General features: G+C 39.3%; 2 protein-coding genes and 2 pseudogenes across 3 annotated transcripts; 1 reads left to right on the top strand and 3 right to left on the bottom strand.

The window, feature by feature from the left end:
* Positions 1-1779: 1779 nt before the first annotated feature.
* On the bottom strand, positions 1780-2167 carry LOC114515402 (annotated as a pseudogene).
* Positions 2168-16829: 14662 nt separating this feature from the next.
* On the top strand, positions 16830-17774 carry LOC114515300 (annotated as a pseudogene).
* A 51740-nt stretch (positions 17775-69514) lies between these two features.
* Positions 69515-77672, bottom strand: LOC114515409 (olfactory receptor 2W3-like). The gene is made up of 2 exons (XM_028534703.2): positions 77074-77672; positions 69515-70825 (listed from the first exon to the last, which is right to left on the bottom strand). Exon 2 carries the CDS (start codon positions 70812-70814, stop codon positions 69870-69872), a length of 945 nt encoding a protein of 314 aa, XP_028390504.1. The 5' UTR covers positions 70815-70825; positions 77074-77672; the 3' UTR covers positions 69515-69869.
* A 4940-nt stretch (positions 77673-82612) lies between these two features.
* On the bottom strand, positions 82613-131311 carry TRIM58 (tripartite motif containing 58). Of its 2 annotated transcripts, XM_028534647.2 has the most exons (6): positions 128148-131311; positions 125018-125113; positions 92053-92283; positions 90016-90038; positions 89825-89925; positions 82613-85606 (listed from the first exon to the last, which is right to left on the bottom strand). In XM_028534647.2, exons 1-6 carry the CDS (start codon positions 128565-128567, stop codon positions 85017-85019), a joined length of 1461 nt encoding a protein of 486 aa, XP_028390448.1. In that variant the 5' UTR covers positions 128568-131311; the 3' UTR covers positions 82613-85016. The 2 variants fall into 2 exon arrangements, with proteins under 2 accessions (XP_028390448.1, XP_035888699.1); XM_036032806.1 differs by having other exon boundaries at positions 89825-90038.
* Positions 131312-144179: the final 12868 nt, after the last annotated feature.

Genomic DNA, 144179 nt, shown 5'->3' with positions numbered 1-144179 from the left:
TTTGTTTTTTTTTTAGGTTCAGTTGTTTATATTTTTGTTGTCATTTTACTATTCATACTTTTCATCTTCTTCTTTTTCTTAGATAAGTCCCTTTAACATTGCATACAATAATGGTTTGGTGATGATGAACTCCTTTAACTTGACCTTAAAGTGGGAAGCACTTTATCTGCCCTTCCATTCTAAATGAAAGCTTTGCTGGATAGAGTAATCTTGGATGTAGGTCCTTGCCTTTCATGACTTGGAATACTTCTTTCCAGCAACTTCCTGCCTGTAAGGTTTTGTTGTTGTTGTTGTTGTTTTTGAGAAATTAGCTGATAGCCTTATGGGAACTCCTTTGTAGGTAACTGTCTCCTTTTCTCTTGCTGCTTTTAAGATTCTCTCTTTATTTTTAATCTTGGGTAACTTAATGATGATGTGCCTTGGTGTGTTCCTCTTTGGGTCCAGCTTCTTTGGGACTCTCTGGGCTTCCCAGACTTCCTGGATGTCCATTTCCTTCACCACACTGGGAAAGTTTTCCTTCATTATTTGTTCAAATAAATTTTCAATTTCTTGCCCTTCCTATTGTCCTCCTGGCACCCCAATAATTCACATGTTGGAACACTTAAAGTTGTCCCAGAGGTTCCTAAGCCTCTCTTCATTTTTCTGAATTCTTGTTTCTTCCTTCTGTTCCAGTTGGATGATTATTTCTTCCTCTTTTTCCAACTCGTTGATCTGAGTCCTGGTTCCCTTCTTGTCACTGTTGGTTCCCTGAATATTTTGCTTTATTAACTTTGGGTATCCTTCATTTGTTCCTTCATTTTGTGACCAAGCTCAATCAGTTCTGTGAGCATTTGATTAACTTGGTTTTGAACACTCCATCAGATAGGTTGGCTGTCTCCTCATTGCTTAGATCTTTTTCTGGAGTTTTGCTCCGTTCTTTCATTTGGGCCCTATTTCTTTGTCTCAGTGCGCCTGTTAAGTTGTAAGGGGGCAGGGCCTTAGGTACTCACCAGGGCAGGGCAACCCCCCCTTGGTGCGCTGTGACACTGCCTGTGGGGGAGGGGCCAGAGAGGGAACAATGCAACTCACCTGCTCAGCCCTCATGTGAGACTGGGAGTTTTTCACATGAGGGTTTCTCCCACTGCAACAACCCTCGCCATAGTCCACAGTCAGCTCTGAGTCTCAGTTTCCTATTCAGCCAGCTCCACCCACATGGCCCACCGCTTTGCCATTGGTTCTCTCCATCCACCCATCTTACCAGTCTGGTTGTTCTTGTTGACTGTTTCTTTAATTCCTTGGTTGTTGGAGTTCCATGCAGTTTGATTTTCTGGTACTTCTGGTTGCTTATTGATTTTAGATTGGTTATTATCCTTCTTTTGGTTTTGCGATGAATCAAAGGGTTTTTACCTACACCTCCATTTTGGCCAGAACTCTCTGAATGTTTATTTCTTCTTTCTGCTCCATACCTTTGATTTGAGTCCTGGTTTCCTTCCCTTCACTGTTGGTTTTCTTTCTTTTTTTCTTTCTTTCTTTCTTTCTTTCTTTCTTTCTTTCTTTCTTTCTTTCTTTCTTTTTTTCTTTCTCTCTTTAAAATACATTTTATTTACTTATTTGAGAGGGAAGGGAGGGAGAAAAAGATGACAACCACCGACGTGTGAGAGAAACATTCATCAGTTGGCTCCCCTGTGCATCTTGACCAGAGACCGAACCTGCAACCTAAACCATGTCCCCCAACCCACTTTGCCAGAGGGTCCCCAACCGAGCCATACAGTCAGGGTTGTTATTTATTTATCAATAAGTTTAAATTCTTGAGGGGTACGGCATTACAGATTCTGTGTCCAATGGCCTTAGCAGGAAGGTTGCTTTGGAATCTAGCACAAACCATGCCACTGTTTCCATGAGCACAAGTTACCTTTCCCCAGGTGACTGTGTTTTTATTTGGCTTACCACCAGGAGTCATTGTGTTGTTCTTTGCTTTATACACATAAGCACATCTCTTGCCTAGATAGAATTCAGTTTCATCTCAAGCATAAACACCTTCAATTTTAAGAAGAACGGTGTGCTCCTTCTGGTCCTGGAGACCCCATTTATAGCCAGCAAAAATGGCCTTGGACCACAGCCTTCCAGACATATTTGTTATTGTAGAAGTCCTGTTCCTGGCAGGCTCCACAGGCTTCAAGATGATGAAAAAGCCCTGTATATTTTTCTTTATTTCACTTTGTATAGCCTTCATCTCTTTCTTTATTTTATGGCTGTACTCAATCACTTCTGTGAGCACTTCTGTTTTGAACTCTGCATCAGATAGGCTGTCTATCTCCTCATCACTTTGTTCTTTTTCTGGAGTTTTGATCTTTTATTTTATTTCGGTCATATTTCTTTGGGTGCACCTATTATGTGGTAAGGAGTGGAGCCTTAGTTATTTGCCAGGGAAGGGCAACCCTCTTTGCAGTGTTGTGGCACTGTCTGTGGGGAAGGGGTCAGAGAGGGAACAATGCCACTAGCTCTGCTCTAGGCCCACTTCTTACTTCCCTCACTTCCTACAAGTGGATTGCTCATTCTAGTGCTGATTCTGAGGTATTTGGGTTTCTGTATGTTCCAGGATCCCATGGTCATCTTCAACAAACTCTCCTGTGAGACTGGGAGTTTATCCCACCTTTGAAACTGTCACGGGATTTTACTTCTAGAGGTTCTGAGTCTTTAGTTTCCTGGTCAGCCAGCCCCCACCTCACCCATTTGCCACAAGCACATGGGTCCTCTCTGCCTGCCTGTCCATCTCCACCCCTCCTACTAGTCTGGATGAATGTTTCTTTAACTCCTGGGTTGTCAGAGTTCCATGCAGTTGGATTTTCTGGCAGTTCTGGATGTTTATTATTTTTTAAATTGGTTGTTATCCTTCTTTTGGTTGTGTGAGGAAGTGAAGAGTTTCTACCCATGTTTCCATCTTGGCTGGAACTCCTAGTGTTGAGTTTTGTAAATACTTTATAAATTTTAGATATTAACCCCTTATCAGATATGTTTCAGCAAATACGTTCTCCCATTCTGTGGGTTGTCTTTTTATTTTGTTGACAATTTCTTTTGCTATGCAAAACCTTTTTAGTCTGATGAAGTCCCATTTGTTTATTTTTTCTCTTGTTTTCCTTGCATGGGGAGAGATATCTGATAAAAAAATTTCTATGAGCAATATTGAAGGTTTTGTTGCCTATTGTTTTGTTGTAAGATTTTTATGTTTTGGGGTCTAACATCTAAGTCTTTGATCCATTTTGAATTTATTTCAGTGTGTGGTTATAAGAATATGGTCTAGTTTCATTTTTCTGCATGTATTTGTCCAGTCTTCCCAACACCATTTATTGAATAAACTACCTTCAACCCATTGTATGTGCTTACTTCCTCTCTCAAATATTAATTGAGTATAAAGGTGTGGGTTTATTTCTGGGCCTTCTATTCTATTCCACTGATATATATGTCTGTTTTTATGCCAGTAACAGGCTGTTTTGATTACTATGGCCTTATAGTAGTTATAGTTTGATGTTAGGTAGCATGATTCCTCCAAATTTGTTTTTTTTTTTAGGATTGCTGTTGCTATGTGGAACCTTTTCTGGTTCTACTTTAGTTTTTGAAATGTTTGTTCTAGTTCTGTGAAATATATCGTTGGAATCTTGATTGTAATTGCATTGAACCTATAGATTGCTTTGGGTGGTATGGACATTTTAATGATGTTAATTCAGCCTTTCCACGAACATATGTTTCCACGAGTATATGCTTCAACTTTTCTATATCTTCTTCAGTTTCTTTTTTCAGTGTCTTATAATTTTCTAAGTATAAGTCTTTTACATCCTTGGTTAGGTTTATTCCTAGGTATTTTTTTTTAAGCAATTGTGAATGGGATTGTTTTCTAATTTCCCTTTCTGTTAATTCATTATTGGCATATAAAAATGCCACTGATTTCTGAATATTAATTTTGTATCCTGCTACTTTGCTGGGTTCATTTATGAGCCCTTAAGTTCTTGGTAGAATCTTTGGGGTTCTCTGTGTACAGTGTTATGTCATCTACAAATACGGACAGTTTTACTTTTTCCTTTCCCATTTGAATGCCCTTTATTTCTTCTTATTGTCTGATTGCTGTGCCTAGGACTTCCAGTACTATGTTGAATAACAGAGGTGAAAGTGGACATCCCTGTCTTGTCCCTATCTTAAAGGGAATGCTTGTACTTTTTTCCCACTGAGTATGATGCTGCCAGTGGGTTTGATATATCTTGCCTTTATTATGGTGAGGTATGTTCCCTCTATTCCCACTTTGCTGAGAGTTTTTATCAAAAATGAGTGCTAGATTTTATCAAAAGCTTTTTCCTCATCTGTTGATACAATCATGTGATTTTATACTTCATTTTGTTTATGTGGTGAATTACATTTATTGATTTGCAAATGTACTAACCTTGCATTCCCAGAATAAATCCCACTTGATCATGGTATATGACTTGATGCATTGCTGTATTTGGTTTGCTAATATTTTGTTGAGGATTTTAGCATCTATATTTATCAGTTATATTGGCCTATAGTTTTCTTTCTTTGTATAATTTTCTTTCAAATGTTCTTAGTTGCACTGAAAATTTATATACACTATGTTTTTTGAAATGTGAATAACTCTAATGGCCCAAATAGGTTTTTCATTCCTTTGTTACAAATTATTACCAACTTAGTACCTTAAATCAACACTCACTTTTTATCTCACAGTCATGTGAGTCAGAAGTAAAGGGAGAGCTGATTGGGCTCTCTCCTTAGCTTCTCATAGGCCAAAGTGAAGGCATCAGCTGGATTTTCTCTTTTCTGAAGACTATGTGGAAGACTCATTTCAAAGATGCAGGTTGTGTGTAGAATGTTGTTCCTCATGATTATAGAGCTAAAGTCACTTTTTTCCTAACTGTTGGTAGAGATTGCTCTCAGCTCCTGAACCTGCTTCCTGTACATGGCTCCTCCTCCATCTTCAAAGCCAGCAATGGCATGCCAAATCTTTCTCTTGATTTAAATCTATTCTCCTTCTCCTCTTATTATATCCAGAGAACTCTGTTCTTTATAGGGCTTGTGTGATTAGTTAGGCACAAACAGAGAGTGTCACTATATTAAAGCCAACTGATGTTACACTTGCGAAATGCATTTGGGTCATGTAATGTAACAACCACAGAAGGAACATCCATAATATTCGTAGTCCTTGGAATTTGGATGAGAAATCTTGGCTAGCCACCATAGAATTATGCTGCTCACAAACTTTAAAAATATATTATAATTTCTTTGCATGTTTTTATTTTTCTCTTCTTTAATTATAAGCTTCTCAAAATCAGAAACAATATAATGCTAATATTTTAACCCTGTAAATACTGCACATATTTTGCCATATTATTTACATTCAATAAATATTTGCTGAATTAGTGAATAAGTAATATAAAAGAAAATGACTCAAAATTATGAGAATTCTACATTATTACTGATTTTATATATATATATAAATGATCTTAATTGAAAACTAATTGAGCAACAATAATGATCTAATTTATGCAAAGAAAGGACAGAAAAATGGAAATATAAATTCTTTTCTGATGCTTATGTGTGTGTGCATGCAGAAAGCAAAATTAATAAACTACTTGTATTTATGTATGCTTTTTGTGTGTGCATATACACACATATGCAAAACATTGAACATCAATAGAGGATGTGGCAGAGAGTCCTTGAAGATGGTGGCGAGGTAGGTGGGAGCGGAGCCCAGTTCTCCCTGTGCCCAGCTGGAACACCTAGCCGATCTTCTGAGGAACAGAGTGAACAGCCAATGGAATCCCAGCTTATATGAAGTTTGGAGGCCAAAAATTATAGAGGACATTGAAAAACAGACAGTGAGGAGATTGCATTGGGGTGCTAAGGTCCCTGGGGTCTGCCCAGGGAGCTAGGCTGCTTTGGCCCCCCACCTGGCACCTGCCACAGGTTACTTGGAGGAGAGTTAGATCATCAGCTCCAGGCCCTTCCAGAGCAGGGAGGGAAGCCCATCACCAGGAGGGACCTGGATGCTGGAAGTCACTGTGGGGAATAGACATAAAATGGGAGACACACAGAGATGGTATACATGCCCTGGGAGAGTGGACACCGGCTAGGTCATTACCAGAGAAGCTGGGGAGCCAGGTGACACCTGGAGAAGAAAGAAGAGTTGGGCTGTGGGAGACCCTGACAGGATAGCCTCCAGTCTGGTTAGATGGGCTACATGAAAAGCCGGGTTCTTGTTAAGAACAGGAGGCTTAAACAAGAGGCTTTAAAAAAAAAAAAAGGCTCACAGTCTCTTTGTAAGGAACTCTCCAGCAGCAGCTTGCTCACCCTGAGGGTGATTTGAGCTGTGTACTGCACTTGGTTCAGCTACTCCCCTGACAGTGGATTTTCCCATGGGCCTGCACTGGACTCAGGCAGCTTGCCGGGCAGATGATTCACCCACTTGCCCTAAGGCTGATTCAGGCTGATTGCTTGTGCTTGACATGGACCACTAGCCTGGTAGCTGAGTCCCACCACTTGCCTGGAGGCTGACTGGTACCACTCTCTCTACCACTGATACTTGGCTGCTCAAGGCACCTCTCTCCCTGAGGATTATTAGAGCCGAGTGCCAAAGCTTGACTCCTGCTGTTGGCCCAGAGGCTGAGTGCCTGATTTGAGTTTCTTGCCCACGCTTGACTTGCACTGCTCGCCCACAGGTTGAGTGGCAGCATGTGCCCGGCAGCTGACTGGCACTGCTTGCCCAGTGGTAGGCTCCAGGAACAGTGGGCCTGCAAAGAGCAAGAAGGAGGCACATCCCATGGACCTCAGTGCAACTGGTGAATTAAAGGTGCAGGCCTAGTGCAGATGGACAGAGGGGGCCTGGAAGCTCATGGAGGACCTGGACTGGAGGCTGGCCAACTGTGAATATTGTGGCCCAGACCTGGCCCCAATTTCCACAAAACCATAGGAAGGAAGAAAAGCCAAGCCTGGCCCTCCTCTTCCTGTGGCATCCAGGAAGACCACCAGAACTCCCTCAATGGTTTTAAAGTCAACAGGAGGCTTATTTTTTCCATTTCTCCTTTTTTTTCTTCCCCCAAGTGAGACAATAAGACCCAGAGTTGTAAAAGGCCCAGAGACAGACCCAAAGTGGGAGCATAAGGCTAACCCCAAAACTAAGAAACTGAGATAAATTTAACTTTGCTATCTCATTTTTTTATTGTTTATTTGTATTATTTTTTCATTATTTTTACTTCCTTTATTTTATTAGTATTTTAAAATTTCTCTGTTTAGTTTTCTTCATTTTATTTCTCTGTTTAATTGCATTATTTGGCTGGTTTTCCTTATTCTCTCTTTCATATTTATTTTAATCTTTCTTCTTTTACTTCACTAGTGTTCCAATAACACACTACTCTTGATTGTGTACTTTTTATTCTTGTTATCCAAATCATATATTTTTTGGAATATTATTGTTGCTCCAGTACTATTGTAAATAATTGTTGTCCCATACAGTTGTAAATACTACACAGAATGACTCCCTGATCTTAGCCCATTTCACTTTATCCCTGAGCTTTATTATTGAGGTTAACTCTATTCTCTCACACACTACACCTACATTCTATCCTTTACTCTCACTATACCTCTCCATCTAACCTTGCACAAGTGCTCTGTTTTCTGGATTCAACTCACAATCATCCTCCCCTGTAACAAGAATCTTATCTCTCTTTCACCTTTTATAAAAAGCGGCTAGTTGGGTAAAATATCATGATTAACTCTATACTTATCCAAAGGATCTCCTATCTCTTCTCTAGTTGTTGGTACTTTCAGTCCCATAGAATACTGTCCCACTGTCTTGGCTCCTATGGGAAATCAGGCCTGCACTGTACTAGGCCACTTTGAGATTTGCTTTTGCTAAAACTCACTCACTCTGAATTGAGGCACGAAACATTTACTGCATATCTTTAAAGTAACTTCCTAAATTCTATACTAAACCTTCCAAGGATGAGTGTAACCAGTTCAACCACTTTTCTCTTTGCATTTGCAAATATCCTCCTTCTGTGATGTGATCAGCAGCATCCTCTCCTTTGTTTTCTGTAAAAGGTAACCACCTAAAGTGAACTTCTGCATAGTAAATGAGGACCATCATGTAATGTGCCCAGAAAAGCAATAAAAGCTTGTCAAGGCAAGGGTCAGGGTGCTCTCCACTTGAGAGAGTGGTCATGCCGTCTCTTTTTGTCCACAGGACTTCTGTAGTCTGTGTGAATTTGTCATGTCTTATCCACAATGTTGTGAACTCCACAAGTCTGGGTCCACATCATTAATCCATTTTGCCTACCCCCTGCCACTGACACATAAAAGAATAGGTGGGAGCTGTGAATATCAGTATACCTGCTGGAGGAGAGCAACCACCAACAAAGGAACCACCAGAAAGTAAAAACCCAGGTACAACAAGAGAGCCCACACAAACAGAAGAAAGGACAAACCTAGAGCATCCAGACAAGATCAAAGGGACCACATCACTGAATGCCATAGAATTCCTACCATGGAAGTTCACCCTAGAAAGGCAGCTAGCAAAGCAAAACATTGGGAAGCACAGAAACAAATAAAATGAGTCCCCTAAAATGGGGACACAAAAAAAAGATCATGCAATCAAAAGGAATGGAGAACTCCCCACTAAAAGAGCTAAGTGAAATGGAGGTGAGCAAACTATCAGATATAGAATTCAAAATAATGCTTATAAGGATGCTCAAGGAACTCACAGACAATTACAAAGAACTCAGTGAGAACTACAACAGTATGAAAAAGGAAATAGAAACTATAAATTAAAAAAAAAAACAAGAAGAAATGAACAATAAAATTTTGGAAATAAAAAACATGCTAGAAGGAATTACAAGCAGGCTGGATGAAGAAGAAGGGTGAATTAGTGAGCAGGAAGACAAGGTAAAAAGAAACACCCAGGTAGAGGAGGTGCACAAAAAAACCCCTAAAAAAATATGAAGATAGCTTAAGGGAACTCCAGGATAACATGAAATACAGCAACATTCAAATCATAGGACTACCACAAGGAGAAAAAAAAGGAACAAGGGATAGAAACCCTGTCTACAAAAAATAATGACAGAAACCTTTCTGACCTGGAGGGGGACAAACCATGCCAGTTCAAGAAGCACAGAGAGTCTCAATCAAGATGAACCCAAAGAGGCCAACTCCAAGACATATCATAATTAAACTGCCAACTATTAAAGATAAAGATAGGATCTTAAAAGCAGCAAGGGAGAAACAAGAAGTAAACTACAAAGGGGCTGCAGAAAGGATAGCAGATGATTTCTCAACAGAAACAATCTCGTCCAGGAGAGAATGGCAAGAGATATACCAAGTAATGAAAAACAAATGCCTGCAACCAGGATTACTCTACCCAGCAAGTCTCTCAATTAAAATGGAAGGTGAAATAAGAATTTTCCCAGACAAAAGAAGACTGAATGAATACATCTCCACCACACCAGTGCTACAACATTTGCTAAAGGGATTACTGTAAGAAGAGAAAGGAAAGGAGGGAAATAGAGAGGAACACAGGTACAAAGAGGGGAAAATGAATAAGTACCTATCAATAATAACCTTAAATGTTAATGCACTAAATGCTCCAATCAAAAGATATACAGTAGCTGAATGGATAAGAAAACATGACCCACACATATGCTGCCTACAAGAGACCCACCTCAGAACAAAAGACCTACACAGACTGAAACTGAAGGGTTAGAAAAAAAATATTCCAAGCAAATGGACAGGGAAAAATGACAGGATAGCAATATTCATATCAGACAAACTAGACTTCGAAACAAGGGCCATCAAAACAGACCCAGAAGGACACCTCATAATACTCAAGGGAAGAATCCACCAAGAAGACATAAACATTATAAACATATATGCACCCAACAGAGGAACACCCAAATACATAAGAAAAATCTTGGAGGACTTCAAGAAAGATATTGACAGCAACACTATTATAGTAGGGGATTTCAACACCCCACTCTCAAAAGTGGACAGATCTTCCAAACAAAATATCAACAAAGATATTGTGGCACCGAATAATGTCCTAGATTAGATGAACTTAACTGATATATATAGAGCCTTTCATCCCAAAGAAGCAAAATACACATTCTTTTCAAATGCACATGGAACATTTTCAAAGATAGACCACATGATAGGACACAAGGCACTGAAACTAGAAACCAACCTGGAGAAAAAAACTCAAAAACACTTAAACTCATGGAGATTGAATAGCATGCTTTTAAACAATGACTGGGTCAAGAATGAGATCAAGGAAGATGTCAAAAAGTTTCTGTAACAAATGAAAATAAACTAACAAAAGTCCAAAACTTATGGGACACAGAGAAGGCAGCCCTGAGAGGGAAGCTCATAGCAATACAGACCTACCTAAAAAAGATAGAAACATTTTAAATAAACGATCTAACCCTGTGCCTACAAGAACTCAAGGAACAACAACAAAGACAGCCCAGAGCAAGTAGAAGGAAGAAAATAACCAAGATCAGAGCAGAATTAAGTGACATAGACACTAAAAGCACAATTCTAACAATCAATAAATCCAGGAGCTGTTTCTTTGAAAAGATAAACAAAATCGACTAGCCTTTAATCAGCCTCATCATGAAAAAAGAGAGAAGACCCAAATAAACACAATCAGAAACAGAAGAGGAGAGATTACAACTGATACCACAGAAATAAAAAGGATTGTAATAAATTACTATGAAGAACTGTATGCCAAGAAATTTGAAAACCTAGGTGAAATGGACAAATTACTGGAAAGATATAATCTTCCAAGACTCAATGAAGAAGAAGCAGAAAGCCTAAACAGACAAATAATAGCAGACAAAATTGAAGCAGTAATCAAAAAACTCCTGACACACTAAAGCCCTGGACTGGACAGTTTCACAGGTGAATTCTACAAAGCATTTAAGGAAGAGCTAACCCCTATCCTTCACAGACTATTCCAAAAAAACCCAAACAGATGGAAGACTCCCAAACTCTTTTTAAGAAGCCAGCATCATTCTGATCCCAAAACCAGATAAAGACACAACAAAGAAGGAAAACTTCAGGCCAATATCATTGATGAACATAGATGCTAAAATCCTCAACAAAATATTGGCAAACTGCATCCAACAATACATGAAAAAGATCATACAGTATGACCAAGTGGGATTCATCCCAGGGACGCAAGGATGGTACAATATTCACAAATCAATAAATGTAATATATCACATAAACAAAAGCAAAGTTGAAAATCACATGATCGTATTAATAGATGCAGAAAAGCGTTTGATAAGGCACAGCACCCATTTATGATAAAAAAAAAAACACTCAGCAAAGTGGGAATAGAGGGAGCATCCCTCAACATAATAAAGGCCATATATGAGAGACCTACAGCCAACATCATAGTCAATGGGCAGAAAATTAAATCTTTTCCACTAAGATCAGTTACAAGACAAGGCTGTCCATTTTCACCACTTCTATCCAATATAGTATTGGAAGTTTTAGCCACAGCGATCAGACAAGAAAAGGATATAATAGGCATTCAAATTGGAAGGAGGAAACAAAACTGTCACTGTTTTGCAGATGACATGATAGTGTACATAGAAAATCCTATAGACTCCGCCAAAGAACTGCTTGACCTAATAAATGAATTTGGTAAAACAGCGGGATACAAAGTCAATATCCAGAAATCAAAGGCATCTTTGTACACCAACAATGAAACAGCAGAAGCTGATATTAATAAGAAAATCCCAGTTGATATAGCAAAAAGAAAAATAAAATACCTGGGAATAAACCTAACCAAAGCGGTAAAAGACCTGCATTGAGAAAACTACATAACACTGAAGGAAGAAATCAAGAAAGACACAAATAAATGGAAACATATACCATGTTCCTGGATTGGAAGAATTAACATCATCAAAATGTCCATACTACCCAAAGCAATTTACACATTCAATACAATTCCTATTAAAGTACCAATGGCATATTTTACAGATGTAGAACAAGCACATCAAAAATGTACATAGAACCATAAACAACCCCGAATAGCTGTTGCAATTTTGAGAAAGAAGTGCAAAGTAGGAGGAATCACAATACCTGATACTAAACTGTATTACAATGCCACTTTAATCTAAACAGCCTGGTACTGGCATAAAAACAGGCACATGGACCAATGGAACAGAACAGAGAACCCAAAAATAAACCCAAGTCTCTATGGTCAATTAATATTTGACAAAGTGGGCAGCAACATAAAATGGGGTAACAATAGCCTCTTCAACAAATGGTGTTGGGAGAACTGGACAGCTACGTGCAAAAATATGAAACTCGAGCACCAACTTACACCATACACAAAAATAAATTCAAGGTGGATAAAGGGTTTAAATATAAGCCATGACACTATTAAAGTCCTAGAGGAGAACATAGGCAGGAAAATCTCAAATATTTCACACAGCAACATTTTTACTGATATATCCCCTAGAGCAAGGGACATAAAGGAAAGAATAAACAAATGGGATCTCATCAAAATAAAAACTTCTGCACTGCTAAAGAAAACAGTATTAAAATAAAAAGAACCAACTGTATTGGAAAACATATTTGCCAATGATACCTCAGACAAGGGTTTGCTCTCCAATATAAATAAAGAACTCACATGACTTCACTTAAGAAGACAAGCAACACAATTAAAAAACGGGCAAAGGACTTGAACAGACACTTCTCCAAGGAGGATATACAGAGGATCCAGAGACACATGAAAAAATGCTCAATATCGTTAGCTATCAGAGATGCAAATTAAAACCACAAAGACATACCACTTCACACAGGTCAAAATGGCCATCATAAGCAAAGCAACAAACAAGTATTGGAGAGGTTGTCGAGAAAAGGGAACCCTAGTGCACTGTTGGTGGGATTGCAGACTGGTACAACCACTATGGAAAACAGTATGGAAATTCCTCAGAAAACTAAAAATGAATCTGCCTTTTGACCCAGCAATTCCACTGCTGGGATTATATCCTAAGAACCTTGAAACACCAATCCAGAAGAACCTATGCAACCCAATGTTCACAGCAGCACACTTTACAATAGCCAAGTGCTAAAAGCACCCTAAGTGCCTATCAGTAAGTGAATGGATCAAAAACTATGGTACATTTACACAATGGAATTCTATGCAGCAGAAAGAAAGAAGGAGCTCCTACCCTTTGCAACAGCATGGACAGAGCTGGAAGGCATTATGCTAAGCAAAATAAGCCAAGAGGTGAATGACAAATACCATATGATCTCACCTTTAACAGGAACCTAAACAACAAAACAAAGAAAGAAGCAAAATATAGGCAAAGACACTGAAACAGAGAACAGGCTGACAGTGACCAGAAGGGAGAGGGGAGGGAATTTCAGGGGAGAATGGGAAGTGTTTATAGGAACAAATATAAAGGACACATGGACAAAACTAGGGTGTGGGGTAGAAATGAGAGGCAGGTGGGAGGGGTAGGTGGGAGGGCTGGGATGGGAGTAAAGGACAGAAAACTGTACTTGGACAATGATTAAAATTTTTAAAAAGATGTATATCATCAGTAATTATTGGAAAATGCCAATTGAAATCACAATGAAATACCACTTTATACCCACTAGAATGGTCACAATGTACAAGAAAAATTAAAAAAAAAACAAAACAAGAAAAATGTACGGTAATGTAGAGAATTTGGAACCCTACTATATTAACATAGAAATTCAAGCTTTGTTAGCTACTTTGGAAAGCAGTTTGGCAGTTCTGCAAAAAGTTAAAGTTTCCATATTATTAAGCAGTTCTACTCCTAGGTATGTATCCAAGATATTGAAAAGCATATGTTTATAAAAATTTTGTATATCCCTGGCTAGGTGGCTCAGCTGGTTGTAGTGTCATCCCAAACACCAAAAACTTATGGGTTGAATTCCCAGTCAGGGAATGTAACTAGGTTGAGGTTCAATCCCTAGTCAGGGCACATATGGAAGGCAATCAATTGATGTTTCCTTTTTTAATTGTTGTCCAAGTACAGTTTCCTCCATTTGCCTCCCACCACTCTCCCCCACCCCACCCAAGCCCAAGTCTCACCCTCAATCCTTGCCCCCTTTGTCTTTGTCCATGGGTCCTTTATACATATTCATTGATGACCCCTCCCCTTCTCTCCTATGTTATGCCTCTCCCCTTTTCCCTCTGGTTATTGTCAGTTTGTTCTTTATTTCAATGTCTCTAGGTATATTTTACTAGCTTGTTTGTTTTGTTGATTAGGTTCCACTTATAGATGAGATCATATGGTATTTGTCTTTCATCACCTGGCTTATTTCGCTTAGAATAATGCTCTCCAGTTCCATTTATGCTTTCTTGAAGAGTAGAACCTCCTCCTTTCTTTCTGCTGTGTAGTATTTCACTGTGTAAGTGTACCACAGTTTTCGATCCACTCATTTACTGATGGGCTCTAAGGTAGCTTCTAGCACTTGGCTATTGTAAATTGTGCTTCTATGAACATTGGGGTGCATAGGTTCTTTCAAATTTGTGTTTCAGGATTCTTAGAGTATGTTCCCAGCAGTGGAATTGACAGGTCAAATGGTATTTCCATTTTTAGTTTTCTGAAGAAATTCCATACTGTTTTCCACAGTGGCTGCACCCGTCTGTATTCCCACCAAGAGTGCAGTAGCGTTCCCTTTTCTCCACAACCTTAAAGGCACTTGTTTGTTGAGTTGCTTAAGAGGGCCATTCTGACAGGTGTGAAGTGGTATCTCATTGTGTTTTTTTCCCATTTAAAAAAATGTTATTGTTGTTCAAGTACAGTTTTTACAGACATTGAAATTAAGAACAAATGGACAATAACCAGAAGGGAGATGGGGGGAATAATATGGGGGGAGAAGGGTGAAGGTTTTCCAGGAACAACTGTAAAGGACATATGGACAAAACCAAGATGGGGAGGAAGCAGGGGAGGGAGGTGGAGATGGCTGGGGTTGGCGGGGAGAGAAGAGAGAAAAGGCAGAAAACTGTACTTGAACAAAAATAAAATTTATGGTGTTGCAAGTTATATTTAAAACTTTTATCCATCTTGAGTTTATTTTTGTGTATGGTGTAAGTTGGTGGCTGAGTTTCATTTTTTTGCATGTAGTTGTCCAGATGTCCCAACACCATTTGTTGAAGAGACTGTTTTTACTCCATTCTCTTTTTCTGACCCCTTTGTCAAATATTCATTGACCATGGAGATATCGGTTTATTTCTGGGCTCTCTATTCTGTTCCATCGATCTATGTGTCTGGGGGTTTTTTTTTGTTGTTGTTGTTGTTTTTTTTTTTTTTTTTTTTTTTTTTGCCAGTACCAGACTGTCTTGATTATTGTGGTCTTTTAATATAATTTTATATCATGTATTTTGACCCCTCCAACTTTGTTCTTCTTTCTCAAAATTGCTGTGGCTATTCGGGGTCACTTATGGTTCCATATAAATTTTTGAAATGCTTGTTCTATGTCTGTGAAATATCATTGGTATTTTAAAAGGCATTGCATTGAATCTATAAATTTCTTTGGACACTATGGGCATTTTCATGATGTTAAATCTTCCAATCCATGAATACAGTATATACTTCTATTTATTAGTGTTTTTCTTAATTTTTTTCTTCAGTGTTGTGTAGTTTTCTGAGTACAGATCTTTTACTTCTTTGGTTAGGTTTATTCTTAGGCACTTTATTTTTCTTATTATTACAGCAAATGGGATTTTTTCCTGGCCCCTGTTTCTGATATTTCTTGGTTGGTTTACAAAAATTGCCTTAGACTGTTTAATATTAACTTTGTATCTCACTGTTTTGCCAAATTCACTTATTAGGTCTAGTAATTTTTTGGTGGAGTCTATATGGTTTTCTATGTACACTATCATGCCATCTGCTAAAAATGACATTTATTTCCTCCTTTCCAATTTGGATGCCTTTTATTTCTTTTTCTTGTCTGTTCACTATGACTAGGACTTCCAATATTATGTTGAATGGAAGTGGGGGAAGCAGACATCCTTGTCTTCTTCCTGATCTTAGTGGGAAAGCTTTTAGTTTTTTTCCCAATTAGTATGATGTTGGCTGTGGTTTCTCATATATGGCCTTTATTATGTTGATTTATGCTACCTCTACTCCCACTTTGCTGAGTGTTTTTATCATAAATCTGTGCTATACCTTATCAAATGCTCTTTCCACATCTATTGATATGACGTGATTTTTGTCTTTCTTTTTGTTTATGTCAATTGATGTTTCTGTCTCACATCGTTGTTCCTCTGTGTCTTTCTCTCTCTCCCCATTCCTCTCTTTCTAAAATCAAAAAGACATATCCAGGACTCCCGGCCAAGATGGAGGTGTAGATAGACACACTGTGCCTCCTCACACAAGCAAAATAAGGACAACAACAATTTAGAAGCAAAAAACAACCAGTACTGACAGAAAATTGAACTGTATGGAAGTCTGACAACCAAGGAGTTAAAGTAGACACATTCATCCAGAGGGGCAGAGTCGTATTTTTCTTTCTCTAATTGGCTTATTTCACTTAGGGTAATGTTTTCTTTTCTGTAAAATAAACAAAGTATTTATTGAAGTTGTCTGTGAAGTATAGATGAGGAAACAACTGGAAAGCAATGGATGAAATCACATAATTTATTGTGAATAGAATTGAGATAACTAAAGGTTGGTGAGAAGGTCTTATGCAGCCAGAACACTACTCACTTGATATCACTGCATTGACATTATATTTATTTGAAAACAATTAGTAAATAAGATTGTGTCTCTCCTGAAATGCCATGATAAAGCAAGTTATCCAGGATGGTTTGAGAAAACCAGACTTTCAACTTCATCCTGCTAGGAATTATTGATCACAGCCCCACCAACATCTTCCTCTTCTCTCTGGTTTTGAGCATCAGTGGCCTTCATGGGAAACACTATCATGATTCTCCTCATCTACGTAGACACCCAGCTCCACGCCTTCATGTACTTCCTTCTTAGTCAACTGTCCTTCATGGATCTCATACTCATCTGCATCACTGTATCCAAAATGGCCTTCAATGTCTTGTCTGGCAGCAAGTCCATTTCTCTGGCCAGTTGTAGAGCCCAGATATTCTTCTATGTTTCTCTGGTTGGAGCTGAATGTTTCCTGTTGGCTATAATGGCCTATGATTGCTATGTGGCTATATGCCACTTTCTTTGTTATTCCATCCTTATGAATTAGAAACTCTGTGTCCTCCTGACTGTTGTTTCCTGGATCTTGGGTTGTCTTTATGGCATCATTGTGTTTGCAGTAGGCCTGTCCTTTTCTTACTGCAGGTCTGCGGAAGTTCATCACTTTTTCTGTGATGTTGCTGCCCTTTTACCTTTATCTTGCACAGATACTTTTGCATTTGAAAAACTGCTTTTCATCTGCTGTGTGGTGATGCCAATTTTCCCATCCTCAGTTAACATTTTCTCCTACCCCAGAGTCCTGCAGTCTATCATTCACATGAGCTCTGTGGAAAGTTGTGGCAAAGCCTTTATTTTACCACCTGCTCTTCCCACCTGTCCATTGTTGGACTCTACTATGGTGCTTCCATGTTCATGTACATGAGACCAGCCTCTAACTGTACTCTAGACCAGGACAAGATGGTGTCAGCTTTCTACACCATTTTAACTCCCATGCTAGACCCTCTTATCTACAGTCTCCACAACAAAGAGGCATCCAGGGGACTTCAAATATTATTGAGGAAAGAAAAATTAATGTATCTTCAAAAACTGTAGCATCCACTCTTGTCAACATTCCTTCATAGAATCTGGAAACCCTTGTCAACTTTTACAAATTTAAAATCTCTTTACTTAGTATAAAATTATACAGGCATTATACTATGGGTAAAGTGGGCTGCATTTGAACATTAGCATAGGTTGCTTCACTCTGTACATTTCAATTGTGTAACTGGTTGTTAGCCATGATTACTTGACTTTAGGATGCTTGTCTTTCAACCCAGGTATAAGTCTACTGATATTTTCTTTATCCAACAAAATGGTTTGCAATAGAGCCATTGCTATCAGTGAGCCTCCTCTTTGTTTAAGTCAGTATTTGTCTCCAGTTTTACCTTTCCTTGAACCTGTGTATTGACCCTTTTATTCCTGACTCTTCTATACTTAATTCCCATGCATTCAGAAGCAGGAAATTAGTGTTGGTGGTTCCTTAAATAAAGTCTTATTTCTCTCTAAAGACGGGAGGGGGTCGGGGGCAGTGTGGAGGTGGGCAAATGGGAGGAAAAAGTTTTAAAAATTTCTACATATTTTTACCTTTCAGATTTAAGTGCATATTTTACCTAACAAAGGATTTAGTTAGGCTACACAACCTTCATCTTTGACATGAATATTTTATCTCCTACTAATCTTTGTATTAATAACTAGAGTCAATTTGAAGGTATTAGAATACTATCATTTTCTGAATATAATAATCATGATTTCTTAATACAGCTCTGAAGAATTGATATGCTATAAAAATTAGGGAAAAAGTTTTCTTGATGAGAATTCATGATCTGTAAATATCTCACAACAATTGCTTTAATACTCCATAGAGTGCCCACACTTTAACATAACCATTGTTATTAACTTATTGTAGTTTGTATAAGTTGATCATCTACATTCTTGGAATTGAAAGCAATCTTTGCTTGATTCACAGAGATTACCTTAATTTCTGTATACATTATTTTATGCCAACCTTCACTTTGTAATGTATTATTACTCTATAAATGCATGTTTAGACTGAAACTAGTCCTTGTGCTTTAATGATATGCACCATTGGTTATAATCTGTTGCATCTTTTACTAAAATAGCAAAATTTTGGAGTAAGTAGAATATGCTCAGTAAGTTTACATATGTGTGTGTGTATATATATATGAAATATACACATAAACATGTATATTTTACATACAAGGAAATTCAACATTTTAATGTACAGAGTTTGGTGATTTTAATAGATTCACAGATGTGTACAAGCATTAATATAATTCCAAACATTTTTACCTTCCCCCCAAAAGCACAACCATACCCACTAACTTTCATTTCTCATTTTCTTCTGCCCAACACTTAAATTAGTGATTTTTCCTTGGTGTTTTGCCTATTTAGGACATTGCATAATGGGGAAAAATAGCAGAAGGTCCATCAAGGAAGATGTATAAAGGACACATGGAGAAAGCCAAAGGGGGTAGGATCAAGGGTGGCAGGTGAGGATGGGTGGGGCAGGGGGCTGAGGTAGAGTGAAAATGGAGAAAACTGTACTTGAATAACAATATGAAAAATGGAATCAAAGCCCTGGCTGGTGTAGCTCAGTGGATTGAGTGCAGGCTGTGAACCAAAGTGTCGCAGGTTCGATTCCCAGTCAAGGTACATGCCTGGGTTGCAGGCCATGACTCCCAGCAACCGCACATTGATGTTTCTCTCTCTATCTCTATCTCCCTCCCTTCCCTCTCTAAAAATAAATAAATAAAATCTTTAAAAAAGTGGAATCATATAATATATGTGATATTTTGTGACTGACTTTTCTCACTTAACATAATGTTTTTAAGGTTCATGTTGAAGCATGCATCAGTATTTAATTTGTTTATATTAATATTCCATTGCAAAGTGCCATATTTTGTCTATCCACTCAACAATTGATAGATGTTTTGGTGTTTCGTGACGCTTTACAAACATTTTTTTAATCCCCACATGAGGATATGTCTTTTTTAAATATATTTTATTGGTTATTTTATTACAGTTGTCCCATTTCCCCCCTTCACTCCCCTCCACCCTGCATACCCCCTCCCACCTACATTCCCCCCTTTAGTTCATGTCCATGTGCCATACTTCTAAGTTCTTTAGCTTCTACATTTCCCATACTATTCTTGCCCTCCCCCTGTCTATTTTCTACCTACTGTCTATGCTACTTACTCTCCGTATCTTTTCCCCCTCTCTCCTCCTCCCACTCCCCTGTTGCTAACCCTCCATGTGTTCTCCATTTCTGTGGTTCTGCTCCTGTTCTAGTTGTCTGTTTAGTTTGTTTTTGTTGTTGTTTTTGTTTTAGGTGTGGTTGTTGATAACTGAGTTTGCTGTCATTTTTAAAAAATATATTTTATTGATTATGCTATTACAGTTGTCCCATTGCCCCCCTTCATTCCCCTCCACCCTGCACACTCTCTCCCACCCACATTCCCCACTTTACTTCATGCCCATGTGTCATAAGTTCTTTAGCTTCTACATTTCCCATACCATTCTTGCCCTCACCCTGTCCAATTTCTACCTACCATCTATGCTACTTATTTTCTGTACCTTTTCCCCCTCTCTCCTCCTCCCACTCCCCTGTTGATAACCCTCCATGTGATCTCCATCTCTGTGGTTCTGTTCCTGTTCTAGTTGTTTGCTTAGTTTGTTTTTGTTTTGTTTTAGGTGTGGTTGTTAATAATTGTGAGTTTGCTGTCCCTTTACTATACATGATTTTTTTATCTTCTTTTCTTAGATAAGTCCCTTTAACATTTCACATAATAAGGGTTTGGTGATGATGAACTCCTTTAACTTGACCTTGAAGTGGGAAGCATTTTATCTGCCCTTCCATTCTAAATGAAAGCTTTGCTGGATAGAGCAATCTGGGATGTAGGTCCTTGCCTTTCATGACTTGGAATACTTCTTTCCAGCCCCTTCTTGCCTGTAAGGTCTCTTCTGATAAATCAGCTGACAGTCTAGTCTGATGGGAATTCCTTTGTAGGTTACTGTCTCCTTATCTCTTGCTGCTTCTAGGATTCTCTCCTTCATTTTTACCTTGGCTAATGTAATTATGATGTGCCTTGGTGTGTTCCTCCTTGGGTCCAGCTTCTTTGGGACTCTCTGAGCTTCCTGGACTTCCTGGAAGTCTATTTCCTTTGTCAGATTGGGGAAGTTCTCCTTTATTATTTGTTCAATAAGTTTTCCACTTGTTGCTCTTCCTCTTCCCCTTCTGGTACCCCTATAATTTGGACATTGGAACATTTAAAGTTGCCCTGAGGAGGTTCCTAAGCCTCTCCTCATTTTTTTGAAATTTTATTTGTTCATTCTTTTCTGTGTGGTTGTTTCTTTCTTCCTTCTGGTCCACTCCATTGATGTGAGACCCAGCTTTCAGTCCATCCCTATTGGTTCCCTGTGTATTTTTCTTCATTTCACTTATTGTAGCCTTCATTTCTTCATTTAATTTGTGACCAAAATCAACCAATTCTGTGAGCATCTTGATCACCAGTGTTTTGAAATGTGCAGCTGATAGGTTGGCTAACTCTCGGTCGCCTAAAAGTATTGGTTCTGGGGCTTTCATTTGTTCTTCTGTTTGAGCCATCTTTTTTTGGGGGGGGGGGAGGAGGTATGGTCACACCTGTTATGTATGAGGGGTGGAGCCGTAGGTGTTCATGGGGATGGGGGCAACCCACGTTGCTGGGTTGTGATACTGTATGTGGGGGTGGGGTCCAAGAGGAACAATGGCACTTGCTACACTCTCTTTCAGACTTCAGTCCTTTCTGCCACTTCCTCCAAGCAAACTGGGCCCTTCTGGTGCTAATTCCCATGTGGGTGGGCTTGTGCACCCCGTGGGTCTTTCCAACGACCTCTCCTGTGAGGCTTGGAGTCTCTCCCTGTGCCTCAACCACCACAGGTGTTTTCAATCAGTGTCCCAAGGCTCTATTTCCCAGTGCTGGGGTCCTGGGCTGCGTTCAGTGCCTTGCTTCACAATCGCCACCTCACTGGGTCTGTTGGCTGCCACCCCTTGGCCAGGGTCTGCCAGCTGCCACATGCATGCCCAGGGTCTGCCCACTGTGGTCTTGCGTACCTGGGATGCCTTATGTGCCAGGTCCCAACACTCTTTGTGCTGCGACCCCTCTCGCCAGGCTGCCCAGCTCTGCCCCTCCTACTGGTCTGGATGAACGTGTCTATTTTAACTCCTTGGTTGTCTGACTTCCATTCAATTCAATTTTCTATCAGTTCTGGTTGTTATTCTGTTTCTAAATTGTTGTTGTCCCTATCTTGGTTGTGCAAGGAGGCACAGTGTGTCTACCTATGCCTCCATCTTGGCTGGAAGTCTCTGGTCTTTTTTATATTCTTTTATGCCAGTTGTTAATATCAAATAAAGAAGACAACCCTGGGAGATTCAAAAAGGATAATTTGAAGAATAAATGTTATTTAATATGAGAAAAATTTATATGGGAGAGGTAGAAGCATATGAGAAAAATGTTTGATAAAATAGAGCTGGAAAATGAAAAGGAAAAAATAGATTGAGGGCAAAAGGCCTGTGATGATTAGAGACTTTAGAATACTAATGGGAATGGGAGGAAGAGAGGAAGTATGAGTCATGAACCCAGTAGAGGAACCTGGATGTGTTGAGACTTGGGAAGATGCCCAACTGGATCGACTCTCCCTGGACATTGTAATATTGACCCACCTGAACACTTCCACCCACATATCTTAGAACAGTCGCATACTGTACAATTGACATAAATTAAGCTTCATTAAATTTTCCTTTTCTTCACCTTTATTGCACTGATTCTAAGAATTTTATTACTGGCATATTTTAGGAAGTATTTGGAACATAAATACTAAAACTGGTTTCTGTTTTGTGTCAAATTACTTCCCCCAATAATTCGTAAACTGAAAATTTGTACTAGGTAGTATCTAAATAAATTTTCATATCTAAATTTTCATAAGCCTGTTTTAAATAGTACATTGAACTCATTTGGTTTGTGAATATTTCCGTGAAGATATTTTGAAGTGTATATCTACCAACTGGAAGATACCTATGTTTATCATAAGGGATTCAATAAATATTTTAATTAATATAAGTTAATATAATCACTGAAAAGAATAAATCTATTTTTTCCTTTTCTCCCTTATTTTTAGCATGAAGGAGAAAGCCTAGATGTGTAAAGAAATTATGGAATTTCCAGGACGTTATAAAAAATAGCACATAATATGGTGAATTTACAAAAATAATCATAATTTTAATAACAAGCTAGAGGGTTTATACTTGCATAATCATACATAGTGTTATACTTTTTCATACACATTTTCTCTCTTTTTTCTCTCTTCTTTACCAAAATCATTTAGACCAGTAGAAAAGATACAGATTTTTTTAAAAGAAGAGTTTGTTTTAGTTGTTTGACTCACATGTAATGATCAGAGCATACATTCTTTGAATAAATTCTGGGATCTCTGTACTCCAGAAAATGGTCATCAACTGCTGAGTCACATCCCAACCTTTCTTTCTAGCTCTTCCAAAAATAAAAAAAGATTCAACAGAGGTTACTTACCATGTAAGTAATTTAGATGGTAAGTAACCTCTTACCATTACCTTCAATTCCAGAGGCTGAAACACCCATGGTATCATGAACCTAAATTCTTTGTGTGCACAGAGAGTTTAGTCCCTTGACTTCAATTATAGAAGGACATGCCCTCTGTAATGTAAAGTAATTGTAGTATAATTGTTATTAAAACAGGGACTATTTATTGCAAAGTAAACTAAATCTTTCAACTTGCCTTTTCAAATGTGTTAACATTTTTACTTCATTTACAGCATATCTTATCAAATATTTAGTCTGAATGAAAATTAAACAACTCAAAGGAGCCTAACTGTATGTGAGAATGTGATCAACAATTAAAATGGGCCTCACAGCTTTACGAAACTTTCATGCAGCTCACCTCTTCAGGACATGCTTGTGTTGGCCCTAGCCTATGGATAGTGATGCTATTGGTCAAGAACCTAAGCCACTTACCTAGGCCTACAGCCTCTCCCCCACCCAGGCCATGGTTATGGCTGGATTGCCCTACAGCTCTTATTATGACTGTGGGACAGACTTCAGCAAAAAATGTTGGAGAACATTAAGGAACAGATTATTAGGCAACTTCCTGGAGGGTACACTGCATATCTGGAGTCACACAGCAAGGATGTGTGTGGGGGGGTTTCAGGGCATAAAGAGAGAGAGGAATTATTTTTTCCCTTCTCAGTCTGATTTTATTTTTTTCTTTTTAATCATTTTTTATTTTTGTTCAAATACAGTTGTTTCCATTTTCCCACCACCACCTTCTCCTGCCCCACGCTCAATCCCATCCCACTTTGGCTTTGTCCACATGTCCTTTATACATGTTCCTTAACAACACTTTCCCTTCTTTCCCCTGTTATCTCCCTCCCAACTACCCTCTGATTACTGTCAGTTTGCTCTTTATTTCAATGTCTCTGGTTGTTTGTGCACCCCAATGTTCATAGCACACAATTTACAATACCCAAGTGCTGGGAAGAGCCTAAGTGCCCATCAGTAAAAAGAGTGAATCAAAAAACTGTAGTACACGTACACAGAATAGTACACAGCAGAAAGAAAGAAGGACCTCCTACCCTTTGTGACAGCATGAATGGAACTGGAGAACATTATGCTAAGTGAAGTAAGCCAGGCAGTGAAAGACAAATAATATATGATCTCACCTACAAGTGGATCCCAATCAACAAAACAAGCAAAGCAAAATATAATTAAATAAAGAGACAGGGATTAAGAGTCTAGACTCTGCCTTTATTAGGGCCTCAGAGTTGGGAAGATGGGTTTGCACTGGGTTGCTCACTATTGGCTAATGTGAAGCACAATAGTAAGAATTAGGGCCTAGGAGACTGGAGGCATGATCACCAAAGCAGTTATCTAGGTGGCCCAGAACTTTCTGAAAGGGATATTTCATGGGTGTCAGGGCCTGGATTCTTATCTGGTTGCTCTGTTAGCAGCTGCATGCCAAAGCTGGCAGCATGTTTATTCAAGGTGTGTGTCTTTTGAAACAGATGGCTTGGCAATCAAACTTAAACAGCAGCCACTCACACCAGTCTCTCGCATTAAACTTCATTCACTTCAGTAACTTTACAGCACTGCCCTACAAAGCCACACTTGATGGGTTTAGACTGAAGGTACTCTAAAAACAGAAGTGTACACTTGAAACCTATAGTCTTATTAACCTTTGTCATCCTAATATTTTTAATTTTTCTCTTCAAACTACTTTATTTTTTAATTAATTAATCTTTTAACATTTTTTATTGTTGTTCAAGTACAGTTTTCTGCCTTTTCCCCTTCCCTCCTTCCCGTGTTTACACCCACCCACTTGTTATTGTCCATATGTCCATTATAATTGTTCCTGCAAACTCTTCACCCTTTTCTCCTATAATCCCCTCTCCCCTCTCCTATGGTCACTGTCAGCCTGTTCTCAATTTCAATGCCTTTGGTTATATTTTGCTTGCTTGTTTGTTTTGTTGATTAGGTTCCTGTTAAAGGTAAGATCATATGGTATTTGTCATTCACTGCCTGGCTTATTTCACAATGCTCTCCAGTTTCATCCATGCTGTTGCAAAGAGTAGGAGATCCTTCTTTCTTTCTGCTGCATAGAATTCCATTGTGTAAATGTACCATAGTTTTTTTTTCTTGTTTTTGTTCCTTTTTCCTATTTTTTTAAATTTTGATTGTTGTTCAAGTACAGTTTTCTGCCTTTTACCCCATCCCAGCCCACCCCCAAGCCCTCCCCACCCTCCTCCCATTTCCACCCACCATTGTTATTGTCCATGTGTCCTTTATATTTGTTCCTGCAAACCCTTCCCCTTTTCCCCTGAAATTCCATTCCTTCTCCATAGTTTTTTAATCCATTCATTTACTCATGGGCACTTAGGTTGCTTCCAGGACTTGGCTATTGTAAATTGTGCTGCTATGAACATTAGGGTGCACAGGTCCTTTTGGATAGGTATTTCAGGGTTCTTAGGATACAATCCTAGCTGTGCAATTGCTGGGTCAAAAGGCAGTTCCATTTTTAGTTTTCTGAGGAAATTCCATACTGTTTTCCATAGTTGCTAAACCAGCCCGCAATCCCACCAACAGTGCACTAGGGTTCCCTTTTCTCCACAACCTCTCCAACACTTGTTTGTTGCTTTGTTTATGATGGCCCTTCTCACTGGTGTGAAGTGGTGTCTCACTGTGGTTTTAATTTGCATCTCTCTGATAGCTAGTGATACTGAGCATCTTTTCATGTGTCTCTGGATTCTCTGTATGTCCTCCTTGGAGAAGTGTCTGTTCAAGTCCTTTGCCCATTTTTTAATTGGGTTGCTTGTCTTCTTAGAGTGGAGTTGTCTGAGTTCTTTGTGTATTTTGGAGATTAAACCCTTGTCTGAGGTACCATTGGCAAATATGTTTTCCCATACAGTTGGTTCTTTTTCCATTTTAATGCAGTTTTCTTTAGTCATGCAGAAGCTTTTTATTTTGATGAGCTCCCATTTATTCTTTCCTTTATGTCCCTTGCCCTAGGGGACATATCAAGTATTGCTGCATGGAATATCTGAGATTTCTTATGCCTATATTCTCCTCTAGGACTTTAAAGGTGTCATGACTTATATGTAAATCTTTTATTCACTTTGAATTTTGTTTTCGTGTATGGTGTAAGTTGGTGCTTGAGTTTCATTTTTTTACACATAGATGTCCAGGTGTCCCGACACCATTTGTTGAAGAGGCTATTTTTGCTCCATTTTATGCTTCTTCTTCCTTTGTCAAATATTAATTGACCATAGAGGCTTGGGTTTATTTCTGGGCTCTTTCTTCTGTTCTATTGGTCTATGTGTCTGTTCTTATGCCAGGACCAGGATGTTTTGATATCAGAGGGCTTGTAATAGAGTTTGATATCAGGTATTGTGATCCCTCCTACTTTGTTCTTCTTTCTCAAAATAGCTGCAGCTATTCAGGGTTCTTTATGGTTCCATATACATTTTTGAAGTGTTTGTTCTATATCTGTGAAATATGGCATTGGTACTTTAATAGGTATTGTGTTGAATCTGTACATTGCTTTGCGTATTGTGCATATTTTGATGATGTTAATTCTTTTGACCCATGAACATGGTGTATGTTTCCATTTTTTTGTTGTATTCCTTGATTTTTTTCTTCAGTGTTGTGTAGTTTTCTGAGTACAGGTGTTTTACCTCCTTGGTTAGGTTTATTCCTAGGTATTTTATTTTTGTTGTTGCTATACCAAATGGAATTTTTTCCCTGATTTCTGTTTCTGATGTTTCATTGCTGGTATACAAAAATACCTTTGATTTCTGAATATTGACTTTGTATCCCACTGTTTTACCAAATTCATTTATTAGGTTAAGCAGAGTTTTGGCAGAGTCTATATGATTTTCTATGTACACTATCATCTCATCTGCAAAGTATGACAGTTTAGTTTCCTCTTTTCCAATTTGGATGCCTTTTATTTCCTTTTATTGTCTGATTGCTGTGGCTAGGACTTCCAATACTATGTTGATTGGAAGTGGTGAAAATGGACAACCTTGTCTTGTTCCTGATCTTAGCAAGAAAGATTTTAGTTTTGCCCATTGAGTATGATGTTGGCTGTAGGTCTCTCATATATGGCCTTTATTATGTTGAGGAATGCTCCCTCTATTCCCACTTTGCTGAGTGTTTTTTTTTATCATAAATGGGTGCTGTGCCTTATCAAACGCTTTTCTGCATCTATTAATACGATCATGTGATTTTCATCTTTGCTTTTGTTTATGTGATATATCGCATTTATTGATTTGCAAATATTGTACCATCCTTGCGTCCCTGGGATGAATCCCACTTGGTCATACTGTATGATCTTTTTCATGTATTGTTGGATGCAGTTTGCCAATATTTTGTTGAGGATTTTAGCATCTATGTTCATCAATGATATTGGCCTGAAGTTTTCCTTCTTTGTTGTGTCTTTATCTGGTTTTGGGATCAGAATGATGCTGGCTTCTTAAAAAGAGTTTGGGAGTCTTCCATCTGTTTGGGTTTTTTTGGAATAGTCTGTGAAGGATAGGGGTTAGCTCTTCCTTAAATGCTTTGTAGAATTCACCTGTGAAACTGTCCAGTCCAGGGCTTTAGTGTGTCAGGAGTTTTTTGATTACTGCTTCAATTTTGTCTGCTATTATTTGTCTGTTTAGGCTTTCTGCTTCTTCTTCATTGAGTCTTGGAAGATTATATCTTTCCAGTAATTTGTCCATTTCACCTAGGTTTTCAAATTTCTTGGCATACAGTTCTTCATAGTAATTTATTACAATCCTTTTTATTTCTGTGGTATCAGTTGTAATCTCTCCTCTTCTGTTTCTGATTGTGTTTATTTGGGTCTTCTCTCTTTTTTCATGATGAGGCTGATTAAAGGCTAGTCAATTTTGTTTATCTTTTCAAAGAAACAGCTCCTGGATTTATTGATTGTTAGAATTGTGCTTTTACTCTCTATGTCATTTAATTCTGCTCTGATCTTGGTTATTTTCTTCCTTCTACTTGCTCTGGGCTGTCTTTGTTGTTGTTTCTCTAGTTCTTGTAGGTGTAGTGTTAGGTTGTTCATTTGAAATCTTTTTTTTTTTTTTTTTTTTTTTTTTTTTTTGTGGACCTGTATTGCTATGAACTTCCCTCTCAGGGCTGCCTTCTCTGTGTCCCATAAGTTTTGAGTTGTTGTGAGTTCATCTTCATTTGTTTCCAGAAACTTTTTGATTTAGTCCTTAATCTCATTTTTGACCCCTTTATTGTTTAATAGCATGCTATTGAATCTCCATGAGTTTGAGTGTTTTTGAGTTTTTTCCTTGAGGTTGGTTTCTAGTTTTCATTCCCTACTGGTCAGAGAAAATGCTTAATATGATTTCAATTTTCTCAAAGTCGTTAAGGCTTGTTTTGTGTCCTATCACGTGGTCTGTCTTTGAAAATGTTCCATGTACATTTGAAAAGAATGTGTATTTTGCTTCTTTGGGATGAAAGGCCATATATATATATATATATATATATATATATATATATATATATATATATAACAGTTAAGTTCATTTGACCTAGGACATTATTCACTGCCACAATATGTTTGTTGATATTTTGTTTGGAAGATCTGTCCATTTTTGACAGTGGGGTGTTGAAATCCCCTACTGTAATAGTGTTGCTGTCAATATCTTTCTTGAAGTCTTTCAAGATTTTCTTTATGTATTTGGGTGCTTTTATGTTGGGTGTATATATATATATATATCTTGGGGACCACCCTGCCTGGTCTCAGGAATCTGTAACCCACTGTGACTTAGGCTGAGTGAAAGACCTCCCGACCAGGAGCCACTGAAGGAGACAAAACTTATTTCCCTGGCATGATCAGCAGTCAATGACAGGTAACAATTCTCTAAGAGAATGAACCTCATACAGATGCGATCACGTGGGAATGCCCTGAGAGAAGGGGCTGTGGAAATGAAGGGGTGATCAGACATCAACCCCTGCCCCCTTGGCTTTGTCAAAGCCTGAGTCTTTGCTCTTGCATGTGAGAAATCCAAGTCTCCTGGCTGCCTTTGTCTTCTCAGGCCTGCAGGGGCAAAACAGCCCAGACCAGAAATGGCAGACCCCCGGGGTAATCAGGCCTGGGACATAGAATATGCAAGATCCTGTAAGATCTGTTTGCTGGAGGATGTTATTATCTTGGAATTTAAAAGCACAGGCAGGAAACTTTTGGAAGCTGTAGCTCTTTCATATGTTAAAGACCACAAACCTTGCCCAGAATCTCAGCAGGAGTTCTGTCCCCACCTTTGTAAGTTGTTTACATCTTTTGGTCTTTTCTGTCAGACTGTGAATCCACAAACTAAGTCTGTTTTCTCAATAAAAATCTGCTTGGGTATCGACATGGGGTGCTCCCCATGAGAGGGAGTGTCCATGGTGCCCTCCAGGAGAGAGGGTGGCCCTTCTGTTCCTATTCCCCCACAGGACCTGGTTATCTCTGTGTATGTTTTTAGCATGTTTCGATGAACATCCGCAGCCGAGATGGATACTGTATCTGGATACTGCTGGCCAGTATCATCCACATATATCTACAATCTTTATGTCTTCTTGATGGGTTCTCCTCTTGAGTATTATAAAGTAACCTTTTGGGTCTCTTTTTTATGGCCCCTTTTTTGAAGTCTAGTTTTTCTGGTATGAGTATTGCTACTCTGGCTTTTTTTTTTTCTGTACATTTTTTTGGAAAATTTGTTTCCAGCCCTTCACTTTCAGTCTATGTAGGTCTTTTGTTCTGAGGTGGGTCTCTTGTAGGCAGCATATATGTGGGTCATGCTTTCTCATCCTTTCAGCTATTCTGTGTCTTTTGTTTGGAGCATTTAATCCATTTACATTTAAGGTTATTGTTGATGGGTACTTATTCAATGCCATTTTTTTTCGTACCTGTGTTTTTTTCTCTCTCTCACTCTTTTTCTTCCTTTCCTAAAAGCAGTCACTTTAGCATCTCTTGCAGAGTTAGTTTAGTGGAGTTCTATTCTTTTAGACTTCTTTTGTCTGGGAAACTCTTTATTTTGCCTTCCATCTTAATTGAGAGCCTTGCTGGGTAAAGTAGCCTTGGTTGCAGGCCTTTTGTTCTCATTACTTGGAATATTTCTTGCCTTTTGGTTTGGAATGTTTCCATTGAGAAGTCAGCTGCTAGTCTTATCAGGGATCCCTTGTGTGTTACTTCCTGTTTCTCCCTTCCTGCCTTTAAGATTCTCTCTTTGTCTTGGAATTTTGCCATTTTAATTATGATGCGTCTTCAGGTGGGCCTCTTCGGGTTCCTCTTGATTGGGACTCTCTGTGTTTCCTGGATTTGTGTGACTTTTTCTCTCATCCAATTAGGGAAGTTTTCCATCATTACATTTTCAAACAGGTTTTCTATATCTTGTTCTTCTTCTCCCTCTGAGTTCTCTATTATATGGATATTATTACGTTTCATGTTGTCCTGCATTTCCTTTAACCCCTCTTTTTTCTTTCTGAGCCTCTTTTCTTTTCCTTGCTCTTTCTGGGAGTTTTTTTTTTTTTTTTTAACCTTTCCCTTCAGCTCACTGATTCAATCCTCTGCTTCATCTAGACTGCTTTTGATTCCTTCTACTGTGTTTTTCAGTTCATAAATTGTGCTCTTCATTTCCTCTTGGCCCTTGTTGATAGTTTCTATTTCCTTTTTCATGTTGATATAGTTTGCAGTGAGTTCATTGTAGTTTCCCTGTAGTTTTTAGAAATTCTCTGTGAGCTCATTGAGCTTCCTGATAATCATTGCTTTGAACTGAGTATCTGATTGTTGACTTGCCTCTATTTCATTTATCATTCTTTCTGAGGCTTCCTCCTTTCCTTTCATTTGGGGATTGTTTCTTTGTCTTTCTATTATTTGTGAGATTCGTGTTGTTAGCCTCTGCTTCTGAAATTGAACTGTTCTGCCTCCCTGGGTTTCTGGTGTAAACTTTTATGGCAGAAGACATGTGAGATTCAGTGGTGCAGTCTCCTTGATTTCCTGAGCTTGCTGGTCTTAGGCTGTCATTTATGTTGAATCTCTGGATGTCTTTGGGATTTGATTGTTGTGGGTCTTTCTTTGGTGGGTCCTTCCTTCCAACTGATTAATTGAGGGTCACTCCATCCACCACATCTTGTACTCTGTTGTGCAGGTGTGGACAGGTTGTTTTGAAGCTGATTCTTCTGTATGTACAAGGTTTTGAGGCTTCTCTCTTGCTCTTGTTCAGTTGTTCATTCTGGGTCATTTCTCCACCATTTAGTTATATTTCCAGATCAGTCCTGGGTTGAGATTGGTGTGGCTTCCACTCCCTCCTTCACCTTCTTCCATTGTTATCTGTTGGTTGTTTTGGTTGTTGTTGCTGGGTTTCCTCTTCCAGCAGATGTAATGGTGTTCACAACTCCCACCTACTCTTTTTTTGTGATCAGTTGGAGGGAGAAGACAAAATGGTTTAAAATATTGGGAGTGTATTCTATGGTGTTTAAAGTACCAACATGTATAGAAGAGACAGGAGATCCTTTGGATAAGTATAGTGTTAACCATGATATTTCACCCAGCTAGCCACTTTTTAGAAAGGGTGGAAAAAGATAAGACTCTTGTTAGGGGCGGGGAAGGATTGTGAGTTGGATCTAGAAAGCAGTGAGCTTGTGGGAGGTCAGATTATGAGGTAAAGTGAGAGTAAAGGATAGAAAATAGGTGTAATGTGCAAGAGAATAGAGTTAACCACCACAGTAGTAAAGTTCAGGAAACAGTGAAGTGAACTAAGATTTGGGAGGAGTGCTGTGTAGTATTTACAAGTGTATGGAACAGCAATTATTTACAATAGTAATGGAGCAACAATCACATGACAGAATCTATATGATCTGAATAACAAGAATAGGAAGTATAGGACCTAGAGTAGTGTGCTATTGGAATACAAGTGAAGTGAAAGATGGAAAATTAAAAGTACACTATGACAGAGAGAACAAAGGAAACCAGTCAATGCAATTTAACAAACTAAGTGAAGAAGACTACACAGATAGAAGAGAATTACAAATATACTAATAAAATAAGAGATATAAGGATAATGAAAAAAAATAATACAAATATACAATAACTTGCAAGTTCTCTGCAGTAGCAAAGTGAAATTTGTCTCATTGTCTCAGTTGTTGGGATGACCCCTCTTTGGGTCTAACTCTGGTCTTTTCATGGCTCCAGGTTTCATTGTCTCACTTGTGGGAATTTTTTTAAAAAGGAAGGAATAAAAAAGAAAGGAAAGGAAGGAAGGAGGGAAGGAAGGAAGGAAGGAAGGAGGGAAGGAAGGAAGGAAGGAAGGAAGGAAGGAAGGAAGGAAGGAAGGAAGGAAGGAAGGATAAAAAAAGAAAGAAGAAAAGAAAGGAAGAAGGAATTAAAAAAAAGAAATGCCTTCTGCTGGCTTTAAACCGGCCAAACCAGTTCTGCTGGTCTTCCTGACTGCAGCAGGCTAAGGAGGGATTGGTTTCACTTTTCTCCTTTCTTGAGCCACACTCTTCGAAGTTGCCCAGCCTACAGCCCAGATCCTCAGTTAGCTGCCGGGCCCCCAGCCTATGCCTTCTGTCCACCAGTTGCACTGTCCTTGAGGTGCACCAATTAGGGACAGCTCACACACTACCTTCTTGCTCTTTGCTGTCCTAGATACTATGGACTCTCAGTGCTCCTTCAGGGTAGTTCAGCTCCCCCGATGAATTAAGTCTTTCTGGATATTACTGCCTCCCTGAGCCCTACAGTTCTCTTCTGTGGGGGTGTCTCCGCTTCCTCTTAGAGAGCCCTGCAGGGCCCTGAATGGAGGGACTGGGTGGGAGGTGCCTCTGGGTGGCAGGGTCAGGTACGCTCCACCCTGGAACTTGGGCCTGAGCACTCAGCCTCCACTGCTAGGGTGGGACAGGCAGCTGCCGGGCAGCGGATGAGGTGCACATGGTCCCCAGGATGTTGGGTGTGAGCACATGGCCAGGATGGGGTAAGGGCACAGGAGGAGGGGGGTGGCTGCTGTGGAGAATTCCCCAAACAGCTGCTGAGTGCCTCTTTTTTCTCTTTTTCTTTTTGAAAAATTCCTCCTATTCAAGCCTGCTTCTTCAAACAAGGGCCTGTCCTCTCACACAGCCCATCTCTCCAAACAGACTAGGAACTGACTGGTTCAGGATTCTCACTGTCCAACTCTTCCCAGCCAGCCTTCACAGTCTCAGTGGGTGCACACCACCCCTGTGTGTTTGCCACTTCATCCTTATTCCCCGCCTGTGACTTCAAGCATCCAGGTCCCTCCTGATGTTGCTCAAACCTTATTTGGCAGGGGACGGAGCCATTGACCTGGTTGTCTCCCAGGAATCCTGCAGCAGACTCGGTGAGCAGGTGCCAGGCCTGGGACTGCAGCCACTTTGGTCCCCATGCTGGTCCCAGGGACCTTATTGTCCTAAAGCACTCTCCTTACTGCCTGGTTTTTCAATGTCCTCTACAATTTTTGGACTCCAACCTTCAAATATGCTGGGATACTGTTGGCTGTTCACTCTGTTCCTCAGAAGATCAGCTAGGTGTTTCACCCATGCACAGGGGAAGTGGACCCTGCTCCCACCTATCTCATTGCCATCTTTCTTCAAACTCCAATAAATTTGATTGTGACAGCAAACTTGCGATCATTAACAAGCACACCTAAAACAAAAACAAAAGCAAACTAAGCAAACAACTAGAACAGGAACAGAAACACAGAAATGGAGATCACATGGAGGGTTATCAGCTGGGGAGTGGGAGGGGGAGAGAGTGGGTAAAGGTATAGAGAATAAGTAGCATAGATGATAGGTAGAAAACAGAAAGGGGGAGGGTAAGACTAGTATAGGAAATGTAGAAGCCAATGAACTTATATGTACGATCCATGGACATGAACTAAACGGGGGGAATATGGGTGGGAGGGGGTGTGCAGGGCAGAGGAGAATGAAGGGGGGAAAATGGGACAACTGTAATAGCATAATCAATAAAATATATTTTTTAAAAACCTGCAATTTTTCTGAAGCAACAACCTTTCAGAAATGCAAAGATTAGCCTAACTCCTTACTTAACATTACATGTGCTCCTTCCTAAATATCAAAACCAAAAATCAGCTTTATTGGAGGGAATTTGTGACCTGGCCTTTGACTTCCTGCTCTCACTTCTCAACATACTATTATCAAAGTTTCTCTCTGAAACTTTCTTCACACCTCCATAGCCTTGCAAAGGTTAACTTCTTTCCTATTTACTTTGTTCTTTACACAAACAAGTTCTCTAACCTCTTATTGTCCTTCAAAACCCCTTTCACCGGTGCCTATTTTGATGACCCAGGTTGCATTGAATGTTGCTTTTATGCATTTTTCTACCCCTGTGGAAACAGTTACTATGTATCAAATTCTATTCGAATGCCCTTCTTCCCTATATCAGTCAATCAGTAGTTGTCTTTCACCATGGACCCCTTGCCATCTCAAACACTTTGGTTCTTCATGAAGCTAACTGAACAATAAGATATTATTAGCACGTAACAGTCATCAAAGACAGTAAAAGTCTCTAGTAGTTGAAGAGCATAAATTATGCAAAAAAATCTAACAATTTTTAGTATCAAAGGTCTTTACAAAAATAAATGTTTTTATTCTTGTATTGCTGCTCAAGTACAGTTGTGTCTATTTTCACTTCACCACTTTCCCCCACCCCACCTACACCCACCTCCCACCTTCAATCCTTCCCCTCTTTGGCTTTGTCCATGGGTCCTTGAGAAAAGCTAAGATAATATTTTAACTAGGCTTTGACTAATACTATATTTTGGGACAGATTTTCTGCTAATTGCTTACTATATGTATAGACTCATATAACCATCAAAAGAGTCTAATAGTTTTGACTTTTTTTGTAATTTTTAAAGATTTTATTTATTTTTAGAGAGAGGGAAAAGGAAGGAGAAAGAGAGGGAGAGAAATATCAATGTGTGGTTGCCTCTTGTGTGCCCCATGCTGGGGACCTGGCCCGCATGCAACCCAGGCATGTGCCCTGACTGGGAATCAAATCAGCAACCCTTTGGTTTGCAGGCCCATGCTCAACCCACTGAGCTATACCAGCCAGGAGTTCAGACACTATCATCTTTGTGTTATTTTTAAATTTTTCTCTATTTTCATTTTTCCTCCTCATTGAATTCATAGGGGTGAAATTGATTAGCAAAATGTTACAGGTTAAAACCAAATAAAGATGACATATGTAATTGGCCAAATCTTATGTAGATTGTCACTAGTAGATCTAAACTTTAATTCTAAAAGTAATTCAAACTCTCCCACTTCTAAGTGTGTGTGTGTGAAAGCAGACACATGCATGTATTTTCCATACATATTAAGACATTTAAAAATTACACCAAATTTCTACCACTGGGACATAGTCTTCATTGTGGTATCTCTAATGACTTGTTTTTACATAAAGAGGAAAACAGAAATAAGAGCAGCCTACTTTTAATCTGTATGGCTAATGTATAGGAAAATGTGCTATTTGTCACTTCATTTTTATTGTTTACACTGTTATAGATATCTGATTCTCCTGCCACACCATCCCCTCTGGCCATCACCACACTGTTGTGCATGTCCATGGGTCACCCATGTATGATCTTTGGCTAATCCCTTCATCTTCTTCAAGTTTCCCCTTACCCCTCCCTGCTGACAACTGTCAGTCTGTTCCATGTGTTGATGCCTCTGATTCTATTTTGTTCATCAGTTCATTTTGTTCATTAGATTCCACATGTAAGTGAGATCATATGACATTTGCCTTTCACCAACTGGGTTATTTTACTTAGCATAATAATTTCTAGGTCCATCCATGCTGTACCCAAAAGATAAGAGTTCCTTCTTTTTTACTACCACTTAGTATTCCATTGTGTAAAGGTACCACAGCTTTTTTATCTACTCATATACTGATGGGCATTTGGGCTTTTTCCAGAACTTGGCTATTGTAAATAACTGCAATGAACATAGGGGGGCATATGTTTTTTCTTTTTTTATATTTTTCCACATTTTTAAAATTGTTGTTCAAGTAAAGTTATCTCCATTTCCCCCACATCACTCCAACCCACTTCAGCCAACCCCACTTCCCTCCCTTGATCCTACCCCTTTTTGGTTTTGTCCATGGGTCCTTTATACATGTTTCTGAAAACCCTTTCCCCTTTCCCCCCATTATCTCCTCCCACCTCTCCTTTGTTTACTGTCAGTTTGTTCTTAATATTCTTTTCAAACTGATGTTTTGGGATTCTTTGGATATATTCTTAGAACTGGAGACCCTGAGTGGAAAAAAAAATTCCATTTTACATTTTTGAGGAAACTCCATTTTGTTTTTTATAGGGCTTGCACCAGTCTGCGTTCCCACCAACAGTGCATTAGGGTTCCTTTTCTCCACATCCTCACCAGGGCTTGTTGTTTATTGATTTACTTATGGTAGGCATTCTGGAAGGAGTGAGGCAATATCTCATTGCAGTCTTAATTTGTATCTCCCTGATAATTCACTAATTAAATATTTAAACATTTAAACTAATTAAACACTAATTAGACATTGAACATTTTTTTCATATGTCTATTGGCCATCTGTATGTCCTCTCTGGAGAAGTGTCTATTTAGATCCTTTCCTCATTTTTAATATTGATTGGATTGTTTGTCTTCCTGGTGTTGAGTTGTAGAAGTTCTTTATATATTTTGGAAATTAACCCTTTATCACATATATTATTGGCAAATATGTTCTCCCATTCAGTGGGTTCCACTTTCATGCTTTTTTATTGTTCTGCAATTACAGTTGTATCCACTGCCCCCAATTACTCCCCTGTGCCCTACCCTCACCAGTTCCCAGTTGAATACCTCCCACCCCATTGTCTTTGTCCTTGGGTCCTTTATACATGTTCCTTGACTTGACCCTTCCTTCTTTCCCCCCTTATCCTGCTCCTGTCTACCCTATGGTTACTGTCAGTTTGTTCTTTATTTCCATGTCTCTGGTTCTATTTTGCTCGCTTGTCTGTTTTGTGAGTTAGATTCCAATAAGTGAGACCATATGATATTTGTCTTTCACTGCCTGGCTTATTTCACTTAGCATAATGTTTCCCAGTTCCATCCATGCTGTTGCAAAGGGTAGGAGCTCCTTCTTTCTTCCTACTGCATAGTAATCCATTGTGAAAATGCCCTACAGTTTTTGATCCACTCATTTACTGATGAGCACTTCGGCTGTTTCCATCACTTGGCTATTGTAAATTGTGCCACTATGAACATTGGGGTGCATAGGTTCTTTTGAATTGGTGTTTCAGAATTCTTAGGGTATATTCCCAACAGTGGGATCACTGGATCAAAAGGCAGTTCCATCTTTAGTTTTTTGAGGAAATTCCATACTGTTTTCCACAGAGGCTGCACCAGTTTGCATTCCCACCATAGTAGGGTTACTTTTTTTCTACAACCTTGACAGCACTTGTTTCTTGATTTGTTAATGATAGCCATTCTGACTGGTGTGAAGTGGTATCTCACTGTGGTTTTCATTCACATCTCTCTGATGGCTAGTGATGCTGAGCATCCTTTCGTATGCCTCTGGGTCCTCTGTATGTCCTCCTTGGAGAAGTGTCTGTTCAGGTCCTTTGCCCATGTTTAATTAGATTATTTGTCTTCCTTGTGTGGAGTCCTGTGAGTTTTTTATATATTCTGGAGATCAAACTCTTATCGGAGGCATCATTGTCAAGTAAGTTTTTACATACAGTTGGTTCCATTTTCATTTTGCTGATGTTTTCTTTAGCCATACAGAAGCCTTTTAATTTGATGAAGCCCCATTTCTTTATTCTTTCCTTTATGTCCGATGCTCTATGGGACATATTAGTGAACATATTGCATGCAATATCTGAGATTTTTGTACCTATGTTCTCCTCTTGGACTTTTATGGTGTCACAATTTATATTTGAGACTTTTATCCATCTTGAGTTTATTTGTGTGTATGGTGTAAGTCAGTTGAGTTTCATTTTTTTTTCATGGAGCTGTCCAGATCTCTTAACACCATTTGTTGAAGAGGCTATTTTTGCTCCATTTTATGCTGCTGCCCACTTCGTCAAATATTAACTGACTGTATTGACATGGGTTTATTTCTGGGCTCTCTATTCTGTTCCACTGATCTATGTGGCTGTTCTTATGCCAGTACCAGACTATTTTGATTACTGTGGCCTTGTAATATAGTTTGATAACAGGTATTATGATTATTTTGTTTTTCTTTCTCAAAATTGCTGAAGCTATTTGGGGTCATTTATGGTTCCATATAAATTTTTTAAATGTTTGTTTTATAGCTGTGAAATATGTCATTGGTATTTTACAATGACATATTTCAGTAATTTACAATAGCCACCTGCTGGAAGCAACCTAATTGCCCATCTGTAAATGAGTGAATCAAAAAAACTATGGTACATTTACACAATGAAATACTTACACAACATAAAGAAAGAAGGAGCTCCTACAATTTGTGACAGTATGGATGGAACTGGGAACATTGTGCTATGTGAAATAAGCTAGATGGTGAAAGACACATACCTTATGTTCTCACCTGTAAGTGGAACCTAATCAATGAAATGTATAAGCAAGCAAAATATAACCAGAGACATTGAAATAAAAAACAAACTGACAGTAAACAGAAGGGAAGGGGAAGAAGGATAATGGGGGAAAATAGGGGAAGAGTCATCAAAGAACATGTATAAAGGACACATGGACAAAGCCAAAGAGTATAGGTATGGGGGTGGGTGGTGGGAATGGGTGGGGCAGGGGGCCATGGTGGGGGTAAAATGGGGACAACTGTACTTGAACAACAATAAAAAAATTTAACTGCAAATACTTATACAATGGGAAATGAACTCAGTTGAGTGGGGCCTATTCCAGGGGCACAAGGATGGTTCAACATACAAAATTCAATCAATGTAACACAGCACATTAACAAAACAAAGAAAAAATAATATGATCTTATTAATAGATGCAGAAAAGGCATTTCCTAAGATACAACATCCATTTATGATTTAAACAATAAAATGGTTATAGAAGGAAAGTACCTCAACATAACAAAGGCCATATATGATAAACTCTCAGCTAATATCTTAGTCAATGGTGCAAAACTGAAAGCCTTTGCTGTAAAATCAGGGGGGAAATGTCCACTCTCACCATTCTTATTCAACATAGTTTTAGAAGTCCTATACAGAGCAATTAGACAAGAGGAAGAAATCAATTGCATCCAAAGTGATAATGAGGTACTAAACATAACAGTTTTTCGGGTGACATAATTCTATGTAGAACCCCTCAATATTTCACCAAAAATTATAGAAACAATAAACAAATACAGTAAAGTTGCAGGATACAAAAGCAATATATAAAAATTCATGGTATTCTTATATACTAACAATAAGATTTCAGAAAAATAAGAGAGAGAAGGTGAAAGAAGGTGAAGGGATTAGCCAAGGAACATATATGCCTAATCCATAGACTCAGACATCAGTGTGGTGATGACATGAAGGAATAGGGGGTAAGGGGTGGTGGAGGTGGGCAAAGGAGTGACAATGGAGGCATCTATGATAGTGTAAACAATAAAAGTAAAGTTTAAAAATTTGTTTAGCAATTGCACAAAAAGAATAAAATACCTAGAGTAAATTTAAGAAGGATGTGAGAGATCTATATTCTAAAAATTATAAATCATCATTAAAGATTGAAAAGTACAATGAAATACAGGGATACTTTGTGTCCGTGAATTGAAAGAATGGATGTAGTTACAATGTCCATATTTCCCAAAGTAATATACAAATTTAATGCAATCCCTATCAAAATTTCAATGTCATTTTTTAAAGAAATAAAACAAACAATCATCAAATTTGTATGGAAACACAAAGGAGTCCTGAGAAAAAGAATGAAGCTAGATATGGCACTATCTGACTTCAAATTAACTACAGAGCTACAATAATCAAAATAGCATGGTATTGGCAGAAAAACAGATACACAAACCAATGGAACAGAACTGAGAGCCCAGAAATAAAATCACATGTATATGGGCACATAATTTTTGACAAAGGAGCTAAAAACACACAATGGAGAAATGAAAGCCTGGTCAATAAATGGTGCTGGGAAAATTGGAATGCCATATGCAAAAAAAAAAAAATGAGGTGACTAATTTGTCCCCATGTATTAAAATTAATTGAAAATGAGTCAAAGGCCTAAATATAACACCTAGAACTCTAAATTACATAGTAGAAAAACATAGGTACTAAACTCATAGACCTTGGTCTTGGAGAAGAATTAATGACTTTGACCTTGAAGGCAAGGGAAGTAAATACAAAAATAAATGAATGGGACTCTATCATACTAAAAAGCTTCTACACAGCAAAACAACCAACCAACATAATAAAAAGTCAAACAATTGAAGGGATATGATATTTACAAACAACAGCTAAGACAAGGCATTAATATGCAAAATATATAAAGAAATCATACAACTCAACACCAACAAACAATCCAATTATAAAATGGGAATATGACCTGGACAGTTACTTCTCCCATGAATACATACAAATGGCCAACAGATATATGCAAAGATGTTCAGCTTCCCTAGCTATTAGGGAAATGCTAATCAAAACTACAATGAGATACTAACTCATCTCTGTTGGGATGGTTATTATCAATAAGACAAGTAATAACAAATGTTGGAGAGGTTATACAGAAAAAGGAAACCCTCATTCACTGCTGGTTGGAAAGTAAACTGAAATAGCAACTATGGAAAACAGTAGAGCTAGCCCTAAAAGAAGTAAAAATAGAGTTATCATATGACACAGCAATGCCTCTCCTGGGCATCCACAAAAAAAAAAAGTTGAAAATATTTATTTGCAAAGATACAAGCATGTTGACCAAAAATAGAAACAGCCAAAGTGTTCTTTGATGGATGATTGGATAAAGAAGATGTGGTGCATATACACTATGAAATACTGTTCAGCCACAAAATAACCGTCATTTGTGACAACAAAATGGACCTCTAGAATATTATAAGCAAAGTCAGTCAGACAGAAAAAAACTAAGAACCACATGATTTCACTCATATGTGGACTATAAAACTGAAACTCACAGATACATACAACAATATGGTAGTTACCAGAGGGAAGGGGATTTGGGGATAGTAAAGGGTAGAGTGTGCCAAATATATGGTGATGAAGATTATTTGAATTTGGTGATGGGCACACAATGCAATCTACAGATTGTTTCATTAAAATGTACACTTGAAACCTATATGATCTTCTTAACCAATGTCACCCCAATAAATTTAATTTAAAAATTTAAAAAATAGGAACAATTATATATTGATAAAATAAATTGAGGATGAAATATGGAAGGATATACCACATTCATGGGTTGGAATGATGAACATTGTTAAAATGTGAATGCTACCCAAATCAATGTACATAGTCATTGAAATCCCTATCAAAATTTCAATGGCATTGTTTAAAGAGAACATATAATCCTAACATGTACTGGGAACCACAAAAGATCCTGAATAGCCTAAGCAATATATCAAAAGAAAACAAAGCTGGAGGTATTATTCTTCATGACTTTATACTCAAAGCTACAGTAATCAAACAATAGTATACAGACACAACAAATAGAGAAACCAAAAATAAACCTACACTTAAGATGAAGGAATAGGTAGATACACTGTGCCTCCTTACAAAATCAAAAGAAGGACAACAATAAATTTAAAAATAAAAACAACAAGAACTGCCAGAAAATCAAAATGTATGGAAGTCCAACAACCAAGGAGTTGAAGAAACATTCACCCAGACCAATAGGAGGGGTGGATGGGCAGGCAGGATGGAGAGGACTCATGGCAAGGCAGCAGATGGAGGACAAGGGCTGACAAGGTGGCAGCAGGTGGATCTGGTGAGGCGGCAACTGGCAGGGGGTTGAGGCAGCAGCTGGAGGTCCCACAGTTGCATGCAGAGGAACCAGGAGGAACAACTGTGGAGCAAGACAGACCACGTAATCCAGGTTCCAGTGTGAGGAAATAAAACCTCAAAATCTCTACTGAAAAAATCTGTGGGGGTTGAAGCAGTGGGAGAAACTCCCAGACACACAGGAGAGTTCACTGGAGAGACCCACAGGGCCCTAGAATGTACACAAAAGCACCCACCCTGGAATCAGCACCAGGAGGGCCCAATTTGCTTGTAGGTAGTGGAGGAAGTGACTGAATGTCAGCACAGAGTTAAGCAAGCAGCACTGTTCCTTATGGACCCCTCCCCCACATACAGTGCCACAAGATAGAGATGAGGATTGCCCCTCCCTGGCAAATACCTAAGGCTCCACCCCTTACTAAATAGCAAGAGCACCAAGATAAAAGGATAAGGCCCCAATTAAAGAACAGATCAAAGCTCCAGGAAAAAAAACTTCCGGCCAAGATGGAGGCATAGGTAGACACACTGTGCCTCTTTGCACAACCAAAAGGACAATAACAATTTAAAAACAAAAAAAACAACCAGAACTGACAGAAAAATCGAACTGTATGGAAGTCCAACAATGAAGGAGTTAAAGAAGACACATTCGTCCAGACCGGTAGGAGGACAGAGAAGGGCAGTGGGGCAGAGAGGACTCATGGCAAGGTGCTGGCTGGAGGAGCCGGGCGGGCAAGGTGGCAGCTGACGGACCCAGCAAGGTGGTGGCTGGTGGAGCAGGAGGTCCCACATTCTCGCAGAGATAAACCGGGAGGAACAACTGGGGAGCAAAATAGACTGAACAACTTAGGGCTCCAGCGTGGAGAAATAAAGCTCAAACTGTCATTGAAAACACCTGTGGGACTTGCAGTGGCAGCAGGAGAAACTCCCAGCCTCACAGGTGAGTTCACCAGAGAGACTCACAGGGTTCTGAAATGTACACAGACTCACTTACCTGGGAATCAGCACCGAAGGGTGCACTTTGCTTGTGGGTAGCAGAGGAAGTGACTGAAATCCAGCAGAGAGTGAAGGAAGCACCACTGTTCCCTCCCAGACCCCTTCCCCACATACGGTGTCACAACGCAGCCACATGGGTTACCCCACCCTAGTGAGCACATAAGGCTCCAACCCTTACTATGTAACAGGTGTGCCAAGGCAAAACAAAAACAAAAAAACAAAAAAAAAAAAAACAAATGAAAGAAAAGATCAAAGCTCCAGATAAAATACAACTAAGCAACAAAGAGATAGCCAACCTATCAGATGCACAGATCAAAACACTGGAAATCAGGATGCTCACATGATTGCTTGAATTTGGTCACAAATTAGATGAAAACATGAAGGCTATGCTAATTGAAATAAAAGAAAATGTACGGGGAACCAATAGTGATGGGAAGGAAACTGGGATGCAAATAAACAATTTTTGGAGCAGAAGGAAGAAATAAACAATCAGAACAGACTGAAAAAAACAAGAATTAAAAAAAAAATGAGAAGCTAGGAACCTCCAGGACAACTTTATGTGTTCTAACATCCAAATCATAGGGGTGCCAGAAGGAGAACAACAGCAAGAAATTGAAAATTTATTTGAACAAATCATGAAGAACTTCCCCAATCTGGCAAAGGAAACAGACTTCCAGGAAGTCCAGGAAGCTCAGAGAGTCCCAAAGAAGTTGGACCCAAGGAAGCACACACCAAGGCACATGATAATTACATTGCCCAAGATTAAAAATGAGAGAATCTTAGAAGCAGCAAGAGAAAAGGAGACAGTTACCTACAAAGGAGTGCCCATAAGACTGTCAGCTTTCTCAAAAGAGACCTTGCAGGCAAGAAGGGCTGGAAAGAAGTATTCCAAGTCATTAAAGGCAAGGACCTATATCCAAGATTGCTCTATCCAGCAAAGCTTTCATTTAGAATGGAAGGGCAGATAAAGTGCTTCTCAGATAAGTTCAAGTTAAAGGAGTTCATCATCACCAAGCCCTTATTTTATGAAATGTTAAAGGGACTTATCTAAGAAAAAGAAGATCAAAAACATATATAGTAAAATGACAGCAAACTCACAATCATTAACAACCACACCTAAAACAAAAACAAAAGTAAATTAAGCAAACTACTAGAACAGGAACAGAACCACAGAAATGATCACATGGAGGGTTATCAACAGGAGAGTGGGATGGGGAGAGAGGGGAAAAAATACAGAGAATAAGTAGCATGAATGGTAGGTAGAAAATAGACAGTGGGGAGGTTAAGAATAGTTTAGGAAATGTAGAAGCCAAAGAACTTTTATGTACAACCCATGGACATCAACTAAAGGGGGGGAATGTGAGTGGGAGGGAGTGTGCAGGGCAGAGGGGAGTGAAGGGGGGAAATGGGACAACTGTAAAAGCATAATCAATAAAATATATATTTTTATAAAAGCTCCAGAAAAAAATACAAGTGAGGAAGAGGTAACCAACGTATGAGATGCAGAGTTCAAAACACTGGTAATCAGGATGCTCACAGAAATGGTTGAATATGGTCACAAAATGGAGGAAAAAGTGAAGGTTATGAAAAGTGAAATAAAGGAAAATGTATAGGTAACCAACAGTGATGGGAAGGAAACCAGAACTTAAATCAACAGTTTGGAGAAGGAAGAAATAAACATTCAACAAGAACAGAATGAAGAAACAAGAATTTTTTTTAAATGAGGGGCTTAGAACCCTTCAAGACAGCTTTAAACATTCCAACACCCAAATCATAAGGGCACCAAAAGGAGAAGAACAAAAGCAAGAAGCTGAAAACTTATTTGAACAAATCATGAAGGAAAACTTCCCGAATCTGGCAAAGGAAATAGACTTCCAGGAAGTCCAGGAGGCTCGGAGCATCCCAAAGAAGTTAGGTCCAAGGAAGCACACACCAAGGCACATCATTACATTATCCAAGATTAAAGATAAGGAGAGAATCTTCAAAGCAGCAAAAGGAAAGGAGATAGTTACCTACAAAAGAGTTCCCATAAGATTATCAGCTGATTTCTCAAAAGAAACCTTACAGGTGAGAAGGGGCTGGAAAGTAGTACCATATTTTTGGACTATAAGATGCACCCCCCTCCAAATTTGGGGGAAATAGAGTACATCTTATAGTCCAAATGTAGCTTACCTGGCTTGCTGTTGTGGGGGGGATGGCAGTGGAGTGGGGTCACAGGTTATTAAATATTTTACCACATTTTTTGCTTCAAAAAATTTTGTTCCATATTTTCCTCCTCTAAAACATAGGTGCATCTTATAGTCCTAAAAATATGGTATCCAAAGTCATGAAAGGCAAGGACCTACATCCAAGATCACTCTCTCCAGCCTTTACTCTCTCCAGCAAAGCTATCTTTAGAATGGAAGGGCAGATAAAGTACTTCCCAGATAAGGTCAAGTTAAAGGAGTGCATCACCAAGCCCTTATTATATGAAATGTTAAAGGGACTTATCTAAGAAAAAGAAGAAGAAAAATATGAACTGTAAAATGACAACAAACTTACAGCTATCAACAACTGAACCTAAAAAATAAAAACAAACTAAGCAAACAGCTAGAACAGGAATAGAATCACAAAAATGGAGATCACATGGAGGCTTATCAGTGGGAAGAAAAGGGGAATGGGGGAAAAGGTACAGGGAATAAGAAGCATAAATGGTAGGTAGAAAATAGACAGGGGGAGTTTAGAATAGTGTAGGAAATATAGAAGCCAAAGAATTTATATGTGTGAACCATGGACATGAACTAAGGGTCAGGGGATACACGTGGCAGGGGTGTGCAGGGCAGAGGGAAATAAAGGGTAGAAATAAATGGGACACTGTAATAGCATAATCAATAAAATATGTTAAAATTTTAAAAAGAGAAATAAATTAAAATTTTTTAAAACATAAAACAAAGATAAATACCATATAATTTCACTTATATGTGTGTCTATTAAAAAATAAATGAACAAATAAAACAAGATAAAAAAGTGATAGAACAAATTGATCATTTCCAGTGTGGAGGGGTATGTGGGAATGGGTAAAAAATGTAAAGAAAAATAAGAGGTGCAAACTTTCAGTTATAAAATAATAGACGATATTGTAATAACTTTGTATGGTTATAAGACTTATAGTGGTGATCACATTGTAAAGGATATAAATGTCAAATTATTGTGTGGCACTTCTGAAAGTGAAATTGAAGTGAAAGTGAAGAGAAATTAATATAATAATATATGTGAACTATAATTAGGAAAATAAGCAATGGTTACTGAAATAAAAGAGATGTAAGGACCTCAGAAATAAAATGGTTTGATTGTCTTCCTTCCCTTGCCCTTTCTTTTTGTACAAATATGGGATGACTGAATGAAATTATGGGGAAAAAATTGTTTAAGGGGTTTTGTTTAATTTCTCTTTTTAATATTTTATTTATTTATTTTTAGGGAGAGGGGAAGGGAAGGAGAAAGAGAGAGAGAGAAACATCAATGTGGTTGCTTTTCATGTACCCACCACTGGGGACCTGGCCCAAAACCCAGGCATATGCCTTGACTGGGAATTGAACAAGCGACCCTTTGGTTTACAGGCCCACATTCAATCCACTGAGCTACACCAGCCAGGGCTGTTTAATTTCTTTAAATCTTCACATATTAAATTATTAACAAACAAAGGGAGACTAGAAATAACATCTCTCAACCTTCTTGATTTGTAAGTTTGCCACATAATTCCTCCTAATCACTCTTGGCTTTGTTGGAACTATAATACAATTCCTTACATATGTATATTTATACTTATATATGTTGTAAGTGTGTTGAGATGTGGACTTTTCTCTTACTCGATATAGTTTTTATGAAATTGGTAAATAGAAGTTTTGGGGTATTTTCAACTTCATGGAAGTCTATATAATTTCTAAGAATCTTTGATTTACTTTTTTTCTTTTACATCTGTGGGGTTAGGGTTTTCACTAACAAAACAAAAAAGCACTAACTATAGGCAAGTGTATGCTCCAAACATGGAAGAGAAAGGCCTTAATTGGAAGATCAGTGTCCAGGGGCTCATTGCATAAGGCTTTTGGGATTCTTGCAAAAACTTTTAATGAGTTTAGCTAAATTACACACCCACAGAGACTTGTTAAATAGCCTCCCAATTAGCATGAGTTAAAACTGTATCTTTTCCTCTAGAAACAGTGGTTAATTGGACCCTAATCTATTAAAGGAATTAAGAGGAATTCTCATGGTTCAGTAAAGATCCTTTATTAGCAAACTTAAAGGAGATAAAGTTGTGGTTGCCGTGACAACACCTGGCAGAGAAAGAAGCCTCACAGCAGTCAAGTGTCCTCTCTCTGAACAGTACACCAAAGCAGTTGTCTGTCACCAGCTTGTGTTTGGTGTACAATAGTTATCAATTACATGTTAAGCTTTTAAGAGTAAAACACTTTTTTCTGCTGTATGAATATAAAGGTATGAAGCCAAAATGGGTTAACTTAACTCATAAATGAAAAGAAGTAGGCTGGTTTATCAGTCTTAAATAAAAGTACAAATTTTCACTTCAAAATGTAATTAGTGTATCATCCATTGTAATAATGCATCATTCATTATCACAGAGAAGACTTATCATATCCTGTCTAAGAGAACAGACTGAACAGACTGAGAGTTCCCCGATGGGAGTGTGTTTCGGGATCTGGGTGAAGGGGGTTGAGAGGACTGAGTGGACAGATTGGTAGTTATGAAATAGAAATAGCCACTATAGGGATGTAAGGTACAGCATAGGTAATATTGTATTATGCAGTACATCATTCATTATCATAAAGAATATGATTTAAAATCTTCCTCCTAAAAATATGCTGATGGAATGAATGATGTCAGCATCTCTTTTTCACCATCTCTCTTTAAAATGGGTCATTGTGTATTTATAAAGAGAGATTTATTTTGGATAATCTTAAAGACTTCTAAAGATCCAAGTAGAGAATTGGCCTCAGTTTTATACCATCGCATCAATCTTACAGGTAGATAGAAGTATGTTTCAAATTTAGAATACTTTAACAAAATTACCAAATGTATAATACATCTTAAAATATTTCAAATATACAGATGAGTAGAAATAATATAACACACATTGAGAAAGCTGGCACCTAGGTTATCATACAATTTTTATTTACCATTGATACTTTTGAAAAATAAATATAACATCCAGATAGAAATCAGACCTTGTAGTACCTTTCCTAACCTCTTTCCTGTGTTTCCTCCTACTGTTGCAGCAGTAAACGTGAAGTCAGTATTAGTCCCTCCTCTTGTTCAGTGGACACTATGTAGGTTTTCTTATTCAAGCTTCATTTCAATATTCTTCTGGTTGGAATACTACAAAAAAGTTTCCCCAGGCTTTCTTTCTTTCTTGGTCCTCTATAAATGTTCACTGTTTGGCCAGTCTGATGTTTGCTTCAGTGATTTGAGATGAATAAGCAAATCACAGATCACTTCTATCATCCTCTGACACTTGTTGCCATAAATCAACATTTTAAAGTGGGAACAGCAACCTTCTCTACATTAAGCTTCCAGCACCATGGTGTTCCCATGTGGGTTAACTCTTCCTTATGTTGAAGCAGAGGTTGTGCAGTGCAGGTCATTTCTAGATGCCTAGCACAAAGTCCTTTACTAAACATTTTTTTGTTTTGTTTCCTGCACTAACAATGACAGAGGGGGGAAATGCATGGTCTCTGTTTGGGCTAAAGTGTGTAAAGCCAGAAAGATTACTTACTATTGCTCCAAATACTATAATACTTTAATATATGACATATTATGCTTTTTATTACTATGCCTGCATATATCACAACAATTTCAATGTAGACATCTGAGGATAAATGCAATAATGCATTACTCATGGGGTTATGGAATTTTATTTTATACATTTCTACCACAAGGTGTATCTATCAATTCCCAAATTTAAAAAAAAAATTGAGATCACAAGACAGTTGCGAAGTAGATGGGAGCTGAGCCTACTTGCTGGTGCACCCAAGTGGGATGACACTTACCTGATCTTCAAAAAAACAAAGTGAACAGTCAACATAATCTTAGCTGATATGAAGTTTGGAAGTCATAGCTTGCAGAGGGTGCTTCAAAGTGGGTGGTGGTAAGGAGGTTTTATAAGTGGACCTGGAAAGTCCCCGAGTGTGGCACCTGTTGTCCCCAGGGCTGGCTGCCCTGGGGACAACATCCAAGGAGAGACCAGTCAAGGACAGCAGCCTGGCAGCCCTCCCCTCCCAGGGCAGGGAATCCACAAATCCATGCCAGGGGTGATTTGAATGCATAGAGTCACCTGGGAGAAACAGGATGCACACAGGCACACAGCTGGTGGCATGCCCTAGCTGGGGAGGCAGTTGCTGGCAGGGACAGTGCCAGAGAGGGGGGGGGGGGCGGGGGGCGGATATCCTGGCGGCACCTAGAGCTGAGAGAAGAGGTAGGCTGCAACTGGCTGTGACTGAGACACTCTTGACTTGCCAGAGAGTTGGAATGTTGGAAAGCTTAGCAGTGGCTTGGAACTGCAGTGGTAGGGCCCAGGGAGAGTTTTTTCAAAAGGGGAGCTGAGGAGTGCTCGACAGGGATCCTGCACACACACAGCTGCACAACCAAGGTGGGAGGACTGTGGGTGTTATCTGCTCCCAACCAGTACATATGGGCAGTTTGATCGAATGGGTGCAAAATGAGGTGGTTTCTAGGCTCCAGCCTGGCGCAGCAGCGCAGAGTGGAGAATACGAGCTGCAGCATGCTGTGAGAGCAGTGGGCTGGGAACTGTGCACTGCACCTGAAATTAAGTGGGACCAGACTGGGACACCTTCCTTGGCAGAGCCTCCGGGAAAGGAAAATTGAGCCCAGTCTCCCAACCCAGACAGGAGCAGGGAAGATCTGTGAAACCAGCTCGCCAGGCATAACAACCTGCAGGGGGCTTTGCCATAAGAGTAAGACAGCAAGACTAATGCCTAAAAGGTCCAAATTTGAACTCCCCACAGGGAGACAAAGTACGCTGTGTCCTGGGGCCCTATTTCACTGAGACCATCAAAACAGGAAGTTAAGAAAGGGTGCAACAAGGGGGATTCAGCCTTTGCTCTCACACAGAGCTGAAGACTTCACAAGAAGAGAGCTGACACTTTTACACAGACTGCCCATGACCCCTGTGAAACAGACCGCTATTTCAGCAGAAACTATACATTATTTGAAATAAACTGGGACAGACTAAGATGGGAGATGTAGGGATGCACCCACAACTTTCCCAGAAGACTGAACAGTGCCTCCCAGGGGAGACACAGAGACTTTACCCTCTCGATTGAAACATAAATTCCTTCTATAGGGAGGGAAAGGAGATACAGGCGGTATTGACAGAAGTTGGATGACCCACCCTGCGACCATGAGCTGATATAAAACCAGAAACAGATTCAGAAAGAAGTCAGAAGGTGAACACCAAGAGCTTAGATGAATTTCACCTTGCTCTTCATCAGAATTTGTGTTTTTTCTTTCCTTTTTTCCTTCCTTTCATATAACATTTTTAATATTTCCTATTTCACTTCATATTCCAACTAACTCACTACTCTTGATCATTTATTTTTTATTATTTTTATTCAGATTATATACTTTTTCATATTATTGTTATTCCAAATCCCACACAGCACCCTTCCCTGGACTTACTCCATTTTGCCATCTTCCTCACCTTTCGTACTGTTGTTGTAAGCTTTATATTCTCTGACACTACACCATGTTCCTATTCTTTACTCTTACCATTTCTCCACCATCTAACTACACATAAGCACTCTTCTTTCTTAAGTCAGCTCACATTCTTTTCCCCTCTTGTAATAGCCTTACTTCCTTTCCACCATTATAAATTGTGGCTAGTTGGGGGAAATACCATAGTTATTGCTGTACTTCTCCAATGGAACTCCTATTTGTTCACTATTTGTTTGTACTTTAAATCCCATAGGATACTCTCCCACTGTCTTACTCCACTTTTCCTTCCTCTTTCCCCTGATCAGTTGAGTGAGGAATTTATTTTAATTTTTTTCTCTCTGTCTTAGCCTGGGCTTTACTCCTTACTCTTATTAGTTCGCCTCCCATATCCTCTCATTATCATTTTTCTTTACTGTAGACATCTCATATTCACTTTCTTGTTTTATAAAACATTATTATTCCCTTTCCACCTTTAGTAAACTTAATTCAGCCGTCATTACTATTGACCCTGCTGTGTTTTTTCTGTACTTACACTCCTATTGGTCCAATAACTTTTTAATTTTACAACTTTTCAAACCTCAGAGTACACTCTTCCCTTTTCTTACTCCACTTTTGCCATCACCCTTCCATGTTTTACATACATTTTAAATTTTGTTCTCCCCCTTTCTTTGCCTTGGTTCTGTCTCTACTCATCAATTCTTCTCCCTCTTCCCACTCAAAAACATTTTCTCCTCTCTTAGCCTTCTCATATTTCCTTTGTCCTATCTTACAATATTCTTTAATATGTATAAACAATATTATATATAATATAGTCTTTATATTTACTTTATATAATATTTTTATATAGACAGTCTTCTTTGTAGATAAAGTATATTATATGAGCTCATATATATAATATGAAGCTTGTTATATAAATAAGCTTCAGTTTTTTTGTTAAAATATATTTTATTGACTATACTATTATAGATGTCTCATTTTTTTCTCCCCTTTGCTCCCTTCTGCCCTTACACCCCTTCTCACCAGCATTCTCCCACTTTAGTTTTCCAAAATATATAAAGAACTCACATGACTCCACTCCAGAAAGACAAACAATCCAATTAAAAAATGGGCAAAGGACCTGAACAGACACTTCTCCAAAGAGGACATACAGAAGGCCCAGAGACATATGAAAGGATGCTCAGCATCACTAGCCATCAGAGAGATGAAAATTAAAGCCACAATGAGGTATCACTTTGTTGGGGTCCACCCTGCCTGGTCTCAGGAAACTGTAATCACCCATGGCTAAGGCTGAATAAGAGGCCTCCAAACCAGGAGACACTAAGGAGACAAAACTTATTTCCCTGTCATGAACGCTGCCTGTTCTAATGCCTGGCTCCCTTTGCATGATTGGCAGTCAATGACAGGTAACAATTCTCTAGGAAAGAGGATGAATCTAAGACAGATGCGATTGCATGGGAATGCCCTAAGGGGAGAAACTCAGGGGGCTGTGGAAATGAAGGGGTGATCGACATCGACCCCTGCCCACTTTGTCAAAGCCTGAATCCTTGAGAAATCCAAGTCTCCCAACTGCCTTTGTCTCCTCTGCCTGACTCAGGCCTGCAGAAATAACAGGGGTGGTTCACTCCAGACCAGAGTTGGGGGACCCCCGGGGTAATTAAACCTGAGACATAGAATATGCAAAATCCTGTGAGGTCTGCTTGCTGGAGGATGCTCTTTAATTAGAATGTGAAGGCACAGGCAGGAAATGAAACTAAGCTTTTAAGTCCTGTAGTCTTTTTAAATGATAAAACCCCAAAATCTCAGCCCAGAATCCCAGCAGGAGATCTGCCAGCCCCTTTCAAAGCTAACTACTTGCTTTACCTTCCCTGTCAGACTGTAATTCACAAACTGTATCTGTATTCTTAATAAAAGCCTGCTTGGGCAGGAGAACGGTGTGCTGTCCACTAGAGAGAGTAGCCATTTCGTCCCTATTCCTCCACAGGACTCGTCATCCGTGTGTATGTTTTCTTGTGTTTTGAGCATCTGCAGCAGCGATGGATACTGCTGGCTGGTATCCATCACATCACCTCACTCTGGTCAGAATGGCCATCATTAGCAAATCAATGAACAAGTGCTGGCGAGGTTATGGAGAAAAGGGAACCCTAGTGCGCTGTTGGTGGTAATGCAGACTGGTACAGCCACTATGGAAAACAGTGTGGAATTTTCTCAAAAAACTAAAGATGGAACTGCCTTTTGACCCAGCAATCCTACTGCTGGGATTATACCCCTGGGATCCTGAAACACCAATTCAAAAGAACCTATGTACCCCAATGTCCATAGCATCGCTATTTACAATAGCCATGTTCTGGAAACAGCCTAAGTGCCCATCAGTGGATGAAAAACTGTGGCACATTTACACGATGGAATACTATACAGCAGAAAGAAAGAAGGGGCCCCTACCCCTTACAATAGCATGGATGGAACTGGAGAGTATTATACTAATAAGCCAGGCAGTGAAAGACAAATACCATATGATCTCACCTGTAAGTGGAACCTAATCAATAAAACAAACACAAGAGCATAACCAGAGGCAGGGAAATAAAGAACAAACTGACACTGACCAGAGGAGCAGGGGAGGGAGATAACAGGGGAAAGAAGAGGAAGGGTCAAGTCAAGGAACATGTATAAAAGACCCATGGAGAGAGACAATGAGAGGGGAGGGTTGAAAGTGGGAGGTGGGGGTGGGTAGGACAGGAGAGAGTACTGGGGGGGAAATGGGAACAACTGTGATTGCACAACAATAAAAAAATTTAAAGCCATCAATTTCTGAATACTAATTTTGTATCCTGATACTTTGCCAAATTCATTTATTATATCTGGTAAATTTTTGGTGAAGTCTCTAGGTTTTCTATGTACAAGATCATGTTGTATGCAAATAATGGCAATTTTATCTTCCTCTTTTCCAATTTGGATGCCTTTTATTTCATCTTCTTATCTGAACACTGTAGGTAGGATTTTCTGTACTATGTTGAATAAAAGTGGTGTCAACAGACTTACCTGTCTTGTTCCTGAAATTAAGGAAACACTTTTAGTTTTTGTCCACTGAGTATGATACTGGCTGTAGGTTTTCCTATATTGCCTTTATGATATTGAGGTATGATCCCTTTACTTCCACTCTGTTGAGAGTTTTTTTATCACAAATATTTGCTGGATATTATTGAATGTTTTTTCTGCTTCTATTAATATGATCATGTAATTTTTATCTTCTATTATTTTAAAGTATATTTTATTGATTATGTTATTACAGTTTTCCCAATTTATTCCCCTTTGTCCCCCCTCCGCCTTGCAACCCCTAGCCCTCCAGTATTCCCTCACCTGTTAAGTTGTAAGGGGGTGGGGCCTTAGATATTCACCAGGGCAGGGCAACCCTCTCTGCTGCATTGTGGTGCTGTCTGTGGGGGAGACATCAGAGAGGAAACAACACAGCTGGCTTGCTTGGCTCTAGCCTCACTTTCCAACGAACTCTCATGTGAGACTGGGAGTTTCTCCCACCATGGCTACCCCCCACATAGTTCACAGTCAAGTCTGAGTCTCAGTTTCCCATATAGCCAGCCCTGCTGGCATGATCCACTGACTTGCTGTGGGTTCTCTCCATCCACCTGTCTGCTCTCTCTCCCTTGTCTCCCTCTTACCAGTGTGGTTGGTCTGGTTGACTGTTTTTTAATTCCTTGGTTGTCAGAGTTCCATGCAGTTTGATTTTCTGGCACTTCTGGTTGTTTATTATTTTTAGATTGTTCGTTATCCTCCTTTTGGTTGTGTGAGGAAGTGAAGGGTTTCTACCTACACTTCCATCTTGGCCAAAACTCTGTTTATCTTCTATCTATATCTATGTGATGCATCATCTTTATTGATTAATGAAGAAGGTTGTATCAACCTTGCATTCCTCAGATACATCTCACTTGATCATGGTGTTTGATCTTTTTAATGTATTGCTGGTTTCAGTTTGCTAATATTTTATTGAGGATTATAGCATCTTTGTCCATCAGGCATATTAGCCTATAATTTTCTTTCTTTGTTATAGCTTTATCTGGTTTGGGAATTAGGATATTATTGGCCATGTAAAAAGAAATTGGAGTCTCCTCTCCTCTTGAATTCTTTGGAATAGTTTGAGAAGAATAAGTGTTAGTTCTTCTTTGAATAATAAGAATTAACATCATTCAAATTTCCATACTCTCCTAAGCAATCTATAGATTCAATGCAATTAAAAAAATACCAATGGCTTATTTCACATATCTAGAACAAATATTTTAAAAATTTATATGGAACCAAAAAAGACTCCCAAAACTTCAGCAATCTTGATAAAGAAGACCATGTTGAAGGAATCACAATTCCTGATACCTAACTATACTACAAGTCAACTGTAATCAGAACAGTCTGGCACTGATATAAGAACAGGCATGTGGATTATTGAAACAGAACAGAGAGCCCAAAAATAAATCCACAACTTTATTGTCAAATAATATTTGACAAAGAAATCAAGAGCATACAATAAAACAAAGACAGTCTCTTCTGTAAATGATGTTGAGAAAACTGGACCGGTACATGCAAAAAAGGGAAACTAGACCACCATCTTACACCACACACCAGAATAAACTCAAAATGGATAAAAGACCTAAAGGTAACTCATGATACCATAAAAATCATAGAGAAAAACATAGGCAGAAAAATTTCAGATATCTAATAATATTTTTGCCAATATATCTACTAGGACAAGGGAAACAAAGGAAAAAAATAAACAAATGGGGCTACATCAAGTTAAAAATCATCTGCACAGCTAAAGAAACCATCATCAAATGAAAGGGGAACCCACTGTATGGAGAACACTTTTGCCAATGATACATCAGACTAGGGTTTAATCTCCAAAACATATGCAGAATTTATACAACTCAACACCAAGAAGACAAACAATCCAACTGAAAAATGAGCAAAGGCATGAGTAAATGAGTGGATCAAGAAATGGTGGTACACTTACACAAATGGAATACTGCCCCACAGAAAGAAAGAATTAACTCCTACCTTTTGCAACAGCAAAAGGATGGAACTGGAGAATATTAAGCTACGTGAAATAAACCAATCGGTGAAAGACAAATGCCATATGATCTCACCTATAAGAGGAATCTAATGAACAAAATAAACTGATGAACAAAATAGAACCACAGGCATGGAAACATAGAAACAAACAACAGTGACCAGAGGGGAGGTGTGAGGGGGATAATGGGAAAAGAAGGGAAGGGACTAGTCAAAAACATGTATGAAGAACCCATAGACATGGACAACAATGTGGGAATTGACTGTGGGAGCAGGGGCTGGGATGGGTGGAGAAGGGCAAAGGGGAAATATTGGGACAACTATAATAGAATAGCAATTAAAAATGATTAAAATAATTTTTAAAGGACAAAGGACCTGAATAGACACTTCTCCAAGGAAGACATGCAGATGGCTCAGACATATAAAAAAATGAGAGTGAGAGGTGGGGGTTGGTGGGGTGGTGGAGGGGGTGGGAGGGAAATGGAAACAATTGTACTTGAACAACAATAAAAAAATAAAAAATAATACTAAGTGAAATAAGACAATCAGAGAAAGAAAAATACTATATGATCTCACTTATGTATGGAATCTAATGAACAAAATAAACAGATGAACAAAATAGAAACAGAGGCATGGATATCTGGAACAGACTGAGAGGTGTCAGGAGTGGGGTGAGAAAAACTGGAAAAAGAAGATGAACCAGTTAGTAAGAACATATATACATAAACCACAGACACAGGCAACAGTGTGGTGGTGGCCAGAGGGAAATGGGCGTGGGGGCTTGGAGAAGAGGAGCAAACAGAGGAAAAATGAGAACATCTACAGTAGTATCGACCATAAAAATAAAGTTAAAAAGTAACATTCAGACTATTCTCATTGCCCCACAGCATTCTCTAATCTCTTTCTTATTCATTTACCCACTTTTCTTCTGATAAATTAATATGAATAGTTCTATATAATAATATTTTCTTATGTAAATGTCCTTTTATATTATAGAAATACTCAACTTCATATTTTGTTATGAAATGTCATTTTATATAGTCATTTAATAAAAATCTTAACTTCTATCTTATATAATATAAAAGAGCACTATAAATATGTGTAATCATTATTTATAAATCTATACGTGTGTGTACATATAGGTATGTTATGAATATTTTAATTAAGATTCCTATGAATAGGGTTGATTATGAACATTGTTGTTCAAATAATTTTGTACACATATGTTTATATTTGTCTTGGGTAAATACCTACAGATGGAATTGGTACATCATAGAAAAGTTGCATCAAGCACCTATGAGTGTCCCACTTGCTCTACATTCCTATAAATATTTGAAGTTCATAGTATTTTTTTAAAAGTTAGACATTCTGTTGAATGGGAAAAAGTAATATGTGCTTCTCAATGATTAATGCTCTTAAACATGTTTTAATTTATTTCCCAGCCATACACAAACATGTCTTCTTTTGTAATGCTCAAACATCTGCCCATTTTTCACCTGGGTTCTTAAAAATATTTTTATTTTTGATTTTAGAAATTTTATTTATTTATTTATTTATTTATTTATTTATTTATTTATAGAGAGAGAGAGGAGAAGGGAAGGAGAAAGAGAGAGTGAGAAACATCAATGTGTGGTTGCCTTTCACATGCCCCTCACTGGGGACCTGGCCTGCAACCCAAGCATGTGCCCTGACAGGGAATTGAACCAGCGACTCTTTGGTTCATAGGCGGGCACTCAATCCACTGAGCCACACCAGTCAAGGCTGATTCTAGAAATTCTTTATACAATTTAGATAGAGTTTTGTCATATATATGTGCTGTGAATACTCTCTCCTTAGTCTGTTTATACTCTCCTTGTGCCTTTTTTAATTTAAATATTTATAAATTATGTTTATGATTCTTTTTTATTTTAGGATTAGTTTTTTTTTTGTTCCATCCAGAAAACCTTCACTATCCCAATACTGTGATTTACTTTTTTAGACATCTTTTTTAGCCATCAATGGATAAAATATAAATTCATCAAAATGGAGTTTTGAATGTAGAGTTTCTTTAGGTTCAATGTTTTTTTTTTTATTATAACTGTGCTGTTTTTATTGTGTTGACTTGGAGCCTCAGAATCCTTCTTAATGTAATGCATTATAGGTCCAGATTATCTGAAAGAAGCATATAAGATAGAAACATGTGTTCACCAAAAGTTAACTCCAGTTTTATGATGTTAAATATATAAACATCCTCTTAGCAAAATAAGAATAAAAGTAAACTTCCTTAAGCTAATAAAGCATGTATACTAATAAGGTTCATATGTAAAACATGTATATGCATGATATGTGATAGAAACATAAGCAATTTGGAAGTTTTAATACTCTTAATCCCAAATACCAGTGAAATCAGAGTCAAGACAATTATTTATTTATTTTTAAAATTAAACTCTATGTTATTGTTTATGCTAATACACGTGACCCAATTTTTTCCACTTTGCTCCTCTTCGTGCAGCTCCACATCTCCACTCCCTCAGGCAATCCCCACACTCTTGTCCCTGCCCATGAGTCATGCACATATATTTTTTTGCTAATCCCTTTACCTTCCTTTCAACCAGTCCCTACCTCCCTGCTTGTCTCTTACAGCTGTCTGTTCTAGGTTTCCATGCTTCCAATTCTATTTTGCTCATTAGTTTATTTTGTTCATTATTTTCCATATACAAGTGCGCCATATGGTATTTGTCTTTCTCTGACTGATTTATTTCACTTAGCATAATTATCTTCAGGTCCATCCATGCTGTTGCAAAAGGTAATATGTCTTTCTGTTTTATAGCCAGGTAGTGTTCCATTGTGTAAATGTACCACAGCTTTTTTTAATGTATAATATTTTATTGGGATTGCTTTATAGATTAATTTAGGAACACTTAATATTTTTATTTTTGTCATTGTTGTGCAATTACAGTTATCCCTGTTTCCCCCCATTTCTCTCCCCCACCCTACCTACCTGCACCTCCCACAGTCCATCCTCCCCCCCAATCCCCTGTTGTCTTTGTCCATGGGTCCTTTATACATGTTCCTTGATGATCTTTCCTTGTCTTTGCCCTGTTATCCCTCTCCCCTCTCCCCTCTGGTATTTCTCAGTTTGTTCTTTATTTGTATGTGTCTGGTTATATTTTGCTTGCTGTTTGTTTTATTATTAGGTTCCAGTTAGAGCTGACATCATACGGTATTTGTCATTCACTGCCTGGCTTATTTCACTTAGCATGATGCTCTCCAATTCCAGCCATGCAAAGGGTAGGGTTTCCCTCTTTCTTTCTGCTGCATAGAATTCCATTGTATGAATGTACCACAGTTTTTTGATCCATTCATTTACTGATGGGCACTTACGGTGCTTCCAGCACTTGGCTATTGTAAATTGTACTACTATGAACATGAGGGTGCATAGCTTCCTTTGAATCGGTGCTTTTTTATCCCCTTATCTACTGATGGGCAATTGGGCTGTTTCCAGATCTTGGCTATTGTAACACAGCTATGAACATAGGAATGTGTATATTCTTTCAAATTGATGTTTCAGGATTCTTAGTATATATTCCTAGAAATGGGATCACTGAGTCAAAAGGCAGTTCTATTTTTAATTTATTGAGAAAACTCCATACTATTTTCCACCATGGCTGCACCAGTCTGCATTTTAACCAACAGTGTGCCGTAGGGTCCCCTTTTCTCTACATCCTCACCAACACTTGTTTGCTAATTTATTGATGACAGCCATTATGACAGGTGTGAGGTGATATCTCATTGTGGTTTGAATTTGCATCTTTCTGATGATTAGTGATGTTGGACATTTTTCCATGTGTTTGTGGGCCATCTGTATTCCTCCTTGGAGAAGTGTCTATTTAGGTCTTTTGCCCATTTTTTAATTGGATCGTTTATCTTCCTAGTGTTGAGTTGTATATGTGCTTTATACATTTGAGTTCCCTTTTCATTTTGTTGATGCTTTCTTTTGTAACAAGAAGCTTTTTAGTTTGAAGTAGTCCCATTTTTGAATTGTTTCTTTTATTTCCATTGCCCTAGGAAACATATCCAAAAAAATAATGCTCAGAGAGATGTCTGAGATTTTACTGTCTATATTTTCTTCCAGGATTTTTATGGTTTTGTGACTTACATTTAAGTCTTTTAATATTTTGAGTTTATTCTTGTGTATGGTATAAGTTGGTTGTCTAGTTCCATTTTTTGCATTTATCTGTCCAGTTTTACCAACACCATATTTTGAAGAGACTGTCTTTAACCCATTATATGGTCTTGCCTCCTTTGTCAAATATTAATTGACCAAAAAGGCACAGGTTTATTTCTGGGCTCTCTATTCTGTTCCATTGGTCTATGTGCCTATTCTCATGACAGTATCAGGCTGTTGTGATTACATGGCCTCATAGTACAGTTTGATAACAGGTATTGTGATCCTTCCAACTTTGTTCTTTCTCAAGATTGATGAGGCTATTTGGGGTCATTTTTGGTTTGACATAAATTTTTGAAATATTTATTCTAGATCTGTGAAATATACCATTGATATTTTAATAGGAATTTCATTGTATTGACATTTAATGTCAATTCCTCCAGTCCATGAAGACAGTATATACTGCCATTTATTTGCATCTTTCTCATTTTCTTTCTTCAATGTACTACAGTGTTCAGAGTGTAAGTCTTTCACCTCCTTGGTTAAATATAGTCTTGGGTACCTTATTTTTTGTTTCAATAGTAAATGGAATTGTTTTCTTACTTTCTCTTTCTGATAGCTTATTATTGGTGTATAAAACTGCCATTGATTTCTGAACATTAATATTTTATCCTGCTATTTGCTCAATTCATTTATTAGATCTCACAGTTTTTTGGTGGAGTGTTTAGGGTTTTCTATATACAATATCATGTCACCTGCAAATAATGGCAATTTAACTGCCTTTTATTTCTCTTTCTTGTCTGATTGGTGTGTCTGGGACACCCAGTACTATGTTGAATAAGAGTGGTGAAAGGGAACATCCCTTTCTTGTTCTGGATTATAAGAGAAATGATTTTAGTTTTTGCCAATTGAGAATGATGTTGGCTATAGGTTTGTTACATATCGCCTTTATTATGTTGAGGTACGATCCCTCTATTCCCACTTTTCTGAGAGTTTTTATCATAAATCGTTGTTGAATTTTATTATATGCCTTTTCTGAATCTATTTATATGATCATGTGATTTTTATCTTTCATTTTGTTTGTGTGATGTATTGCATTTATTGATTTGCAAATATTGTACCAATCTTGCATCCCCAAGATAAATCACACTTGATCATGGTGTCTGATCTTTTTAATGTATTGCTGGATTCAGCTTGCTAATATTTTGTTGAGGATTTTAAACATCTCCATGTTTATCAGAAATATGGCTTATAATTTTTCCTTTGTAGTGTCTTTATCAGCTTTTGAAAATAGGATCATGCTGGCCTCATAAAAAAAAGCTTGGAAGTCTTTCTTCCTTTTGAATTTTATGGAATAATTTGAGGAGAATAGGTATTAGCTCTTCTTTGAATATTTGGAAAAATTCATCTGTGAAGCCATGTGGACCAGGACTTTTGTTTGCTGAGAATTTTTTTTTATTACTACTTCAATTTTATTAGTTATAATTGGTCTGTTCAGGTTTTCTGATTCCTCCTGATTCACTTTTGGACTGTTTCTAGGAATTTGTCCATTTCATGCAGGTTGTCTAATGTGTTGGCATACAGTTGTTCATAATATTTTCTTGTAATCCTTTGTGTCCTGTGATGTCAGTTGTTATTTCTCCTCTTTCATTTCTGGTTTTATTTATTTGGGCCCTCTCTCTCTTTTCTTGATGGGTCTGACTAAGTGTTCATCAATCTTATTTGTCTCATCAAAGAACCAGCTCTTGTTTTTATTGATCTTTTGTATTTTCCTTTCAGTTTCTATGCCATTTGTGTCCACTTTGATCTTTATTATTTTCTTCTTTCTACCTACTTTGGGCTTTGTTGGTTTTTCATGTCTTTTAGGTGTAGCATTAAATTATTTCTTTGAGATTTTTCTTGTTTCTTGAGATAGGCTTGTAAGGCTATGGACTTCCTTCTCAAGACTGTTTTTACACTGTCCCATGGATTTGGGGTTGTTGTATGTTCATTTTAATTTGTTTTGAAGTATTTCTTTATTTTCCCCTTGATTTCATTATTAACCCACTCATTATTTAATAACATGTTATTTAGCCTCCATAGTTTAAATATTTTTTCAGTTTTTTGTTGTTGTTGTTTTAAAGATTTATTTATTTATTTTTAGAGAGGGAAGGGAGGGAGAAAGAGAGAGAGAGAAACATCAATGTGCGGTTGCTGGGGGCTGTGGCCTGCAACCCAGGCATGTGCCCTGGCTGGGAATTGAACCTGCCATGCTTTGATTCGCAGCCCGCGCTCAATCCACTGAGCTATGCCAGCCAGGGCTTTATTTTTTCAGTTTTTTAATTATGGTTGATATCTAGTTTCATGACATTGTAGTCTGTGAAGATGCTTGATATGATTTCAATCTTCTCAAATTTCTTAAGATTTGTTTTGTCTCCAAGCATGTGGTCTATTTTTGAGAATGTTCCATGTGCACTTGAGAAGAATGTATATTTGCTGCTTTGGGACGAAATGTTCTGTAAATATAAATTAAATCCATCAATCTAGTGTGTTGTGTAAGGTCACTGTGTCCTTTTTGATTTGGATAGATCTTCCAAACTATCCATGGATAACAGTGGGGTGTAAAATCCCCTAGTGTGATGGTATTTTTATTGGTCTCTCCCTTAAAGTCTGCTAACATTGTCTTTATGTATTTAGGTGCTCTTATATTTGGTGCATATATGTTCACAAGGGTTATATTATCATGTTGGGTCAATCCCTATAATACATAAGTATTATGTGATGACCCTCTTTATCTTTTTTATGGCCTTTCTCTTTTGAGAAATCAGCTGACTGCCTTATGGGAGCCCCCTTGTAGGTAACTAACTGATTCTGTCTTCCACCTTTCAGATTCTCTTTTTTGTCTTTAACCTTTGCCATTTTAATTGTGATGTGTCTTGGTGTGAGTCTTGTGGGGTTTATCTTGATAGAGCCTCTCTGTGCTTTCTGAAATTGTGTGCCTTTTTCTTTAACCAAGTTAAAAAATTTTTCTGCTAGTTTTTCTTCAAATAGGTTCTCTATCCCTTGATCACTCTCTTCTCTTTCTGGTGCTCATATGATGCAGCTGCTGTTATGCTTTTACTTTTCCCAGAAGTTTCTTAGACTTTCCTTGTTTCTTTTCATTTTCTTTCTGATGCTGTGTTTGATTACTAATTGTTGTCTTGTTCTCTAATACACTGATGTAATTCTATGCTTCATCTAATCAGCTGTTGATTCCTTCTAGTATATTTCTTATTTCAGAAATTGTAGTCTTCATTTATGACTGGTTTTTAAAACATGATTACCGTCCTTTTTAATATTAAATATCTTTGCTTAAGTTCTGACTGACATCATCCATTCTTCCCCTAAGGTTTTTGAGCATTCTTATAATCATTCTTTTAAATTGTGCTTCTGATACTTTGGTTGCTTTCATTTCATCCATTTCATTTAATTCTTTTTCTGGGGAGTTTCTTGTTCTTCTGTTTTGGACACTTTTCTTTGTTCTCTGTATATTAGGTAGATATGCTATGACACTCAAACTTGTTATGATGGATTTATGATGAAGGTTTGGGCGGGGCTCAGGGGCACAATCTTCCAGGTCATCTGAGGTTCATGTTCCAGGAATGTTTCTTGTAGGTTATGTGTACCATTTTGTTGTAGTTGAGTATTGAATGCTGTTTTCTCTTTTGTGTGCAGGGTGGTGCCAGCCTGCCAGCCTCCAGAAGAGAAGCAAGCTGCTTAACCCTTATAGTCTCCCAGCCTGAAGGGCTAAACTTTGATTACCGTGTATGAGACACTGTGCTGTGGCTGCCCCTGAGGCAGGGTTGTTCCCAGCAGGGTCTGGTGCCTGCTGGAATCTTCCTGTGGGTATGTGGCTTGTGTGGTTAGTAAGGTACAGCTTTAACCAGGTGTGAAGTCAACCATTGGTTGTGTTGATTCTAAGACTACTTGGGTGTGGTTCAAGTACATGTTACTATCAAACATTTTGTGTAATTGGCCTTGAGCTACCTGAGTGTAGCTACCATGCTGTTCACTATTTGTGTTTGCTTTTATTGTGTGTGTGGGTGTGTGCGCATGTGTGTTATGGTCTAGGTGTGTGCCAGGATCAGCTTCCTGGAGTTCTGAGCCAGGGGGAGATCAATAAAGTCCAAGGCTCCCTGAGGTCAGTGTTTTTCTGTCACCTACTCCTCTCCCTTCGCTTGCCTATACTTCCTCTAGAGTCTTATAAAGAAAGCCTGTAGAGAGAGCCCAAGCTGGCTCTGCCCCACTGACCTTTCCACAAGGCTCAAGCTTGGAAGAAAGGGGAGACCATGTTGGGAGGAGGATGGTGCTAGTAGGTCCCCTACTTGAGGGCAGAGTGGTCAGGCACTCAGTGTGGAGAATGTGGCCCCTATTCCTGACTCACACCACTCAGGCTCTGCCAGCATCTCCAACTCTAGCTCCCTGAAAAGATGCACAGCAAAGGTTCAGGTTGGGTACAGCCAGCTGCCTCTACTGCAAAAGAAAACTTGGGAAGACAGGATGGTATAACTGGGACTTGGGCAAACTCATCAAGTGGTGCTAGCCTGCATGTCTCCTTCTGGTTCTGCAGCCTTGCCATCAGAGACCCTGATGAAGTCACACTCCAAAGTTCCTATCTCCAAACTGCGCTCCCTTCTCACTTCCCACCATGGAACTGAGCTTAGCAGGACTTGGAAAAATAGATCAAGGTCCTCTGCTGGGGGAGATGCCAGCCTGCCAGACCACCAGCCTTCCAGCCCACCAGCCCACAAAAGAGGAGCAAGCTGCTTGCCTTGCCCTATCTCCACAGTGCACTGCCAGAGACCTTGACAGGAGACTCTGTAGGGATGATGCCAAAGGTCCATCTCAGAACTGCATCCCTTTCCCCCCTACAGAACTGAGCTCAGCAGGAGGGGCCAGCAGGATCTGAGAATGCAAATCAAGGCAGCCCTCTGTTGGGTGTGGTGCAGGCCCAGGGGAGGGGAGCAAGCTTCAGGCCTTCTCTGAGCAACAGAGAAGCATGCTTCCAGAGATCCTGCACAGGAGTCTTCTGTTGAGGGTAGCACATGCCTAACCTATGGGAGAGGGAAAGATTGGCCCTTGTTCCAAAGCCACTCTTATCAAGGACCATTTGAGAATGTGCCTGTAGTTTTTCCAGAAACAGTGCACCAAAAGGTCCCAATTGAGTGCATCTAACAGTCCTTTCTTCTGGACTCAAACTTGGCAAGCACACAGACCTTGCTAAGTTTCCCCATTTACTACATTCAACTTGCACCCCCTTTCTCCTGTTGTATTTCTCCACACTGTCCACTATTCATCAAATCTGGCATATAAACCATTCCTTGGGCTCTTAATTTCCTCAATAAGCTTCCTTGTTGGAGTCCACCTTGCCTGGTCTCAGGAAGCTGTAACCCCCACAACTTAGGCTGAGTGAGAGACCTCCGAACCAGGAGCCACTAAGGAGACAAAACTTATTTCCCTGCCATGAACGCTGCCTATTCTGTGCCTGACCTCCTGTGCTTGATCAGTTAGCCAATGACAGGTAAGAGTTCCCATGGGGCGGGGGGTGGGGGGATAATCTAAGACAGGCATGATCATGAGGAGGCCTCAGGGAAGAGACTCAGGGCTGTGGAAATGAAGGGGTGATCAACATCGACCCCTGCCCCCTCGGCTTTGTCAAAGCCTGAGTCCTTGTTCTTAGTTGTGAGATATCCAAGTCTCCTGGCTGCCTTTGTCTCCTCTGCCTGACTCAGGCCTGTGGAAATAACAGGGGCGGTGCAGTCCAGACCAGAGTCGGTGGACCCCCAGGGTAATCAGGCCTGTGACATAGAATATTCAAGATCCTGTGAGATCTGCTTGCTGGAGGATGCTATTAAATTAGAATATGAAGGCATGGGCAGGAAACAAGACTAGCCTTTTAGGTCCTGTAGTCCTTTTAAGTGATAAAACACAAATTTCCAGCCCAGAATCCCAGCGGGAGTTCTGTCAAACCCTTTGAAAACTACCTACTTGTTTGATCTTCCCTGCCAGACTGGAATCCACAAACTGTGTCTGTATTCTTAATAAAAGCCTGCTTGGGTGGGAAAATGGGGCATTCTCCACTAGAGAGAGTGGCCGTTTCATCCCTATTTCTCCACAGGACCTGGTTGTCCCTGTGTATGTTTTTCTTGTGTTTCTACAAGCCATCTGCAGAGTTCCGCGGTCACTGCAGGCCAGTGGCCGCATCACTTCCTGTGTCCTATAAAACTTCTGTTAAGTCAATTTGTATGCTTTTCTCCTGTTGATCTTTCTCAGTTTAATTTTCAGACCCAAAAGGCACTCTAAAAGGGTCCAGGAACTTTTCCCTCCCTTGCACTCTGGTCTGTGCTATGCAAGGAATGGGAAAAAATCATACTCTTTAGTTCCAAAGGGTGTCTGACATGAATTTTAAAATTATTTTGCTCCTTAAAAATTTATGTAGTGATAGAAACAGCAGGAATTGGGAGTTGGACAGAACTTGGAGTGAATCTCTTGTTCAATTCTAACTGAACAAATAATTAAACTTCCAAGCCTCATGAATGACACGAGTAAAAAAGGATAATAAAAATCAAAATCACCTGAACAAAGGAATTGGGTACCAACAAGTAAATAAAGGCCCAGAGAAGAACTGCAGGATATCCTTGGGCAAGGATTTAAAAAATAAAGAACAGAGCTTCTGGTCAAGATGGAAGCATAGATAAATTTGCTTCACCTCCTCACACAACTACAGAAAACATTACAAAAACTACACTACAAAACAATTATCACCCAGAACTGTCAGAAAATTGAGATGCATGGAAGTTTGACAACCAAGGACTTAAAGAAGCCACATTCATCCATACAGATGCAGGGGGAGAGATGTGGAGACAGGCAGAGAGGCACAGAGGGGAAAGAGATGTGGAGGCTGTGGTGGGGTATAGAGAGGTGGCAGAACAGGTGGTCCCACATTCATCTGTAGTAGATAAAAATTGGGAGGGATACCTCAGGAGTGAGGGATCCCAGCCCCAAACCAGACCACACAGCCTAGGGTTCCAGTACCAGGCAGATAAATCCCCACAACTTCTGGTTGTAAAAACCAGTGGGAGTTGAGGAAGCATAAGAAACTGCCATATTCTCAGCAGATTCCTCTTAAAGGGCCCACATGGACTTAGGGCTTACACAGTCCCACCCCCTCTGGGATTCAGCACCACAGCTACAGCTGGAAGGGCACAAGTGGTATACAAGGAAAAGCGAAGTGACTGGAAACAGGGCAAGTGCCAAGAAAGAGATTCATCCTGGGCAAAACTCCAGAAGCCAGGCAAGGGCATTGTCCCCTCTCTGAGCCCTCCACCACACAAAGCCACTAAGCAGTATCAAGGGTTTTCCACCCTGGCAATTACCTAGGGCTCTGCCCCATACAATTTACAAGTACACTCTTCTACAATAGGCCTGGGACTCAAAGTGATTCTACTTAATACAAGAAACAAACACAGGGAGGTTTCCAAAATAAGAAGACAAAGAAATATGGCCCAAATGGAAAAAAAAAAAACAAAACAGAACGAATTCTAGAAAAATAACTAGATGAAATGGAGATAACCAACCTATCAGATGCAGAGTTCAAATCAGGATGCTCAAAGAACTCATTGAGTATGGCAACAGCATAAAAAAGATCCAGGCAGCAATGAAATTACATTAAATGAAATAAAGAAAAATCCACATGCAAGCAACAGTGAAGGGAAGGAAACCAGGACTCAAATCAACGATTTGGAACATAAGGAAGAAAAATCATTCAATCAGAACACAAAAAGAAAAATTAATTTAAAAAAACAAGGATAGACTAAGGAGCCTCTGGGACCTCTTCAAATGTACCAACATCCGAATCATAGGGGTGCCAAAATGAGAAGAGGAAGAGCAATAAATTGAAAATTTATTTGAAACAACAATGAGAGAAAACTTCCCTAATTTGGTAAAGGAAATAGACATATAATTCCTGGAAGCACAGAGAGTCCCAAACAAGTTGGACCCAAAGAGGACCACACCAAGACACATCATAATTAAAGTGCCAAAGGTTAAAGATAAAGAGAGAATCTTAAAAGCAGCAAGAGAAAAGAAGGTGGTTATCTACAGGGGAGTTCCCATAAGACTATCAGCTGATTTCTCAAAGAAACTTTGCAGGCTAGAAGGGACTGGCAAGAAGCATTCAAAGTGATGAAAATCAAGGACATATAACCTATATTGCCCTATTCATCAAAACTATCTTATAGGATGGAAGGGCAGATAAAGTGCTTCCCAGACATGGTTAAACTAAAGGAATTCATCATCACCAAGCCATTATTACATGAAATGGTAAAAGGGCTTATCTAAGAAAAAGAAGATCAAAACTATGAACATTAAAGTGACAACAAACTCACAACTATCAACAAATGAATCTAAAAAACAAACTAAGCAAACAAGCAGAACAGGAACTGAATCGTTGACATGGAGATCACATGGAGGGTTATTCGCTGGGAGGGGGATAGAGAAGAATGGGGGAAAAAGAGCAGGGATCACAAAACATAAATTGGTATGTACAAAATAGACAAGGGGATATTAAGAACAGTATAGGACATGTAGAAGCCAAAGAACTTGTATGCATAACCCAAAGACATGTACTAAGAAGGGAGTTCCTAGAGGCAATGGGGATCCCAGGCAGAAGGGGACAAAGAAGGAAAAAAAGGAACAACTCTAGCAGGATAATCAATAAAATATATTTTAAAAAATAAAAAATAAATTAAAAAATCATGACCTCCAACAAATGCAGATATTAGATGAATAGGAGCATCTGCCTAATAGCAGGAACTTAATGAACATTAGGGCCTTCTCACTAATAACATATATGTACCCGAGAGGTAATAATGTTCTAAGACTTAAATGACCCACTTACCACTTTACAGGTTAACTTCTTGATTTATTCAGAATCTTACACTAGACTTTGGGGAAAATGTCAAAATTTGGAAACAAATGATAGAAAAGAAATATATGTTTCCATGAAAGACTTTGGATGTGAATTTGGGAAATAGAAAACACCCTACTTGCTGAATTTCCACACTTGATGGCTCTCTGCTAAGAAAAGTAAACAAATTGTGGTCATTTTGACTAAAATACAAAGAGTTATTATCATATTTTTCAGACTATAAGACGCACCCCCCCCACCCCCACCCCCAATTTGTGAGGAATAATGGTTGTTAATGCTGCTGTTGAGTTCTGTTTACATTTACATTGGTGAAATATTGTGTTATTTGTTATTAAATATTTTACCACATTTTTTGCTTCAAAAGTTTCCCCCCTATTTTCCTCCTTTAAAATCTAGGTGCATCTTATGGTCCAAAAAATATGGTAAAAAAATTTTTAAAATAACAAAAGCAAAAGTCAGATTACAAACAGTGTTTCTCTTCTTGGCACTTTGGTAGAAACTGTGGAAACTTATCTTTATAACTGCTTATCTCATGTTGTTCTTTGAACCTGTTTCATAGTGCGGCTAGAGGGATTTTTGAATGATGTGTGTTGTGCAGCTGCACATTAAAATACGTAATGTTGGGACAGAAACAGATTATGGAAGTCCAGAAAAAGACACACACATTGGGAAGCACAGGTCAAGACCAGATCTGACTGAAGAGTCCCAAATGGCACTGTTGGCCCCTGAAGGAGATGACGGCTGGGCTGCAGATGCCCTCTCTCCTATTTGCTGTTACTTCTTTTGTACTTCTCTGTCACCTAGCAGCAGCCTCCTTAGTGCCCCCTTCACCTCTCTGTTTCTGAGGGTGTAGATCAGGGGGTTCAAAAGTGGCGTGACAATATTGTAGAGGAGGGTGAGGAATTTTCCCTGGTTCTGAGAAGAGTTGTTTCCCGGCTGCATGTACATGTAGATGATGTTCCCATAGAACAGAGAGACCACTGTGAGATGAGAGCCACACGTGTTGAAGGCCTTTTGCCTCCCTGATGCTGACTGAATATGTAACACAGCCCTTATGATGTAGCCATAGGAGATGAGGATAAACACCAGGGGTGACAGCACAATACCCACTGCCAGGACAAAGACAGTGCCCTCGATGGCAGTTGTATTGACACAGGCCATCCGGATCAGGGCAGGCATCTCACATAAGAAGTGGTCCACACTGCGGCGCCCGCAGCGTGGTAAATTCAGGGTAACTGGGGACATAGCCAGGGAGTTGGCCACCCCACCACCCCAGGCCACCAACACTAATCCCATGCAAAGGCGAGGATTCATGATCACCAGGTAGTGCAGGGGGTTGCAGACTGCAACAAACCGGTCATAGGCCATGACAGCCAGGAGCAGGCACTCCACGCCACCCAGACCCAGAAACAGAAAGAGCTGGATGGCACAGCCTGTGTAGCTGATGGTTTTGTCATGTCCACTCAGGTTATAGAGCAGCTGAGGGATTGAACTGCTGGTGAAGCTGAGGTCCAGGAAGGAAAGGTGGGTGAGGAAGAAGTACATAGGGCTCTGGAGCTGGTGGTCCAGCCGGGACACCAGGATGATGGTGGTATTTCCCACAATGGTCAGGAGATATGCAGTCAAGATGACCACAAAGAGGATCCTCTCCAGATGGGGGTGGTCAGAAAATCCTAAAAGGATGAAATTTCCTTGAGTGCTATCGTTGGTTCCGTCCATATCTACTGCACCTGAAAAGGAATATTTATACCAATAATGGTAACATGTTGGGAACCACCCTGTCTGGTTTCAGAAGCTGTAACCCCCATGGCTCAGCCTGAGAAAAAGACCTTGGGATCATAAGCCACTAAAGAGAAAAAGCTTATTTTTCCAGCAGGGGTGCTGCCTCTGTCCCCTTCACTTCACCCTGCTTGGCCCCAGATGGATGACTGGTTAGCCAATGACAGGTAAGATTCCAGGAAAAGACACACACATTGGGAAGCACAGGTCAAGACCAGATCTGACTGAAGAGTCCCAAATGTCACCATTGGCCCCTGAAGGAAAAGACAGGCATGGTAATGATGGGGCCCTCAGGGAAGAACTTGGGGGGCTACAGAAAAAGGGGGTTATGCACACTCACCCCTCGGCTTTGACATAGCCTGAGTCCTCATTCTGCCTGTGAAAAGTCTCCTAATCTCTTGGCTGCCTTACTTCCCCTGACTGACTTAAGCCTGAAACAATGCCAGAGGGTGGTACAGCCCTGGGCAGGAACAGACAGTTCCCCAGGGCAATCAGGCCTAAGAAAGAATGCATAAAATCCTGTGAAACTTGCTTTGCTAAAAATGCCCTCAATTTTCTAATAAGGGTCCAAGCATAAAATGAGTTCATTTCCCAAAGTTGTATGGCCCTTTAGCTATCTGACCCTGACTCAGAATTAGCCCTCATAGTTCTTTGAATGTTATGTATTATTTGATCATTACTGCCTGACAATGATTAATGAGCTGTACTGTATTCCTGTGCAAGTGGAACCCAATAAAAGCCCATTGAGGAACAGGCTCAAGGCCCTTCTCCTTGGAGAGGTTGGCCACCTTTCCTCCCCAAGCAGATCATGTCTTGGTAGACTTACCTTTATCCACACAACAGCAGGCGGGCAGGCAGGGGGGCAGGGGGGCCTCTGCTGGACAAAGCTCCCCCACAGTAACAGACAATATAAGGCAGTATTACTATGAACCAAGTGTTCCTCCATGCTTTTTACATTTATTTAACCCCAACAATAGTGATATGGAGTTGACAGTCTTATCATCCCAGACTTACAGAAAAGAAAATTGAGGCAGATGTGTGTTAAGTGAATAATCATATTCTAGAAAAGGCAGAGCTGATTTTGAACCAAGGAAATAGGGCATGAAGTCTTCATTCTTCACTGCTGGTAATGCTTCTAATTCCAATGACAAAAAGATAAATCTTGGCATGGCCCAGACATTGGTTTTTCATGAAACACAAGTTCCCGAGCTCCTGCTAAAACTTTGAAGGCCCAAAATGGAATCCTGGAATAATAAATTAATAGTATTTAGGAAATATATATTATATGCAGAATACCTTATTTGTTCTTTAACTTAAAGACACAACTCACTCATTTGACCATTAGTCTTGAGGTAAGTTTCAAGTACCCAAATAAATTACAATATAAGAAACAATTGAATATTACTAAAGCAACACACACATAAAATCAATCTCTCTCTCATCTGGTTTTTAAGAAATAATGTATATATATATATATTTCTTCCAAAGTACTATATGCTGCTTTGTAAGAGGTGATGCAACTTTAATGCAATAATTTATGTACACATGCTAAAACCTCTATCAGATTGCATTGCTGAGAGTTCATCACCTTCAAGCAAAGTATGTTTGAGGACAAAAGTCCAAGCCTTACAGACAATATAGAGGAATCAATAGAAAACATCTCCCACCATGCTGTCAGTTACCATCCCTTAGCCAACAAGATACATTAAGAGACCTCAGAAAGTTCCCAACCTTTTCAGTTTTCTCATCTAAAATGGTACTCACCAAACTACCTTATTTATTTTGTGGATGTTTTGATATTTAAATTTAAAAGTTGGTAAATATGAAAGTATACTACATAAAGCTTATGTGTCATATGCACAGGGGAATGGGAAATTAGGCCCATGTGACTAGGCAGAGAAATTCTGGGAAAAAAAAAGTCTAATGAGGAGAAACTATCCTTAACATATATTCAAACATACTTTGAAAATATAATAAACCATGATAATCAGAAATGCATTTGGAGTCAGGGAGTGTGAATCACTCATTCACTACTTTCACCAAAATAAATAACAAATCAAATATTTTAACATTAAGTATTACTATTATAAGAAGGCACAAAGGTTGTACCCTCCTTCTTTCCCTGATCATCTTGGATTTAGACAGGCCTCACTAGACAAATCGCAATTCTCAAAAGCAATCAAACAAAGTACAAATAAATTTGCATACTTTAATAAATCTATGCTATGAGAAACACCACTAAAAAGTATAAAGTATAATGAAAATACTAGAGAAATTCAACATGACAATTGTAAGACTACCTTGTTTAATAACATTTTCAAACAATTGGCAAGAAAATATGGAACAAAATGAAAATATTATCACTTGAAGAAGTAGTTCACTGGAAAAATGATATAAAAACATGACTTAAAAACATGAGAATTTTTCTCACTGATAATTAAAGATATAAGATTAAAATATAAATGTTAAGATAGATTTACCTTTTTTAAATAGATAAGTGCCGGGAAATACACCAATTCTCTTGAACTCTATAATGTAGAAGAATCTTAAGAAAAGATTATTAATTGAAATGGATAGTTCAGGACAATATATATATTTAAAGTTGTAGAAATGATTAATAGTGGATTTTCTCATGTACTGATACACCAAGGATTTGGAGAAAGCAGCCCAGGAGTTCCAGCCACAATGGAGACATAGGTAGAAATGCTTCATTTCCTCACACAACCAAAAGAAGAACAACAAATTTAAAAACAAAAAACAACCAGAACCTCCAGATATTCAAACTTCATGGAAGTCCAACAACCAAGGAGTTAAAGAAACATTCACCCAGCCTGGTAGGAGGGGCAGAGATGGGCAGCTGAGGTGGAGATGACTCACAGTCAAGGAGGTGGCTCGTTGGCCAGTTGGTCTCACATTCATGGGCCGATAAGCTGGGAAGAACCATTGGGAAGTGAGACAGACCATGGAACCCAGGGTTTCAGCCTGGAAAACTAAAGACTCAAAACCTCTGGATATAAAAACCTGCAGGAGTTTTGGCAGTGGGAGAAACTCTCAGATTCACAGGAGAGTCCATGGGAGGCCCACAGGGTGCTAGAACATACACAAATCCACCCATCTGTAAGTCAGCATCTGAAAAGCCACAATCCACTTGTGGGAAGTGAGGGAAGTGACAGACAGTAGGGCTAGAGCAGAGTCAGCAAATGGCATTGTCCCTGTCTGACCCCTCTCCTACAGACAGCACTACAACAGCAGCAAGGAGGGTTGCCCCGCCCTGGTGAATTCCTAAAGTTCTGCCCCTTACAACATAACAGGTGTGCCAAGACAAAGAAATATGGCCCAAATGAAAGAACAAATCAAAACTCCAGAAAAAGAACTAAGTGACAAGAAGATAGACAACCTATCTGATGCAGAGTTCAAAACACCGGAAATCAGGATGTTCACAGCGATGATTGAGTTCCGTTGCAAAATGAAGAAAGAAATGAAGGCTAAACAAAGTGAAATAAAGGAAAATATACAGTGAACCAAAAGTGAAGGGAAGGAAGGTGGGACTCAAACCAAGGATTTGAAACAAAATAAACATCCCACTGAAACAGAATGAAGAAACAAGAATTCAAAAAAAATGAGGAGAGGCTGAGAAAGCTCTGGGACAACTTTAAATGTTCCAACATCTGAATCATAGGGGTGCCAGAAGGAGAAGAGGAAAGGCAAGAAATTAAAAACTTATTTGAACAAATAATGAAGGAAAACTTCCCCAATCTGGCAAAGGAAATAGACTCCCAGGAAGTCCAGGAAGTTCAGAGAGTCCCAAACAAATTGGACCTGAGCAGGGACTCACCAAGACACATCATAATTAAGTTACCCAGGATTAAAGATATGGAGAAAATTTTAAAAGCAGCAAGAGAAAAGGAAACAGTTACCTATAAAAGAGTTCTCGTAAGACTATCAGCTGATTTCTCAAAAGAAACCTTACAGACAAGAAGAGACTGAAAAGAAGTATTTGAAGTCAAGAACCTATATCCAAGATTATTCTATCCAGCAAAGCTATCATTTAGAATGGAAGGGCAGATAAAGTGCTTCCCAGATAAGGTCAAGTTAAAGGAGTTCATCATCACCAAGCCGTTATTATATGAAATGTTAAAGGGACTTACCGAAGAAATACAAGATGATCAAAGATATGAACAGTAAAATGACAACAAACTCACAACTATCAACAACTGAACCTAAAAAACAAAAACTAGGCAAACAACTAGAACAAGAATAGAATCACAGAAATGGAGATCACATGAAGGATTATCAGTGGCAAGGGGGAGAATGGTGGGGGGAAAGGTACAGGGAATAAGAAGCATAATAGGTAGGCACAAAATAGACAGGGAGATGTTAAGAATAATATAGGAAATGGAGAAGTCAAAGAACTTATATATACAACCAATGGACATGAACTAAATGGTAGGGAGGAATGCTGGAGGGTGGTGGGGTGCAAAGAGGAGGGGGATAAGGAAAAACAGAAATGATTAATAAATAATGCCAACTTTATAAACTAAAAACAACTACTAAATGGAAATAAGCATACGTATGTGATTTTTGCCAAAAGTCATGTTAAATTCAAACAAATGGAAAATAAAATATAAAGTATAGGGAGATAATATGTAGTGTCATCCCACTTTTTGGTCACAAACTCTCTAGATATGTATATTTATATTAAAATAATTACAATACCTAAATATATACACTGAATTGTTAAAGACATTTGCAGAGAGTGAGATGGAGTTTGAGAATTTCATTTTATATAATTCCTACTTTATTAAATAGTAATAATTATGAATTATTATGAAATATAAAAATAATATGTAAGCCCTAGCTGGTGTAGCTTAGTGGATTGAGCCCTGGCCTGCAAACCAGAGGGTCACCGGTTTGATTCCCAGTCAGAGTTCATGCTCAGGTTGTGGGCCAGGTCCCCAGTAGGGAGCACAGAAGAGGCAACCATACACTGATGTTTCTCTCCCTCTCCTTCTCCTTCCCTTCCCCTCTCTATAAAAATAAAATAAATAAAATATTTTTTTAAAGTATTTTGTTAGACTATAATAAAATAGGAAGTTTTCTTGAGAGTTATTTTCTGTTTTGTTTCTAAACCTGTTAATATATCATTTTAACTTTGTTATTGTTTCTTTACAGATCAGCCTTAATGAATCAATTAAAAAAATAAACTGAAAAGGAAGAAAATTAGGAAGAAAGACTGAAACAAATTTTCAATCATCATAATAACATCATTGTTTTACAACAAACTGCTGCACAGTTTCATGATCCAAAAATTGTGAAGTCTGTGAAATTAAAGAAAAGCAGACTGTGGAGCTGAATATGAGTGGAATGCAGTGACGGTGTGAGTTTGATTTTCAGGATAAAACCTGCCTTCCAATCTCCAGAATTGTTTTCTGCACTTTAATACGGAGTCAGAGTGACTTCTTCAGGCAGAGATTCAGGCAAATGAAAGGAATGTTCATCCTAACAGCTCACATGTTGCCTGCTCTGAGTCTAGAGCAGCCTTGCGCACGGGGCCCCACCCGGCCTTGCTCAGCCCGGGAGCAGAGGGGCAAGCCGGCCCAGCCCTGCGCTCATTCCCCTCTGCGCAGAGAGACACGGCCTCTCACACGCTGTATCTCAGGCCTTCAATTTCTGAGCGGTTCTGGGAAGGGGCAGATATTTTATCCCCTTCAATTCGGTTTTCGGTTTTACTTTTTCTGTGCAGGGTCCCTCTCAGCTCACTGGGCCAGGGTTAAGAGCCTGCCCGCCTCCCCACCTGCCCACTGCAGTTACCACCCAACTGGGAACTTGCAACAATCGCACTGAGCGTCTGCGCACCTCGCCTGACTGCGCCCCTGTGCCATGGGGCTCGTCACTACTCTCCTAGTGCGGGGAGAGTTGGGGAAATATTCATCATTTATATATGGACACATTGTAGAAGATTAAAGAATGAACAATTAATTGTTAATGTGGCAGTTAAGTCCTCCCTACCACAAGGAAGCATTTACTGTTCTCGGGTTAACGCGAGGAAAACCCGAGACAGCATCCAGCTCTGAGCTTGGGCACCCCAAGCTCTCACGTCCACGAAGGTGACTCATAGAAGGGCAGGAAATGAATCTAGTGGCAGGACTCGGGGTTCTTCCTCACTTTGGGTGGAACTGCAGACGGCAGAGCGGCTCACCTGCACCAGGGGGACTGTTGCTTTGTGGAAGTTTGTTTCACTCCATTACGCGGGAGTATGTGCTCATGATGCAGCAAAGGTAAGATGACTTCTCCCTGTAAGTGCGGGACAAACAGTGTGAACACTATTTGCCCCCAGATGCACCGTCCCACTTCAGAAGTGCCCACACTCAATTCACTGCTAAAATAGCTGTACTATTTTCAGTACCTGGAGAGAGGGTAAGATTAAAGACTTTCGTTTATGTCCAAAGGTTTTTTTTTTTTAATCTTGAAGATGAAATGGTTTAAACTCGTAAAATACGTGGCTACAATGACAAATGGCAGGAAGTGAAATCCATATTTTTCAGAGTGAGGGCAGGGCTGCATCTTCCCAGCTGAGTGACAGTTCCCCATCACCCCCATGAGGTTGCTAATACCTTTTTTGATGTTTTTTTTTTTTTCAAAATGAAATTCAAATCTTATATCTCATTTTCTCATGTTCACCCAAGAAAACTCGATGTTTCTTATCCCAACATAAAACCTCAGATACCTCATGTGAAATATTTTTGCCAATATATCTCCTAGGGCAAGGGAAACAAACAACTGGGATTACATCAAACTAAAAACCTTCTGCACAGCAAAATCAATAAAATTAAAAGGTAACCCACTGAATGGGAGAATATATTTGTCAATGATACATCTAATAAAGGGTTAATTTCATATATATATGAAGTTATGAATGTGACATATAAATATATCAACACAAGGAAGACAAACAACACAATTAAGAAATGGGTAAAGGACGCTTCAAGGAGGAGGTGCAGATGTCCTATAGACATTTAAAAAAATGCTCATCATCATTAATAATCAGAGAGATGAAAATTAAACCACAATGAGATATCAACTCACATTTGCCAGAATGGCTACTACCAGCAAAAAATCAACAAACAGCCCTGGCTGGTGTAGCTCAGTGGATTAAGCGGGAGTTGCTGGTTTGATTCCTAGTCAGGGCACAAACCTGTGTTTCGGGCCAGGTTCCCAGTGGGAGCCATGTGAGAGGCAACCACACATTGATGTTTCTCTTCCTCTCTTTCTCTCTCCCTTCCCCTCTCTCTAAAAATAAATAAATAAAACCTTTAAAAAGTAAATAAAATAATTCAACAAACAACAAGTACTGGCAAAGATGTGGAGAAAAGGTAACCCTACTGCACTGTTGGTGGGAATGCAGATTGGTATAGCCACTGTGGAAAGCAGTATGGAGTTTTCTCAAAAAATTTAAAATGGAACTGCCATTGACCCAGCAATCCCACTTCTGGGAATATATCCTAAAAATCCTGAAACACCAATAAGAAAGAATATATGCACCTCTATGTTCATTGTAGCATTATTTACAATAGCCAAGTTCAGGAAACAGTCCAATTGCCTATCAGTAGATTAGTGGATTTAAAAGCCATGGTACATTTACACAGTGGAATACTACACAGCTATAAAAAAAGAAGGAACACTTACCCTTCTCGACAGCATGAGTGGAACTGGAGAACATTATGCTAAGTGAAATAAGCCACTCAGAGAAAAATACCATACAGGCTCGCTCATATGCAGAATGTAATGAACAAAATAAAACCAGAGACATGGATACATGGAACAGACTGGCAGATATCAGAGGGAAAGGGTATGGGGGGTTGCCAAAGGAGATTAGCCAAAGAATATATATGCATATACACATAGCCCATGAACACAGATAATGTGGTGAAGGCCAGGGCTGGGTAAAGGGCAGGGGGAGTGGAGAAAAATGGGGGACATCTGTAACAGTGTCAACAATAAAAAATAATTTTTATTTTTTCTTTCTGTCTTTTCAGCAGTTTTATATCTCATCCTTTAAAAATCATTTTATACTGGTAAATTTGTTTTGTTATAATTTAATAACATACTTTGTAATATATGTTTATGTATAGATTTGTGTCTTGGTGTATCTATAATAATCCATAAACTTTCCAAAAGCAAATAATATGTTCCTCATTTCCTATTTTTCTGTTCTTTTGAGACATTCCATATGGCTTTTTAACAAACCAATACAGAAATACAAACTTATTGAGCTCCTAAATCCAGAAATCCACTCGCAATTTTTACTTGTGTGCTAACAGGTACCGTTAAAAGTTGGAATTCAGAAGGTTCAGGTCTAGCTGGAGGACCTTCATATGTGCAATTTCTTCTCCCCTCTTGTGTTAGGAAGGTGCTCTACCAGCTGTGACAGCACACATGGAGAAAATGCAGGCACCTCTCTTGGTCATGGCCCATGCCTCTATAAATGCAATGGATCACAGTATTTGTGCAGGTGTAAGGCAATGACCACCAGTGATGCCTCCTCTATCCTGAGGAAAGAATGGAGAGGAGTCCCAATGGTGATCTGAGATCATCCACAGTCCTGCACTCCAAGGAAACTTCGGAACTCACATGGGTCATTAGTACAGACACTGAGGTGTGCCATGGGCACACATCACCTCCAATCCCATGAGATCCAGACAAAAAAATGAGGACCGTGAGAATTTGTCCCTTGATATAGTAAGGACTTTTCCTCTGTAGAAGCAAAGTTAGGACTCACCCCATTGTTTTTTCATAAACATAAATACTGCTGGGTCATTTGCTCCCTTTCCCTGCTCCCAAGAATTATTATGTATCCAAAAAACAATTGAGGCATAATTAATCCCATCTTACCTGGAACAGGATTGTGTTATTTTTTTTCTGCCTTAGATCTACTGAAAATAGAATAGTATTTTGATTTTTAAAAGGAATTTTGTGTATGAAAAATAAATAACCCATTGTCCTAGATAGTGGAAAAACTTTATAGGTGCATTGATTAACATTATTATTACTAATTTAAGGAGCTAACAGGGTGAACTATTTTATTTTATTCAATTATTTAGTTTTATTTGGGGATTTAAAAGGAAAATGTCAGTATATGTCAATTTATACTTCTTCTCACATCTATTTACTTTTAAAAATGTTTAAATTGAATTTGTTGGGGTGACATTGGTTAATAACATTATATAGGTTTCAGGTGTACAATTCTGTAATACATCATCTGTGTATTATATTGTGTGTTCACCATCCCAAGTGAAGTCTCTTCTGTCACCATTTATTCCATCCCCGCTTCCCTCTTGTAATCACCATACTGTTGTCTGTGTCTATGAGTTTGTTTGTTTGGCCTAATCTCTTCAGTTTCAAAAACTGACTAAGAGGACATTGAACAAGTATCATGAACTCCTGATTTATCTGATTGTGTATATATGACCTGTCTTAATGTTGTTGCAGAGGCAAATGTGATATCAAAAGACTGAATATTTAAATACTCATACAGTAAATAAATGAATAAAAATTGAGTTCTTGCAATCAACCAAGCAATATCAGAGCAAAACTATACTTGTTTGGGTCAATTGACTAAGGACTATGTCAAAATAGTTATTTGAGTACTTTTGGGTAGATACAGTCACAGAATCAGGGCATGAGAATATTGTGTGCAGGTGAGTATGCAGAACCTGTAGATGTGAGAATGTACATCCTGAACCACATGCACGTCACCCTGCCCTCTTCCTTGTACAGTGGCAGAGCAGATCTCCAGAAACATGCACAATGGGTCAGTGTTTGGAGAGCAAGCGGTTTTAATAAAGCTCAGTGTCCCAATTCATCTGCCCTTTGAGACAAAGTTGAAACTGCTACTCTAAATTAGCTTCATTCCTTCTGCCAGCTGATAAAACTGTTTTACTGCCTGCTCCCTACCAGCTCCACATATCACTGTCCTCCCAATACCTTGCATTCAGGGCCTTCCCAACATGCTAGAAAACAACATAACTAGCTGTTTAGTTAATTCACTCAACAAAACAGTCACTCCATTGTGGGGTGGCAGTTGGGCAAAACTATCTAATTAGATTTAAATAAATCATCCAGTTTCTAATAAACTGTAGACATAGAAACTAGACTCTGATGCTAGGGGGTGGCTTTTTAGCCATTCTTTATAATAATATGGGCTAGAAAAAATCTAATGTCTAATCACAGAGGAGCACATGGTCGTAGGGGAGTGAGGACGAGGAAAGGAGGTGGCAGTGCTGTAAAGTTCAGATGAAAAAGGACCCATGGAGCATGAGTCATTTAAAAAAAAAGGTTTTAGTCCATAGAATTTTATTTTTTTTTTAAAGATTTTATTTATTTTTCAGAGAGGGAAGGAAGGAGAAAGAGAGAGAGAGAGAAACATCAATGTGTGGTTGCTGGGGGTCATGGCCTGCAATCCAGACATGTACCCTGACTGGGAATCGAACCTGCGACGCTTTGGTTCGCAGCCCGTGCTCAATCCACTGAGCTACGCCAGCCAGGGCTAGTCCATAGAATTTTATAAACTATTCCCCAGGTTTCTAGTGAGTACAAGAGAGGTGGTGTGTGGTGTGTGTTTGTGGCAATGCGTGATTCGAGGTGTCATTGTGTTGCCATAAGCTGCAGGGAATCAAAGCTACAGGTGGCTCTGTGGGGCCAGACCTGGACAGGGCAGCTCACTCTGTCACTAGACTTCATCACCTCTGCAAACACAGCCTTCTATTCAAATTTTCTCTGTATCTAAGAGTTGATTTTATTCATTTAGCACTTGACATTAAACTTTATGGGTCAGTAATGAATTATAAATAATAATGATACTACATTTCACAACATACTTTCAGCTCAGACATTTAATTCTGAAACCCTAACAACACAATCATTTATTTATACAGCAAGTATGTAGTGAGTGATATGACTGACAAACCAGTATTTGAGGTGCTTGGGCAATGCCCACCATTCTGCTATCAACAGGCAAAGACCCCTTCCTACAGTTCTTAATTCTACAAAAAAAAAGGGGCAAAAACAACCAAATGAAATGAACTAATTAATAAGACAGAAGTGGAACACATTACAACTTGGCAAACAATATATTGGAAAATAGAGCCTCCACTAGGACTAGCCAAGGGTACTGGGAGGGTGGGTCTGGGGTGGGGAATGGCTGTACAGTCCTCACTTAGAAGATGGGTTTGAACAGGCTTGAAGGATTCAGGGAATGAGCAGAGAGGACATTTGGGGAAAGGGCACTGCAAGTAGAGGGCACAACTGGGAGAAAGGCCTGATAATGGGAAGTGACCAGTAGGGATTCAGGGTCAGATGCAATAGGATGAAAAGGGGGAGAGGAGTGAGACAGGATCAGAGAAGGAACTGCATTCACACCTGAGGGCTCACTGTAAGATTTTGGCTTTCTCTCTGAGTTGAATGAGAAGTCATTGTGATGACACTACTATCTTGGGCACTAAAAGGATGAGTCCAGCTGCTGCATTGAGAACAGATGTGAAAGAGGCCAGAGTATAGCCAATATTACACTGTTAGGAAACTCATGCAGAAACCCCAAGGGAGAGGAGGGGAGTTCAGGCCAAGGGTGCAGCAGGCAGAGGTAGAGAGAGCTGCCAGGGCTCTGATGATGTTGTGAAGGGAGAGCCATCAGCATTTGCTTATAAGCTAAATGTGGGACAGTGAAATCAGCCAGATTTTTTACTTGACCAATCGAAAGAATAGTTGTCATCCATTTAGATAGAGAAGGCTCTGTGTGTGTGTGTGTGTGTGTGTTCATTAGAGGAAGGCTTAGAGGACAGTTTAGAGCCAAGTTTTAGGTATGTCAACTTAAACATGCATTTTGATGAGCAGTTGACAGTTGAATATAGAAGTCTGATATTCAGGAGAAACAATGGAGAAGAAAGTAAAAGGATGGTCAAGAAATCAATATGGATTTAGAGGATGTTACTGGTAGTGAACTAGAATTCCAGAGAAAACATTAGAGACCTTTTAGGATTGGGTGGGAAGGAGAATGGTCATACTAGGAGATTCACAAAGCTTTGTGGCTCTTCAAATCCAAAGGAAAAACAAAGACTTAACTTAGTTTAATGACTCAAATATATTACGATAAAATGCACATTTAGATGCAAGGATTCAAGGGAGATGGTAGAGACCAGGATACTAGCTTTCAAGGTTGAGGTGGCATTTCTGGGATCCTTGTTCCTCCCTTAGAGTGGGTAGGAGGCCTGTGCTGCTGGATTTGTCCCTGCACATTAGGCTTCCTCATCCTGATGAATGGAGCCCCCAGGAAAGTGGAATCTCAGGCTGATGACTCTGTGCTGCCCAATTTCCATGAAGAAGGTGTTGTACTGCTCTGAGTGTATGTTCTACATCATGATTCCTGTCACTCAGGAGTGACCTTGCCATGACATGGGCATTCTGCTGCTAACCCCTGATGATGGAGAGCTATGGGCTGAGGCCCAGATCAGGTGTCTCTTTTCTAACCAGATCATGCATGGGCAGGCCTTAGGGCATGCATGGTCTGTAAAATAGCAAGAGAGATGTAAGGGTATGGTACTATCATCTATATTTGCAAGTGAGAGATGGAGAGTGAAAATGTCTGCTTAGAATCAAATATAAGTGTGTTAAATGTGAATGTAGAAATTTTAGCTTAATCCAGTATTCATCAATAAGTAAGAGAGATCCATCTAGAAATGGAGTTTGATGAGCTTGCTCCATTTCTAACGTTATTAGTCTCCATAATGCTCCTCCAAATACAAAATGCCTAGAAAACAATGTTTCAAAACCCAGAAAAAAATATTAATAATGTTATTGGAAAGTAAGTGAAAAGATTTTAGTAAAAAAAAAAAAAAATCTCCTGGAAGAGATAAACACTGTAAAATTCCAGGTGGAATTAGAGGAGGATTAAAGTTTTAGCAAAATTATTAGCATAACATTAAACAAATTTACATTAGTTAATCATTATTTAGCATTTACACATTTAGCATTTAAGCATTTAAGTAATTTAGCACTTGGTTAGCAACTATTTACTAGACACAGATACACAAAAATAGAGTGGCAAAGTTAGCTTTCAATGACAAGAATTTTATTGGGAACATACAGAATATACTTTAAAATAAGTCAAATATTATTGTTTCTTCATCATCACCATCTTTATATTCAAATTAAGTAGCAACGTTGAATTTTAACCAATCATACCAATCATGACCTTAAAAACCATAACATTGTGAGGTCAATATCATTGTTCCAGGTATAGCCGATAGTGAGGGAGTTATATGTTTGAGCTCTTACAACCAATAAAGAGCTAGGTCAAACTAGTTGAATCATAGTTCTAAGAAATCCCTACCCTAAAACATGTATGCAAAGATAAAGGAAAAAATTGCATTCCCAGTGGGGTATGGTGTAGGTTTCAGTGATGTTAGATTCAGACGAATGGGGTTCATAATCCTCAAAAATTAGTCCCAGAATGGAGAACTTAAAAGTAATTGAACAGTCATAGCAATTGTAAATATATAAAGGAACGGTTCTCAATAAATTAATCTAGAAGGAAATGGAAGGTAAGACAAAACAAGTATCACACAAAAAAGAAGCAAGAAACAGAGGAAGAGAGGGAGACAAAAAGACACAAAGGCAAAGGAAAAGAAGAGAGAGAGAGAGAATGAGAGAGAAGAAGAAAAATAAAGAGGAGAAACATAATCAAGAGTCTGATGCTAGAATAATATTGGAGAGTTCTCAATCTGTTTAAAAACTGCCATTTCTAGTTGTTAATACATGGAAGACTTGGACTGAAAGGATGTTGAAAGGAATGAGAAATTATAATGAATGTGTAGATATGTTTAATACAAGATCCATTCATCTGAAGACACTTAATAAGAAAGCATGTGGAGCCATCTTGGATAAAAACTGTTGAGAATATTCCATTTCTAATATTACTGTATTTCACAATGCTCCCCCAAGAGCAAATATTTCATATTTTTCTTTTGTCCCTATGGGAAAAGTTCCATAGCAACAATGACTAAAGTACTGCCCTAAATGGGGACATTGTATATCCTCCACTCCACACCAGCAAACTGCTATGATTGGAGTGTATCTCGGGACAGAATGTTAGGAATAGTTATCTGCAGCATTAGAAGCAGGGTCAGGATGACAGCTGGATGCACAAATTCCTGAGTCTACTTCTGTCATAGGTGGCAAGACAAGAGGAGTCATGTCACAGATGAAAAAGTAAGGTCGGAGAACACCAGTGAACAGTTGGTTGAATGTATAGATGTAAGATCCATTTGTGATGTTGTAAAAAGAGATTTCACCTGCTTCATAGTCCAAGAAAATCCCAATGCAACAAGGCCGTTCTAGGTGGATGAGAGGCACCGATGGGGAGGCAAGGACCATGTACTCATCGCCTTTCAGCAGCCACATGGCCCAGACTCCGTTCTCAGGAGACGGTGTGGTTTCCCCCTTTCTTGGCACTGTGTCTTGACAGACTCCTAAACCCCACTCTGCTTTTTCTCCCACCAGGACTTCCCAGTAATGCCTTCCTGATGAGAAGTTCTGCAAACCCAGGACACAGGGCCACGTGTCAAATCGCTCAGGGTTGTTGGGGACATCCCTCCACAGCTCTGCATCTTGCACACTGTGCAGATCAGCAGTCAAGAGGAGGCTAGGGTGTGCTGTGGCAGGGTCCAGCTTCACATCAACTGCAGAAAGGATTTTGTGGGACATGTAAAAGAATGGAAAATGCTGGTAAACACTTAGGAAGCCATTACACTGAGGAGAATGATCACAACATCCCTCATTCCCTCTTTAACAGCTGCTAGAGAAAATACAGTAAATATTTCCCCTTGCAGGTCAAAGAGAACATTATTCATTCCTTTGGGTGTATTCCACTGCTAGTCTGCACCCAGGGATCACTCCTGCCCCATGAAGGCAGAACCGCCGGTGCTGACTGAACAAGCGCAAGACCACTCACACCCAAAGCACCTACGGGCTCTGAGCAATATCTTTTTGCATTTAAAGTGAAATTTAAAAACCACATAGGGTGTATTTTTCTTTATTTACAAAAGCTATGAGAAAAAAATTATTTATATAAAATACACCATTTTCAAAGCTATGTTATTGTGATAGGCAGAATTCTGAAATAGAACCCATGACCTCAGATCCTGGTGGTACTTTCATGATTGTTATACTCTATGACAAGAGGGAGATTATCTGGGTGAGTCTAATATAGTAACATCATTTTTAAAAATATTTTTTATTTATTTTTAAAGAGAGGGGAAGAGAGGGAGAAAGAAAAGGAGAGAAACATCAAAATGTGGTTGCCGCTCACGTGCCCCTTACTGGGAACCTAGCCTGCAACCCAGGCATGTGCCCTGACTGGGAATCAAACCTTTAGTTCACAGGCCAGAGCTCAGTCCACTGAGACACACCAGCCAGGGCCAATTTTTTTTTAAAAATCAGAAAGATTTCTCTGGTTACTGTGCTGATGGCAAAGAGAAGTCAGAAATTTAAATTTGATTTGTCATCACTGCCTTTAAAGATGAAGGGGAAATCCCATGAGAAGAAAGGCAAGTGACCCCCTGAGGAACTGGGGATCTCAGTCCTACAGCTGCCTGGAAGTGCTTTATGCTACCAAGTGATGTAAGATTGGAAGTGACTCTTCCCCAGACCTTTCATAGAAGTCTAGTGTGGCCAACAACTTCATTTTGATCTTGTGAAACCCTAAGCAGAGAAGCCAGCTGACCCCAGCTGTAAGACTTATCTGCAGAACCTTAAGCTAATAAATGGGTGTGGTTTCAAACATCTAAGTCTGTGGCAACTTGTAGGCATCAATAGGACACAAATACTGATACTGGGAAGTTCCAGTGAGATTGATGTGAAATTTTAGTTGTAGTTATTAATAAGTAAAGCTACACATGGAATCTCCTCAGTGAAGAAGGAATAATGTAAAATATTCAGTTTTCTCTTTACAAACACTCAAAAATAGTAAATTTAATTAATATAGTTTCATTTGTAATATCACGGTGGCAAACATTACTACTGTGATTGCTATTATTTGTCTCTAAATCATGTCTCATGATGTTTTGTTAATATTCATACCTAAGTGAGTCATGCAGGTAGCTCACCATCTATGCTCACACATGAAACTACCTCAAGGTGGCCATTATCACCCACATTATAGACAACAAGACTGAGAGTTAAGAGCTTCATGTGATTTTCCCAAACTTGGAACTGAAAATAGCAGAGCTTAAACACGGGTCTCCGTGGGGTCGTTAAACCTATTTGACATGCTATATCTCACACATCAGTCCTGCTCCAGCTGCCTTCTTTATTCCATTTATAAGAAAAAAAAGTCTGTGCACTGCTTTTTAATACAGTCTGTCTCCAACTCCTCTCTTGAACTGAACCACTCACCTAACCGAGCCACCTAACCGAGCCACTCCTGTCCATCTCCCCAATGGCTTCCAGAATAGTGTGAGATGGACATTTTATATGACTTTTCTGTGGCACTTAACACTGCTGAGAAACACTTTGTCCTGGAGAACCTCCCTTCTCTTTGCCGAACAACAGTCATCACCTTTCCCTCCCTCTCTACTCACCACCCCTTCTTGGTTATCTTTGCTGCTTTTTCCTCTTCTCCTCCGTCACCTCTGGAAAAGCCAATGGTCTCAGGACTGGAACCTCTTCTCCCTTTTTCAGCTCACTCCCATGTGTTCTGGCTGGCTGGCTCTGTGCTTTAATTGAATTTCAATCATTTGCTTACTGATTCCAAATGCACAGTTCTAGCCTAGACCTTTCTCCTGAAATTCAGTCTTAGTAAATTCATCTGACAATCTGACATCTACATTTGGATATTCAACATTCTTTATTATTATTCTTTATTATTCAACCCAGCTTCCCTCCTTCTGTCTTACCTGCAGCAATACTGTCAATGAAAATGGCAACTTCATTATGTCAATTCCAGAGGATTAAAGTTGGAAACTACTCATAAGTCTTCTCTTTGACATCTCATGTCTAATTGAGCAGCACATCTTCCCAGCTCTGTCTTCAAAATATGCCAAGATCCGGTCTCTTTCTCAGCACCCCCAGGGCAAGTCCACAATCAACTCTAACTGAAGTATTACAAAGGTCCTAACTGCTTTTCCCACTTCAAGCCTTGCCCCTCTCTAACTGACTCTGAGTTAAGTGCACAGAGTGAGCTCCACAAAATGAACAAACCCTGCTATTCCTCTACTTACAACTTTTCACTGATTGCCTAGTTCACTCAAAGGCAAGGCATCCTGCCCAGTGGCCTACCTATAGGGTCCTCTACTCCTGACCCGACCACCACAGCATGGGCCTCCTCACAAGTCCTGGAAGACAACTCCCATTCCTCCCTTCTCCAGATCAGGTGTGTGCTGCACTCACACATCCCTGCTGGGTGAGGTCTTCCTCGATTGCCAAAATCAAAAGTTGATGCCCTACTCCCAGAACTTCTTGTCACCCTTATCTTTCTCTTTGTTTTCAATATTCTGTATCATCTTCTAACAATACAAAGGCATATTGAGTAATTTAAGTAAATTTGAGCAACATGAAGCTTAGGTTTGTAGCATTTTTGTTGTTTTTCAATGATATAGTCCAATGCTTAGAATAGTAGCTGGCATAATACTTTTAAATACTGCATATTTGTTGAATGTATTAACTGATTATTTAATTCTATAAATGTCACTGGGAATATGAGGACATGTATTCTGAGAGTGTAATGATTAAAAGAATTTGCACAGTTGTTATATATGAATTTGCCTATCAGAATATAGGTTAAATCATTGAACAAGACTACTAATGATCGGTTTTCTCACTATGGGACAAAACTGGTGTTTCCCATTGAGTAGTGAAACCCCTATATAGTCATAGTGTTTTTTCATTACTTGGTATAAGTTGGATTAAAAAAGAAATTTAAAAATTGAATCTGGACTGTTTTAAAGAATAACATAATCAGTCCTAGCCAGTGTGGCTCAGTTGATTGGAGCATCATTCATAAACTGAAAGGTCGCAGGTTCACAGTCAGAACACATGCCTGGGTTGTGGGTCCAGTCCCTGGTTGAGGGCATGTGAGAGGCAACAGATTGATGTTTCTTTACCTCCCTTCCCCTCTCTCCAAAATCAATAAGCATATCCTCAGGTGAGGATTAAAAAAAAAAACATAATCAGACAAAAGCAATTAATTTATGATGCCATAATTATTCCTACATAATAAGAATTGACTAAATATTTTTAGCTTTATGAACTTTCTAATTTAAGCAACTCATCAAATTGACAGTTAATAAAATAAACCAAAGTTAATATTTGATACTCTGCAATGCTTTTATATTGATGTTCTTTATTCTGCTTTCAAATGTTTCCTTTAGTCTTTCAAATAATATTGTTTTATCATTCTAATAAACAAAAAATGCAGATTTGTTGGAGCTATTGTTACTCCTGTCACAGCTCCTGAGCCCACTGTTCTAACCAAATGTTGCATCTATGGCATCAGGACTGTTCATACCATCCCCGTCCCCTTTCCTCTGAGCATGGTGCTCTCTCCCATCCCCTTACAGACTGGCATTGCCATGGGGGCTCCCTTCCACCAATAACATTGTTAGGGGAGCCATGAGCACCACACCTGCATGCATGCCTTCAGGAGCAGGGCCTCATTCACCATAACCTCACCCTCCTGCGTGACTACCAGCAACTGCAAGGATGTGGGCTGTATACATGGGCCTCAGAGTGAGAGATATGAAACCAAACCCTCCACTATCCTGTAATAAACCAATAAAATGACCTCAGAAAAAACTTGGCTGACTTTTGTCACTACACTTCAGGTTCTGCTTGCACCTGCTTGGTGTAGAAGCAGCAAGGCACAAGACACCACATCCCCCAAGCACTAAGATGCAACCTACCTTGGAATTTTCTCAACATTTCTCTCATCCCAGGGATGCGACACATTGTCTTCAGCTCCAAGGGGATAGTCTCCAGTTCCAGCTGTGTAACACTCTTACTTCTAGGAAGAGCACATAACCCACAGTTCTCAACACCCACCAACCTCCTCAGCCTCTTCCAACCCATCCTCTGCTCCAGAAAGTATACATACCGGCTCAAGACTCCTCTCACACCCTGGAAGTAGAAGGAAAATACAAGCATGTGTGAGTTTGATGTCAAAATTGCTTTTGACAGACTGGGAACTAACCATGAACATCTGTTTGGAAATTATTAAAAATCACTAAACTATTAAGATAAAGTATAAGAGACATGAATCTCTCTTAATAAAAAACATAAAATAGGTTGCTGTTGAATTTTCTCATGAATTTAAAATAGTAGAATCAGTTTGCTTCTATGGAAATAGAATCAGGCTACAGAAAGTTTAGGCTAATTCTCATGATATCTACCAATTTTAATTATTTTGCAAATTGATAATTCTGACATTTAGATATTTAATAAAATGTTACATTCTGTAACAAATGTATGCAGAATTGGGGTAAAAATAGATCTTAAATATCTGCAGAATATGTTTGAGACACAGTGAAAGGTATAGGCATAAAATGTTACTTTCAATGTCTCTGCTTAAACAAAAAACACAAATTCCTCATTTTTTGAACCAACATACCTATCTATGGATTCATATGTGAGCAGTTTCCTATGTGGATAAAAACAGAAGTCAATAGTATCAAGCATCAGTTTATCTCAAAGTAGATTATTAAATAAATCAACTGTATTACATTTCTCCTCTCCCTCTAAAAATGTTTACCTATAAGTTTAATTTTTATAAAGTATGGAAGTGATTCATTTTACTTTTTATGGCAGGCCTGGTTCTTGGCCGTGGGATGTAAAATGCAGCCTGTTGGTAATGGGGATGAGAAGAAGAGGTGAGGATGAAAATAAAAATAAATTATTTGAGTTTATCTTCCCTAAAACTTGTATCATCAATCAATTTTAACATTTATTTGGTGCTAATGAATGGTCATTTTAAATAAGTTAGTTATGTCCTGAAATATAAGAAAATGAATGTTGTTAAAAATGCTCAAGTTCTTGTGTTTACCTCCTGTATGAAATTTTTTTTAAAATTCCTTTCTGACTTTTAGGTTGCTCAGAAGGAAATAGGTATAGCAATAATAACAACAACAGTAATATTTTTTTACTTATCTGTAGGTATTTTGAATACAAAATGGGTAAAATTAAATATAAATGCTTTGTAAATTCTTCATTTAATTACTTCCACTGTGCTTAGTTACCATTCTTGTGGATGAGGATATGAATCCCTTAGTTTAGAAACCTCTGCATAAGTCAGTGGAGATGAGACAGAATAAAGTGTGCCCAGGAAATTTCTATTACAGTGGTTCTATCACAATGACACGTATCCATCAGTGAGGGATTTCCCAATTCTCTGGGATTAATGCCTTCATGGAGGATTAAAATGAGTGTGTCCTCCCCCCTGTATTTGTCTATTCTATAATCCCATACAGAATGTGTGCAAACTGCATGGCACCTGTGTACTTGCTACTGTGCCCGAACAGGCTTGTAATTGGCTTTTGCTTTAAATTTTAAGATGAAAATTCCAACCTGGACATTTAAAATTTATTTACACACTTGTCTCTTCCCTGAGGCAGGTTACCAAAGACTTTCTGAATTGGCCATCGCTAAATACAACAATATATAGTAATTGACAGAATGAAAGGTTTTAAGAAGTGCTTTTTTTTTTTTTCCCCAGCCCTGGCTGGTGTAGTAGCTCAGTGGACTGAGCGCCAGCCAGTGAACAAAAGGGTCGCTGGTTTGATTTCCAGTCAGGGCAAGTGCCTGGTTTGCAAGCCAGGTCTGGAGTGGCTGGGTGTGGAAAAGACAAGCACTTATCGATGTTTCTCTCCCTTTCTCTCTCTTTCCTTTCCCTTCTTTCTAAAAATAAAATAAAATATTTTTAAGTGTTTTTCGGCCAACATAGTGTAGATTGTCATTTTTCTGTTTAATCTTATGCAACTAATCTGGTTAGTTTTAATTTTCAAAAATATTTCGGTTTTTCTGTTCAATGTGAACTATTATATGGTTCTATAGGATACCCTGAAACTGATGCGGTCCCATAGAGATCGGAGGTGTCCTTTCCATGTAGTTGCGAGCGCAGCAGCTGCAGAGGCCTTACCTCCATTAGGTCCAGGGCTGGGTGACTGCAGCGGTCGTTCAGTTCCTGTGCCAGCTCGGACAGCACCTGGCCGTGCTGCACCAGCTGTCTCTGGCAGTTGCGGAGTCTCTGCAGGGTGGCGCGTTCCTCCTGCTCCAGCTGCCGCAGCTGCAACCGCTCCTCCTGACCAAGGAAGCCTCGGTACTTCTCAAACTCAAGTCTGAAGCGCTGTCTCTGAGTTTCCACTTTCTCCTGGAAGGCGAAGTACAGCTGCTGCTGCCTCCCTGGGTGGTGAGGCCTGAAAAGGCTGGGTCCTATGTGAGCTCAGCTCCCCTAGTCTGGGGACTTACTGGCTCATTTTATTTTCTTTTTTTTTTTCCTTTTTTTTTTATTGTTCAATTATAGTTGTCCTATTATCCCCCCATTACTCTCTTCAGCCCTACACCCCCACCTCCCACATTCATATGATCTCAACCTATATGTGGAACCTAATCAACAAAGTAAAGCCAGCAAAATAGAACCTGAGACATGGAAATAAAGAACAAACTGACAGTGACCAGAGGGGAGGTGGGAGGAGGGTAATGGGGGAAAGAACGGGGAAGGGTCATCAAGGAAGATGTATAAAGGACCCATGGACAAAGACAATGGAGAGAGGGAAGACTGAATCACTGGCTCATTTTAAAAGCATACAGGAACCAGAGGCCGCTACGTGACACGTGGCCTTACAGAGATTTCAAGCTGAGAGTTTAAGAAAGACATGGATTTGGACTTGGGGGCAATGTACTTCTACATTCAAGTTTCAGCACCATATACAAAAAATGGGAAAAGAGGAGTAAGGGTATTAAAATTAAATGGCCACTAAATTCTCAAGTGCAGTCACTAACACAGAAATTGAAATTTTCTATCAGAGGGGTCACTAGAAAGAGCACTGCCAGGAACAGTGGGGTCATGAAGAGACATCAGGGACCTTCGTTTGTACATATGAACAAAGAAAGGCTCAGAACTTAGAGAATATCAATGTCCCTCCCCATTCCTGCATCCAGTAACCCTGGGGCCAGGGTTCTCTGCAGAGCCCAGAGTGCTAAGCAGTCCAGTGACTGCAGGTTTAACCTCAGGGAATTAATTTGATCTCAACTCAAATCTTGCCTTTATGGTTTTTGAATAGACTCAAGGAGAACACTGTGATACTGCATTATTATATCTAAACTGAGTGTAATAGGCAAGCAATTCTACCATAGTCTCTCCACAATTTTAATTCCCTAGCCCACTTTTAAATATGACAACATCTTGGTTTGATTAAAGAGCATAAGCTATCACCTTTAAACATTAATAATAGTTTTCCTCAAATACCATAGGACTCAACTCCTCCCTCCAATTTCCCATCTCTACATCTGTCTACCACTTTCTAAATGACCAGATTTATATAATAACCTCACCTCTTCAAATGAACAAACTCTGAATTCCATAATCTGATCTAGAAGTACAACTCAGCTAATTTCTCCAGATGCTGGAGGCTATGCAGAGTGGGGGTGATAACTCAGTCACAAATGGGGCATGAGGGATGATGTGGTGAGAAGGGGTTTGGGTGCAATGCATTTTTCTCTCACATTATCATTTTCAGTACTATAATTATATCTACAGACATAGGCAGGAAAAGGGTTTTGTAGAATTTAGAATTCATCGTATTATACCTATGCTTGTGCCTTTGGCTCACATGAATACATTCTCAATAATAAAGATCATACAGATTTACTTGGCTTAGAACAGGAAACTAGTATCACCTCTACTTTAGAATTACCAGTGTGGATTTTTTAAAATGCAGGACCAAGATCTTGATGAGGAGGTTTCTGATTAAGTAAGTCTGTGGTCAGGTCAGGATTATTAACCTAACAAGTACAAAAATTATCAATAAATGTGTGGCTTTGCATATGAAAATATAGCTATGGAAAACATCTCAGAAGAAAAATGTGCCAAAAGTGGTTCTTACGAAAATATCTGTCTGAGGATATAGCATAAGACCCTGTTATCAAGAAAAGGAGAGAACTAGAAAAAAAATGACCAGAGAATGGTTATGTGCAGGGGGACAAAGAATACCAAAAATCTCAAGTTCCATTCAAGACCAAAATGTAGGTGGACATGGTGCTCACTCCTCCCATGAACACATCCAAATTACAACTAAATTATAGAATAATTAACCTGGAAAACCATCTAAAGACTGGCTGAATAGAAGTTCTATAACAGAAGAAGCCACATCAAGACTGGTAGAAAGAATAAAGATACAAAAAGGGCTAGTCCCCACACCCATGTGCAGTGACTGGGAATCAGGAGGGATACTTCAGCTGCAGAGGTCCCACCTGAGGAGGAAGGGGTCTCAATCCCACACCAAGCTTCCCAACCCATAGCACCAGTGCCAAAAAAGAGGGGCCCCACAACATCTGGCTGTGAAAATCAATGAGTCCTTTTCTTAACCTAAAAATAACTGACATTTTTAGGAAGAATCCCTGAAACATTCCAAAGGATCTCCACTCCCCCCTCTCTTTATTTAAAAAAAAGGAAAATAAGCTAATTAAGTCTATTTGAGTTGCTAACATTACATGAGAAACATTGTCAAATAAATAATTATGTTATACTTGTATGTATATATTATTACTATTATTAAAATAAATGTCCTAGAAATTTAAAAAATTACAACTAAACTATAGAACAATCATCATTCAAAACCATCAGAAATTGAGCTGGATGGAAGTCCTACAACTGCGGAATTAAAGAAGAAACCACAGTGATTCAACTTTAAGAACATTTAAAGTTGTCCCAGAGGTTTCTAGCCTCTCCTCATTTTTTTTTTTGAATTCTTGTTTCTTCAGTCTGTTCTGGTTAAATGTTTATTTCTTCCTTCTGATTCAAAAGTTGTTGATTTGAGGCCTGATTTCCTTCCCTTCACTTTTGGTTCCCTGTATATTTTCCTTTATTTTACTTTGTATAGCCTTAATTTCTTCCTCCATTTTGTGACCAAGCTCAATCATCTCTGTGAACATCCTGATTTCCAGTGTTTTGAACTCTGCATCAAATGGGTTGGCTATCTCTTCATTGCTTACTTGTATCTTTTCTGGAGCTTTGATATGTTCTTTCATTTGGCCATATTTTTTGTCTCGGCATGCCTGTCAGGTAGCAAGGGGCAGAGCCTTAGGTATTCACCAGGGCAGGGTAACCCTCTTTGCTGCATTGTGGCACTATGTGTGGGGGAGGGGTCTGAGAGGGAACAATGCTGCTTCCTCAGTAACAATAAGTGACAAAAGAGTTCTGGCCAAGATGGAAGCATAGGCAGAAATGCTTTGCTTCCTTATACAACCAGAAGAATGATAACAACCAATTTAAAAACAAAGAACTACCAGAACTACCAGAAGAACATTTGCATGGAAGTCCAACAACCAAGGAGTTAAAAAAAACATTCAGCCAGATCATAGGAGGGGCAGAGATGGGCAGCTGGGCAGACAGGACACACAGCAACACTACAGCTGGAGGACCAGGGTGGACAAGGCAGCAGCTGGCTGACTGTGTGGGCAATCCCGCCTTCATGCAGACAAGCCTGGAGGAACAGCGGGAGACTGAGACAGACCGCAAAACCCAGGGTTTCAGTGTGGGAAACTAAAGACACAAAACCCCAGGCTGTAAAAAAATCTGTGGGGATTATGGTGGTGGGAGAAACTCCCGGCTTCACAGGAGAGTCCATTGGAGAGACCCACAGGATCCTAAAACATACACTAACATACCTACTTGTGAATCAGCACCTGAAAGGGCACAAACTGCTTGTGGGAAGCAAGGGAAGTGAAAGTGGGTCAAGAGCAGAGCAAGCAGCATTATTTCCTCTTACTGCTTCCTCACAGACAGTGCCACAAAACAGCAAACAGGGTTGCTCTGCCCTGGCGAATACTTACACATGTAAACTCTGCCCCTTACATGTAACAGGTGCACCAAGACAAAGAAACGTGTCCTAAATGAAAGAACAGATCAAAACTCCAGAAAAAGAATTAAGTGATAAGGAGATAGACAACCTGTCTCATGCAGATGTCAAAATACTGGTAATCAGGCAGCTCACAGAATTGATTGAGCTTGGCCACAAAATGAAGAAAGAAATGGAGTCTAAACAAAGTGAAATAAAGGAAAATATACAAGGAATCAACAGTGACAGGAAAGAAACCAGGACTCAAATCAATGATTTGGAACAAAGGGAAGAAAGAAATATCCCACCAGAACAGAATGAAGAAGGAAGAATTCAAAAGAATGAGAAGAAGCTTAGGAAGACCCAGGATAACTTTAACCACTCCAACAACCAAATCATGGGAGTGTCAGAAGGAGAATAACAGCAAGAAATGGAAAACTTATTTGAACAAATAATGAAGGAAAACTTCCCCAATCTGGCAAAGGAAATAGACTTCCAGGAAGTCCAGGAAGCTCAGAGAGTCCCAAAGAAGTTGGACCCAAGGAAGCACACACCAAGGCACATCATCATTAAGTTACCCAAGATTAAAGATAAGAAGATAATATTAAAAGCAGCAAGAGGAAAGGAGACAGTTACCTACAAAGGAGTTCCTATAAGACTGTCAGCTGATTTCTCAAAAGAAACCTTATAGGCAAGAAGAGGCTGGAAAGAAGTATTTGAAGTCATGAAAGACAAGAACCTACATCCAAGATTACTCTATCCAGCAAAGCTATCATTTAGAATGGAAGGGAAGATAAAGTGCTTCCCAGACAAGATGAAATTAAAGGAGTTCACCTCACCAAGCCCTCATTATATGAAGTGCTAAAGGGACTAGTCTAAGAAAAAGACCCAAAACTATGAACAATAAAATGACAATAAACTCACAGCTATCAACAACTGAACCTAAAAATCAAAAACTAAGCAAACAGTAAAACAGGAACAGATTCACTGAAATGGAGATCACATGAAGGGTTATCAGTGGGGAGGAGAAAAGGGAAAATGGGGGGAAAGGTGCAAGGAATAAGAAGCAGAATAGGTAGGTACAAAATAGACAGATGGAGGTTAAGAATAGTATGGGAAATGGAGAAGCCAAAGAACTTATATGTACAACCCATGGACATGAACTTTTAGAGGGTTGGAGTGCTGGGGGGTGAGGGTGGTGGTACAGGGAAGAAAGCAATAAAGGGGAGAAAAAAATTGGGACAACTGTAATAGCATAATTAATAAAATGCACTTTTAAAATATTTTTAAAAGGAGACAAAAGACATTATATAATGATGGGGGAATCAATCCAAAAGAAAATATAACCCTTGCAAGTATTAATGTACCCAGTATAACAACATCTAAATATATAAGATAAATATTGATGGAGATAAATGGAGATATGAACAGTAATAAGATCATAGTAGGGGACATCAATTCTTCATGGACATCATTAGATAGATTTTCCAGACAGAAAATCGAGGGTGTAGCCTTAAATGACACATTACATAAGTGGAATTTTTCACATACTTTTAGAGCATTTTACCTCAATGTAGCGGAATATACATTCTTTTCAAGCTCACATGAAACATTTTTCAGGTTAGACCACATGTTAGGTCCCAAAACAAGTCTCAGTGAATTTAAGAAGATTAAAATAATATCAACAAAAGATATCTGAGGAATGGTGGTGTGAAAGATTCCCTTGGTCTCTCCCCATGAATTTTCAAAAATTGTAACAGCTATAACTGAATAAAGAATTATCTGCTCAATGTACCCACATGGCAGAGAGAACTGAACCATCTAAAGGTAGGTGATTTGGAACAAATGGGGGAGGTGAGAAGGGAAAAGAACAGAGCCATGGGAGCAGCCCTGCAGCTGGGAGCTCATGTCCGGAGAGGGGAGAAATCCAGTCATGGTTGGCACTCCCTTCAGCTGGGAGAAGCAGAAATTCAGTGGGCATTCCCGCAGGAGCATGATAGGGCAGCTGAGTCTCAGGACCTGGGCAAAAACACAGCACAGGGATGTGGCCACATGATGGGAACTGCCCTGCCTGGTTTCAGGAGCTGTAACCCACCCCCACCATGGCTAAGGCTGAGTGAGTGATCTTCAGACCATAAGCCACTAAGGAGACAAAGTTTATCTCCCTGGTAGGGGCACCATCTCTGCTCCTTTTACTTCACCCTGCCTGGCCCCCAGTGCTTGATCGGTTAGCCAATAAAGGGTAAGATTCCTCAAGGGAGGGGTGACCTAAGACAGGCATGATCACAGGGGACCCCTAGGGAAGGACTGGGGGGCTACAGAAAAGGGGTGTTGGACCCTCGCCCCTTGGCTTTGACATAGCCTGAGTCCTCATTCTGTCTACTATAAGTCTCCTAATCTCCTGCCTGCCTTACTTCCCCTGCCTGACTTTAGTCTGAAACAATGTTTTAAGCCTGAAACAATGCTGGTGGTGGGTGCAGCCCTGTGCTGGAAAAGGTGGGTTCCCTAGGGTCATCAGGCCTAAGAAAGAATATGTAAAATCCTGTGAAACCTGCTTTGTTTAGAATACTCTCAGTTAAATGATAAGGGTCCAAGCAAGAAGTGAGTTTGTTCCCCAAAGTTTTATGACCATTTAGTTATCTGACCCTGACTCAAAATAGGCCCTCAGAGTTCTTTGAATGTTATCTACTGTTTGATCCTTACTGCCTGATAATGATTAATGAGCTTTAAGTGTATACCCTGTATTCCTATGCAAATTGAATTCAATAAAAGCCTCTCAAGGCAAGGGTCCAGGCACTCTCCTCTTGAGAGGGTGGCCAAGGCCCTCACAGGCTTGCTCTCCCCTTGAGAGAGAATTCCTGCCATCCCTTTTCCTCCACAGGACTCAGTAGTCCGTGTGAATTTATTTCGTCCCATCCATAATGCCACAGACACTGTGGACCGGCATCTGTGTCAGCTACAGTTGTTGGACAGTGGGCATTCAAGACAGAAAAACAAAGCCACAGACCTCTGCTGCCCTTAGCCTCCCAGAGCTCACCTCCTTTGGCGCTTGGTATCAGGTCACACAGCACATTATCTGCAAATTTGAGACTGGTATGACAGTACTACAGATAATATTTTTCTCTGAGCAAAGAGTGCACTGGTCCTGGGGTTGTGGCAAAGCGGGTACTCCCTGGAAGTCTGAGGTCACCACTAGCAGGAGGTCAAAACAACAAAAAAGTTGGCTGGCTCCCACAGCCCAGCCCACCCCCATGCACCATGGCTACACTGACAGCATCATCCAACTGCATAGCAGACAGCATTGGGATTTCACAGAGCTAAAAAAAAAAAAAAAAAAAAAAAAAAAAAAAAAAAAAAAAAAAAAAGCAAAACAAAACAAAAAACAAACAAACAAAAAACACTTGTGATTCATTGCCACCTACTGAAATAATTGAAAGACCTCTTTGTATTAATCTGCTAGAAAAGTACCCCTCACACATAGATGCCTAGACACAGAAAGAATCCACCAAATACCATAAATAACCAAGGTAGTAAAGCAACACAGAAAAAAAGAAAGAAAGAAAAGGTGAAATCAAAAGATACATAGAGACAAATGAGAATGAAAATACAACATATCAAAGCTTCTGGGATGCACTGAAAGCAGTAATAAGAGGAAACTTTATGTCACCAAGGCCTATCTCAAGAAAGAATTGAAAACCATTATAAACAATTTAACATTACATCTTAAAAAACTAGAAAAGAACAAAAACAATACAAAGTCAGAAGAAATAAAATAATAAAAATTAGAGCAGAATTGAATGAAATAAAGAACAAAACAATCTATCCAAAAAATTAATACAACAGAGAACTGGTGCTTTGAAAAAGATTAATAAAATTGATAAAACTCAAGCTAGGCATATGAAGAAAAAAGAAAAAAAGACTCATATAAATAAAATCAGAATGAAACAGTAGAAGTTACCACAGACATCACAGATTTACAGAGGGTCATATGGAATATTATAACAGACTATATGCCACCAAGTTCAATAACCTAGAAGAAATTGGTAAGTTTGCAGCATATACAAACTTCCTAACTGAATCAAGAGCTGGAATACTTAAATAGAATGATCAATAGTGAGGAAATTAAAACAAACATCCAAAACCTCCTAAAAGTCTAGTACTAGATGTCTTCACTAGTGAATTCTACCGAACATTCAAAGATTTAATAGCTATCTGACATTTACACAATGGAATACTATGCAGCAGAAAGAAAGGAGGTCCTACCCTTTACAACAGCATGGGTGGAAATGAAGAGCATTATGCTAAGTGAAATATGCCAGGCAGTGAAAGACAAATACTGTATGATCTCACCTATAAGTGGAACCTAATCGACAAAACAAACAAGCAAGCAAAATATAACCAGAAACATTGAAACTAAGAACAAACTGACAGTAACAAGAGGGGAAGTGGGAGGGGATAATGGCAGGGAAAGGGGGAAGGGTTTTCAGGAACATCTATAAAGGACACATGGACAAAAAGCAAAGCGGGTAGGATCAAGGGTGGAATGGCTGGGGTTAGGGGAAGTGGTGGGGAGAAAATGGAGACAACTGTACAATAAATAAAAAAGAAGTTAAAACAATTTTTAAAAAGATTTGAAACCTATCCTTCTCAAACTAGTCAAAAAAATTAAAGATGAGGCAACACCTCCTAACATATTTTATGTAGCCAACATAACTCTGATACTAAAACCTGGTAAGTATAACACACACATTCACAAACTACAAACCAACAGCTCTAATTAATACAGAATACTAGCTAACTGAATACAACAACACATTTAAAAAATTATACATCATGATCAAGTGGGACTCATTGCAGGAGTACAAAGATGGCTTAACATATGCTAAGCAATCAATGTAATACACAAATTAACAAAACAAGGATAAAAATCATACAACCTTATCAATAGATACAGAAAAAAGCATTTGATAAGACATAACATCCATTTATAATTAAAACACTCTATAAAATGGGTATAGAAGGTAAGTAACTCAACATCATAATGACTATGCATGACAAACTCTCAGCCAATATCATACTCAATAGTGAAAACTGAAAACTTTTCCTCTAAGATCAGGAACATGTTAAGGATGTCCACTCTCATGCTTCTCATTCAACATAGTTCTGGAATTCCTAGCCAGAACAATCAGGCAAGAGAGAAAAAAAAAAGGCATGCAAATTGGAAATGAAGAAGTATGTGTGTCACTTTTTCCAATTAAAAATACAGTAAAGTCTTAAGTTATAAAATCAATGTACAAAAAATCCACTGCTTTCCTGTATAAAAAACAATGACATTTCAGAAATACAAATGGAAAAAAACCCTATTCCTTTTGCAATTGCAACCAAAAGAATAAAATATCTAGGAATAACCTTAACAAAGAATGTGAAGGTCTTATATACTGAAAACTACAAAGTATTATTAAAAGAGATTGGAATGGACACAATGAAATGGAAAGATATTCCATGTTCATGGACTGGAAGAATCAACATAATTAAAATGTCCATATTACCCAAAGTAACATACAGATTTAATGCAATCCCCATCAAAATCAATGTCATTTTTTAAATGACCAGAACAAAAAAATCATCATGTTTGAATGGAAACACAGAAGACAAAGACTCCAAATAGCCAAAGCAATCCTGAGTAAAAAGAACAAAGCCAGAGGTATCACACTAACCTAACTTCAAGTTATACTACAGAGTTACAATAATCAAAACAGCACAGTATTGACAGAAAAACAGACACATAAACCAATGGAAAAGAATTGAGAGCCTGGAAATAAAACTGGAAAATAATTTTTGACAAAGGCCCTGGCTGGTGTGGCTCAGTGAACTAAGCGCCAGACTACAAAGCAAAGGGCTGTTGGTTCAATTCCCAATCAGGGCATATGCCTGGGTTGCAGGCCAGGTCCCCAGTAAAGAGCCTCTGAGTGGCAACCACACATTGATGTTTCTCTCTCTCTCTTTCTCCCTCCCTTCCCCTCTCTCTAAAAATAAGTAAATAAAATTGCTTAAAAATTATTTTTGACAAAGAAGCTAAAAATACACAATGTAGAAAAGAAAGTGTCTTCAATAAATGATTCTGAGAAAATAGGGAATCCACAGCAAAAAAAAAAATGAAAGTAGATTACAGTACGCCCTCATGTAAAAAAATTAATTCAAAATGGATCAAAGAGCTAAATAAAAGATCTGAAAAAATATATTACACAGAACAAAACATAGGTACTGGGAGGAGGGAAGATGGCGGCTTTACTCTAGGCAGCATTTTTCTCAGCTTCTGTGAAGAGGGGGGAAACTCACGGATCAGTGGAGAAATAGAGCAAGTGGGCCAGGTTACCGAATCATTTTTGAAAGCAGGACATCAAAAATTATTGCACTCGCCGGAAAACCAGATGGTAAGGAGACGGCTACACAACAAAAGGGGCCCAGGGATTAGCGCGGGGTCTAGGGGTGTGCAGACCCCAGGCCCGCCCGGTGCTCCGGGTGCTGCCCCAGGGCGCTCGGGAGAGGGAAGTCACTGCTTCCTCCCCCGAGTACAGGGGGTGAGAAACTCCAGGGGACAATGTGTTGCTAAAAGGAACAGATTGGTCAGTTGGACTGGGAAAAAATTGCCCAGGGACTAAGATCGCCCGCCCAGAGACCTGGGAGAAGTGAGGGACTCTAGCCGACAAGACCAGGGGGAGCCTGAAAGGGCGCCTGCACCCCTAGCCCAGAAGAAGTGCAGATCCGTAGAGGGTACGGAACCGGCCGCGCCCCGCTCATGCCCCATAGGGAGGCCTGATTCGCGGGCTGCGATCCAGGGAGGGATGTGCACTTGGTGCATTCCTACAGTGGTGGCTAACAAATTTCCAGCCAGCCCGACCAGGGGAGCTGGAAAAGACACCAACACCCGGTCGGAGTGCGGTTCGGCGGGGAACGGAGCTGGAAACGGCTTGGCGCGCGCACCCTCAGGATGGCTGACTCTTGCACGCTTTGATCCCGGAAGGGTCGAAGGGTCACAGCGAGGTACTTAGGGCAACCCTAGACCCCGAATCTCAAAAGTTTGGGGGAGGGGCACGCCCTTTTACGATCCCCAGGGAGGGTGCAGTGAATCCCCAAACGTCGCGGGTGCCTCCTGAGAGCATAGAGCTGGAAACCTGCAGGACCCCAGAGTCGTGAAGAACGTGGGAGTGAGATCCAAAGAGCCAGTGTGTGTGTTCGGGAGCACCCAGGATACCTGAAACACCAGCTGAGGTCTGGCTAGGAGAGAGAGAAGCATTTCAATGGTCCCTCAGCCAGCTGAAGCCAGCAAGATCAGAAAAACTGGTCTGGCCAGTTAGAAACCAACAAGAGGTTTTTGGGGGGTTTTTTGTTTGGTTTTTGTTTGTTTTTGTTTTTTGTTTCTGTTTTGTTTTTTCCTTTCCTTTTCTTTTTTTGTTTGTTTTGTTTTTTGTTTTTTGTTTTTGTTTGTTTTTGTTTTGGTTTGGTTTGGTTTGGTTTCTCTAGCTGTTGTTGGTTGATTGACTTTATCTTGTATTTTATGTGACATTTTATTTTTCAATTCTTATTATTTTTATCTCAAAATCCCTTATGTTTCTCTTCCATTCATCTTAATATTATTCTTTCCACTCCAAATTTATCTCTCCTGCACTACATCTTCTGCTTTTCTTTCCTTTTTTTTTTAATCTTGCAAGTTACTGTAAATTTGTATTATCTTTTTCTCACTCTTCCGACATTTTTTATTTTAATAATATTTTGGTATTCTTTTTCTTTCTGTATAATTTTCTTTGCTTGGCTGGTTATACTGTCAGTTGATAGGTTCCCCCTGGTATCTCAGTCACAAGATGTTGATAAGTTACTATCCTTCATCTGTGTTCCTTTAATACACCTCTCAAGGTTCTATACTATTTATTCTTGTTATCTAGACCTCATCTATTCTGCCACAAGACTGTCATTTTACTATTACTACTAGTAAGACCTAGTCTATGCAATTGTAATTGCTTCTCAATACCCCTACCTGATCTCAGCCCACTTTGCAATTTCCTGAACTATACTATTGTGGGGGTTGTCTCTATTCTTTTACTCACGACTCCTATATACTAATCTTTAGTCCAATCCTACCTTAGAATCTGACCTCCCACAGTCTCACAGCTTTCTAGATCCAACTAACAATCCTCTTGTCCCCAATAAGAGTCTTACCTTCTTTCCATTCTTTCTAAAACTTGGATAGTGGGGTGGAGGATCACGGTTAACACTATAAGGAGCCAAAGGATAACCCATCTCTTCTCTACTGGCTGCTAATGTAAATATCATAGTACACTCTCTTGCTATTTTAAACCATTTTGCCTTACTCCTCCAACTGATCACAAAAAAGAATAGGGAGAAGCTGTGAGCACCAGGATACACGAAGGAGACTGCACCACTGAATCTCACAAATATTCTACCACAGAAGTTCACACCATAATTAAAGGGAATTAGAACAGGTCAAATTAACAAACAAGAAGAAAAAAGAAGAAACCCACAAACAATGAGAAAACAAAGAAACAACCCCCAATTGAAGGGAAAGGAGGAAGCCTCAGGAAAAATGCTAAATGAAATAGAGGCAACTCAACTATCAGATAGTGAGTTCAAAACAATGATTACCAGGAAGTTCAATGAACTCACAATGAGCTTTCAGAAATTAGAGGGAAACTACATCACACTCACTGCAAACTATATAAACATGAAAAAGGAAATAGAAACTCTCAACAAAGGTCAAGAGGAAATGAAGAATACAATTTCTGAACTGAAGAACACAGTAGAAGGAATGAAAAGCAGGCTTGATGAAGCAGAAGATCGGATTAGCGAGCTGGAGGACAAAGTAGAAAACAGCATCCAGAAAGAGCAAGAAAAGGAAAAGAGGCTCAGAAAGAATGAAGAGGGATTAAGAGAAATGCAAGACAATATGAAATGTAATAATATCCGTATAATAGGGATACCAGAAGGAGAAGAAGAAAAGCAAGGGATCGAAAACCTAGTTGAACAAGTAATGAAGGAGAACTTCCCTAATTTGAAGAGAGAAAAAGTCACACAAACCCAGGAAACACAGGGAGTCCCAATCAAGAGGAACCCAAAGAGACCCACCCCAAGGCACATCATAATTAAAATGGCAAAATTTCAAGACAAAGAGAGAATCTTAAAGGCAGCAAGGGAGAAAAAGGAAGTAACATACAAGGGAGCCCCAGTAAGGCTAACAGCTGACTTCTCAATGGAAACACTTCAAGCCAGAAGAGAATGGCAAGAAATGCTCCCGGTAATGAGAACCAGAGGGCTGCAACCACGACTACTTTACCCAGCAAGGCTCTCAATTAAGATAGAAGGCCAAATAAGAAGCTTCTCAGACAAAAGAAGTCTAAAAGAATACACCTCCACTAAACCAGCTCTGCAAAGGATGCTGAAGGGACTGCTTTAAGGAAAGAAAGGAAAAGAGAGAGTGAGAGAGGATCACACGTACATAAAAGGCAATGAATAAGTATGTATCAATAATAACCTTAAACGTAAATGGACTAAATGCTCCAATCAAAAGACATAGAATAGCTGATTGGATAAGAAAACATGACCCACACATATGCTGTCTACAAGAGACCCACCTCAGGATAAAAGATCTGCACAGGTTGAAAGTGAAGGGCTGGAAACAAAGTTTCCAAGCAAATGGACAGGAAAAAAAAGCCAGGGTAGCAATACTCATATCTGACAAAATAGACTTCCAAAGAAGATCCATAAAGAGAGACCCAGAAGGTCATTTCATAATACTCAAGGGAAGAATTCACCAAGAAGACATAAATATAGTAAATATATATGCACCCAACATAGGAGCACCTAAATACATAAAGAAAATCTTAGAGGACTTCAAGAAAGATATGGACAGCAACACAATTATTGTGGGGGATTTTAACACCCCTCTATCAAAAATGGACAGATCTTCCAGAGAAAACATCAACAAAGATATTGTGGCATTGAATAATACCCTAGACGAACTGGGCTTTACTGATATTGACAGAACCGTCCATCCCAAAGAAGCTAAATACACATTTTTTTCAAATGTACATGGAACATTTTCAAAGATTGACCACATGATAGGACACAAAACAAGCCTCAACAATTTCAAAAAAATTGAAATCATACGAAGCAATTTAACGGATCACAAGGGACTGAAACTAGAAACCAACCCCAAGGAAAAAAACCCAAAACACTCAAATTCATGGAGATTAAACAGCATGCTATTAAACAATGAATGGGTCAAGAATGATATTAGGGAAGAAATCAAACGGGTTTTGGAAACAAATGAAAATGAACTCACAACAACCCAAAACTTATGGGAAACAGCCAAGGTAGTCCTGATAGGGAAGATCATAGCAATACAGGCCCACCTAAAAAAGTTAGAAACATTTCAAACAAACAACCTAACCCTACGTCTACAAGAACTCGAGGAACAACAACAAAGACAGCCCAGAGCAAGCAGAAGGAAGGAAATAACCAAGATCAGAGCAGAATTAAATGACATAGAGACTAAAAGCACAATTCTAAAGATCAATGAATCCAAGAGTTGGTTGTTTGAAAAGATAAACAAAATTGACAAGCCTTTAAGCAGACTCATCAAGAAAAAAAGAGAGAAAACCCAAATAAACACAATCAGAAATGAAAGAGGAGAGATTACAACAGATACCACAGAAATACAAAGGATTGTAAAAAATTACTACAAAGACCTGTATGCCAAGAAATTTGAAAACCTAGATGAAATGGACAACTTTCTAGAAAGATATAATCTTCCAAAACTCAATAAAATGGAAGCAGAAAGCCTGAACAAACCAATAACAGCAAAAGAAATTGAAGCAGTAATCAAAAAACTCCCAACACACAAAAGCCCGGGACCAGATGGTTTCACAGGAGAATTCTACAAAGCATCTAAGGAAGAACTAACACCTATCCTTCACAGACTATTTCAAAAAATCCAAAAAGATGGAAGACTACCAAACTCTTTTTATGAGGCCAACATCATCTTAATTCCAAAACCAGATAAAGACACAACAAAGAAAGAAAACTACAGGCCAATATCGCTGATGAACATTGTCGCTAAAATCCTCAACAAGATACTGGCAAACCGCATCCAACAGTACATTAAGAAGATCATACACCATGACCAAGTTGGATTCATTCCAGGGATGCAAGGATGGTACAATATATGCAAATCAGTAAATGTAATACATCACATAAACAAAAGCAAAGACAAAAACCACATGATCATATCAATAGATGCAGAAAAAGCATTTGATAAGGTACAGCACCCATTTATGATAAAAACACTCAGTAAAGTGGGAATAGAGGGAGCATTCCTCAACATAATAAAGGCCATATATGAGAAACCTACAGCCAACATTATACTCAATGGGCAAAAATTAAAATCTTTTCCACTAAGATCAGGAACAAGACAAGGATGTCCACTTTCACCACTTCTATTCAATATAGTACTGGAAGTTCTAGCCACAGCAACCAGACAAGAAAAAGAAATAAAAGGAATCCAAATCGGAAAGGAGGAAACAAAACTGTCACTGTTTGCAGATGACATGATAGTGTACGTAGAAAATCCTATAGAGTCCACCAAAAAACTGCTTGACCTAATAAATGAATTTGGTAAAATAGCGGGATACAAAGTCAATATCCAGAAATCAAAGGCATTTCTGTACACCAACAATGAAACAGCAGAAGCAGAAATCAAGGAAAAAATCCCATTTGAAATAGCAAAAAGAAAAATAAAATACCTAGGAATAAACCTAACCAAAGAGGTAAAAGACCTATATTCAGAAAACTACATAACACTGAGGAGAGAAATCAAGGAAGACACAAACAAATGGAAACATATACCGTGTTCATGGATTGGAAGAATTAATATCATTAAAATGTCCATACTACCAAAAGCAATTTACACATTCAATGCAATACCTATTAAAGTACCAATGGCTTATTTCACAGACATAGAACAAACACTTCAACAATTTATATGGAACCATAAACGACCCCGAATAGCTGCTGCAATTTTGAGAAAGAAGAGTAAAGTAGGAGGAATCACAATACCTGACACTAAACTATACTACAAGGCCACTGTAGTCAAAACAGCCTGGTACTGGCATAAAAACAGGCACATAGACCAATGGAACAGAACAGAGAGCCCAGAAATAAACCCAAGCCTCTACGGTCAATTAATATTTGACAAAGGAAGCAGCAACATAAAATGGAGGAAAAATAGCCTCTTCAACAAATGGTGTTGGGAGAACTGGACAGCTACGTGCAAAAAAATGAAACTCGAGCACCAACTTACACTTTATACAAAAATAGATTCAAGGTGGATAAAAGACTTAAATATAAAGCGTGACACCATTAAAGTCCTAGAAGAGAACGTACGTAGGAAAATCTCAGATATTTCACGCAGAAACTTTTTTACTGACTTGTCTCCTAGAGCAAGGGACATAAAGGAAAGAATAAACAAATGGGACCTCATCAAAATTAAAAGCTTTTGCACAGCTAAGGAAAACAGTATCAAAATAAAAAGAGACCCAACTGTATGGGAAAACATATTTGCTAATGATACCTCAGACAAGGGTTTAATCTCCAAAATATATAAAGAACTTACACGACTCCACTCTAAGACAATTAACCCAATTAAAAAGTGGGCAAAGGACTTGAACAGACACTTCTCCAAGGAGGACATACAGAAACTCCAAAGACACATGAAGCGATGCTCAATATCGCTAGCCATCGAGAGATGCAGATTAAAACCACAATGAGATACCACTTCACACCAGTCAGAATGGCCATCATAAACAAAGCAACAAACAATGAGTGTTGGAGAGGATGTGGAGAAAGGGGGTCCCTAGTGCACTGTTGGTGGGACTGCAGACTGGTACAACCACTGTGGAAAGCAGTTTGGAACTTCCTCAGAAAACTAAAAATGGATCTGCCTTTTGACCCAGCAATTCCACTGCTGGGACTCTATCCTAAGAACACCAAAACACCAATACAAAAGAACCTTTGCACCCCGATGTTCATAGCAGCACAATTTACAATAGCTAGGTGCTGGAAGCAGCCTAGATGCCCATCAGTAAATGAATGGATCAAAAAACTATGGTACATTTACACAATGGAATTCTATGCAGTAGAAAGAAAGAAGGAGCTCATACCCATTTGCAACAGCATGGATGGAGCTGGAAAGCATTATGCTAAGTGAAACAAGCCAGGCAGTGAAAGACAAATACCACATGATATCACCTTTAACAGAAATCTAAACAATAAAACAAAACAAAACAAAAAAGCTAGCAAAATATAACCAAAGACACTGAAATAGGGGATAGTCTGACAGTGGCCAGAGGGGAGAGAAGAGGGAATTTCAGGGGGGAATGGGTAGGGATTACAGGAACAAATTTGGAGGACACATGGACAAAAACTAGGGGTGGGGGTAATGGGGGGAAGGGGGGAGGGTTGGGTGGATGGGCTGGAACGGGAGTAGGGGGAAAAAAAAAGAAAACACTCTTGCAGTTTCTCATAAATTTAAAACTGCAGTTACCACGTGACCTAAAAAAAACCCTCCTGGGCATCTATCAGAAAAATTCAAAAACACTTACTTGCAAACCCCTGTTTACATTGCAACATTTTTCAGTGGCCAACACCTGGAGACAATCAGAGTGTCTGTCCTTCAATAGAGGATTGGATATAGATGATGTGGTGCATATATACTATGGGATACTACTCAGCCTTAAGGAAAGATGAAATACTGTCATTCATGACAACATGGATGGACCTTGAGAATAATATGCTAAGCAAAATAAGCCCATCAGAAAAAGCTAAGAATTATATAATTTCACTCATATGTGAAATATACAACTCAAACTCATGGACACAGAAAACACTATGGTGTTTACCAGAGGGAAGACAGGTTAGCAAATGGTAAAGAGAGGCAAATACAGGATCCAGCAGGAGTAAGGTCAGCTTGAGGGTGGTTGGTAGGGTAATAATATGGGTGTAATAATAATTGATAGTTGTAATTTGAGCATTTCACGTCAAATGTCACATGGTGTGCTTTACTGTGATATCATTATGTCACAGAACTACATGCTTATGATTTTGTAATAAAAGATTTTTCAATTAAAAAGGAGCATTATTTGTGCCAGACTCTCTGTATATGGTTACAGAAGATAATATGATTTTGGATGATGGGCACATGATGCAATATACAGATCACATATAATAGAAATGTGCACATGGAACCTATATGATCCTATTAACCAATGTCACCCCAATAAATTTATTTAAAATAAATAAATAAAAATAAATACATAAAGCTAATTCTCTTTCCAAAATAAATAAACAAGCATCTCTAAACACAATAGTGTGACTCTAGAACTCAATTATAGAAAACACAAAAACACATGGAAGTTATAACTAACATGTTAATAAACAATGAAAGGGTCAATAAAGATACGAAGGAAGAAACCAGAAGATACTTTGAAATGAATGAACACAAAAATACAAGGACCCAAAATTTATGAGACAGAGCAAAACAGCCCTATGAGGGAAATTCATAGCAATAAAGGCATACTTTAAGAAAAAAGAAAAATCTCAAATAAACAAATTAAGCTTACACCTAAAAACACTTAAAAATCACAACAATCAAAGCCCAAAGGGAGTAGAAGAAAGAAAATAAGAAAATTAGAGCAGAAATTAATAAACTGGAGTCTAAAAACTAATATTAAAGATCCATGAAACCAAGAGCTGGTTCTTTGAAAAATAAACAAAATTGATAAAGGCTTAACTGGACTCATCAGGAAAAATAGAGAGAGAACCCCAATTAATAAAATGAGGAGTGAAAGAAGGATTATAAGAAAATATATAAACAATTATATGCAAACAGACTAGACAATCTGTAGGAAATGGAGAAATTCCTAGAAACATACAATATTTCAAGATTAATTCAAAAAGAAACAGGTAATCTGAAGATTACCAATTATAACCAATGAAATCAAATAGTAATCAAAAGCTCCCATCTAATAAAAAACCTGCACCAGATGACTTCACAGATGAATTTTACAAAACATTCAAGGGGAATTAACACCTATCTTTCTCAAATTATTCCAAAAATTTAAAGAGGAGGTAAGCCTCCCAAGCTCATTTTACAATTACTCTGATAGTATTACTATCAGCATTACTCTGATTCCAAAATGAGACAAAAACATTATCCAAAACAGAATATTATAGTCCAACATCCTGATGAATATAGATGCAAAAATGCTCAATAAAACATTAGCAAACTGAATTCAGCAATGCATTAAAAAGAGCATACAGCATGATCAAGTGGAATTTATTCCTGGGATGAAATGTTGTCCGAGTATCCAAAAATCAATTAGTGTGATGCACCACACAAACAAGGTAAAAGATTAAAATCATACAATCATATCAATAGATGCAGAAAAATCATTTGACAAAATCCAGCACCCATTTATGAGAAAAACTCTCAGTACAATGGGAATATCTCTCAACATAATAAAGTCCACATATAACAAACCCACAGCTAACATCATACTCAATGGAATAAAGTTAAAGTGTTTCTCTTAACATCAGGAAAAAGATAATGTTATCTACTTTCACCACTTTTATTGATCATAGTATTGGAATACTTGCAAAAACAATCAGTCAAGAAAAATAAATAAAAGGTATCCAAATTGGAAAGGAATGAAGTAAAACTGTCATTATTTGCATATGACATAATACTACATACAGAGAAACTTAATGATTCCACCAAAAATCTATTAGACTGAGAAATGAATTCATTAAAGTAGCAAGAAATAAAATTAATATTTAGAATTCAGTTTCTTTTTATATACCAATAATGAGCTATCAAAAAAATCCCATTTACAATTGCATTTAAAAATACCTATGAATAAATTTACCCAAGGATGTAGAAGACCTGTACTCAGAAAATTATAAACATTGAAGAAGATACAGATAAATAGAAGTATATATTATGTCCATGGAAAGGAATAAGTAACATCGTTAAAATGTCCACACAACTCAAAGCAATCTATAGATTTAGTGCAATCCTTATCAAAATGTCAATGGCATTTTCCACAGAACTAGAATAAATAATCCTAAAATTTATATAGAACCACGAAAAGCCCCTAATAGCCACAGCAATTTTGAGAAAAAGGAATAAAGTTAAAAGAATTACATACAAGGTCATTATAATCATAGAGCATGACGATACTGGCACACACACAAAAAGAGACAAATTGACCCATGTTGTATGATCAATTAACATATGACAAAGACAAGAATATACAATGGGGAAAAGACAGTCTATTCAATAAATAGTGTTGGGAAAACTGGGAGAATGCATGAAAAAAAAGAAACTGGACCATCTTACTGCACTATATATAAGAATCAACTCAAAATAGATTAAAGACTTAAATATAAGGCCCTAAGCCATAAAACTTCTTGAAGAAAATATGGGCAGTAAACGCTCAGACATTACTCTTTCATTTATTTATTTATTTTTATTTTAATCGTTGTTCAAGTACAGTTTTCTCCCTTTTACTCCCAATCCAGCCCACCCACCCAACCATTCCCACTTCCCTCCCATTACCACCTCCCCTAGTTTTTGTCCCTGTGTCTTTTAAATTTCTTCCTATAAACCCTTCCCATTCTCCCCTGAAATTCTCTCTTCTCTCCCCTCTATTCATTGTCAGCCTGTCCTCTATCTAAGTGTCTCTGGTTATATTTTGCTTCTTTGTTTGTTTTGTTGTTTAGGTTCCTGTTAAAGCTGAGATCATATGGTATTTGTCTTCCACTGCCTGGCTTGTTTCGCTTAGCATAATGTTTTCCAGCTCCATCCACGCTGTTGCAAAGGGTAGGAGCTCCTTCTTTCTTTCTGCTGCATAGAATTCCATTGTGTAAATGTACCACAGTTTTCTGATCCATTCATTTACTGATGGGCATCTAGGTTGCTTCCAGCACCTAGCTATTGTACATTGTGCTGCTATGAACATCGGGGTGCAAAGGTTCTTTTGTATTGGTGTTTTGGTGTTCTTAGGATATAGTCCCAGCAGTGGAATTGCTGGGTCAAAAGGCAGATCCATTTTTAGTTTTCTGAGGAAGTTCCATACTGCTTTACACAGTGGTTGTACCAGTCTGCAGTCCCACCAACATTGCACTAGGGACCCCTTTTCTCCACAGCCTCTCCAACACTTGTTTTTTGCTTTGTTTATGCTGGCTATTCTGACTGGTGTGAAGTGGTATCTCATTGTGGTTTTAATTTGCATCTCTCTGATAGCTAGTGATATTGAACATCGTTTCATGTGTCTTTGGATCTTCTGTATGTCCTCCTTGGAAAAGTGTCTGTTCAAGTCCTTTGCCCATTTTTTAACTGGGTTGCTTGACTTCTTAGAGTGTAGTCGTGTAAGTTCTTTATATATTTTGGAGATTAAACCCTTGTATGAGGTATCATTGGCAAATATGTTTTCCCATACAGTTGGGTCTCTTTTCATTTTGATACTGTTTTCTTTAGCTGTGCAGAAGCTTTTTATTTTGATGAGGTCCCATTTGTTTATTCTTTCCTTTATGTCCCTTGCTCTAGGGGACATGTCAGTAAAAAAGTTTCTGCATGAACTATATGATATTTTTCTACCTACCTTCTCCTCTAGGACTTTAATGGTGTCACAGTTTATATTTAAGTCTTTTACCCACCTTGAATTCATTTTTGTATAAAGTGTAAGTTGGTGCTCGAGTTTCATTTTTTTGCATGTAGCTGTTCAATTCTCCCAACACCATTTGTTGAAGAGGCTATTTTTACTCCATTTTATGTTGCTGCCTCCTTTGTCAAATATTAATTGACCATAGAGGCTTGGGTTTATTTCTGGGCTCTCTGTTCTGTTCCATTGGTCATGTGCCTGTTTTTATGCCAGTACCAGGCTGTTTTGACTACAGTGGCCTTGTAGTATAGTTTAATGCTGGGTATTGTGATCCCTCCTACTTTGCACTTCTTTCTCAAAATTGCAGCAGCTATTCGGGATTGTTTATGGTTCCATATAAATTTTTGAAGTGTTTGTTCTATGTCTGTGAAATAAGCCATTGGTACTTTAATAGGTATTGCATTGAATGTGTAAATTGCTTTGGGTAGTATAGACATTTTGATGATATTAATTCTTCCAATCCATGAACACGGTATATGTTTCCATTTGTTTATGTCTTCCTTGATTTCTTTCTTCAGTGTTATGTAGTTTTCTGAATACAGGTCTTTTACCTCTTTGGTTAGGTTTATTCCTAGATATTTTATTTTTCTTTTTGCTATTTCAAATGGGATTTTTTCCTTGATTTCTGCTTCTGCTGTTTCATTGTTGGTGTACAGAAATGCCTTTGATTCCTGGTATTGACTTTGTATCCCGCTGTTTTTCCAAATTCATTTATTAGGTCAAGCAATTTTTTGGTGGACTCTATAGGATTTTCTATGTACACTATCATGTCATCTGCAAACAGTGACAGTTTTGTTTCCTCCTTTCCGATTAGGATGCCTTTTATTTCTTTTTCTTGTCTGATTGCTGTGGCTAAAATTTCCAGTACTATATATGAATAGAAGTGGTAAAAGTGGACAGCCTTGTCTTGTTCCTGAACTTAGTGGAAAAGATTTTAATTTTTGGCCATTGAGTATGATATTTGGCTGAAGGTCTCTCATATATGGCCTTTATTATGTTGAGGAATGCTCCCTCTATTCCCACTTTACTGAGTGTTTTTATCATAAATGGGTGCTGTACCTTATCAAATGCTTTTTCTGCATCTATTGATATGATCATGTGGTTTTTGTCTTTGCTTTTGTTTATGTGATGTATTACATTTATTGATTTGCGAATACTGTACCATCCTTGCATCCCTGGAATGAATCCCACTTGGTCATGGTGTATGATCTTTTTAATGTATTGTTGGATGCGGTTTGCCAGTATTTTGTTGAGGATTTTAGTGTCAATGTTCATCAGCGACATTGGCCTGAAGTTTTCTTTCTTTGCTGTGTTTTTATCTGGTTTTGGAATTAGGATGATGTTGGCGTCATAAAAAGAGTTTGGGAGGCTCCCATCTTTTTGGATTTTTTGGAATAGTCTGTGAAGAATAGGGCTTAGCTCTTCCTTAAGTACTTTGTAGAACTCTCCTGTGAAACCATCTGGTCCAGGGCTTTTGTGTGTTGGGAGGTTTTTGATTACTGCTTCCATCTCTTTTGCTATTATTGGTTTGTTCAGGCTTTCTGCTTCTTTTTCACTGAGTTATGGAAGATTATAATGGAAGATTATATTTTCCTAGAAATTTGTCCATTTCACCTAGGTGTTCAAATTTCTTGGCATACAGTTCTTCATAGTAATTTCTTACAATCCTTTTTATTTCTGTGGTATCTGTTGTAATCTCCCCCTCTTTCATTTCTGATTGTGTTTATTTGGGTCTTCTCTCTTTTTTTTCTTGATGAGTCTGCTTAAAGGCTTGTCAATTTTGTTTATCTTTTCAAACAACCAGCTCTTGGATTCATTGATCCTTAGAATTGTGCTTTTAGTCTCTATGTCATTTAATTCTGCTCTGATCTTGGTTATTTCCTTCCTTCTACTTGCTCTGGGCTGTCTTTTTTGTTGTTCCCCAAGTTCCTGTAGATGTAGGGTTAGGTTGTTTGTTTGAAATGTTTCTAACTTTTTAGGTGGGCCTGTATCACTATGAACTTCCCTCTCAGGGCTGCCTTCTCTGTGTCCCATAAGTTTTGGGTTGTTGTGAGTTTGTTTTCATTTGTTTTTTGATTTTTTCCCTAATTTCATTCTTGACCCATTCATTGTTTAATAGCATGCTATTTAATCTCCATGATTTTGAGTGTTTTGGGTTTTTTTCCTTGCGGTTGATTTCTAGCTTCAGTCCCTTGTGGTCCAAGAGAATGCTTGGTATGATTTCAATTTTCTTGAAATTGTTGAGGCTTGTTTTGTGTCCTATCATGTGGCCTATCTTTGAAAATGTTCCATGTACATTTGAAAAGAATGTGTATTTGGCTTCTTTTGGATGGAGGACTCTGTATATATCAGTTAAGTCCATTTCATCTACGGTGTTGTTCAACTCCACCATATCTTCGTTGATATTTTGTTTGGAAGATCTGGATAGTGGGATGTTAAAATTTCCTACTATAAGTTTGTTGCTGTCAATATCTTTCTTGAAGTCCTCCAAGAGTTTCTTTATGTATTTGGGTGCTCCTATGTTGGGTGCATGTATATTTACAATATTTATGTCTTCTTGGTGGATTCTTCCCTTGAGTATTATGAAGTGACCTTCTAGGTCTCTCTTTATGGCCCTTTTTTGGAAGTCTATTTTGTCTGATATGAGTATTGCTACCCCAGCTTATTTTTCCTGTCCATTTGCTTGGAAAATTTGTTTCCAGCCTTTCACTTTCAGCCTGTGCAGGTCTTTTATCTTGATGTGGGCCTCTTGTAGGCAGCAGATATGTGGGTCATGTTTTCTTATCCATTCAGCTATTCTATGTCTTTTGATTAGAGCATTTAATCCATTTACGTTTAAGGTTATTATTGATAGGTACGTATCCATTGCCTTTTATTTACATATGTTCCTCTCTCTCTCTCTCTTTTCCTTCCTTTCCTTAAAGCAGTCCTTTTAGCATTTCTTGCAGAGCTGGTTTGATGGAGGTGTATTCTTTTAGACTTGTTTTGTCTGGGAAGCTTCTTATTTGGCCTTCTATCTTGATTGAGAGCCTAGCTGGGTAAAGTAGCCTTGGTTGCAGACCTCTGGTTCTCATTACTTGGAATATTTCTTGCCATTCTCTTCTGGCTTGGAGTGTTTCCATTGAGAAGTCAGCTGTTAGCCTTACTGGGGCTCCCTTGTATGTCACTTCCTTTTTTCCCTTTGCTGCCTTTAATATTCTCTCTTTGTCTTGAAATTTTGCCATTTTAATTATGATGTGTCTTGAGGTGGGCCTCTTTGGGTTCCTCTAGATTCAAACTCCCTGTGTTTCCTGGATTTGTGTGACTTTTTCTCTCATCAAATTATGCAAGTTTTCTTTAATTATTTTTTCAGATAAGTTTTCAATTTCTGGCTCTTCTTCTTCTCCTTCTGGTATCCCTATTGACAGATATTATTACATTTCATATTGTCTTGCATTTCTCTTAATCCCTCTTCATTCTTTCTGAGCCTCTTTTCCTTTTCTTGCTCTTTCTGGATGCTGTTTTCTACTTTGTCCTCCAGCTCGCTAATCCAATCTTCTGCTTCCTCAGTCCTACTTTTGATTTCTTCTACTGTGTTCTTCAGTTCAGAAACTGTATTCTTCAGTTCCTCTTGGTTCTTGTTGATAGTTTCTATTTCCTTTTTCATGTTGATATAGTTTGCAGTGAGATCGTTGTAGCTTCCCTCTAGTTTCTGGTAGCTCATTGTGAGTTCATTGAGCTTCCTGATAATCATTGTTTTGAACTCAATATCTGATAGTTGAGTTGCCTCTATTTAGCTTTTTTTCTGAGGTTTCCTCCTTTCCCTTCATTTGGGAATTGTTTCTTTGTTTTCTCATTATTTGTGAGACTCTTCTTGTTAGCCTCTGTTTCTTAAATTTATCTGTTCTTGTTCCCTGGGTTTATGGTGTGAACTTCTGTGGTAGAATACCCATGAGATTCAGTGGTGCAGTCTCCTTTGGGTATCCTGGTGTTCACAGCTTCCCCCTACTCTTTTTTGTGATCAGTTGGAGGAGTAAGGCAAAATGGTTTAAGACAGCAAGACAGTATTCTATGATATTTACATTAGCAGCCAGAAGAGAAGAGATGGGATATCCTTTGGCTACTTATAGTGTTAACCATGATCTTCTACCCCAGTAGCCACATTTTAGAAAGGATGGAAAGAAGATAAGACTCTTATTGGGGACAAAAGGATTGTTAGTTGGATCCAGAAAGCTGTGAGGCTGTGGGAGGTCAGATTCTGATGTAGGGTGGGAATAAAGATTAGTAAATAGGAGTAGTGTGTAAAAGAATAGAGACAACCCCCACAAAAATATAGTTCAGGAAATTGCAAAGTGGGCTGAGATAAGGTAGGGGTGTTGAGTAGTATTTACAATTGTATGAACTAGGTCTTATTTACAGTAATATTAAAGCAACAATCATGTGGCAGAATATGAGAGATCCAGATAACAAAAATAAGGAGTATAGAATCTTGAGAGGTGTATAATGGAACACAGATGAAGGATAGTAAATTATCAACACACTGTGACTGAGATAACAGGGGGAACCTATCAAATGACAGTATAACCAGCCAAGCAAAGAAGATTATACAGAAAGAAAAAGAATACCAAAATACTATTAAAATAGAAAATGTCAGAAAAGTGAGAAAAAGATAATACAAATTTGCAGTAACTTGTAAGCTCAGGAAAAAAAGAGAAAAAAAGCAGAAGGTGGAATGCAGGAGAGATAAATTGGGAGTGGAAGGAATAATACTAGGATGAAAGGAAGAGAAACATAAGGAATTGATAGATATAAAAATAATAAGAATTAAAAATAAAAAGTCACTTAAAAAACAACAAGATAAAATCAAACAACCAACCAACAACAGCCAAAAAAAAAAAAAAGGCAAAAAAAAAACACCTCTTGTTGGTTTGTAACTGGCCAGACCAGTTTTTCTGGTCTTGCTGGCTTCAGCAGGCTGAGGGGCCTTTCAAATGCTTATCAGTCTTCCCAGTCAAAACTCAGTCAGTCTCTCAAGTATTGTCACCAGGGCCAGCAGGGCGCTCTCCACAGAGCCAATTGGACTTCCCCCTGCAGGACCCTTGGTGCTCCCGAGCACGAGCATGCTCTCCAGAGCTCACCGCCACGGGGTCTCCCGGGCTCCGGGGCCCCGAAGAGCTCCTGCGTCTTTTCTGGGTTCACAGTGCAAGCTCCAGGGATCGCAAGGAGATGCACCTTTCTGCCAAACTTCACCGCAGCGGGCTCTTTGTTCTCGGGAGGCACCTGCATATTTTCTGGATTCACGGCACAAGCTCTGGGGATTGCGAAGAGACACACACTTCCACCAATTTCCCCGTTGCCAGTTCCAGGAACCCCCAAAACGCGGCGTCCCTTCCAGGTTCACAGCGCCAGAGTCGGGAATCCCGAAGGGGCGCACGCTTCCTTGAGTTCACTACTGCAGGCTCCAGAAACCAGCGAACCCCCACGCCCTTTCCTTATTCAGGGCTGCGAGGTCTGTTTTCCACAGATCAACACTCCCACCAGGCTGGGGGCGCAGGCACACGTCCAGGCCACCTCTGGTTGCGCCGGCTGGGGGCACTCACCCCTCCCAAGGCTACGCTTGAGTGCCAGCATCCCTGCAAGACTGTCTCCCAGTCCAACTCCCCTCTCTGTGCCTTCAAGCAACAAGGTCTCCCTTGGTGTTGCTCAGCCCCCATTGTCCTGGGAGGGAGCAGCAACTCCGCTCTCCTGTGTGCCCTAAAGCAGACCTGAGAGCATAGGGCCTGGGGCTGCAACCCCCCTGGTCCCGGAACTGATCCCTGGCTCCCTGTTGTCCTGAAGCAGTCTCCTTACAATCTGGTTTTTCAATGTCCGCTATAATTTTTGATGTTCTGTTTTCATAAATGTTTCGATATCCTATGCCCCTTGCTCTGTTCCTCTGCCGATCCGTGAGTTTTTCTCCCCTGCACAGAGGAAGGGGTTCACGATTCCTTCAACTAAGCCACCATCTCAGGACCCCTTTGTTTTCTTTTTCCTAAACTCTAAGGGTTCCCAATGGTCTTATCACCAGGAGAGCAGAGGGTAACAGCAGCTGGTCCCTGGCTAACCCCCCCAGACACTACTCTTAGTTATAAGTTTTCTGATACATCTCCTTGGGCATGGGAAACAAAAGAAAAAATAAACAAATGAGACTACATCAAACTAAATAGGGTTTGTACAGCAAAGGAAAACAATGAAACAAAAAGACAACCTACTGAATGAAAGCAGATATTCACCAATAATATATACATTAAGGGATTAATGTCCAAAATTCATAATGAACTCATATAACTCAAAACCAAAAATACAAACAACACAATTTAAAAATGAGCAGGAGCCCTGGCTGGCGTAGCTCAGTGGATTGAGCGCGGGCTGCAAACCAAAGTGTCGCAGGTTCGATTCCCAGTCAGGGTACATGCCTGGGTTGCAGGCCACGGCCCCCAGCAACTGCACATTGATGTTTCTCTCTCTCTTTCTTTCTCCCTCCCTTCCCTCTCTCAAAATAAATAAATAAAATCTTTTAAAAAAATGAGAAGACCTGAATAGATATTCTCCAAAAAGGACATATAGATGGCCAAAAGATATATGAAGAGTTGCTTAATGTTATCTCACACCTATCAGAATAGCTATCATTAATAAATAAAAAAGCAGCAAGTGCTGGTGAGAATGTAGATAAAAGGAAACACTAATGCACTGTTTATGGTGTAAAATGGTGCAACTATTATGAAAAACATTGTGAATATTCCTCAGAAAACTAAAAGTAGAAATATTTTATGACCCAGAAGTAGAAGTATTAATTCTACTTCTGAAAATATGTCCAAAGAATACAAAAACACTAATGTGAAAAGATGTATGCACCCCTGTGCTCATTGCAGTGTTATTTATAATAACAGAGACATGGAAGCAACCTAAGTGAACATCAACAGTTGGTTAAAATAAAGAAGTGATACTTAGGGACTTCCAGCAAGATGGAGGAATAGGTGGACGCACGGTACCTCCTCGCACAACCAAGATTAGAACAACAATAATTCACAACAATAATTTATAGTCAGAATAACGCCCAGATCCGGCAGAGGATTTATCTGAATGGAAGTCGGGCAGCCATGAAGTTGAAGTAGGCGCGTTCATCTGGACTGGTAGGAGAAGACAAGCCGGGAGGGTGCAGGGCTGGCACGGGCCGGCAGCGCGCGGAGGTCGGGGAAAGTTTGGCGTGAAATTGGCGCGACAGCCATCTGGGGCACAAGAACGCAGCGGTGATCCCTGAGTACTCAAGCTGTGGCTGGCAGAGGGGTAGCGATTGTGGACCAGGGCAGAACTCGCAGCCCGGGAGCCCAGAGAAGGGTCTGAGCCCAGGAGAACGGAACTACCGCCATTGTTTTCTCCCATCCCCCACTCCCACCCCGCCCCCACATATAACGTCACAATCTAGCGACTGGGGTGCCCAGCCCAGGTGAACACTTAAGGCTCCACCCCCCACTGTAACAAGAGCGACCAGACTGGGGAAAAAAAAAAAAGGAGAGACAGGAGAAAAATATGTTTTCAACAGAGCAGATCAATCCCCCAGGACTCATCCTTTTGAGCGACCAAGAAATAGCCAATCTGTCAGATGCACAGTTCAAAACACTGGTGATCAGAAAGCTCATGGAATTGATTGATTTTGGGCACAATTTAGATGAAAGGATGCAGGTTACCATAAAAGAGATGCAGGAAGACATACAGAGGAGAGCCAATAGTGAAAGGAAGGAATCTGAGTCTCAAAACAATACAGTGGACCAGAAGGAAGATAGAATCAACCAAGCAGGAAAGCATGATGAAATAAGAATTCAAAAAATCGAGGAAAAGATTAAGAGCATCCAAGACACCTTTAAACGTTCCAATATCCGAATTATAGGGGTACCAGAATCGGAAGGGGAAAAGCAACAAATTGAGCACGTATTTGAACAAATAATAAAGGAGAACTTCCCCAATCTGGCAAAGGGAACAGTCTTCCAAGAAATCCAAGAAGCTCAGAGAGTGCCAAAGAAGTTGGACCCAAGAAGAAACACACCAAGGCACATCATAATTACATTAGCCAAGGTAAAAACGAAGGAGAGAATCCTAGAAGCAGCAAGAGATAAGGGGACAGTAACCTACAAAGGAGTTCCCATCAGACTGTCAGCTGATTTCTCCAAAGAGACCTTACAGGCAAGAAGGGGCTGGAAAGAAATATTCCAAGTCATGAAAGACAAGGACCTACATACCAGATTGCTCTATCCAGCAAAGCTCTCATTTAGAATGGAAGGGCAGATAAAGTGCTTCTCAGATAAGGTCAAGTTAAAGGAGTTCATCATCACCAAGCCCTTATTTTATGAAATGCTAAAGGGACTTATCTAAGAAAAGAAGATAAAGAAAAGACAGGTATAGTAAAAGGAGAGCAAACTCACAAATATTAACAACCACACCTAAAGCAAAACCAAGAGAAACTAAGTAAACAATTAGAACAGGAACAGAACCACAGAAATGGAGGGTACATGGAGGGTTAGCAGCAGGGGGGTGGGAGGAGGAGAGAGGGGGAAAAGGTATAGAGAATAAGTAGCATAGAATGTAGGTTGAAAATAGATAGGGGGAGGGCAAGAATAGTACGGGAAATGTAGAAGCTAAAGAACTCATAAGTATGACACATGGACATGAACTAAAGGGGGGAATGTGGGTGGGAGGGGGTACAGGGAGGAGGGGAGAGAAGGGGGGAAATGGGACAACTGTAATAGCATAATCAATAAAATATATTTTTTAAAAAAGAAGTGGTACTTATATACAATGGAATATTACCTATAAAAAAGAACAAAATCTTACCATGTGTGACAACACGGATGGACCTAGTGGTTATTATCCTAGGTGAAATAGGTCAGACAGAGAAAGACAAATACCATATGATTTCACTTATATGTGGAATCTAAAGAACAAAATAAATACACAAACAAAACAAAAACAGAGTCATAGACAGATATAGTGAGGAAACCGAGGTGGGAGGGATGGGTGAAAAAATTGGAGGGAGTAAGAAGTTATAAAATATTCACAGGAAGTAAAGTAGAGAATAGGAAATATAATCAGTAATATTGTAATAATTATGTGTGGTGTCAGGTGGGTACTAAAGTTATCAGGGTTTACTTCATAAATTATATAATTACTTAACCACTACAGTATATACCTGAAACAAATATAAAATTTTAAAAATAAATTAACCTAAATGCTAACCTCAAAGCTAAGTCTAACCTTACTACTAACCCTAATGCTAATCATTAAATCAACCATAAGTGTAACCCTAACCCTAAAACTAACTCTAACCTTAAGCATAAATTTAAACTCTTACTCAAAACCTAACCCTAACCACAACTCTAACTTTAAAACCTAACCCTAGCACTTAACCAAACCCTAACCTTAAACTTATTTCTAATTTAAGCCCAAACCCTAATCTCAAGATAACTATACCACTAAACTTACCCCTAACCCTAAACATAAAGTGAGTCCTGCCCTGGCTGGTGTGGCTCAGTGGATTGAGTGCTGGCCTGCGAACCAAAGGGTCTCTGGTTTGATTCCCAGTCAGGGCACATGTTTCCCAGGCCCCCTGTTGGGAGCACATGAGAGACAACCACACATTGATGTTTCTGTCCCTGTTTCTCCCTCCCTTCCTCTCTAAAAATAAATAAGTGAAGTCTTTAAAAAAATAAAATAAAGTAAATCCTAAACTTGTTTAATCCCAAACCTAAACCTAACTCTAAAACTAACCCTACCCCAAACCCTAATTTAAACCATTTCACTGATCTCAGAGCTAACTCTAACCTTAACACTAACCCTAGCTCTAATCATAAAATAAACACTGATTGTAACCCTGAAGCTCACTCTAACCCTAAAGGTAAATCTAACCCTAACTCACAACTTAACCCTAACCTCAGCTCTAGTTTAAACCTAAACCCGAACCTTAAAGCTATCTCTAACCCTAATCATAATCTCAAGTCTAAAACTAAACCCAAACCTAACCCTAACCCAACCTCTAACCATAATCTTAATGTACCCATCAAGTGTAAAACTAAAGCTAACTCTAAGCCCAACCCTGCCCATAAACTCAGCCTAACCCTTATTGTAATTCTAACCCTAACACTAAGGCAAGCCTAACCCTAACCCTAACCCAACACTACTCCTCACCCTAACCCAAAATCTAATACTAACCCTAATTTATACTTCAAAACTAACACTAAACCTAACTCTAATCCTAAACTCAAACCTAACTTTAATCCTAACCATAACCCCAACTCTACATGTAACACTAACTTAAAATCTAACCCTCACCCCAACCCTTAACTTAAAACTAACTTTAACTGTAGCCTTTATCCTAACCCTAATCCTAATTTATTTATACCCAAACTCTGACCTCAGAGCTAATTCTAACCCTAACCTGAAAACTCAAATTCTCAAAGAATCAAAAACTCAACCCTACACCTAACCCTAAAACTAACCCTTAATCCTAACATTAACCTTAACTCAAAACCTATTTCTAACCCTATAAAAAAGCAATATTTTATAAATTTTCTATATGGTATACTATATTTCATATATAGTTTATATATATAGTTTCTCAATCTAAATAGACCCTATTTAGTATATGACCAGATTATTCCTTACTGTGAGTTTTAGGAGCTGTCCTGTGCATTTGTAGGCTGCTTAGTGGCATTTCTGGCCTCTACCAATAGATGCCAGTAACACTCTCCAGCCCCCGGTTGTGACAACAAAAAATATCTACTGATACTGCAAAATTCACTTTAGAAGGCAAAACCACCCATATGAGAACCATTCTCTGTGTGTAAGTGACTAAAAGAAACAACGAGCCAATGATGTATAGAAGAGAGAACACATATATGATAAAGAGGCTGAACATTCAGACGATCCTTCTCTATATGCAAGTGATCGTGTCTAGCTCTGTTTTATCTACATCAATGCTAAGAGATGTTTAGCATTCATTCATCCAGAAAGGCCAGTCTTCACACTCACAGTGGCAGTATGAGACTCTGCTCGAAGCTGTAGGGGTGAGTCAGTGAGTTTTGGTGAGAGCCAGGTCAGCAAAGCTACTTGTAACTCAGGTTGGGGTTACAGCTAAGAAGGATAGAGATGTAACAAAAGTGTTGGAGCAAGAAAGAATGATATAATGACCCAAATTTGGATCCTTCAGGTAGGCAAGCCTCCTGAAGTAACAATATTCTCATACCTTCCAAATGACAGTTTTCTTCCCAAGGTTGGTCTCCTGACTCAACGCCTCCTCCATCTCCTTCCTTACAAGTTTTAGGGCCGTCTGGAGATTTGCCTGTTTGGGAAGATATGCTGAGACCATTACAGAAACCCTCATGTAGTACCTGTCCCAACCAGGTGCATCAGGCAACACAGAGATCACCTAGAACAGGCCCAGTGAGCACACAAAGATGCCCAACCTCATTACAGCTAAGTTAAACATACATACACTTTTAATGTTAATGCCAGGCATAACCAAAGATTTAGTGAAAGTATGTTCACTGTGGCATTATTTAAAATAGTAAACCTGTAACTAACCAAAATGTTAAAGAAGAAAATTTTATCCTTTGCAACAGCATGGATGGACCTAGAGAGCATTATGCTAAGTGAAGCATTAAGCCAGTCAGAGAAAGAAAAAAAAAACATGAGATTTCACTCATATGTGGAATCTAAAGAACAAACTAACAAGCAAAATAGAGACAGAATCATAGAGAGCAGGATGACAACTATGGGGGCAGGGGGTGGGGGGTGGAGAGATTGAGCAAAAAGGAAAAAGGACTCATGGACATGAACAATAGTGTGTGATTGTTGGAAGGACAGAGGTATAAATGGTAATGGAAAATAGAATAAAAGTAACAGAAAAAAGAAAATAATACATTAATTAATAAATAATAATCCAATAATTTTTTAAAAGTAGGGAGTAAGAAAAATATATTTTACACTAACAGGGTGAAATTAAAATAAGGTGTCTAATAACAAGAAGAAAGTGTTTAATAATAAGAAGTGCTCACAATTTTAAAGTGAACTAAAATAAGAATATTTTATGTAATACCATACCAATTCTGGAAAAATATGTGCTTCAAGGAATATATAAAAACTAGGCAGAGGTCAGTAAAAATGTTCAAAAAACAAAACCTCACCTACTAGACACCTACTAGTGTCTGAATGAGAAAGGATGTTATTCCTACACCCATACGTGTCAACTTCAGAAAATACTTACTACTTTATAATCAGAAAAGTGTTTAGTATATTAGGCAACAAGAAATCATGTAAGTTAGAATTTATTCAATGAAAAAGAAGTACAGAATGTTGTAAGTCTTACAAAGAGTAGAAAATAATTTAATGAAAACTAAATTTCCTTTCCACCCTAGGCCCCCACTAGAGGTAGGCACATACTTTACTTACAGAGAACACACACACACATTTTAAAACTTTACTCAAAGTTATTCAATAAGTCTCAGGGGGTAAAAATGTGCCAAAGTCATTCACAACTCCTACACACCAATTATTTCTAAATAAATAAAAATATATACATATATAATGATGATGATGATGATGATGATGATGACATACCATAATGCTGATAAAATATAGTAGGATTCATGGTGGAATTAACATGATCAAAATGGCATTTGTTTTAGTGTTTGCAAGGAGTAGAATCACATAGATGGAAAGAAGCTCCCTCTCACAGGAGAACTGGCAAAATCAATGAGGTGACTAAGGCCTGGCAGGGTTAGGGAGAGCAGCTAGTAGGCCAGTGTTGTTGGATCTCAGTGGGTTAAGACAACAGTACAAATAGAACATAGGGCCCAGAAAATCAAGACAAAGGCAAAGAAGTTCAGAAGATATTTATTTGGTATTTAATTGAAAGGCTACTAAAATACCAAAAATGACTCTAGAAATATTACACTAGCCATACTCTGTAGGGTGCTTTTGATGAAAAAAAAAAAAAAAAAGACAGAAACATTCTACAAAAAAACTAGCTAGAAAATAGCCAGCATCTGAGTTTTGTAGATGGCAACCAAAACCAAGGAGAAAACTCAGAGATGTTTCTAGGAAAGTCCAGAAGGAAGTTTCAGGGATAAATACCCTAAATCTTGTTTTTAAACAATAAAACAAAGCTTAAAATTTTTTTTTAAAAAGTATTTTTAATTTATTTCATTGTCATGCTATTTCAGGAAAATGTCAGTTTAAACAAGACTCTAACCTTCTTTGTGCTAGTAGCTGTTGCAAATGTCACAAATTTAAATGTGTTCAGAGTATGTCCAAGAACTTTAGAAGAGCACCAGGATGGAGAACTCTATTTATAGAGTGTCACAGATATCCCTTTTGGGAGCCAAATACTGGTAGGAAGCACCTGTTCATTGAAGTGCTCACATCCTGAGCCCTCAAATATGAGTTGAATACAGACCTGTCCTGTGCCCTTACCTCCTGGATTCCTATTTCAGGGCCCTGTGCCCAGCCAGGCACTATTCTTAACTAATGCTCAGGCCTCATGGTTGTTTTGGTAACAGTATTAATTAAGGTAGAGATCAACATTATGCAAAAGGAAGGCACAATGCCAATGGTAGTGGTTAGAATGTGTTCACCAAAAACCTTCACCCGTGTAACCAAGCCCACAGCGCTGATACTAGGGCTGTAGCTGGGGGACCCTGACTATCAGCCTGGGAAAAGGGGTACCTGAGGGGAAGGCTACCAGGCAGAGTGGTCCTTCACAGGGATATCCAACCCATGGCCCAGGATGGCTATGAATTCAGCCCAACACAAAATCGTAAATTTACTCAAAAACTGTTCGGGTTTTTTTGTTTCTTTGTTTTTTGCTCACCAGTTTCCGTTAATGTTTGTGTATTTAATGTGGGGCCCAGGACAGCTCTTCTTCCCATGTGGCCCAGAGATGCCAAAAGGTTGGCCATCCCTGCAAGGAATGTGCGTCTGAACTCCTTAACAGGGGTCCCAGATGAGGTTATTCTGGAGCAAAGGCAGGGATACCCCAACCCACCTAAGTGCACTGTGGGAGGGGCGTCTCAGAGGGGGAATGTCAGGGACGCCGGGAAGTTGGGGAGAGAGAGTTGAGCGGGGGCAGGGCTCTGGGAGCATGTGAAGTCGAGTATCAGGGTCATGTGGGGTAGGAGGAGTGTGGGAGAGAGGGGCAAGAGCGCAGGGGCGGGGGGGGGGGGGGGGGGCGCAGTGGTAGGCACAAGGTCTTTGGGATCAGGTGGTGGCACCGGACCGTGTCGCCGGAAGGTCAGGGCACCTCTGCTGGGCCTGCTGTGGTCGGAGGTATCTTCCAGGCCAGTCAGCCTGCCAGTGCATCTGCAAGCACAGCTCACCTGGTGGCGCTGGGTGGCCTCCTGCAGCGGTGTCGTGTGGTGACCTCGGTGCCCAGGGCCAGAGTCACACACCCAGCACAGGGCGGCCTGGTCCTCCTCGCAGAAGCGGCTGAGCTCCTGGCCGTGCAGTGCGCACTGTGCCCAGGAGGGCCCCTCGTCCAGCCCCAGCCGCTGCACGCTGTCCACTAGGCTGGCCAGCTGCCGGTTGGGCCGGAAGCCCTCCCGCGTGAAGGGACTGCGGCACTGAGGGCAGGCAAAGAGGCCTTGCTGCTCTCTGTCAGACCTGTCGCAGAACTCGGAGATGCAACGCACGCAAAAGCTGTGGCCGCAGTCCACGCTGACCGGGTCTTGCAAGAAGTCCAGGCACACCGGGCACCGCGCCTCCTCGCTCAGCCGCTGCCTAGGCGACCCCGCGGCCATGCTGCTGGCCTCCCGCGGTTGGTGCTACCTCCCTCTGGTCCGCTTGCTCGCTCGGGAGGGGTCCTGACGCCTGGTAACTGCACTATCATCTCAGTGCAGTCTGCACGCTTGGGAGGGGCCCTGCCACTCGCTCCCTGCACTATCTTCTCAGTCAGGTCTGCACGCTCGGGAGGGGCCCTGCTTGAGGACGGATTTTATTCTCAGGCTTGGGGTCAGGAGGCCGGAGGAGCCATTCCCAGTGATAAGCAACAACGCACAGGCCCTGGGCCACCAGGGTAAATTAACACTCAGGTCCCCAGTCAACTGGACGTTTCTAACTGGAGCCCTTCACTATGCGCCTTACTCTGCTTGTGTTTTTACCACCAGTAAATTTGGAGACAGGCTGAGCTCCTTCCTCCACTGTTTGTGTCCTCCTCATCCCTACACACATAATGATTTCTTAATATATCTTTTCCAAACCTTAATGTCTCTACCTCCTGTTAATTAGTTCATGATTTAAAAAAAAAAAATTAGTAGATGAGCTGAAGGGAAGATAGATGCCCTGACAGATGTGTGTGTGTGATGATAGGTCTATGGTCCACTAACATTCAGAACATTTGAATAAGTATCTGGCTGCATTCAGAGAGGGTCCTGGGCGTGGGAGCCTGCAGGGCATTCTGATTGTTGCAAAGCAAATTGCCAAGGTGACAATGCTGTAGGCCAAGACATTCCTCAGAAGGACAATGAGCAGAGGCCATCAATGCTGCACCTGTGTCATGGGGAGACTGAGAAGGACAGGGAAGGAGCAAGATGATTTGAAAGTATGTGATCCTGACTGAGGATGAGTTTGGTGAGGTATTAGGTCACAGGAAAATAGACATGTCTGCCTTCTGAGCAAAATGTAATTTCCATTTTGTTGAACTTGAAGTGATGGTAGGCATATCTTCAGCAATCCACTCAGGTAGCCGGGCTCTCAGACACAAGGTGAGCAAAAGACATGTGGTCCAGCTCTCAAGGAGCCAATAGCTGAGATAAGGAAGCTTTCTAGTGCTTCAAGAATATAACAGAGGACTCTAAACCAGCCTACAGGATCAGGTGGGACCCTCTGGGGTCTCCAAGCTAACATCTGAAGGGTGAGTGCAAACCACAGGTGGGAAGGGGCTGTGGTGAGCAGAACAGTGAGAGGGCCGAGTCCACAGGAGCCATGGTAGAGAGAGCCAGATTCGCCCATTACTCCAGCCCCAGGCAGGGAATTATATGGCCAGATGAGGAAGAGTGGCAGCAGATAAGGTCCCAGTGGAAGCCAGGCCAAATAACTCAGGTCCTTGTGGCACCCTCCATGACACTCCTCCTTATTCTAAGGACCAGGGCTTGGTCTGTAGCTTTGGCAGAAGGAAGAGTCTAAAAGCTTTGAGACTATCTGCCAAAAGGCTAGCTGGATAATGAAAATGGATAGATTGTTAAGAATAGACATGGACAATATGAGCAAAACCTGAGGTTACGAAAGAAAGCAAAGCAGAGGCTTCCATGGCAGAGAAGTATACTCTAAACCCAGGCTGAAGACTTGCTCACTGAGGGGCTTTAAAGGAGCTGTGTCAACTTTATAGGCCCCACTTCATCTAACATGTAAGGACAGTGCTAGTGCCACTCAGGGTCAAATGAGCTAATGGATAATACACACTTAACACAAGTCCTGGCATGTAATAAGCATATTTAATTAAAGAAAAAGAGGAAACATAGCAAAGTGAGTGGAAGACTAGTGAGGACAGAGGGATGTTTTTCTATTTGATTCAGTGCTGTATCCCCAGTACCTTGAAGAGTGACTGGCACATATGGACACCCAATAAATACTAGGTTAATAAATAAGTGAATAAAGGAATGTACAGAATCAATACACTTTATCCTAGAAGCTAATGGATTAGAGAACTTTAAAGGTGATCACATGATCTTAAATGTGAGATCCATATTTTTCTGCATTTTATATATATAGTCAGGCTTTTTATCACTGTGACTCTGGGAGATACTAGACCCTGTTTGTATTTTATTTAGAGACGTAACCAAGCAACATAATTGTTCAAATGTATGAACAACTTGATAGTACAGCGCACATTAATGCAGATTGCCTGGTGTCTAGGAGGTAAGAGGTGACTGGCTTCTGCTGAGGAGAGTCACAGTGGTCTTCAGGAGGACACAGTGGAGGGGACAGCCAGTGCCAGATGGCATGTCTTCCCTGTCTGGTTCTAGAATCACTAAGGCTTTGTTCTATCTTCAGGCAAGCAGTGGGCTAGGTTATTAACTTGATGTCACTTATTTACAAATGCTCTGTGAAGGGCCTTCGGGGCACTTTCTTGTTTAGTATGGTTGGTCTAATTTAAACTTCTCTTTTCTGATGATCATTTTTCTGGAGTGAATAAAACATCTCTGCATTTGTGCTGGTACAACCCAATTTGGTCCCCCCACCCCTGCCAACCCTGACTCCATCCCCTGACTCACTGAGAGCATGCATAGTTCCAGTCCATTAAGCTACCCCACCCCCACCCCTACCCCTAAGGCCATCCCCTTCTCCATTGGTGTTTTGCCTTCTCTGGCAAGATGGGGTCCTCCATCCTCTGACCTGACCTTCCGTTTTCCCTTGCTAATGTCTTTGTCACTGTGGCTTTGGGCTCCTGAAACCATCTCCCTTGGGCATCCATGCTTCCTTCCCTAGCCTGGGTCCTTTTCATCACTGTCTTAGCTTTAGGGCGGGGGTGTCAAACTCATTTTCACTGGGGCCACATCACCCTCCCTTCAAAGGGCCAAATGCAATTTTAGGACTGTATAAATGTAACTACTCCTTAACTAGGGGCAAGGAGCTCTACCTTCAGCCCTTTGAAGGCAACCACCAGGTTCATGTGGCCCCTGATGAAAAGGAGTTTGACACTCCTGCTTTAGGCATTTGCATTCTCCTAGCCCCAAACTCAGCCTGCTCCACAGTGCGGGAGGGAGTGCAGGGAATGTGGAGAACAACCAGCACACACCTCAAAAAATCCTCAAAAGCAACAGCCAATGATGCAGGCTTTCCTTCCTGCTTCTGGTCTTTAAAAAGATCTGTGCTGCTCTGGCAGGTGTGACTCAGCAGATTGAGCACCAGCCTGTGAACCAAAGGGTCACTGGTTCAATTCTCAGTCAGGGGAATTAAGGGAATTCCCAGTGCCTGGATTGTGGGCCAGGTCCCCGGTAGAGGGAGCGCAAGAGGCGACCACACATTGATGCTTCTCTCCCTCTCTCCCTGCCTTCCCCTCAGTCTAAAAATAAATAAAATCTTTAAAAAGAATAAAAGGGTCTGTGCTGCTTTTCATTTCAGCAGCTGCACCCTGGATTTTTACTGTTTCTTTTTCCCAAAGGCTCTGTTGATGATTCATTGAGCTAAAGTTGCCTAACATCTTCTGTTCACACAGCTTCAGATTCCCCTGGCTGGCTGAGGGGCACCTGCACCCAGGCACCTCTGTGCTTCTGTGGAAGGAATTCAGAGAGCACACATAAAGCAGAGAAGCCTCCTGACTGAGGGAGAACTCAGGGTCTCTAAGACACTGGTGGGACAGCCAGAGAAATGCCAGCCCCCTTCCCATGCACAGGAGCTTTAATCAGCACATGTGCATGTTAACAAAGAGATTTGTCTAGTAATGCTGTAGGTAAAGAGTGATTTACATGAAAATTTTCTCTTAATTTAACTGATTCAATGACAAGAATATATCCTGTTCATACTTTCATTTCAAAGTCACTTTACTCTGGGCCTGCACAGAGTAAGAGGGTGGTATAGGTTCTGGAATAAATTAACAAATGTGATGTCCTTTATGATGGATGATACTGTATTTTTTTAGAATTCTTTTCTGTCAAAGGGCAAACTTGGGCAAGTTGGTTGTTTATAATTTGAAACCACTCTTTACAAACAAGTAACTGAATAAAGCTGATGAAGTAATTGAGACAACTAGCCACAGAAGGTAAGTGACCAATCTAGAAATCAAATTATTCTTTTCAAGACATCTTGAAGATCTTTTCTAGCGTCTTGAAGTTGGCAGATAATTTGTTATTATCTTCATAAACCTCCTGGCACATAATTAGGAAAGAAGACATGGAACACAGAATGGAGGCATGGAAACTTCAGAATGATTGACCCCACACACGGGTAACAGAAAATGTCCCCAAGGTTCTCACTTTATTTCTCTCATGTGCATTATGTAATAGGGGAGTAAGGGCTTTGGGCAAGAATTTGTTGAATACATATTAGATGCTAGCCCCTCCATACGTGGTATTCTGTATAATCTTTATAGAAGGCCCATTTCTCCCTCCAGGGTTCCACAGGTTGCATCAGAGCACCAGTGTTTGAATGCAGGTCTGTGACAGCTTCAAATCCACGACCTTCACCAGAGTGCACTCTTTCATGGCAATTCTGAGAATTGCAGGTGCTATATTCATGGAATCAGGCTCTAAGAATCACCAAAGGAAATGAGTAAATACTTATGTGATGTGAGGTTTCAACAGCTTACCACTTGAGCCCAATACCTAGTGCCTGGCTTCAGAAACTGTCTATTGGAGGAGGAACCCCCTGCCTGCACTGGTCTGCACACCAGGAATATCACTGAACACAGGCTTAGAACTGAAGATAAGACATCCCTAAATTTGCTCACAACCCAAATTTCTCATGCCTAATATATGAGTGGGGTTTATGGTGACACAAAACAATTTTAAATACTCTTGTAAAAGTTATTTAATTCCTCCTGAAATTTAACCATGTTTATCTTCTCCCAATCAGATGAAATACCTCCACTTCCTTTTTGTTCCTTTCTATTGGTACAATTCTAAAAGCTCATGGTGTTCTCCTATGAGCACATGCCACTTACCTAAGAGTTTCTAAATCACAGCTCTCAAAAGTGAAAGCAGTGTGCTCCAGATCAGCTGAGTTAGAGTGGTTAGTCCATATGCACACTGTGTGAGACCTCTGTCACCTTAAACAACTCCCTTCTCCTTTGTTAAGTTGTAAGTAAATATATTCTCTCTGCACCTAGAGAAGTAGGAAAGAACTGTATATACAAATATGGCTTCCATATCCAGACTTCTGGAAGGAAGTCATGGAGGGTGCTATAGTGACCTTGAGCTCGGTGACTTTGAGCAAATCATTTATTTCTAGGCCTCGGGTTTCATATTTATAGATTAAAGGAGAACAATTGTGAAGGTGAGCTTAGGTAATGTAAAACACAAAGCACTGTGAATCCAACTGAATATGTGCTTAAGAGTGGTCAGCAGATTCCAAGATGGCTGCAGAGTAGGTGAAAGCAACTCCCACCTGCTCCTAGCGCCAAATCAGATTTGCAACTAAATTACAGAACAATCCAGTGAAAGCTAGTTGATATGAAATATCATGGCCAAGGATTACAGAAGAAGCTACATAGAGACTAACAAGACAGATGGAGACATGGAAAGGGATAGTCCCACAGTCAGGTGCAGCAGTGGCTGAGAGGTTGAAGGGATATAGTAGCTGGGAAACCCTCACCCTGGGAGTGTAGTGTCCCAACCCCATACAGAGATCCCCAAACCAGAGCAATGGAGATGGGAAGAGAAGCCTGTCATAGCATCTACTGGTGAAGATCAGTGAGGATCTAGTCCATCTGGGAGGCTCAGATGGCAGCCTCATGAGCACCAGCCTGGGGAGCTCACATTCTGGAATGGGACTGCTGGTGAAGCCACACTGCCATACTCAGCTCCTGCAGAGAGGTCTGCTAGCTATGCTCCCCAGTGACTGCTGTTGGGTCCCTCTTTTGAGGAGGGAGGCTTTTGGTGGAGACTCTGGAAGTGGCTGAACCGTGTGGCTTGGGAAAGAGGTCTGATCTCCCCAACTTGAGCACACAGCCAGTGACCCTTCCTGTCAAATCACTTGGCTGCCTCGTCCTGCTGAGTCCGACTACACAGGGAAATTAGAGTGTGGGGCACAGAACAGGGATTTCAGCCCCATCCTGTGGACTTTGGCGGCAGCATGGGGAGACCAGACAGCCATATTGAATTGGGTCTTTTGGCTCCATCCTGAAGAGTTCAGCAGTGTGGGGGGGGGGGGGGACCACAAAGCCTGGGATTTTTGTATAGTGTACCCTGGGGAAGCTTTGGTCCAGGAACCAGAAGGGTGCCTTCTAGACTGTGTGGCTACATTGTAGGGAGGCAAATACAGTCTCCCCTGCAAATTCACTACCCCACACTACCCCAGGAAAGGGAAAAAAGTGGGCACCCCCTCCTACAGGCTTGTGAGCACCACCTTCAATGGGTGACAGGCTGGATTAGCCCGGTAGTGTCCTCAATATCGTGCCTTGCTGGGCACAGTTCCATGGGGGAAAGGCAGAGTTGACCAGAGCTGGGACATTCAAGGTATGGGACCCTCACAAACTGTAGTCTGGTACTGGGACAAAGTGCTTAGGATCCTCCTATAAGCTGGGTCAGCATCATCCCCAACAGAATACTCTTTTCATCTGAGCCCAGGGAGCTGACATTGCTCCTGCAGAGGGGACAGCTGGCTGCAACCAACCTCCAGGGGCAACTAGTGTTGAAAACTCTGTTAGAGATTGAGTGGTTTAGCTTTGAAGCAGAGGCCATTTTTCCCTTATTGAGTGCCTGAGTGTGTGATTCCCAAGTAGGGGACCCTCTCAATTTTGGTTGCCCCTCCCTACTAACACCCCAACCTGTCAAAGGGGATGTGGAGTGTAGCTAACTTGGACTCATCCTACAGATATTCTTCAAAAGCCTCTGGAGGAATACCAGGCAACCTTGGGGGAAGACAGAGTAGCCAACAGGTGCAGGCAGGCCCCAGTAAGCCTTGATTCTTTTACTGTACTGCTCCCACCTCTAAGCTAAGAGAAATAACCCTTTTACACAGATTGGACCCTCACATGCATACTCAGGTCCAGTAGGTGCAGGCACAACCAGTGAACAGTGTGGCAGCTCCAGACAGGTAGCCCAAGGCAAGTTACACAAAATGTCTGAAAGAGCTTATACCTGAACTTAACCCAAGTGAACCCAGAACCAACACAACAAGTGGATAGTTTCAGACCACACCAGAGTCCAACCTAACTATTCTGGCAAGCAGCATACCCTGCTGGGAACAACCTCACCTTCAAGGGCAGCCTCTGCACGGCATCTAATACATTGTCGTCAAAATTTACCTGTACAGTCACCCAGCCTGAACATTAACTCCACCCATGAAAGGGCCAACAGCATTCAAGACTCAGTTACAATAGGGGGTGCACATAACCCACAATAAACATTCCTGAAGTATGGAACTCAGGTAAACTGGAAGATCGTGCCACCGACCCAAGACACATTCACCATAAAACCATCTTAACAAGTTTGAGAGTCTTAGCAGATCTACTAATACACAGATACAAAATGAGGAGATAAAGAAATATGGCCCAAATGAAAAACAAAACAAAACAAACAACAAAAAAGAGAGAAATCCCCAGAAAAAGAACTAGATGAAAAGGAAGCAACCAAAATACCAGATGCAGAGTTTAAAACAATGGTTATAAGCGTACTCAAGGACCTTAGGTGAAAAATGGATGATCTCAATGAGAACATAAACAAAAAGAGAGTAAGCATTAAAAAGGACATAGAATACACAAGAAGAAATCAACAGCAGTTTAGATGAAGCAGAGGATCAAATCAGCAACTTAGAGGACAGAATAACATTAAGCACCTAAGCAGGGAATCTAAAGGAAAAGAGAATTTTAAAAAGTAAGAAAAAGTCTAAGAAACCTGTAGAAGAACATCAAGTGTAACAACATCTACATTCTAGGAGCACAAGAAGGAGAAGCGAGTGGGTGAAGGATCAAGAATCTGTTTGAAGAAATAATGGCAGAAAACTCCCCTAATCTGGTGAAAAAAAAATTACACAAGTTCAGGAAGCACAGAGAGTCCCAATCAAGATGAACTCCAAAAAACCCGCACCAAGATACATCATAATTAAAATGGCAAAGGTTAAAGACAAAGAGAGAATCTTAGAGGCAGCAAGAAAACAGGTGCTTACAATGAAGTTCCCATAAGACCATTATCTGATTTCTCAAAGGAAATAGTACCTGTCAAAAGAGATTGGCACTAAGTATTCAAAGTAATTAAAAGCAAGGACCTACAATCAAGACTACTCTATACAGCAAGACTATCATTTAAAATTGAAGGTGAAATAAAGAGCTTCCCAGACCAAAAAGAAAAAGGCTAAATGAGTTCATTACTACCAAACCAATATTGCAAGAAGTGTTAAAGGGAGTGCTTTAGGAAGAAGAATAGAGAGAACATATGTATAAAAATAAAATGACAATAAATAAATACCTGTCAACAATAACTTTAAATGTAAATGGATTAAATGCTCCAATCAAATGACATAGGGTATTTGTATGAATAAAAAAAAACATGACCCACATATGCTATCTACAAGAGACCCAACTCAGAATAAGAGATCCACACAGATGGAAAATGATGAAATGGGAAAATACATTCCATGCAAATGGAAACAAAACAAAAGCTGAGGTAGCGATACTTCTATCTGACAAAATAGACTTCAAAACAAAGGCCATAATAAGAGACAAAGAAAATCACTATATAATACTAAAGGGATAGATCCAACAAGAGTATATAACCTTTGTAAACATATATGCACACAAACATATATGCACACAATATAAAAGCACCTAAATATGTTTTTAAAAATTCTTGATAGACTTTAAGGGAGAGATTAAACACAATATAGTTTTAGTCAGGGATTTTACCACCCACTGACATCAATGGATACACATTTCAGACAAAAATTCAACAAGACAACAGCGACCTTAAATAACATACTAGATGAGATGGATTTAATTGATACTTACACAATATTTCATGCAAAAGCAGCAAAATATACATTCTTCTCCATTCCACATGGAACATTCTAAAAGACAGACTGCATATAAGGACACAAAATAAGTCTTAACAAATTCAGGAAGATTGAAATCATATCAAGCATCTTCTTGGATCACAATGGCATGAATTACAAATCAACTACGATTTAAAAAAGAAAAGTCACCCTGGCTGGTGTGACTCAGTATATTGAGTGCTGTCCTGCAAACACAAAAGTCACCAGTTCAATTTTCAGTCAGGTCACATGCTTGGGTTGCAGGCCAGTTTCTCAGATGGAGTCGTGCAGGAGGCAACCAATCAATGTGTCTCACAGCAATGTTTCTCTCCCTCCCTTCCCCTCTGTCCAAAAATAAATAAAAATTTTGAAAAAACTCAAAAACATTCAAACACATTGAGATTAAATAGCATGTTATTAAATAATGAATGGGTTAACAATGAGATCAAGGGAAAAAATTAAAATTACCTGGAAACAAATGATAATGAACATAGAAGGACCCAAAACCTATTGGATACACTGAAAGCAGCTCTGTGAGGCAATTTCACAGCATTAGAGGCCAACAACACAAGGAAGAATAAAAATCTCAAATAAACAATCTAACCCGACAGCTAAAACAACCAGGGGAAAAAAAACCCAGAGTGAGTAGAAGGAGGGAAATAATAAAGATCTAAGTGAAAATAAATGCCATAGAAACTAAAAAAAAAAAAAAAAAACCACAAAAAAATTAATGAAACCAAGAGCTGGTTCTTTGACAAGATAAACAAGATAGACCAAACTTTAACCAGACTCATCAAGATAAAAAGAGAGAGGACCCAAATAAATAAGATAAAAAATGAAAGAGGAGAGTGTTCACTTTGGCAGCACATATACTGAAAATGAAAGAGTAGAAATAACAATTGACATCACAGAAATACAAAGGATTGTAAGAAAATACTATGAACAATTATATTCATAGATAAACAAATTGGACAACCTAGGATAAATGGGTAAATTCCTGGGAAAATGTACAATCTTCCAAAACTTACTAGAAAAGAATCAGAAACTGAATAAAACAATTACAACTAATGAAATTGAAGCAGTAATCAAAAAACTCTCCAGCAAACAAAAGTCCTGAACCAAGAGGCTTTACAGGCAAATTTTACCAATTATTCAAAGGAGAACTAACACCTTTCCTTCTCAAACTATTGCAAAAATACAAGACAAGGAAAGACTTCCAAGCTTTCTTGACAATGCCAGCATTATACTAATTCCAAAACCAGATGAAGACACTACAAAGAAGAAAATTATAGGCCAATATCCTGGGGAACATTGATGCTAAAAATCCTCAACTCAATATTAGCAAACTGAATCCAGTGATACATTAAAAAGATTATATACCATGATCAACTGAAATTTATACCAAAATTCAAGGTTGGTACAAGATTCATAAATCAATAAATGTGATATATCACAAACAAAATTAAAGATAAAAATCACATAACCACATTAATAGATACAGAAAAAACTTTTAATAAAATCCAGCACCCATTTGTGAAAAAAATGCTCAGTAAAGTGGAAATAAAGGGAAATTACCTCAAGGTAATAAAGGCCATATAGGCAACATTACACTCAATGTGCAAAAACTAAGCATTTCCGTTAAGATTAACAAGACAGGGATGTCCACTTTCACCACTCTTACTCAACATTTTACTGAACATCTGAGCCACAATGATCAGATAAGAAGAAACAAAATGCATTCAAATTGCAGAGGAGGAAATAAAGCTATCATTATTCACAGGTGACATGATATTGTACATGAAAAAACCCTAAAAATTCAACAAAAACCTACTAGATTGAATGAATGAATTTGGCAAAGTAGCATGATACAAAATTAACATTCAGAAATTAGTGGCACCTTGACTGGTGTGGTTCAGTGGGTTGGTTTGGTCCTCATCTCACAAACCAAAAGCTCACTGTTTGACTCCTGGTCAGGGCATATGCCTGGGTTGTGGGTCAGGTCCCCAACAAAGATATATGAGAGGCGACTGATCAATGTTTCCCTCCATCTCCTCCCCCATCCCCTCTCTCTAAAAATAGATAAATAAAATCTTTTAAAAAAAGAATTTGTGGCTTTTCTATCCACCAATAATAAACTATCAGAAAGATGAACAAATAAAATAATCCCATTTACTACTGCAAAATAAATAAGGTACCTAGGAATAAATTTAACCAAGGAGGTAAAAGACCTGTACTTAAAAAACTATAGTGTATTAAAGAAAGAAATTTAGGAAAATATAAGTGGAAGCACACACCCTGTTCATAGATTAGAATAATTAACATTAATATGCCAAGCCCTGGCTGGTGTAGCTCAGTGGATTGAGCGCGGGCTGCGAACCAAAGTGTCGCAGGTTCAATTCCCAATCAGGGTACATGCCTGGGTTACAGGCCGTGACCCCCAGCAACCGGACATTGATGTTTCTCTCTCTCTTTCTCACTCCCTTCCCTCTCTAAAAAATAAATAAATAAAATCTTAAAAAAATTAATATGCCTACACTACCCAAAGCAATCTATATATATTCAGTGCAATTCCTATCAAATTTACTAATGGCATATTTCACAAATCCAGAACAAATATTCCAAAAACTAATATGGAACCAAAACAGACCCCAAATAGCCTCAGCAATCTTGAGAAAAAAACAAAGTTAAGGATTCACACTACCTGATATCAAACAACTATAAGGCCATTGTAATCAAAACAGCACGGTACTGGCATAAAAACAGGTATATATTAGGGGGAACCTCCCAAAAAACAGAATTATCTCCTGGAGGGTAGTCCCCTTGTAGTACAGGTTTCCCCTCTAGGTGAGTATTCTAGGAACCCATCTGCATCAGTGCACAAGTTAGCATTGTTGTAAGAGGCTGTATTTAGCTTCTGTGAATTTTTTTTAAGACTCTTGCAACGCACTTGCCCATTTCATGATGGGTGATTTATGAGCGCACCTGTCCACACTGTACTGAGTGTTCAGGAGTTTTAGTCCAAAAACATCCTGACCTCCACATTCCACCCTTTCTATTCACCCTATCTTGCCCCCAAGCGACTTTCATTTATTTCCCCAGATGAAAAAATGCCTCAAAGGGAAATGTTTTGCTGATGTGGAAGAGGTAAAACAAAAAATGGCAGAAGCACTAAAAAGCAACAAAATTGATGAGGTCAAAAACTGTTTTGAGCAGTGGAAAAAATGTCTTGATAAGTTTATTACATCAAATGAAGAGTACTTTGAAGATGACCAAAATTTAAACATGTAAGAATAAATACACAATATTTACAAATAAATTCTTTTCTTGGGTCTCCCCTCATAGATAAATGAACATGATAAGAAGCCCAGATATAAATCCATGCCTTTACAATTAACATTTCACAAAGGATGTAAGGGCATACAATGAAGACAGTTTCCTCAGTAAATGATGTTGGGAAAATTGGACAGGTGTATGCATAAAAAAATAAAACTAGACCACCAATTTATACCATATGAAAGAATAAACTCAAAATGGATGAAAGACTTAAATGTAAGTCACAAAACAATAAAAATCTTAGAAGAAAACATAGGCAGTAAAATCTCAAACATCCCACAAATCAATATTTTTGCTGATATATCACCTAAGGCAAGGAAATAAAAGGAAAAGAAACAAATGGGACTACATCAAATTAAAAATTTTTTACACAGCAAAAGAAACCATCAACAAAATGAAAATGGAACCCACTGTATGGGTTCAATTTTTGCCTATGATACATCTGATGAGGGGTTAATTTCCAAAATATATAAAGAATTTATGCAACTCAACACCAAGAAGACAAACAATCCAATTTTTTAAAATGGGCAAAGGAGCCCTGGCTGGCGTAGCTCAGTGGATTGAGCGTGGGCTGTGAACCAAAGTGTCGCAGGTTCAATTCCCAGACAGGGTACATGCTTGGGTTGCAGGCCGTGACCCCCAGCAACCACACATTGATGTTTCTCTCTCTCTCTCTCTATCTCCCTCCCTTCCCTCTCTGAAAATAAATAAATAAATAAAATCTTTAAAAAACTTTTTTTAAAAATGGGCAAAGGATCTGAATACATACTTCTGTAACAGGACATTCAGATGGCCAAGACATGTGAAAAAATGCTCAATGTCACTAATAATCAGAGAGATGCAAATTAAAACCACAATGAGATATCATCTCACACCTGCCAGAATGGCTACCATCAATAAATCAACGAACAACAAGTGGTGTCAAAGAGGAGAAAAGGGAACCCTACCTCACAATTGGTGGGAATTCAGACTGGTGCAGCCACAGTGGAAAACAGTATGGAGATGCCTCAAAAAATTAAAAATGTTACTACCTTATGACCCAACAATTCCCCTTCTGGGAATGTATCCTAAGAATCCCAAAACACCAATTCAATAGACTACATGCATCCCTATGTTCATTGTAGCTTTATTTACAGTAGACAAGATCCAGAAACAACCTCAGTGCCCATTAGTAGGTGAGTGAATAAAAGAGCTCTGGTACATTTACACAATGGAATACTACACAGACATAAAAAGGAGGAAATCTAACATTTTGTGACAACATGGATGGATCTAGAAATAATTATGCTAAGTTAAATAAGCCAGTCAGTAAAAGACAAATATCACATGATCTCACTTATATGTGGAATCTAATGAAAAAATAAATTGACAAACAAAATAGAAACAGAGGCATGGATACATGGAACAGACTAACAGCTGTTGGAGGGGAAAGGAAAGGGAGGGACTGGATGAAAGAAGGTGAAGAGATTATCCAAAGAACATATACATAACACATAGAAATAGACAACTGTGTGGTGCTATCCAGAGGAAAATGGAGGCAGCGGCTAGGTGTAGGTGGGCAACAGAGGTGGAAATGGGAACATCTGTGATAGTGTCAACAATAAAAATAAAGTTTAAAAAATAAAAAATAAATTTTATAAAGAAAATTATATCTACAAAAGTATATTTCATAATGTGGAAGCCAAACTAGTCATTTCATGTAAATCCCCTAATAAGGACAAAGAAAATTAATAATAACAAGAAAAAAGCAAGGTGTCTATTCTCTTGATATTTTTTTCTAGTAGGAGTGTCAACAGACAGTGTTGCCCATCATACCTCAAACTCATGGCCCAAGATGGCTATTGATCTTTAGCTGTTCTATCTTTATTTCAGACAGCAAGATGGAAAAAGAAAAAGGAGATTTTTCAGAAGATCCACATAGCACAGTGCTTACATATTACTGAATTAAAGCTTAGTTACATGGCCACATCAAGCTGCAAGAGAGGCTCAAAAATGTAATCCTATAGCTGAGTAACTATGGCAGAAGGAAGAAGTGGATATTAAAAGGTAACTAGCATAGCACTCTATGCCACAATCAATGAGGAAAGATTAAGAAAGCTTCAATTTTGAAGGATAATCATGATAAAAATTCATAGCCCTTTGCAAGCATATATAAAACACAAGCAGGTCTGTAATGATCTTTTTTTTAAGCAAACAGGATAAAAAAGTAGAATGAAACTAAGTTAGATGCAAGAAAAATTATGTGGCAGTCAAGCAATCAGGATTACTTATTATGTGTGTGTTGTGACTGATATGGTCTCATCTTGATTATTTAACTAGTGGTTCTTATAAAACAGGATTTTGTGTTTATGTAATATGGATATTTTTCTGGGCAGAGTCTGTTATTATCATCATATTCTCAATGCATGTGTGAACAAATATGCTAAGAATTACTATACCTGGTTTGATGTGAAACAACTCTCATTTCCAACTTCAGTAAATGATAATCCAAATTTTTTAGTAAGTAGGCCATTTGGTAGTTCTGATATTTCTATTTTTAAGTTGTTTAGTGCCTCTTCCACCTGTATCTTCCCACACCTTCTAAACTCTTCTTCCACTTTGTCTCTTCTCACAACATGTTGATTTCTTTCTGACAAGTGAGTCCATTGAGAGGAGAATGTTAATTTATTTGAAAAAATAATGAGGGTGTTAATTTTTCATACACCATCAGGGCAGTTAATGCATAGTGCTCTGATGATGATCAGCCACAAATGTGCACTGTGATTATAGTCCCAAAAATCAGGGCATTTTATGAGACAAGTTGTAAGAACAGTGTTGAGTGTAGAAGGTTTTTTTAGGTGTTCAGTGAATGTTTATTTAATAAATGTCAGTAGGAAAAAATGCCCTTTTTTACTCTGGTTAGTTCAGTGAGGTTTGTGTTCATTATATATTTAAACAATCCTTGTTCTTTTTCCATCTTTTTTCTTTTTGTTCCTCTGATTCAGTGTTTTTTTCTACCTTGTGTTCCAAATAGCTGATTGGATCCTCTGCTTTATCTAGTTTGCTTTTCATTTCTTCTAGTGTATTCTTAATTTTGGATATTGCATACTTCATTTCCAACTGGTTCTTATTGAAGATTTCCATGTCCTTTTTCATGCTGATGTAGTTCCCACTAAGTTCCTCGTACTTCTCACTAAGTTCCTTGAACATCCTTATAACCATTACTTTGAACTATGTCTAATAATTTGCTTGCTTCAATTTCAACTAGATTTTGGGGGAGGGATTCCTCCTTAAATGTCTAGGGGTTGTTTCTTTGTCTCCCCATTGTAAGCAGCTCTTTTTGTTTGCTTCTACATATTAGATAGTTTGCTATGACTCCCTGTCTTCATGGGGAGTCCTTATGCTGTAGGTCTACT

The sequence above is a fragment of the Phyllostomus discolor genome, chromosome 8 (assembly GCF_004126475.2).
Source record: "Phyllostomus discolor isolate MPI-MPIP mPhyDis1 chromosome 8, mPhyDis1.pri.v3, whole genome shotgun sequence".
In the NCBI taxonomy this organism is placed as follows: Eukaryota; Metazoa; Chordata; class Mammalia; order Chiroptera; family Phyllostomidae; genus Phyllostomus; species Phyllostomus discolor.
Note: the sequence above shows the minus strand (reverse complement) of the source record. Positions and strands in the feature narration are given on the sequence as shown.

Coding starts and splice junctions, on each gene's coding strand:
- LOC114515409 (XM_028534703.2), bottom strand. CDS start 70,814: ATGGACGGAACCAACGATAGCACTCAAGGAAATTTCATCCTTTTAGGA.
- TRIM58 (XM_036032806.1), bottom strand. CDS start 128,567: ATGGCCGCGGGGTCGCCTAGGCAGCGGCTGAGCGAGGAGGCGCGGTGC. Junction 125,114..128,147: donor AGGCCACCCAGCGCCACCAG/GTGAGCTGTGCT, acceptor CTTCCCAAACAG/GCAAATCTCCAGACGGCCCT. Junction 85,607..89,824: donor AATGTTGAGAAAATTCCAAG/GTAGGTTGCATC, acceptor TCCTTTCTGCAG/TTGATGTGAAGCTGGACCCT.